The 112,737-nt window shown below is 42.3% G+C and overlaps 1 protein-coding gene, 2 long non-coding RNA genes and 1 other non-coding gene across 7 annotated transcripts; 2 read left to right on the top strand and 2 right to left on the bottom strand.

Moving 5' to 3' along the window:
- Positions 1–35,699: 35,699 nt before the first annotated feature.
- LOC112434823 (uncharacterized) lies at positions 35,700–37,563 on the top strand. Of its 2 annotated transcripts, none has more exons than XR_003024246.2 (4): positions 35,700–36,004; positions 36,392–36,570; positions 36,793–36,874; positions 37,408–37,563. It is a non-coding gene; the product is annotated as an uncharacterized LOC112434823 (long non-coding RNA). The 2 variants fall into 2 exon arrangements; XR_013098570.1 differs by having other exon boundaries at positions 36,748–36,874.
- Positions 37,564–37,716: 153 nt separating this feature from the next.
- On the bottom strand, positions 37,717–39,649 carry LOC143418570 (uncharacterized). The gene is made up of 2 exons (XR_013098571.1): positions 39,110–39,649; positions 37,717–38,319 (listed from the first exon to the last, which is right to left on the bottom strand). It is a non-coding gene; the product is annotated as an uncharacterized LOC143418570 (long non-coding RNA).
- An 8,357-nt stretch (positions 39,650–48,006) lies between these two features.
- Positions 48,007–110,474, bottom strand: LOC106675000 (uncharacterized). Of its 3 annotated transcripts, none has more exons than XM_076883680.1 (3): positions 110,288–110,474; positions 76,839–76,984; positions 48,007–57,299 (listed from the first exon to the last, which is right to left on the bottom strand). In XM_076883680.1, exon 3 carries the CDS (start codon positions 57,266–57,268, stop codon positions 57,134–57,136), a length of 135 nt encoding a protein of 44 aa, XP_076739795.1. In that variant the 5' UTR covers positions 57,269–57,299; positions 76,839–76,984; positions 110,288–110,474; the 3' UTR covers positions 48,007–57,133. The 3 variants fall into 3 exon arrangements, with proteins under 3 accessions (XP_076739795.1, XP_076739794.1, XP_076739796.1); XM_076883679.1 differs by lacking the exon at positions 110,288–110,474 and adding an exon at positions 78,605–78,907; XM_076883681.1 differs by lacking the exons at positions 76,839–76,984; positions 110,288–110,474 and adding an exon at positions 74,925–75,081.
- Positions 103,686–103,757, top strand: trnaq-cug (transfer RNA glutamine (anticodon CUG)). The gene has a single exon. It is a non-coding gene; the product is annotated as a tRNA-Gln (tRNA).
- Positions 110,475–112,737: the final 2,263 nt, after the last annotated feature.

Genomic DNA, 112,737 nt, shown 5'->3' with positions numbered 1-112,737 from the left:
CCAGCAGTTTCATTTATATGACAATGAGCAGTAGCCCTTAGTACAGAGTGGCCTCACGGGGCCTGTCAGGGGGACTCCTCACAGCATCAGCTGCACTGTCCAGTACAAGCTGCGGATTTGAAATTGGTCCACACTGTGAAAGACATTTCAAGTAGACAGGAGACTTAAAACTGATTACAAAACCATCACTGCTTGCTGCTCCTCCACCTGGTGGCCTCTTAAAGGCAGCTGCATAGCTTTCATGGGCTGAAACTCTAAACAACGGCAAGAGCACGATCAGAATATGGAGAAAAAGTTTGAAATGTGCTGTTAGCAAGCAGTTTTATCTAAAAGACGATAAGTACACAGCATGCATTCACAACAGCCAGAGGAATGAAAGGTTACTGTCTACACTGCTAGAAGTCAAACTAATTATGTGATGGCAGTATACCTTTTTGAAAGCTAAAACATGTGTATGCATTCCCAAGTGGTAAAAGGGAGATAAATGGACACATTTCTGGTAGTCCGAGTTCAAAGAAATGAGTCTGTAATGAAAATAAATAGCTTTTAATGTATTTTGTCTTGTGTGAGCCACAGTGGTGCAAAGGTTAGCACTGACAGACAAAGATGGTACAAACAAAAAGGAGCCAAGGAAGGAAGGAGGGAAAAAGATAAGACAAAGACCAAAAACGTCGCAGTTTATACGAAACAGCTTTTCTGTCTGATTTTAAGATAGAGCCACATCCACCACAGCGTTTAAAAAGGATTCTGAAACTTTTTCAAACAACCTCGTTTGTCCTTCAAAACATGTTGTTCTTTGTTTGACATCATGTGCTCTATGCAGTGGCTTATTCAGTGCAAAAACATAAAAAAATTTACTGCTGCTTGTTCTTTACAAACCACACCGAGCAGAAGCAGCTCTGGTTCTGGCTTTTATACATAATCTTCTCACATAGTGTTTGAATGTTTCTAGGCTATAATTCAATTCAATTCAATTCAATTCAATTTTATTTATACAGCGCCAAATCACAACAAGAGTCGCCTCAAGGCGCTTTATATTGTAAGGTAGACCCTACAATAATACATATAGAGAAAAAAAACCCCAACAATCATATGACCCCCTATGAGCAAGCACTTTGGCGACAGTGGGAAGGAAAAACTCCCTTTTAACAGGAAGAAACCTCCGGCAGAACCAGGCTCAGGGAGGGGCGGGGCCATCTGCTGCAACCGGTTGGGGTGAGAGAAGGAAGACAGGATAAAGACATGCTGTGGAATAACAAGTGTGATTCAGCAGAGAGGTCTGTTAACACATGTTGAGTGAGAAAGGTGACTGAAAAGGAAATACTCAATGCATCATGGGAATCCCCCAGCAGCCTACGTCTATTGCAGCATAACTAAGAGAGGATTCAGGGTCACCTGGTCCAGCCCTAACTATATGCTTTAGCAAAAAGGAAAGTTTGAAGCCTAATCTTAAAAGTAGAGATAGTGTCTGTCTCCTGAATCCAAACTGGAAGCTGGTTCCACAGAAGAGGGGCCTGAAAACTGAAGGCTCTGCCTCCCATTCTACTTTTAAATACTCTAGGAACAACAAGTAGGCCTGCAGTGCGAGAGCAAAGTGCACTAATAGGTGAGCACTAACCCTATAACACAATTAAACAGTAATACTTTAGCCTCTGTGCCTTTAGCAGATTTCCTGTATGTACTAAAACACTGGGCTGCACACACAGCACTTCACAGCTGCCATGAAGCTCCTGGTGTGCAGTTTTTCTGCTGATGTTAATCCCAGAGGACGATTGAAACTGCATTTACTGCATTTACAACTTATATCTACACTATATGTTATCTCATATTGTTTCCTCACCTGCCATAACCATGTTACTACAAATATGTCCAACAGTTGACAGATGTTATAAAAGCCTTTTATGTGACCAGAGGCAGAGCTTCTGGTCTAAGTCATCATACTGTAGGTGGTAACACTAAAAGTCACCTTATATTTTGGGAAGCACCAAAACAGATTTTAGGTTTAGGGTTGGTGGTATTCACTAATCATGTATCACTAATGATTCACTAATGATGACTTAAAACTTGGATGGCTAAATGAAAACTCCCACGAGATGATGATGAGATGATGATGAGATGATGATGAGATGATGATGAGATGATGCCTCGTCTGTCTGCCCACACGTGACTACAGAAGCGTGTGAGACTGGTGATTACTGTTTGGTTTGTGGTTTTGTAGTTGCAGCGTTACAGGGTTGCAACTTGATGTGCATATTAGTCTGTTATTAATAGTTATTGATAAATGTAATTAAAACTTGTGTTTGCACTTTTTATATCCATGTGTGACCACTGTTTTAAATACAGTGCTCTAAAAAGGCATCAGGCAGCATGCTTGTAGTATGTGTGGCATAATCAGCTGGGATATGATCGTTTCAGACAAACTGCCCATGCGTTGATAATTAACTTAAAAGGTACGACTCTTCCAACTCTTTTTGTGTTACAGTATTTCTTTAGTTGCTGCTCTCTGGGCAGTGAAGGCCACAATTATCTTCATTCATCAGTCTACAATCTACATTCTGTCCGTCAGGCTGTGACAGAAAGATGGACAGTCCGGCTTTTGTTACTGTCAGTGCCTCTTGAAAATGAAGCACCCCTTATTTTATCTCCTTCGCCTTTTTTTCCTCCCCCCCACCTTTCTTTTTTTTTTTTTTTTTTTTTAAAAAGGCAGACAGAAAGACCATGCCCCAGAAATTCAGCATTGAAGATGGGTACCAATTCGCTGTCAGCACTGCTGCCTGTCCTCCAGGGACCTAGCCTGAATACAGCACCATCATTTTCTTTCTTTTAGGTCTGGACACACACACACACACACACACACACACACACACACACTATGCATACATACACACACACACACAGTTGCGGCTGTGTAGTTTGCAGCTCATTTACCATGCCTTTTCAACTGCATTATTATTATCTAAGAGCCTTGGATTTGTGTGGTCCTCTGTCAGTGCGCTGCATTTTCAGGCTCTCTGAAGCCTCAGTGAGTGAGACAGAGATGACTTTGGAGATGCTGTTGCTGATGACAGCTGGCCAGTCACATAATTGGCTTGTCGACATGTCACTCCCCATCACTGATGTTTCCATTGGAGCAGAACACTGGTCTTGGGGAAAGGAATCCGCTGCTACATCTATAATTCAACTGGGAGTCAAACTGTCTACAGCCAGCAGTTTTTACTTGGCAAAACTTGCAGCTTATAGTATTTGGCACATGTATGAGTTATAATGTTGCTGCGGGGTTTGTTTCATACCAGGTCAGCAGGAGCAGTAATTGGGGGGCTAAATTGCTTTTTTTTTCAGACTGTGAAAAACAATTGTGTACTTATAAAAGAAAACTCTGTTTTGTAGCAGAATCTCTACTGCGCAGTGTAGTGCTCAACTTACTGCTCAGAAGATGAAGCCTCAGTCAGCAAAATGATCCATCTGTCCATTACTGTCAGTGCCCGTCTGCATCACAATTTTCCAGTTTCATCCTATTACTGGATTAAATCTCTTCCCATGAGCAAACTGATGGGTTCACCTGGACAGGAGAAAAAGAATTCAAATGATACGTTTAGAATAACTTGCTAACACAGGATCCACCAGTATATCTATGTATGCACGTGCAACAACATGTACAGCTGTGGTCAGAAATGTATATGCATTCATCATGGCAATGAATATCATAATAATTTTGGGCTAAGTGATTTCTGTTCCTTTATCCAGAGAGGAATGATTGTACAGAAAAAGTATACATACAAGCTCAAATATATCAAACCACTCACCTAAGTTGTTTAAATAATTGCTGCTCAAAGTTCTATAGTCTCTTTTAACTTGACAGCACAAAGGCCTGTTTCACTTGGTGACCATGACCGACTACATCTGGCATCACTCCTTAGATTGACCAATGCTCAGAATAATAGGAAAGTCCAAGGAACTCAGTGAAGATCTAACAAGCAGGGCTGTAGATGGGGGTTGATTAGAGAAGGTCAACACACACTTTTGGCAACACACTCCTCTGAACAGCTTGGTGCCAGATACCACAGCACACCGGATGGAGTGAAGTAAGTGGTTCATTGGGTCAGGGCTGTTTTGATCTCAACAAGGGCAGGTGGTCATAATGTTATACCTTATTGGTGTATATGTCTGGAACACATTCGAGAGCCGGTGTCCTGCAGGTTTTAGATGTGTCCTTGATCCAGCACAGCTGATTCAAATGGCTAAATTACCTCCTCAACATGTCTTGAAGTTCTCCAAAAGCCAGAAGTCAAACTAATCATTTGATTCAGGTGTGTTGACCCAGGGTGAGATCTAAAACCTGCAGGACACCGGCCCTTTAGGCCTGGAGTTCCACACCCCTGGTCTAGAACCTACCACAGCATGTTAACATGTCAAAATAATGAATTAAAGATGTAGATTATAAGCTTTTCTGTGTTATTTTATACCCAAACGTGTGTTTCTTATCATTCATATTGTTTTTGTTTTGTTTTGTTTCTTTAATTTGGTGCTTTATATATTTGCCTAGCAAGTGATGCGGAGATGCTGAACTTCATACTGATGCAACCATCAAACTACAAGAGAATATGATTTCATCACTGGGTCAAATAAACACACACTACCAAAGTCACTGATCCACAGCACAGTGTTTCACCAGAAATCCCATTTGTTAATTCTCACAGTGGTTAAGCACACCCTGCTGGTAATACATTGTTATACCACCTGTTGAATCATTAAAAATCATTTTAAAATAAATTTTTAACGAAATGAAAACATCTTAGTAATGAATTCAGAAAGAGTTCATGTGCCAAAAGCTCAGGCTCAGACTGTCCAGTAAGGACCAGTGGCATAAAATATGGATTATTTGGAATTTTGAATGTAGGCTACTCTGTCAGAAAACCGAACAGAAAAAGAAACAGAGACCTGGAAGTGAGAGAAAATGTGTGCTGTGAGCTTTACAATATGATGTAGGTACCATGATATTGCTGTGAACACTCCTGAAAACCAACTGATGGAGTCTGGATAATTAGGCTGATGCTGCAACAAGAGTGCAGACCACTGGCTGCTTAGCACCAGTTTTATCATCTGTCAGGTCCACATTTCTAAAACTGACACATGAGGTAGAAGATGTTGTTGATTACTGTAGCACAATTTTGAAGAGGGCAAAAGTGCTTTCTGTTTTCATACTTACAAAGGCTTATCAGTACAGACGTGTACAGAGTAATGCTTATGAGAGTAAGTTAACAGGTTTATTTTGCAATACTAGCACCCCCCGCTTTGTTTGAGAGATAGGGACCATACAAACTAGGGTTAGGGTATCGTCACTGATTTCTAGAATCAATTTGATTCTGATTCACAAGGTCCCGAATCGATTCGATCCACGATTCCATTCGATTCAATTTTAATCGGGGAAATTTTGCCTCAGACAGTCAGAAATATTATAATTCAGATCATGCATCAGTACATTTCCATATTTTTGTATCTATAAAAAGAAAGCTGATACTTGTGAGACTTTATCAAAGGTGTGAGCATCACAGCAGATGCCTTTGTGTCAAAGTAGCTGAGGATAAAACACAGAAAAACATTAAGATGATTTTCCTGGCCTGGGATTTTATAAAAATATTCTGCAGTACATCAAAAACGAAAGAAAACCATTAATCAGCATATGAACATTACCTGATGCTGCTGAGGTGAAGCAGAGCAAAGTTTTATTAGAGACACAGCTAAGTGTTTTGCAATTCTGCATGATTTTAAAAAGTTTTCATTTGTTCCGTATTGAACGGCAGAAATGAGGCTTTCTTTTCGGAAGTAAGTAAAAGGGAAAAAAACATCGGCCGACAGCGCTGTAAACAACGGTAGACTTGTGCATAATAAGTAAGGGAATAATGCAGAAAACTGATTTTTAGATGGGAGACTGTTCTTGAAGTACACTGAGAGAGAGAGAGAGACAGCGAGCTCTGCATGAAGTGTGATTTTATCGTGGTGGAAGCAAAACAGCGAAAGTAAGAGGGAACTCATGACGATGTTTATGTGAAGCGTAGTTTGGATCTTCTTTTGCTGCTGGTTCAATCAATATTGTTTGGAGAGAGATAAAACCTGCAGCTTCAGAATCAGCGCAAAAAGGACGTAAACACAAAGCGCGGACCCGCCGACGCATCAGAATCAGCGAGCTGTCGGCTTCCGTGCTGTCGGGTGAGAAAGGCCACATCTCAGTAATTCTGATGCGTCGGCGGGTCCGCGCTTTGTGTTTACGTCTTTGTGCAGGATCAGTGTACCTGCTCTTATTTACTGTTTTAGCTGTTTGGTGGTTGTTGAAATTTTGTGAGGTTTAACCTGAGATTCTGGCGTTTTGGGCAAAAATTAATTTATATTTAAAAATCTATTCAGGATTTTAATGAATCGATATCACGTTATCCCAGCTAGAATCGATTTTGATCGATAAATCGATAATCAAAACCCACCCCTAATACAAACCGACACTACCATCATTATGCTATCATTTGTTGTATTTTACACACCATTCTAATCTGACATTGCATTCAGTGCTCAATTGAACTGCCAAATGTACAATTATATATAGATGTGGCATTTATATAAAATATTTGTGTATGCCATATAGATGTTGGCCCTTGACCGTGTTTGTGTAAAGTTGGTCAGATGAAGACTGGTCCACAGCGAACATACCCATATGGAAAAGAAATAGTAAAAACTTATAAAGGACTTGCATATGTGGCCTACTTCATATAGTGACTCATATAAGGCTTACATGATTTACTCATGAAAGTGGCCACTTTCTCATTACTTTCATATATTGTTTTAGGAAGTATCCAAAGCATACAAGTTTCATTTATATAAATTTTCAAGGGATCTTACATCTGTTTTCACTCTTGTATGCTTTTCATACAAGTTTCACACAAGACAGATACAAACTTTATAAGATTTATATATATCTTTTCCACATACATACATATAGTCATTATGGATGATACTCTTAATTGTCTCTTATGTCCTAATTCAAGTACTTTAGCATGCAAATTGTGGAAATGTGATGAACTGTGTGTCAGAAGTTTTGGGAAAGTCTCTCTTCTAATTCAACATGATGATACACACATATACAACACCAGGTCATATTGGTGTAGAAGAAGACGACTGGTTGGCTCAGAGACTTTGGGTTAACTCTATCCAAACCCTGTGTGAGAAACTAACACCAAAAGCAAGCCAGGCCTTATTGTACAACGCCAGCACTGAATATTATGACTTAATTCCCGACAGCCCGGTTCCAAAAGGTAACAGGCTTTTTGCATGGCTTTTACAGTAATGCAGCTACATCGCTTAGTTGGAGTCTAGTGGAGAGGAGTGTAAGAAAGAAAAGTTTGTAAAGGTCTTGCACTGCTTTAAATAAAAGGCTAAAATGATGTAAAAAGTTGCAGAAGCCTTTATCAGGCTATAAAATGCTAAAAGACATTACAGTTATATTTTATGTTTCAGATGGGATCACAGTTGAACTCTTACGACTACTACTTCCTGCATTATTCATTGACATTTATTAAATTTATAGAAACATACACCACATAAGATTAAAATGCTAATAAAAGTTTGGCTGTGCTTAAAACTCCAACTAGTAAAAGTAAGTGGAGAATCCTAAGGCCTGCATGAGCTAGACAATGCTTATTCTGCAGAGCAGACGGTACGAGGCAGAGGAGTGTTTCTCCATGCAAAGACCAGAGTGAGCCCCAGGCAGAGCTTCACTTCTGGGGCCGTCTTGCTAACCGCCTGCCTTCATCCACTTTGATCACGGAAGCGAGCTGAGGAAATTCAGGGGAGCTCGACTTCAATCATCCAGCGGAGCTCTGTCTGTGAAGAGAGTCAGTGTAGTGTAGCATCATGTGCTGGGAGACTTTTGTATGGTAATTTGTTATGGAGGTGGTTGGGGAGGAAGAGGAAGGGTGTTTTTCAAAGAAACCCTTTGAAGTTTGCCAGAAGTGTACATGGATGCAAAGCGAGATTAGAATATACAGGAGTAATTGCTCTGGCCCAGGAAGAGATGAAACAATGAATAAATTCCTCAGTTATGACCTTCAAGTTTGAGTCAAACCGCTTTTGTTCCAATCTGACTTGAAAAAGTAATTTGACAGTTGAGACTCTTTTGCCTTTCCCTGTGAGGACTGATAGACAGCAGCCTGGGATCTGACGTCCTCCATTACACAGCAGCTGTCTGATTGTAGACACTTAGTCCTGACTTTGCGTGGAAAGATTCCTTACAAAGCAGCATGAGACCCTGACAGCAACTGTAGAATTACATGTAAACACGTAGTTTGTAGTGTATGTTCAAATACTAAACGCTGCAACCAATTTTTGTGGCCACTTGTGGAAATTTTGTTAGCTCACATATACTTACTTACAGATCCAGTGGACACTGAGCCAAGCTGTCATTCATGTCAGTTGTGCTTATAAGGCGATAAGTCGTGTTTTTTTTTTTTTTTTATCTTTATAGAAATCCCTGAGTGATGCATACACATCCTTAGCAGAAAAACGTTCCACTCTGCACAACAGTTCACTGCTAACTTTGTTGATCAAAAACCATCATGATCTTGTGTTCAGAGTACATCATAACTGGGTAATAGTAAAACAAAATGGGCTTCATCCTGAACTGGTCAGAACCAGTGAGCTAGAGCAAATGCAGAGACCAACATTCACTCGGTTATGACTGGCTTGGTTGTATCGTAGCACATCCAGCTCAGCAGCACACATGTATTCTCTTGGATGTAGAGTGAGCTGAGCGCTTACTTCCTCCCTTTTGCATTTCCTATTAGTAGTAGCTCTTAATCATATGGTTACACAATATATCAATCCTGTGAATCATGTGGTGACCACATGAATGTAGCGGATGACTTACAACAGAAAGGGATGTTACAGAAGAGGGACGTACATCAGAACACAGACAACGTAAAAATGGTAAATGGCCTGTATTTATATAGCGCTTTACTAGTCCCTAAGGACCCCAAAGCGCTTTACATATCCAGTCATCCACCCATTCACACACACATTCACACACTGGTGATGGCAGCTACATTGTAGCCATAGCCACCCTGGGGCGCACTGACAGAGGCGAGGCTGCCAGACACTGGCGCCACCGGGCCCTCTGACCACCACCAGTAGGTAACGGGTGAAGTGTCTTGCCCAAGGACACAACGACCGAGACTGTCCAAGCCGGGGCTCGAACCGGCAACCTTCCGATTACAAGGCGACTTCCCAACTCTTGAGCCACGATCGCCCCAAATATGAAAGGCACTGTTTGTTCTTCCACTTCTTCACAGTAAGCATTATATTTTTTGAGCCACTTGATGTAGATCTAATGGGAAAAGAAATTGTTTAGAAGCTTAAATGCTAATAGTCACTATAACTTTGCTGGCTGTGCACCAGAACGATTTAGCATGCCATAGAGAAAACACTTGCGAGTGTGGGGAGAACACCCCAACTCCCCAGAGAAAAGCCCGGCCAGCTGCTGGATTCAAACCCAGAAGCTTCTGTGTACCACCTTATCCACTAAATATAGAACAGCAACAAAATAGCAACAGTGGAATGATCTGTTATATAATGGCTATATTGTTTATTCTGGATAACTAAGGGAGGACTTAGTGTCACCTGAGCCAACCATATCAAAAAGAAGTGTTAAGTTTAGCGAGAGTTTGTCTCCAAAATCCAAACTGGGAGCTGGTTCCATAGAAGAGGGACCTGAAAGCTGAAGCCTCCGCCTCCCATTCTCATTTTACATACCCTGAGAACCAGCAGCAGTAAAGACGTAAACCAGCAGTCTGAGAGTGAAGTGCTCTCTTAAAGTGACATGGTACTATCAGGTCTTTAAGATAAGATGGGGGCTGATTACTCAAGACCTTCAAGACCAAAGCCAAGCTTTTTCATATTTTCTGGGTTTTAGACTTTGGTGGTAACAGAGTCATAGTCATAGTTGTTCAGCATTTAAAAGCTGAACGGCCACATGTCTTCTTATCGATACTGGATGTGACCCAAGTGGCCTAAAAACAGGTATTTTACTTATTTAAAAAAGAAATCTTGTCCTAAATGGACAGTTGAATCCATTCAGCAGATAATACACAGCAATAATCTCACTTGGCGTGTATACCAGTGTCAATCAGAAGTATCTCTGAAAAGCTTACATATGTTCCCAGCATGCAGAAATGATCAAGGGTACCGTAAAATAACCAAGATGCTTCATCAAGCATCCTAATCAGCCCTGCAGCCATCTGTAAGTACACTCCACACTGAAATAGCTTGATGATGTGTTGTGCTGATGATTGCTTAGCATCTCTTGTTGTGTCCTGGTCTCTGTTTCCTAGAAATTGACAGTGGTAGTCAATATTCTACATTTCATGGTTTCATTTAATATGCATGGTGTAATCACATTCTCTGCTAATGCTGGGAAAGACAGGATAATTATGTAAAATATATTGGCCCGCTTCTGAAAGAGGTCCTCCAGCAGAGAAGAGTGCCTCACTGCAGCTGAATGAGATGCTATAAATTCACTGTGGTTGCCCAATTCAAATTTTAGGTCCCCTATCTGCCCACAAGAAGCGATGAATCACAAGTAAATCGCAAAATAGAAAGTGAACAGTGAAGTATCAGTGAGTGCTCTGCAGACTGGACACGGTGTACAGCTTGTCAACCTTTTCTACCCTGAAAACATTTTTTTTTTTGTTTTTGTGGCAAGAGCTCTGAAGTGAAGTATGCTGAAAGTTTGGTGCTTTGTCTCGATTCTACCAAGATCAGACCTTTTGTAACATTTCTGAAAAACTGTGAAATTAAATAAGAATAAATGATTCGTTGTATTGAATACCAACAAAAAATAAACACAGTTGTCCCATAGCCTGAAGTATAATAGACCTTTTTCACATCAAATAGTTTCACATGAGGTGGCATTAAAGGCACAGCCATCATTACTGATGTCAATATTGAAGGCAGCATTCCAGTTAGATGAGCCCTTTCCAGTCTTCTGTTGTATATTGTGCATGTTCGGTGACTGACACAGATTAATGGGACACTTAATGGAAGCCAGTCACTGTTAAGGTGATCCATTACACCTGAGCCTTTCCTGCTGTGACAAGCTCTATTGAGTGGAACTTGAGTCAGGATTATGCTGTCAGACTGTATTTCTGTTGTTTCAGTACGAATTTGTTCTGCTACGCTCTCCGTTCTTCCGCATATGCATTTAATAAAACTAGGGGTAGGTTGGCAGAGTAGGAGTCCTTCAACATGCTCTAATACGAACCTGAGGATAAAGTAATTTCTTGCCTGATTATGATCCACGTTTATTGACAGGGTAGTGCAACAAGCTTTGCTTCATGGCTCAGTTACTAGAACAAAAATAGGCAGTGACAGTGACCTTGCAGCAAAGAAAAAGCTCACTGGTCATCAGGTGTAGGCATTGTAAGCATTTTTTTGCATTCAGCAAACAACTGCAAATAGTTAAGGTCTAACTGATTACCCAGAAGTTGAGCATGGAACAATCGTGCAAGGCGATTGCAGAAGTTGTCTAGGCTATTTGGAGGTAACCTGTCCCCCACACAGTTACGGTCTGACTTGCACTGACTGTAATCCCTCTCAGACAGACTGGTGAAGGTTTGCAAGTTGGCTGCCAAGCGCCAATGTCATTTTGCAATTAAATTGCTGACATGCAGCAACTACATCACTATTGTGGAGGAATTCATAACTGCATGAAACAACATGTATCTGTTTCAGAGTCATGAGATTCTGGTTGAATTGTGAACGTAAATACTTAATATGAATTTCTGTGTAACAAACAACAGATGGCAACATGTTTGCAATTTTCACTACGTTGCCACAGTTGATTGTTGCATTATCACCAGCAGATTGCATTTAATTGCCAACCTGACCCCATTAATCATAGTCTGATAGCAGACTGAATCTGTCCTATTGCCTTTTTACCTCTGTGTAGATGCACCAAAGTTGCTTTGAACACAACTATAAAGGATCTCCAGGCAGTCCTTCATTTCTGTCATGGAGTTTTTCCTTAGTAATATAGTCCTGCTAATATTCTTTGTTACCTCTTCAGTGGCCCTTGTATATATTTAAGTTGACTGAGGGGGTAGGGACAAATAAGTATATACTTCTGCCTTCTCCTTTTCAAACAAATAATGGAAAGATATTTTGTAATGATTGTGAAGGTACATGTTTGAAATGTTTGAAATAAAAATGAACTGAACTGAAAGTTTGCCACTTGTGCTTTGCTTTTTAGGTATCTTTTGTATTGAGTTAGTCCTTAGTTTTCTATTGGTGGGAGTTGTTGCTTTAATTTAAAAGTACAGAAACTTTGTTTATTTTGTTATGATTTATTTTCTAGTTTTGTTTGTCAGATTTCCTTCTGTATTAATTCTTATCCAGTCCGTAGTTTTCTGATGACTTTGAGGTTTTATCTCATTAGTTCCCTTTGCATTTTCATTTTATTCCTTCAGTCTCGTCTCTGTGTTTATCTCTCGTCTTTGCCGACCTCTGTCCTCCCCGGGTTAAGCCAATCTTGTTTATTCCTTCGTATTTCCTGTTATATTTTGTTTGTTTGTTCTGTATCTTGACTTCCCCCTGCTCCTTATCTAGATAGTTTTTAGCTGTGTGTAGTCCCCCAGCTGTTTCTTCTCTCTCATCAACTCATATGCAGATATATTGTCTCAGTCTTCTGTTCCCTAGTTCTGTTTTCCCTGTGATTCCTGGACATGTATTACTAGTCTTCTCTTGATATTTGCATTCCCTAATATTCCTGGACATCTCAGCAATAAATGCTCGCCTTGAGTTTGACTTTGTTCTTCTGTGTCCTCTTGGGTATGCAAAATAAAAATCTCCACATTTCTCCAACTGTCTTTGAAACAACTGTTTCTAAGACAGTGACTGCATGTTGTATGAGGTTCCAATGATTTTGGTTGTGCCATGGTCTTCAAGCTACATTTTTCCTAGCATGATTGTAATATAAATGTCAACATAAAACTGCCCTGGTCCTTTCATTTGATTACTAACATTCTTTTGAAACACCTTATCCCTGAGACACATCAAAGACTGCAAGCTAGCCTTTGTTAAAACAGCCAGATGATTGAGCAAAAACCAACTGAGGCCATGAGGAAGCTAACCAAATGCGGGCCCCTCTCAGATTTAACCATGATCTTTATAATTAGGAAAAAAAACAATTAACCTGCTTAACATGAGGAAGAAGAGACGTCTGAATGGGTTAAAGTGATCGGAACCTTCAGTTAATGAGTATTTAAAGCTGACTGACAGATTATTCCATAATAGGGCGTGAGTAAATCCTCCATGAGCTGCAACCTGACATCACTTCTAACAATAGCATGGAGATACCTCACCTGAAATAAAAAAAATTACATCCCATACCTCACTCACATGCTCAACTCATTTATTTTTGTCTTCTCATTTCTTGATTCATTCATGGTTCATGTGTTGCATTCATTGAACTTCAGCATTGAGCTAGCAATACTAAAGAGGAGCAAGCATAAACAGTGTAAAACAGAGACGTGGGCCGTAAGTTCAAATGCAACTTTTCAATCAGCTCATCAAATATCACCAAACACAAAGAGTTACTGTGGTTTGTGTCTTAGCAGCTAAATGTACAGCTGCTGTGTTTCTCAGAGACACAAAAGCTGTTAGAGTGTGATACCATTGGAGATGGAGAAAGATGTAGAGATTACAGGAGAGGAAGATGAGATATTATTTTCAAAGGTAAGAACTTCGTGGAAAGTGAAATCTTCTGAACTGGAAATGTTTATTTTACCTTCAAATTAGATATTGGATGCTGATTACATTCACTCACTGAGTGTTAGATTAGAAATTAGCTGAATAAGTCATGTAACATGTGCTTATATCTTGTTAAATTCAGTTGATTCGGTCCACAAATATCAGTGAATCTCAGAGCAGAGCTCTGACATAAGCCAGAGGATTATAGTTTGTTTAGAAAAGTCTGCTGGATTTATTTCTGAGTGAGTCCTTTGCCCTTTTTTTTAACATTATATATGATCTTGAGATCCCCCACTTCCCAAATCCTACTTTAACTTACTTTAGCCAGGCTACATGTATCTATAAAGGCATGAGTGAAACAACTGATGACCTTGCTTGGTACTTTTTTGTATTTCTTTTGAAATCTCCTCCCCTGTGGAACTAATAAAGGATTATCTTTTCTCTTGTTAGTTTGCAATGTTAGAGTAGTTGTAATGAGGTGGACTGCTTGCCAATACATTTGTTGATCAACAAAGATACATAGGGTCATGGATACAAAAAAATACATTAAATGAAAAAACAAGAAATGGCATGCCATCTATCATTCACACACGTCCATAATCGGGATGAACAGATGCTTTGGAGAGCAGCTTGGGGTTACTATCTCGCTGAAGGATTTTTGGCACACCAACGATTGAACCACCAACCTTCCTGTTTAGCAGATGACCTGCTCTACCTCCACAGCCACCCCCCAGACCCAGTGACATACCTGACAAACCAATACATAATCAATGGCATGTGTTCAAAAGCAGAAGTGTACCACAACAGAATCAGCCATGTCAATGGAGTGTAAACCTTCCTGTATCAATTACTGAGCAGGACAATGATTAATTCATCTAAACCTATAGAAACACCACGAAAAAGGTTGTCATGTAACTGAAAGAAATGCTGGTTAAAGTTCCAAATGAAGGTAGTTTGGCACTAAGCTATGACTGGACAATTTCTTTTTAGAGGTTTTCTTTAGGGGCATCGAGTCAGTGCATATTCCATCCATCCATCCATCCATCTTCATCCGCTTTATCCGGAGCCGGGTCGCGGGGGCAGCAGCCTAAGCAAAGAGGCCCAGACCTCCCTCTCCCCAGCCACCTCCTCCAGCTCATCCGGGGGAATACCAAGGCGTTCCCAGGCCAGCCGAGAGATATAATCTCTCCAGCGTGTCCTGGGTCTGCCCCGGGGCCTCCTCCCGGTGGGACATGCCTGGAACACCTCACCCAGGAGGCGCCCAGGGGGCATCCTTGTCAGATGCCCGAACCACCTCAGCTGGCTCCTTTCGATGTGGAGCAGCAGCTGCTCTACTCTGAGCCCCTCCCGGATGGCCGAACTTCTCACCCTATCTCTAAGGGAGAGGCCAGCCACCCTTCGGAGGAAGCTCATTTCCGCCGCTTGTATCCGCGATCTCGTTCTTTCGGTCACTACCCACAGCTCGTGGCCATAGGTGAGGGTAGGGACGTAGATCGACCAGTAAATTGAGAGCTTCGCTTTTACACTCAGCTCCCTCTTCACCACGACGGACCGGTGCAGCGTCCGCATTACTGCAGCCGCAGCCCCAATCCGTCTGTCGATCTCCGGCTCCCTTCTCCCATCACTCGCGAACAAGACCCCGAGATACTTGAACTCCTCCACTTGGGGCAGGAACTCATCCCCGACCCGGAGTGGGCACTCCACCCTTTTCCGGCTGAGAACCATGGCCTCAGATTTGGAGGTGCTGATCCTCATTCCCGCTGCTTCACACTCGGCTGCGAACCGTTCCAGTGCGAGCTGGAGGCCCTCACCCGATGAAGCCAACAGAACCACATCATCTGCAAAAATCAGAGATGAGATTCTGAGGCCACCGAAGCGAAAGCCCTCCGCCACTTGGCTGCGCCTAGAAATCCTGTCCATAAAAATTATGAACAGAACCGGAGACAAAGGGCAGCCCTGGCGGAGCCCATCACCCACCGGGAACGAGTCCGACTTATTGCCGGCAATGCGAACCAAGCTCTTGCAACGGTTGTATAGGGATTGAATGGCCCGTAGCAATGGGCCAGACACCCCATACTCCCGCAACACCTCCCACAGGACACCCCGAGGGACACGGTCGAATGCCTTCTCCAAGTCCACAAAACACATGTAGACTGGTTGGGCAAACTCCCATGCACCCTCAAATATCCTCGAGAGGATAAAGAGCTGGTCCAGTGTTCCGCGACCAGGACGAAAACCGCATTGTTCCTCCTGTATCCGAGGTTCGACTAGCGGACGAACTCTCCTTTCCAGCACCCTGGCATAGACTTTCCCAGGGAGGCTGAGGAGTGTGATCCCCCTGTAGTTGGAACACAGTGCATATTGGCTACCATAATGTTTTAATTATTTGTTTTGTTCTGGTGGATGTGTCTGAATACGACATTAGCCATGACCTGTAAATCAGGAGAAGAAGCTGTCAGTATAACACCCATGCTGCCATGGCGGCTTCATTCTTTCAAACTTGATGCAAAAACAGAAGTGACTGAAGCTATAGAAGGTGGTTAGAGTTTTAACAACAGCTAACCTTGACTGTGTTTTCAAGTGCGTCTCAGATTGTCCCCTTTAAGAAATTCGAAGTCAGTCTTTCAACTCTGTTGTGTTCATGCACTGTTGAGTTAAAATTGTAAATGGATGGATGGTAGCTTTCCTACTCTACTTAAGCATTCAGACTGCTTTGATGTGGAAGTGTGGAAACAAAAAGGATTCTACAGAGAAGATGTATCCTAATTTATTGCTCAGAGGCTTTAAATTGTTGAGAGCAGAATGCATTAAAGATTGGCATCACCCGGGTTTATCGACCTTTCTGGTTGTCTCTGTAGACAACAATGAGTAGGTTCAACCCAATACCATTACAATTTAAAGGCTGGCAAAATTTTATATCAGTGTTCATTTGCATCGTTAATCAACAATAAAGCAAAAAAACAAAACAAAAAACTGGTATAATGTGTTCTTATGTCCGCAACATGGCAAATTTGACAGACTTTCTAAGATTTTTTTTAATCCACTGTTAATGTTTGTGTTTCTCATGACAGAATTTGACACTGTTTTATTGGATTTTACTACACAAGCTGTGAGAATCCAAATTACATTAAAAATGGCAGTTTTTCGCAAAACAGATGTTAAACATCTAGAGTGAGGTTTTAACTAGCAGATTTCTTTAGTTGGATATAAAAGTGCTTCAATATTGGCTTCTTGATGGAAGAAATCATTTTGAGATTTTTAGGTTTTACAATAAGAATGAGGGCATCCATGTTCACAACTCTCAATTTAAAACCAACCAATGCCTCAACATATCTCGACAGAAAAACTCAAATGTTCGATTTTTGGAGGGAATTCTACTTAACACCCTTCTGTGAAGTTGACCGATGTGAGCTTCATATAACTGAGGGAGCAAAATAAATATTAATTATATATGAAATACGCACTGACTGTTAAATGTCTTTTTGTCAAAATCGCGCTCACCCTTGTCTTGAAAAAGCTGCAAATATGACTGATCAGAGTATTTGTCATGTCTCTAAATCATGAAAAGGCAAGACACAGTGACTATCACAACAGACAAAAGTAATGGGATGTCTGAACCCAGCATAAAATATCCAATGATTATGCTGTTTTCTATCATTTTGGTACCATTTTTCACTCTTATATCTTTTTTCATTTGATCTCTGTTGTGAAATAAATCCAACATAACCTTTGTTTACTTTCGTGCCATAATCATCTTATAAAAAGAACTTCTGTTTTCTTTCCACTGCTGGATATTTCATTTTGAAATATCCGTTGTGTAGATCAGGAATGCTGCCTTACCCTGCACTGGTGGATGCTGCTGTAATCCTCAGGATGCTGAGCAGAGCCCATCATGGGATTTCACGCCTCCTTCCCTCAGCTCCTCATTTCCTCACCTTCTCCTTCACTCACCCCCTCTCTCTATTCACGACTCCCCCGACCTTCCTACCCAGAGTGCTTCTTCCTCCCCATTTCCATTGGAAAGTAGCTGTGATGAGCTTTAGCTTGTTGAGGGTCAAGCTAATCACTAAAACAAGTAAACAAGTGGAAAGGTGAACAGAGAGCAGCGCAATCAATAGTGGGTCCTTGGTTGATTGGTGTGGTCATAATGAGTGCATGCACGCACAAACACACGTACACAAGGAGGTGATAGAGGTCAATGTGAACCAGACTATGAGGAGGTGGGATCAGCGTTAAATGGCGGTTGCTTGACACTAACAAACAAACCGGAATCTCTCAAAGTAGGTCTGCACCTCCTGTGACCTCAATTTTTCATTTCCCCAGCCGGCACACACATGCATGAGCACCGACCTGACTGCACACAGATGAGCATTTGTTACTCTTGCTGTTTTCCAGACACCCAACTTGAGCACACCTACACGCACACACAGTTATTAGCAGTTTCTCTCCATTAGGGAATACAGATGCTACTGCAGTGCATTTTGGCTACTTTACTTGATCAGTTAATGGCACTAATTTCCTAGAAAGAGTCTCCACCTGGCTTCCATGCCACTCCATCAGCGTCTGATTAAAAGCTGAGCGTCAACACCAGCGCTTTGGTGATCTGCAGCTCTCGTGTGTAAAACTCTGAATATTTGAAGAAGCATCTGAAACAGAAGGTTTGCCTCATTGCAGCAGCTTTTTAACACCAGACTCCTGGCAACCATTACAGTTATGGTTGGGGTACAAGTAATGCAGGCCTACATCCAAATGGATGGATGGTTGGATGAAAACAAGTGAGCAAGAAACTCTGATTCATTGTTCTTGGCCATTGATCAGCAACCTGTCATGGGCTAGGTTTAGGATTTGGCCACATGCTAAGTAAATATTGAAGTTATTACTTTCAAAATAAAGTGATGCTGCCACCTGCTGCCCTCCATTCAAATGGATGGCTGGATGGATGGATGAATCACGTGTTCATTCAAAAGGAAGCATTGGGGTACAAGTGATGCTGCCACCTGCTGCCCTCCATCCAAACCGATGGGTGGATTGATGGATAGATGGCTCACCCGTTCATTCAACAGAAACCTGTCAAGTGTTAGGGATGGGTTTTGGTTTACAGTTTGTTAAATTAAAAACCATACCCCTAACCCTAGATGGGCCATTGAGAGATTCAACAAGTTCAGAGATGTAAAACGGCTGAAAGGACGACCGTGAGAGATTCTTGTCACAGAGCGTTGCAGAAATGGGTGGGGGTGGCTCAGAGCCATAACTTCACCCTTTTTTAAATAAAGCCTCTGGTGTGTCTCACCTGCATACGAGGCTGCTTTTTCAAGGTCACCTCGCAACAAATCGGAGCATCATCATTACTTTTGTCGGCCCTCTGTCGTTCCCATAGCAACCCTGCTGAGCTGACAGATGAGAGGCGCGGGAGTGGGCCTCCCACATAGTTGGAAAAAGACACACAAACATGCACATGAAGGCATTAAGACAAATGCACATACGCAAGCCCACATGCCTGCATAATTACGTCTGGGGAAACATACGCTGCATTGTTTAAAATAAACCAGGCATCAGAGGCGAGGTGTTGGAGTGAGATTGCCGTACACAAATAGGCCATTACGGCAAAAGTGGAACACAAGGAGTCTCCTATGAAAAACAGAGCGTTCTCTCTCAGCTCCACTCTCTCCACCGCTCTCTCTGTGGGCAGGCCGTGTGCGCCTCGATGCTCGTTATCAGAACAAACAGAGATGAGGGTGGAAGAATGGGGGACACGCCATGTACCAGAGAGGGAGGATGAAAGAGTGAAAAACGAGCCAAAGTCAACACCAGGCATGAGGGAAACGCCGGGGAGTAGTTTCTATCGGCACCCACCTACTTCCAGAGGGAGCTTTACCATTTTAACGCATAAAAGGCATCGCCACAACACGCCAAACAGTCGGCCTATGAGAAAAAAAAAATTAATTTAACTTGATATCAGATGTACATTACCCTGAGGGGACTAAGAAATAAAAAGGAATGAGAGACCATCTGACAGCTGCAATAGGCTTGTAATGAATAAGGCATTGCATCAGAACTGGAAAGAGGGTGAAATCTCCTTCTTGTCAGCTTGCTGCAATACAAGGGATGTATCATTACCAACTCTGTCTTTTTATGTCCTTGGAAGTGTGAATCCACAGTGTAACGAGTGGTGAAACATCCCAATAAATCTAGCAGGCACAGAGCTGAGAGAATCAGCACAATAAAATCCAAATATCAGCTTTGTCCCCGGGCTGAGGGCTTAGGGAGGTTTTGGTGTTTAGAAAAGGCAATCATGATCGGATTTCTGCACACATGTACGTGTATTCAAAAAAGAATGTGTCTTTAAAGAATCAGAGTTTGGGCTTGCAACAAAGCGGAACAATGAATGCCATTTTTAATGCAAAACTGATATTATTTTCAGTTCTGAATGTGACACCATTGCAGAAGCTTCTTAAAGCTGTGTGCAGATTTAAATAGAGCCCTAAAATGCTAGTGTTTAGTAGGTTAGTTTCCTACTTCCCCATTTTAGCTTAGTGTTCAATGCCCTGTTAAACAGAACTAGTATAATGAAGCTTCTGACTAAGTTCAATAAGGAGGATCTATAACTCCTCAGCCCCCTTTCCTGGTTGTTCAGCTGTTAGTCTGTTCCTTGCAATCACTTCCACTTTCCCACGCTGTCGACCTCAGTGCTGACATCATTGCTCTGCTCCAATCATCATCTTGCTTATCTTTAAATCTCACTGGTCTTCTCTCATTCTGCCTTTCAGACTCGCATTCATGCAACCTCCCTCCTCAACATCTCTGCTACACCCTGGTCACTTGGAGCTCCATCCAAACCTCCATCTTCATCAGCACCAGCACCAGCCTCTAGACTCCCAGGGGTTCCATCCCAAATCCCATCACTGTTGAGATTCTGTTCTGCCATGATTGGTCATCGGAGTCTAATCACCAAACAGTTCAGCTCTATTCTGTGTGTTACTAAGTTATGTTCAGTTCTTCCAAGAAGTGTCCTGCATCATTATTTATGTCGACTGTATTTGGTTATAGAGACTTATAAAGTTCAAGTTTGGTAATTGTGCTAGATAAAAAGTGTTCACCAATTTTATGTATTCTGAAAGCAACATGAGAACAGGAGATCCTGACTCTGATGACACCCTGACTTTGTCTAAGCACCAGGAGTGTCGGCTAAATCGTGTTCAGTTGCTGCTAAAGTATTTTAGTCTGGGTCACCAGCTGGCAATGCTGGTCCTGCTGGAAATAGATGGAATTAAGTGCAACGTTTTCCAATTAATTCTCTGCTTTATGAAGCTCATATTACTCCTCACATTCAAAACTTTGCATCATGCAAATGAGAAAAGCAATCACCAAGTCATTTTATGCTGTGCTAATTCAATTCAATTCAGTTCAATTTTCTTTATATAGCGCCAAATCACAACAGTCGCCTCAATGAGGTGGTATTCTAATAAATATCTATGTAAATATATACAGTATGTGCTATATATGTTAAGATATAACATGAACACAAATACAATCAGTGTGTCTTTGTTTTGTCAAAGAAGAGGGTGTGGAGCAGTGTGCACCAACAGCCTTCAATTTGTGCATTTCAGTCACGTTTTGATTAAATCTCCCTCCATGACTCCAGACAACTTTAGTTTTTGACCTTCAGCTTCACAGATGAAGAACGATTTGCAGTCCAATGTCTTATCCTCGGCTGGAAACGGGCCCCTGCCATGCTGTGATACAGTCACCCATCAAGCTCCCTTATCTCCCAGGGGAAACACCCTCTGTCCTGATGTCTGGATATCTACGTAGCAACACTGTCTGCTCCAAATCCCAAGTGGCTGACAAAGCCTGCGGAGAACTGAGACGGCGGGACTGGAATCCAAATTCTGATAACGGTCAAAGAGCCTCGGGATTTGATAGACACACACAAACACGTACAGTTGATCAGAGGCTGGATAAAAGCAAGTTAATTACATCAATACAGAAGAGACATGGTTATTTTCATATTTGTTTACCTGAGTCACCACAACTTCAACTTCAACCCAGCGGATCTGTGTCAAAGTGACGATCTGATGTCTGAGGCAGTCGCAGTACTCCAAGCTGCCATTGGGTGTCTCTGCTCCACCAGTAACACCATCAGAATGTCAGTGCTGCTGAGGTTTTCTACTCCCCGGTCCTAATACGCCTGAGGAACAGGTGAATGGACTGCAAGTCCAATTTAAACGAGCAGCACTTGCTTTGATTTATTCTTCTTTTCTCTGTTTGTGTCTAGTCAGGTGCAAAAGTGTAAAAAGCAAAAGATCCCCAGTTTGATCATAGGAGGAGACGTAAATCCCTTGGTGGTCGAGTCAGGAAGGGTATCTGCTGCAAAAAACTTGCCAAATCAAATGTAGCCCTTCTGACAAAGTAGCATGCTTTCCTATCTTCAAGGCTCCTGATTGGTCCTTAATTCATTTCTCTAGAAGCCCCAAACACTTTTGCAACCTACTGTATGTGTTTTTGTACTTCTGCATTCATCTTACTTGGCTTATCTATTGCTAGGATGATGATATATGTTAGTAGATGTGGTTACTTTAAGTGAAAGATGTTGCATGTCATAGCAAAAGCTATATAGAACTGTTACATGAGTGTACGGCAGTTCTTTAAACATCTTACAGCTAACTGCTCCACTTTCTTTGCCCTACATCAGTGTCTTGGTTCATGCACAGTGCTCTCTCGAAAGATGCTCCAGGTTTTATAGAAAAGCATCATGCCCTTTGCCAACCAACGACCGCCAACCAGGGTATAGGTAGCTACCGGCTGGGCTGGTACTGGAGGATGTAGCAGCTAAGGTGCTGAATATTTTCTTTAAGGTTAGTGGTGACTGAAACACATCTATGGAGTTCATTGACTACCACATTGCAGGGCTACAAGATGAAGAAAACACAGAAACGTTAATGATCTGCAGTTCCTCTAATGGCCACTTGAGGCTGGCCGTACATGTGAGTCAGTTCTCTCAGATGCTCATGTCAAAATACCCAAATAAACAGCAGTTATAATCCACTGGATTAAAAAAAAACGTTTCCAGGTATAAATTTAGCTGACCTGGTTGAGGAGGCAATCATATGCTGCAAGGCTTAATATAGCAACCTGGGTTTGATTCAAACCCATGGGCCTTTGCTGTGTGTCTTCCATCACTTTCCTGTCTAAAAAATCTTTACTGTCCATCAAATAAAAGTAAAAACTCATTCATGTGCATGCTGGTTTCACAGCCTAGGGGAAACTAAAGCGCGACACAAAAGTGACTCCCCTGCTCCAAGCTTCAGGTTTTCAGTTCCATTCAGAATAGTTTATTTCTCTTTAGAGGTAGAAAACATCAGAGTGGGCACAGCCAAACAACAAACAAAAGACTGTAGAAGGGAAACACAACTTACCTTAACTACCCTACCTTTCCAAACTTATCCAAGGTTAGAAGTTAGGAATATGGATGTGTAAAATGACAACTGTGCCAACACGGCAGCCACAGCCTCCCCTTTGCTAATTCACCAAACTGAACATCAACATGTCTAGAGTCCAGAAGACAACAACCCATCTTTCAGTTACTTTTCAGTTACCAGTGACTTTTTCTTTTGTACTTTTGACCACCGACCTGTGTGGTCAAAATAAATAACCAGAGTGAGGAAAACGTTTTCCTCACTCTTTGCTTCTTCCCCATTAAAACTGTAAACAGTAAAAAAAACCCAAAAAAACCAAAACAAAAACCAAAGCCTCTCACTGCACCGTACTTCATGTTTTCACCAGTGTCAGTTATTCAACCACCTGCTACTGTAAATTCCTGCACTATATGGCAGATTCTTTCACATTTGTAAAAGTTCCCAAACCTGCTGTTTTTCTTGTGAGGACAGTCATAAAAAAAGAACAAAGATATAATCTATAAGTGAGCATTGTCAGTTCCACATTCTGTTAAGCAGCAGACATCATCAGGTTCTTTATGGAGGTCCATTAAAGGCAGTTGGTGAATAAAATACCCAAATACTTTGAAGCCAAACACTCCACACGCCAAATGACTGCGCTGTGGGTCCATAACTCCAATATTTACTTCATTATCCTCTGTGCAGTCCTCATTTGTGATTCTCATGTTGCCTTAAAGTGATTTAGAGGAAGAATTTTGTAGCACCCCAGTGTGTAAGTTCTGTGTGCAACTTGTGGCAACCTCCTTGTAATTAACAGAAATACGTGGTTGCCCAGTGATAGCACTGAACTTTTTTAGCTGGTAGAGACTGACTGCAAGTAGTTGCAGTGAGCAGCTGATTAGCCAGAGGTTGACGCCCTCCACGTCCACCAGTGTTGCAAAAACACACTGCAATCAGATCAATCTGTGCTGATCAACGCATCTTTTCTTAGACACATCTCTTTATCACAGGGAATCAACTCATCTTGATGCACAAAAGTCACTTTGACAACAACTGACTGCGATCTCTTTGGTGACTAATGCCATTTAAGTCATGTAACTTGTACAGCATCATTTATTTGGTCATTTTGTTTTATTACACCCGAGTGAGCCGAGAGTGCTAAGTGTCACAACATCAGCACTGAAACAGCTGGGCCTGCAAAGTAATAATAATAATAATGGATTGCATTCATATAGCGCTTTTCGAGGCCCTCAAAGCGCTTTACAATGCCACTATTCAGTCACTCTCACATTCACACACTGGTGGAGGCAGCTACAGTTGTAGCCACAGCTGCCCTGGGGCAGACTGACAGAAGCGAGGCTGCCATATCGCGCCATCGGCCCCTCTGGCCAACACTAGTAGGCGGCAGGTGAAGTGTCTTGCCCAAAGACACAACGACCAAGACAGACAGAGCAGGGGATCGAACCAGCAACCTTCCGGTTACAAGATGAGCTTCCCAATAGGGGTGGGTATTGATTATCGATTTATCAATTAAAATTGATTCTAGATTGGATAACGTAAAATCGATTCATTAAAATCCTGAATCGATTAATCCAGAATCTCAAATTAAACCTCACAAAATTTCAACAACCACCAAACATTTAAAACAGTAAATGAGAGCAGGAACACGGCTTCTGCACAAAGACGTAAACACAAAGCATGGACCCGCGTTTCAGAATCAGTGAGATGTGGCTTTCTCACCCGACAGCACGGACACGGTCGGGGCTTAAAGCCAACAGCTCACTGATGGCTTGCTTTGTGTTTACGCCCTTTTTGCGCTGATTCTGAAGCTGCAGGTTTTATCTCTCTCTAAACAATATTGATTGAACCAGCAGCAAAAGAAGATCCAAACTACGCTTCACGTAAACATCGTCATGAGTTCACTCTTAGTTTTGCTGTTTTGCTTCCACCACGATAAAATCACACTTCATGCACAGCTCTCTCTCTCTCTCTCTCTCTCTCTCTCTTTCTCAGTGTACTTCAAGAACAGTTTCCTTGTTTACAGCGCTGTTGGCCGCTGTGTTTTTCTTTTACTTACTTCTGAAAAGAAAGCCTCATTTCTGCTGTTCAATAGGCTTCTGAACAAATGTAAACTTTTTAAAATTATGCAAAATTGCAAAACGCTTAGTTGTGTCTGTAATAAAACCCCTGTAACTTTGCTCTGCTTCACTTCAGCAGCATCAGGTAATATTCATATGTTGATTAATGACTTTCTTTCATTTTTGATCTACTGCAGAATATTTTTAAGGTTATCTGCTATAAAATCCCAGGCCAGGAAAATCACCTTCATGTTTTTCTGTGTTTTATCCTCAGCTACTTTGACACAAAGGCATCTGCTGTTGTGCTTACACCTTTGATAAAGTCTCGCAAGTGTCAGCTTTCTTTGTATAGATATAAAAATATGGAAATGTACTGATACGTGATCAGAATTATAATATTTCTGACTGAGGCAAAATTTCCCCGATTCAAATCGAATCGAATAGATTTGATTCGGGACCTTGTGAATCGGAATTGAATCTATTCTAGAAATCAGTGACGATACCCAGCCCCACTTCCCAACCCCCTGAACCATGGTCGCCCTATATAAGGATAGAGCATTTATACCAAAGAAGAACATGGGGGAGAATAATTGACCATTTCTTATTGATCATTTTCTCCTCTATAGTGAGTCATAGTTTCTGACTGACTTGATATGTTTTAAAAGCAATTCTGTAAAATATAAAAGGGATATACTGAGGTTTATACAGGACTTCATACAAAAGTAGAGCAAAATCACAATAAATGATCAAAAAGTAAACTGAATTTAAAAAGCCATTCAATACATTCCAAAAGAGTGATACAACAAAAAGGTGCAGAGAGGTAGGCATTCGAGAAAAAGGTCAGAAACACAATGCAGGAAATCCAACTAAGACAGAGATGAGACAGGACTCGATGTACACTGAGGTGGAAACAGTGAGGACGAGATAGGCAAGTCATCTCAGAAGGTAACCACAAGAGAGTTAACTAATACTGGAAACTGGAAAACAAGCAATGATCCATTCCCCTGCTGAACGCAGCCATCAGATGGTGTGTGTACCAAATGGACCTGGTCAGCAACAATACTCAGGTCGGCCGTGGCATTTAAATGATGCTTAGCTGGAACTAACAAGTGTACCAACAACAAAAAACCCCACATTATTACACCGACAACACCAGTCTAAAGAGTTGATACAAGTCAGGATGGATCGACACTTTCATGCAACACGTTCTCATCCCAGAACGTAACGTACCGACGCTATGTGACAAATCATTGGTATGTTATGCTTTCGGCCACCCAACCCGTCTGTATGTTACGCCTTTGGAAACATTGGAACCATTTGGAATGGTTAGGGCTGGAATACACGGCTGGAGTGTGTGTTACCGCCTGGAGCGTCATTCTTTTTTCTTTTTTTTTTTGCCTGTCCCATTTGGTTCTTTAGCCGTCAGAATTGTTGTCTGAGGACCAACAAGGATACCCAATGGATTTACTTTGCCAAATGGATCATCACGGCCTTGCCGTATTGGTCCATTTGATCGACCTTTGTTGTTATTATTTATTTTATTTTATTTTCAGTTGTTACAGACGGGACAGACATGACTGAGGGATAGGAAAGGGAGAAAGAAAGATGAAGGAAAAGAAAAACAGAAGGGAAGAGGGACAGTGAGAGAGGGCACTTAAAAAGAGAAAGAGAGAGAGAAAAAACCTCCTGGATCACCTGTTGAGAGAAAAAGAAGAGAAAACAGGCAAAAAAAAAACAGAGCAACATACTGAACACAACACCATCACGTTAATCTAGCTAAGTGTAAACAGCAGTAAATACTAAATATTGAATGTTGTTGTGTAGCAAGCAGGACCAACAGCGCACAATATGCTTGGAAATATCAGCCAATAGAGGTGTAGTTTATGAAGCAGGCATGGACGAGATCCAGGACCCAGACATCCAGAGGCCCCAGAGTGCGAGACCCCAAGGAGGACCACCGGAGGGGCATCCATGCCACCCTCCTGGGGAGAGCTGAGGAGAGCCCCAGATGAGGGGTCACCCAGAAGCCATGAAGCAGAAGCCAGAGGGGGCTGCAGTGGTGTGCCCACCGGCTCTGCCGGCAGCCAGCTGTGCCAGAGTGAACCGAGCCGCAGGCCCAGAGGCCGGAGGCCCGAGGGCCCCCTACGCCCTGGAAGATGGTAAATGGTAAATGGCCTGCATTTGTATAGCGCTTTTCTAGTCCATAGGACCCCAAAGCGCTTTACACTACATTCAGTCATTCACCCATTCACACACACATTCACACACTGGCAATGGCAAGCTACATTGTAGCCACAGCTGCCCTGGGGCGCACTGACAGAGGCGAGGCTGCCGGACACAGGCGCCACCGGGCCTGACCGAGCAACAGGCGCTAGGCCCCGCCAAGTAGTCACCGTGGGTGAGCTGGTACATACCTGAGCGCCCAGCCCCGGACACCAAGAGCCACCAAGGCACCCCTGAGGGCATCATTTACTGGCAGGGAGTGTGGTGAGGGGAGACAGGCCTTTGGAGGGCCTGGGAGTTCCCAGAGAGGTGGAGTGTAAGACCCGACCTGACATATAGACACAGACAAACAGGCACACACAGACACAAACATGCATTCCCACCCTCATGCACACATATACAAATACTCAGCACTCACCCAACGTAGGGATAGACATAAATGGACACTGTACACACAATCACACTCCCCAAACATATTCTATACCCCAGGTCCAGGTACCCTCGCCCTGGAGGGGGAAACGGCACCTAGACCCAGGACATGTTACCCTTCCCCCGGGGTGGAGGCAAGCAGACCGCCCCAGGCTCCGCAGCAGCAGGGAGGCCCCGCATCCCAGATCCCAATTGGACAGCCAACACCTCCTTCCAGCCCCCCGCCCCAATGGCCAGCAGAGAACAGGGGTGTGTGAAGACCCCAAACCTCCCTCCTCTTGCTCATGTGTAGTGTTGCTGCGTGTTGTTCTAAGGTGCATTTAAAACACGGGAGAGCATGGTGCTGCTGCCAGAGAGCAGCAGGTGTTAGCATGGCCCCTCCCGAGAACCCTCAGTGTCTACATGGATTTAAAATTGAGAGGTGGGCACCGGCGCCAGAGGTGGGGTTGAATACACACACCGTCCACTGGACGCCGTTAACGTGCCCACCCTCAAGGCCCTATATGTATGTGTCATGGAGCGTTATTCTATTGGATTCCCTTCACAATCCGAAGCGTATCATAGGGACACGGAAGGTTATCTTTCGCGTTACTATGAGATGCCTCGGGACATGGCAAATTGTTGCCATGTTACGTGTTAGGAATGAGAATGCTCTGTTTCATGTTGTTTACAGCAAATTCTGACCGTACCATCTGAATAATGGGTAACACTTTATAATATGACCCATGACTAAGGGCATAATACCCTCTAATTAAATGGAATTTCAATGTTTTTTATTTGAAATTATAATGTAAATATACTTACAAGTACTTAAAGGTAGGTACACCAGAATTACAGGGTAACAAGGTTTTTACAGGAAACAAAGGAATAATTAAACTGTAAGTACAGTTAAGTATTGAGTAATATTACAGTAATTTTTACAGGAAAACAAAGAATATTTCCATATTTTACATCCTAAAAGTTCTGTACTTTTCAGGGCCTTATTATCAAGTAGCTTAAACTTGACTTTTAACATCTTTATATAATATTAAATATATTAAATTTAACTTAAGTATTTATCTGTAAAGATAATTACATTATAATTTTAAATATAACGCATTGCAATTCATGCACTTAGTCATGGGCCGTATTATAAAGTGTTACTGCAGAAATCAACACTAATCAGAACAGGCCACTTTTTTCCACTTTATTGAGCCTGTGTGAGCTGTAGCCTCAGTTTCCTGTTCTTTGCTGACACCACGAGTGTCTTCTGCTGCTGTGTTCATGGCTCATGGTGTTGGGCATAATATGTACATCACTGATGTAAAAAACAAAAAAAACAACCCAAACTGAAATACATAAACATAACGTTAAGCCTTTACCTTCACATACAATAAAAATGATTGTCATAGATGCATTATTCAAATGTGTTTACCTGAATATGTGTGAATTATTTAATATGGTTAAACCTTAGGCAATAAATATAAATATGGGGAGTTACTGCATGCATACAACAGCAAAGCATACAAATAGAGATAATATGTGTGCGACAGACATGTAGACTTACAGACAGAGACGCAGACTGACAGACAAAGAGGGAATAAATTCCCCACCGCTCTTGTATCTCCCTTTCAACTCTGACGTTTGCTCTGTTGACAAAGAAAGCTACTTTTTTTGTTGCTCCATTTTCGGGCTTCTGAAATGTCAAAGCATTTGCTGTGGCTGGTGCAGAGCTGCACAGTGTCTTTACTACTGGAGAAAGAGGGGGAGTGTCACTGTAATTGTTCTATGAAGACAACCGTTTCTCTCTCACTTTTCATCCCTGACTTTGCAGAGACTTCGGGTTGCTGAGGAGAGAATTTTCCTCCTCATTAAAAACTCTGTATGAAGTGTGGAGTGTGGCAGGTGCACGTAAACACACAGATATGGACTCACATGAACACACAAACATAAACCAGGAGCTACACTGAAGGTTCAATCACGCTAACAGAACCTGACAGAGCCATCACAGTCACATACAAGCTCTCTCTCTCTCTCTCTCATTGCTGCTTCATCTTCTTCACACCTACGTCCTCACATTTCTTCTACTCCACTCTCTCTTCTTGCTTCTTTCCTGCACTTTTCCTGTTTAGTTTAATTTACTTATTCAGTTTTCTCCATTTTTTTTTTCTTTGAGTAAACTGGACAAAAAAAAGAAGAAGAAATTATTGAAAAGTTTTCAGTTTTCATTCAGAAACAAAGAAACTACAGTCATGTTGTTTTGGCTAAATCTCTACAAAGAAACTCATTAGAATAATGTTACTTTATTGTTGTAACAAGTAACGCAAATACTTATACAATGCAAGCAGTTATTTTGTTACTTTTTTCATGCTTTTCCTTATTTTTTTCTGTCACATACATTCTGTTACAGTAGTGGACACCCACCCACCCATCCATCCATCCATCCATCCATCCATTTTCTGCTGTTTGTCCACTCTGGGTTTAAGGGGCAGCAGTGTAAGGAGAGATGCCCAGGACTCTGTTTTCCTCTTGTAGCTCCTTCTGGACACCAGGACATCCCCAAGTAATCCAGTTGAACATGCCTGAAACACCTCACCTGGGACATGTCCAAGAAGCATCTAGGACAAATGCCTGAGTAACTTCAACAGGCTTCTTCTGATGTGGAAGAACAGCAGCTCTACTCTGATAGAGTAGAGTTCTTTACCCTATCTCTAAGGGTGAACCCCAACTCCTTTTCTGGGGAAGCTAATTTCTGCCACTTGTATCTGCAGTGTAATTTTTTTGGTCACTACCCACAGCTTGTGGTGAGGGTAGGAACCCTTTATATTCCTCACTGTAGCCAACACCTCCCTTCGTTTTTCCTCACAAGAGCCCAAGATTCTTGAACTCCTCCACTTGAGCCAACAACCCATTCCCAACCCGGAGTGGGCATAGCAGCCTTTTGCGCCCAAGAACTCGGGCCTCGTATTTGGAGGTTCTTATTCTCGTCATCTGCAGCTTCACACTCAACTGTAAAATGATGAAGTTGATTGAAGAATGAAATAAAGTAGAGCACATAGATCAAAGGTGGATGTGCAGAATGATACCTGTCCCCTGGACAATATAACAAACATTCACAAGCTAATTGAAAAGAGTTGTTGTAGTAATTTTAGTAATCACCAGCATCATTGAGTCTTATTTCTACTTGTTTTTTTTCTATTAGTGGTGCTGATTGAGTCTGGTGACTCACATGACTCACAAAGAACCAAATCTAAATCTCGTGATGAGATAGTTGCACATGACATGTAAAGAAAACCTTATTCATCCACACACATTAGGCATATGCTGTTTTGCGTGCCTCCCAGAATCTCTGGAAGGTGGTGGAGACAGTGGATAACTTCTTCATTGTGCGTTATCTGGTTGTTTTTCTGAACACAGCAAAATAACACAGAATAATGGAGTTACCCTGCAAGTTCAGGCTTAAATAGAGGGCAGTAATAATTGCTGTGTAGGCCAGTGCAACAACATTATGGTTATTGCTAAAGTATGTCTGTCATATGGCCATCGTCGTCATCATCTCTAAAAGCCAACATGCAATTCCTGTGGAAAGCTGTGGACCTTGCAAACTCAGAACAGTGGACCTGCATGCTGCCGGTGTGGGTAAGGAGACACATTCCACACTGGAAGAAAGAGGGCTGTTTTTGGCCGGTACACAGCAAATCCAGCATGTCCAAATTAACACTGTCAGATTTGATTTCAACACTATTAAAGTGTCTATATGGGTCCACACCTACGGTGGCCCCTAGAGACAAAGCACGTACAAACTCCAAAACACTTGCAAACTCCAAAACACATGCAAATTCCAAAACACATGCAAACTCCAAAACACTTGCAAACTAAAAAACACATGCAAACTCCAAAACACGTACAAAATCCAAAACACTTGCAAACTCCAAAACACATGCAAACTCCAAAACACGTACAAACTCCAAAACACTTGCAAAAACCAAAACACTTGCAAACTAAAAAACACATGCAAACTCCAAAACACGTACAAATTCCAAAACACATGCAAATTCCAAAACACGTACAAACTCCAAAACACTTGCAAACTAAAAAACACATGCAAATTCCAAAACACGTACAAACTCCAAAACACTTCCAAACTAAAAAACACATGCAAATTCCAAAACACAACGGAAGTGCTCCAGGACGCTAGGGGCAGTGTTGAGCTTTTGTTACCTAGTAACTACACAAGCCAGGAAGTACCAATGACCGGATTTGGGGTTTGCAGCCTTAGAGGCCGAATTTTAAGGCCGATTACGTCACAGCGACAAGAGAAGGCTTTCCCAATTCAAAGGCTGCTCGAAATGCGGCCCTCAAATGCGTCCATAATTTCCCTGAATTTTAAGGATGGGTCGGTGTAGCCTTCATGGCCCAACATATCCCAGACTTCATAGTGCGGTGGTGGTGTGGATAATTTTGCCGAAAAAAAACGGTGGAAGCGGAGCGGAGGAAGAGTAAACTTTCAGAAGTAAGTACTGAATATTATGTCACTTATTTATGCGCAAATATTTTTTTTAATGAAGAACATTAAACCATTATTGTTGGCCACATGTCGGGAAAGTTATGTGACATTAGTCATGTCTGTACTCTCAGAATTAACTTGGTTTTAAAGCCTTTACTTTAAAATATATATATATATATAGTCGACCTTAATCTTACAGAGATTGTGATAATTTTGTGGATAATTAAAGTCAGTCATATATCCACAAACACAACAAGCTGAAAGTCAGTGATGCTGCTCGGTTTGCAGTCCTGAATATCACGGCACAAGCAGGATTCACTGCACTGTTAATGTTAGCTATGTTATATTGCTGCCTCTGTTCGGTGGTGTCGAGCCAAACGGACTTTAACGTGTGTTTGAACGAGCTGACGGTTCACTCGTTAAGCTGAAAGAAAGATGCTTTAATCAAGGGGGTCACACATGTGTCCACTGTACCATCTGGGAACTCTTCTTGTTTCGTAATAACACAAACACTAAATCCTCCTTCTTTTGTGCTGTTTTGTAGCAGTGTGTACACCTGAGACTTTCACCTGTCTGTCTGTCCTGCACTCGCTCTCTGTTTCTTTCTCTCTGATTGTGGAACAAAAGTATGAACATGTGTTTATAAGTTACACTTGTGTTTGAATCCTGCAGCTTATCACACATTTGATTTCCATGTGTGACAACTGCAAGTGTCCAGAGTGAGGACAGACTGAGGGACACACTGCTGCGCATCATCTGTGAGGCTTTGCACCCCTGATGATCCACCAGGACAAACTCAGCAGTGTGTGAGGAAGAGGAGGAGGAAGAGCCAGCAGCAGCTGACAGATGGAGAGAATAGACAGACTGTTCCCTGTTTGTGAAGGACTGCTAGAAAAGTTTAACATAACTAATTGTCTGTCCTGAATCAGTCTTATTAGGTAATGTTCAAATAATTTGATCATCCCAGTGTTTTCAGTGTGGGAGAAAGTACTCAGGGCCTTCAAGTTACACACTATGAAAGGCAGCAACAAGTTTAATGTTCAGAAACCTAAAGTATGTATCAGCAGCAGAATGGACCTAAAAATAAATGTTTGTTTCAGTTCTATGAAGCTTTGAGTATTTTGGATTAGTAGTACTGCTGTGTTTGTTGCATCATATTGCTGTAATTGCTTATATGCTTTATATATTCTGAGGTAAGTTGATCTATAGTGTTACATCCTATTCTATAAGGATGTTATGTGTTTGTAGACTTTCTGCCCAGTTTGACCCATTTAGCAGAAGTCAGCCTGTTTAAGGCTCTGATATCTATTCTGTATGACTTAAAGCAGTTATGACATGGTCTGATTTTCTCACCCAATAAAGGAATATTTCATATATCGGTCTACTCTTCATTTTATCAGAAACAGTTATCACAGCTTGTACATTTTCTTTTTATAAATATATGTAAGCAATGAGCCAAATTTAGTAATGCCAACATGAAGGAACAACATTTGTCTCTTATATATGATACACCTATATATGCACTGTCAAAGATACTTGTCTTTGAGTGAAGATTTAAGGTGATAAGACATATAAATAACTGCAACTTGAATCTGTAGTGAAGCTCAGTATTTGACACAGAGTTCATGTTCACTGCTGTAATAGCTAATAATGATTAATATAATAACTAGAATATTGGCCATATTATATTTACATTACCAAAGTGATATGACTTTAGTCTCATGAACAACATCAGCTAATTCTTATTTACTAATTAATCTTGAAATAACTGTTCAGTACAGAAATGAAGCCCAAAAATCATGTTTTACTGTCCTGTGGTCTCAGCCTCAGATACTTATCAAATCACACAAAGCTCTTGTAGAAACAAACAAACAAATGAACAAAATATGTTCTCCCTCATTTCTGTCAAACCAAGTTGTATGACACGTTTTCAGCGGTTAGTATCATGGTTGCTAGGCAACCTGGGAAGCGCGACGGAGACTAGACCGTCCCATACAGACAAACTTGCCGTTTATTTTGCAAATCGAGCTCAACACTGCCCCTAGCGTCCTGGAGCACTTCCATTGTGTTTTGGAATTTGCATGTGTTTTTGAGTTTGCAAGTGTTTTGGAATTTGTACGTGTTTTGGAATTTGCATGTGTTTTTGAGTTTGCAAGTGTTTTGGAATTTGTACGTGTTTTGGAATTTGCATGTGTTTTTTAGTTTGCAAGTGTTTTGGATTTTGCAAGTGTTTTGGAATTTGTACGTGTTTTGGAATTTGTACCTGTTTTGGAATTTGCATGTGTTTTGGAGTTTGCAAGTGTTTTGGAATTTGCATGTGTTTTTTAGTTTGCAAGTGTTTTGGAATTTGTACCTGTTTTGGAATTTGCATGTGTTTTTTAGTTTGCAAGTGTTTTGGGTTTTGCAAGTGTTTTGGAGTTTGCAAGTGTTTTGGAATTTGCAAGTGTTTTTTAGTTTGCAAGTGTTTTGGAATTTGTACGAGTTTTGGAATTTGCATGTGTTTTGGAGTTTGCATGTGTTTTGGAATTTGCATGTGTTTTGGAGTTTGTACGTGCTTTGTCTCTAGGGGCCACCGTAGTAACAGTATACATGTTCTCACTTTCATTAGAATTTTGTTTATCAAAAGGTCTGACATGGTAAATGCAAATAACAGCATTCTCATCACTTATTTCTTCAATACAATATGCATGTCCTTCATTCATCCCTTTGTGGAACTTCAACGCACTTCTTCTCTCCCCCACATTCAAACCTCACAAGCATATCCTGTGTGGAGATTGAAAAAAAATTAGTTGACACTAATTAATATGGAACTCCAAAGTGTTCAAAATTAAATAAATAAATAGGTCAAGATGAAATAAATAACTATGTGAATAAATAAGACACAGATATGTAATGTGAGAATGATATTGTGAAATCATGGAACACATTTTGAAAAAAATGCTCATTATTGTGAAATATATTGCATTCTGCTATATACATTTACTTATTATTGTGAAATATTATTTCATGGTCATTATTTTTCACAATAACAGAGATTATTCCTGAGGCATTTTATTTATTTCCAGCCGTTTATATTCCAAAATGTCCTTTTTTCAAAGTCAGTCTTTATTTCAAAATCCCGTTTTTCCCGATGGCCTATTTATTTCATAATGCGACTTTTCAGCAGAATGACTTTGTCTGTCAATCAAGAGAGACAGGGCGGAGCCAGTTGTGTGATTGGTTGCTCCTTTATTCAGACATAAGTAATAGCACATGAATTGTCGATTTAGGTTTAATGGTGCAATGCGTCTCCAATGCAGCTGGCGGCAGTATGCAGCTCAAAATAAACTTAAGGCACCGACAAATGCAAAACACTGGGCGCGAATAACGTTACAGGTGTATCAATTCTTGTGAAGGGCATGGCTGCAGGAAACAAGTCCGTTTCTGAGTTACTCAGAGAACTTGCTAACCGCTTAGACTGAACGTCTTCACCTCAGTCTGAGTATTGCAGCAGTGTACTGGAGATGAAGTGGTCCCTGGTCCAAGTTCTCATCACAACCGCACAGTGTTAACGTTAGCAAATGCTAACGCTATCACAGCTAGCGCCACTCCAGGAAACGCTGTTCAGGGTAAGTAACGATATGTTATTATTGCTTGGTTAGTCTGTCTGTCTGGCAAATATGAGCTTTTTAAATCAGTTTAGTCACAGATTTTTTTTTAATACTGTTTTTTATCATAGCAAAGAATTCTATAAATTAGGTGAGAGAAAATAATTGTCTTCTGGGTTAATGTCTGTATTACTATTTACATTGTTGTAGGTAATAGTTATTCATGACTGTTTTAAAGTGGCTTATCTTCTGTGCTAATATGGAAGACAAGTAATCTATGTGAAAGAAAAGAAAGCAATTTTAGTTCAACGTAGTGATTTTGTAAGTGGGTATAATTTGAAAATGCTTTTACTAGTACAGTGGATGTTCTTTAAATATTTAACATTTAAAGTGTGTGTCACTTTACAGACTCCAACTTCAGCTTTGGTTTGGTCTCAGAGTTGTAGGTCATAACACAAACAAGTCGTCAAGTCAAGCAGCTGAGGAAAGGGCTTAAGGAGACCATGGTATGGCCACTTCTGACAGAAAGATCAGACATCATTCCTCTTTTCTTACCAAGGGAATCAGAGACTGCTCCCTGTTGTGAGGTAAGGTCAGGTCACATCTTTTAACATCTGAATAGTAAAAGGTATTTGGTTAATTTATGAAGGATGAACATTAATTGTTGACACAAAACACCAATATACTGTTTTGTATGCATGGGTTAGTTGAACAGCTGGGTTACATTTAATAAAAATACACCTAATGTTGCTGATGCTCTTAAGACTACAAGATAAGTAAAGCTATAAAATGACTGTGGCCTGCCACAGAAGATGAAGATGAGGAAGAAGAGGAATGCTCTCGAGGATAAATGCAGAGTGGCAGGTTACCTTCGGTCCTTCATTGAAAATGGTAAGTCTGCTGCGATAGGTATTTTGCCATTGGTTTTCTCTGATTATACTTTGGTAAATTACATACAGTCCAGTGATCTTGGGTCATTAACAAAGTACACTATAGTAGAGTTGGGCGATATGAGATTTTTTCATATCACGATATTTTTTATTTTTATTTTTTTTATAAAAGGACAAGAGCGGTGAGGTCTATCACAATAGTTTAATTTTTCTATTGAGAAAAAGTTATTTCGCAATACATATCGTTATCGTTCTATCGCCCAGCTCTACGCTATAGTATAATTTTGTTTTGTTATTTGCTCCATGCAATACATAAGAGTGGTGGCATTATCAGTTGCACTAGAATTGTATGTAGACTACTTTTAGCTTTGTTAACATAAAAATATCTATAAAAGCTACAACAGCAATTTGAGTGGGGCAAAAATGTCTGGTGCCCTGTATGTAAGTGGTCATCTTTTATGGTATTTCTCCATAAAAGATTCAAAATAATGAATATAGGATGTCATTATAGTTTAAAACAATCTTCTGTTGCAGCATCTTGTGCACAACAAAAAGCCCTCATCAAGTTTTGGACAGGATGGGAAGTCTTGCCGAGAAATGACTGTGGAAGTGGTCAACAGCAATCTTCCAAAGGCTTCCACCGGTTTTGATGTACTACGTCTTCCTGCACACTACTGTACCTATGAGTCATTTCTAATGGACATTCAGGTGTGTCTCAACTCTACTGACTCAGGTTTTGGTCTGGTTTACGATTGATTCCATAACCACATGGTAAAATTAGACCATTTCTTCTTTCTTGCATCACATTACTGTACTCAGTGTTCAAAGAAACGGACAATCTAGTGAGTTCTAGTTCTTTTTAATACACTTGACAGTGAAAAATACACACTACAGGTGAGCATTTATGGCTTTTTTAATATAAACTGATGAAGAGTTCAGATATCAAAATCAGTTGTTCACTGTACATTATAAATTACACAGTATGTTTTGTTTATACTCGCTACTGATACAAAAAAAATTTCTAGAAAAAATTATTTGAATTAAGATGTTACACTACTGTACTGTGTTCATTGTATTAAATCTGCTCAGAGTTGACATGTACTGTATATCCAACCAAGAGATGAATATCATTAAAGTGACAGCTGTATAAAACAAATCCTGTTTTATAGCCACTCACTGTTTTGTTGAAAATGAAATTGGTTATGCTGTTTTGAGTCAGTATTAGCTACAAAGCTGTAGAAATTAAAAATAAATAAATAAATCCTCCTGACATAGAAACTGATTAAATGTAATAATGTCTTTCTACAAGTGATTTTGAAGTATTGGTAGCACAGCAGGGTCTTGTTCATTCAGTGCATCTGGGAGCTGAATCTCAGGAATGGTGATCTCATTTGATGGGCAGCGATTATGTTGTCCTGTCCAGTCCACACCATAATCCTCATCAACCTGAAAGAGCATGCACATGTTTTAAATCTAAACTGAAGAGGTGTTTCCTGCAGCTGTTCCTAGATGGACTTATTGAGTCTGCCAGGGCCTATGTGAGTTGCTTAGGCATTGGCTACCAACTAATTATTCATTCACCCATTCTAGGTCAGGATTGGTTCTCTTCAGGTATAACAAATTTAACTTTGTTTAAAGTATTGCCATCTATACCTGACAGGTGGGATAAAAAAAGAATGGCTTGGGAGACACACAGCAAATCTCAAAGTTTTCCAATTAATGCTGAAAGAACCAAGGATGTAAATGTATTCTTGTTTTAGCTTTACCGAAGACACCAGAGAAAGTATATCTATAATGCTGCTGAAATAGACAAAACCATTTCAATAAACTCGCTATTTAACATCAACCTTGTTGTGCGTTATCAGAGAACAATCAACTGCAAACAGCAATGAAACATTCAACTATGTACTATTTAAAGCACTAATGACCCTGCTGTCTAACAAGATGTGATAAGTAAGTAGACTGTGGAAAGCTGGTGGGTCTACTCTCTGTGTAAAAGGTTCCTACAGGCTCCACTGACCCCAGTCTCCGAGTTAACACACTAACAGCTAACACTGCTAAACGTGTCTCAACGCCGAGATGGCGCCGATAGCTTTAGCCGTAGCTGCCCCACTTTAGACAGTAACATAAAAAAGTAAGCGATAATAATTCATTGTCAAACGTCATAATGAAGGTCAACATCTAAACAATGCTGTGTACAGAATCACACAGGTGCTCAATTACAGCATAAACTTACCTTAGACCTTCCTCCGTCATTTCCCTCCTAATTGTGCTCGGAGACACAGAAAACGTATCGGCAATTACCCCGACGGTTATCCCGGACAGCACTAAAATGTCCTGAGTGCTGCACCGGGATTTCTAGACGTGGACGGCCAACATTTGAAGACTGTTCTTCCTCGGCGTATTCCAAACGAACACGGTGCTGAATTGATCTTAAACCTTCGACAATGCTGTCATCGATGCTAACGTCTTGAAGAGCAATTATCATCCAGGCATTTTAGTACATCATCTAAACGACTCAAAACAGTATCTACAGGTAAATGATCCCTCTCTATCTGATTTGCTTAAATGAGCAGAACTGGCTGAAGTTCACACCAGTCCGCCATCCTCCGTGACTTTTGACCTAGCACGCTGTTGCTAGCTGCAGTAGCCGTCCGCGGAGCCGGTATCCAGGAAAACTAGTCGATGGTAAACGATAAGCCAATAGGTGCAAAGGTCCAGCCCACTTACATTGATTGACAGACAAAGTCATTCTGCTGAAAAGTCGCATTATGAAATAAATAGGCCATCGGGAAAAACGGGATTTTGAAATAAAGACTGACTTTGAAAAAAGGTCATTTTGGAATATAAACGGCTGGAAATAAATAAAATGCCTCAGGAATAATCTCTGTTATTGTGAAAAATAATGACCATGAAATAATATTTCACAATAATAAGTAAATGTATATAGCAGAATGCAATATATTTCACAATAATGAGCATTTTTTTTCAAAATGTGTTCCATGATTTCACAATATCATTCTCACATTACATATCTGTGTCTTATTTATTCACATAGTTATTTATTTCATCTTGACCTATTTATTTATTTAATTTTGAACACTTTGGAGTTCCATAAATTAATGGCACAAATAATCCAGTAAACAATTGCAGCACAGAAAAAAAAAATCCTCTTTGAGCCATTACTTGTGTAAAGTATTTTCCCAAAAGACAAAGACACAGACAACAGGTAATACTGAAATGTAAATGTAAAACCTCAACCTTTTTCATTTTTACCTAAACCGTGTGCACAAAACTCTGGAGGGATCTATGCTAACGTAGAATCCAGTCAGGATGTCTGCTACTTTTTTTTTTTTTTTTTTTTTGCCTGTCCCGTTTGGCTCTTTTGCCATCAGAATTGTTGTCTAAAGGCAAAGAAAGATGCCCAACGGATTTACTTTACCAAATTGACCATCCCAGCCTTTCCGTAATGGTCCATTTGATTCACCTTTTATTGTTTATTTTATTTTCACTTACTGAATACGGGACAGACTTGACTGGGGGAAAGAAGGGGAGAAAGAAAGAGGGAAAGAGAAACAGCTGAGAAGAGGGACGGGGGAGAAGGGCAAAAGACAAAAACCAACAGAATGGGCAGAAAAAAAAATGCATATATCGATCACCTGGATCACCTGCTGAGAAAGAAAAAAGAAAACAAGCAGAAGAGAACAAGAGTAATAGAATAAACAACATCACAATGATATATGGGAATATGACAGTAAATACTAAATATTAAACATTATTGTGCGGCACATAAGATCAACAGAACACAGTGTGCTTTGAGGTACGAGCCAAAAAGGGTGTAGTTTGTGGGTGTGATCACCCGTGTGTACACCTGTGAGCATGGACGCGCTTGTTTTTAAAAGGTTCCTTCATGTAATGATCTGCTAGAGGGTGTGGGGGGGCCACAGCCCCGTCCTCCAGGGCATGAAGCAGGTATGGAGGAGATCAAAACTCCAGACATCCAGAGGCCCCCAGAACACAAGAGACCAAGGAAGACCAACAGAGGGGCAGCCGCGCCACTGTCCCGGAAAGAGCTGAGGAGAGTCCCAGATGAGGGCTCACTCAGCAGCCGCGGAGCAGAAGCCAGGGGGAGTTGCAGTGACGCGCCCGTGAGCTCCGCCAGCAGCCAGCCGTGCCTGAGTGACCGAGCCCCAGGCCGAGAGGCCGAGGGCACCCCACCTCCGAAGTGGCCCGAGCGAGCCCCAGGCTCCAGTCCCCGATAAGCGGCTGCCAAGGAGTGAGCCGGTGTGTACCTCGACGCCCATCCCCGGACACAAAGAACCACCAACGCACCGATGTCTGAGGGAGTCCGCCACTGGCAGGGGAAGTGGTGGTAGGGGGAGATAGGACTCCAAACCTTGGAGGGCCTGAGATGTCCCCAGAGAGGTGGCGCCTGACACCCAACCTGACATATAGACACAGACATACAGGCACACACAGATACAAACATCCATTCCCACCCTCATGCTCTCATATGCACTTACTCCACACTCAACCAACGTGGAGACAGACATAAAGAGACGCTGTACACACGATCACACTCCCCAAGCGTACTCTACGAACCGGGTCTAGGTGCCCTCGCCCCTGGAGGGGGGGAACTGCACCCAGACCCAGGTGGTGTTACCCTTTTCCCTGCGGTGGGGGGAGGCAGACCGCCCCGACTCCGCAGCAGCAGGAAGGCCCCACACTCCAGACCGCAGTCGGACGGCCAACTCCTCCTCTTAGCCCCCCCGCTCCAGCAGGTCGCAGAGAATGGGGGTGAGAGAAGACTCCAAACCTCCCTCCACCCGCTCATTGTAGTGTTGATGCATGTGTGTTCTAAGGTGCATTTAAAACCCAGGAGGGCATGGAGCTACCTGCCAGAGAGCAGCAGGTAAGCGCATAGTCCCTCCTGATAGCCCTCAATGTCTAAGTGTATTTAAAATTGAGAGGTGGGCAACGACGCCAGGGGTGAGGTGTACACCCTGATGGTACTTTGGATTCCGTGTATCGTGCCCACCCCCAAGATCCTATATGTATGTGTAATGAGAGTGTGAGTAATGTGAATGTCTAAGTTGTGGGATAAAATTGAGGCAGAGGCAGCCAGAAGGGGACAGAGGGGGGGGGGGGGGGGGGGGGGGGGGGGGTAGCCTCCTCTGCACCCTGGTGACATACCCCTACTCCAAGGCCCTGCATGTGTGGGTGGTTGTGGTGGAGCGGGAAGAGGGAGGCAGCTGGAGATGGGGAGGGAAGGAAGGGAGGGGCAAGTGACCCCTCCCTGGGGCCAGCTCCCCCGCTGACCCCAGTAGGCACCCCCATACTCCGCGACCCGCCAGGGAAAGGGGGCCCAGACCCATCCAGACCGGGGCCCAGTGCAGCAGCGCCTCCCGGCCCCACAGAGCCCGGGACAGTCCACCCAACCCCACCACAGAGAAAACTGCACCCACCCCACCATCCACTCATCTTCCAGACTACATAAGACAATAAACACCCATGCTGAGATCTTCCTCCACCTCTCCTGTATCTCCCCCTCCTGCAGAGGGAGCTCCTGAGGAGAGGAAAGCTCCTGCAAGATGTGACAATCTTCCCCACCAGTTGAAGAGCCCCCCAGGTGGCTCGATGCACCGGCGGCACCCTGTTCCAGGGCTGGGCCCCCATGCACCCACCCGCCCACAACCCCGGCAACACACCAACCAGGACCCAAGCCCCCGAGGCCCGGTCCGGGTCCCAGCCCAGAGACGGAGCGCCCCAGAACCTCACGCCCATCCCGGACCCACCCAGGGGCAGCCAGGCTACCAGGTCAGTAACCCACGTAGGACGTCTGCTACTGCTGTTTGCTCGGTTTTTTTGTTTTTGTTTTTATGGGAGATCCTTTTCAGGCTTCAAGTAGCACCATTATACCAACATTTCACATTCTAGACATTGTTTTAGGTGTATTTGACCAAAAGTTTGACTGAAAATTCACATGCAAGCTTTTTTCAAGGTTGTGATATTTGCCTGCAAACAATACCTTTCAGCTAGCTAAAACAGAATATTATGCTATCACCGAGCAACATGGCTAATGCCTTTCACACAGCTTTGTCTCAACTCCAAAGAGCCACAGAAGTAAAAGCTCATAATAATAATTGAAACAATCTTTGAAAAAATGACTTACCAACCATGGCAAACAACTCAAATATGTAGAGCAAAATGTTCTGAAACGGCTTCACTTCAGCTTTGATTGGAGCCTATGGTGCTGGGGGCGGAGTCTGTGAATTTACTCTGTTGGTGTCATAGCCCCTGTAGGAGTTCAGAGTTAAGAGGTCAAGAGTTAATGTTTCCATTGTAACACCTCCAGATTTGACATAGAAACACTCATTTTTAACACTCGATTTTAACTACTATCATTTTACACCTCAGAGTTACATTAAAAGAATGTGACTCTACTTAGAGTAAAATTAACTCTAAGACTACTAACACCAAAACATTTAACACTTTTGAATTTGCTGTGTACAAAGATGTGGCACAAAATACAAACATCACATAAACACAATAAAAATAAGCACTGCAGTTGAACATGCATGTTTGTTTTTTTCTGTGTAGATAATGTGAAAAATTACTTTCTATGGCTTTTCCAACATTGTCAGTTAACCAGCTCTGTAGCATTTTAGGGTTGTGCATATGCTCTGTAACATCAGCGCTACAGAGCATATGCACTCAATATCTAATAAAACATTATCTACAAGTGTTCCTTGTCCTATCTTGTCACTAGTTTTACTAGCAGAGTTACCAGTGCAAACAAGCATGTAATCTTCAGATGTTTTCTGCGGCCAAGCAAGCTGTCTGGCTGGCTGAGAGGAATTGATTTTGTGAGGAAATGTCACTGCAGAGCGTCACTTGAAAGAACTCGGGTCGCATACAAAGTGGAACCGGATGTTCCGCTGACATAGCATATTATTATCACTTACATAGTGTTTGTTAAAGTGCAGCCCCACACCCAGGAGACACAGGGATGGATGTTAACAACAGAGCCACCTCCCCCAAACTGCACAGTATTGACTGTTCTCCCTCGAGTCAACAAAGAACTCATATCCCAGCAATTTAAGTTGCTCTCACAGGCTGTCTTTGATGTTTTTTTTCGTCTTGTTTTTGTTTGTAATGTTTTTCTTTCCCTCCCGTTCTCTCTGTGCTGCTGGGTGGGTGGAGGTGGAGAAGTAATGTGATGCAGAGAAGCGACCGGAGCGAGACGGCGCTCCGAGAGAAAGCCCAGGTTCACACCAGGGTGGCTTACACTGCTGCTTTGCTCACACACATGAACACACAAACACCTGCACATGTGCACACACACACACACACACATGGATATTCACTAATGCACATGCAATACGAGGAGCATACACACACACACACACATTCAGAGCAGTTTACGAGTTGTGCACCTCAATACCAGCTGCAGTACAGCCCATCTGTGAAAAGGTAAATTGAATTTTACAGGCACAAAGCTGACTCCCCTGCGGTCTTTAGAAAAAAAACCCACTTTGTGAGTCTAAAGCTTTTCTAAAGCTTTCGTCTCTTCATCGCTTTCTCCTCCCCCCTCCCCTTGTATCCTTTTCTCCTCCTTCCTTTCTCTGTGGGGAAAATGAAGGTGTGAGAAACACTGATCAATATGCTCATTAAAGAGTTGTGTCTTTGGGAGGCCTGCGAAGGGTCTGCACACAAAGAGCAAGGAGGCAAATGTGGTGCTGAAAAGTCTTGTATACCACCACAGCGGCATCCAGAAACTGAACAGCATTGCTTTTTCTTGATCACAAAGAACGAACAGAGAGTGGAAAACAAACCCTTTTTCTCCCTCGTCTTCGTTTTTCTCAACTTTTCCCTCCTCCTCCTCCTGCTCTCCTCCCGCTGCCTCTTTGCTTACTCTGAGATGTAGTTAAAGCACTTTTCTTCTTCCTGGGCAGAGGATTTTCCAATCTGTCCATGTCTCTATTATTAGATACTCCCATACATAGCCTGTGTTTCTGTGTTGAATTAACACAAACAGCTATGCAGCTAGTCACTCTGCCCACACAATTAACCTCCCCACACACACGGAGGTACTGAGAAAATGCAGTTTGATACGTTACATTCTAATTAACTACAGCACTACCACCTCCGCTGTTCTCCCACATGTGTGTGCGTGACTGTGCGCCTGTACATGTCAGGCATAAGGGATAGACACTGACAGGTGGAATGAAATTGCCAGCATGAGGTATCCGTCTGTGCAGGTTCCACCATATGCATTTGAAAAAAAACTCTGCAAGGTTTTCATGCCAAATGATAGTGAGAGATTGACACAGTTCCACCTGGCAGCACGGTCTACAATTGAGGTGGGAAAGGTACGAACAGGGGTGGAGAGCTTGTTACAATGTCTCACTCAATGTGAAGAGCTGTTTGGCTGAAATGTCTTCTGAGAACAGAGTAAAAATAGCACATGAGTCAAATGTTTGTTAGAGAGAAGTAGCTCATCTCAAATAGAGACTTTTTTTTAAAAAAAAGCCACTTTAAAAAAAAAAATTGTGCACTGCTGAGGACTTTGAATGAATAGTTGGCTCATTCATATTTGTGCAAGGAGTAAAACCAGACTGCCTTTCTATTTTCTGTCAGTGTGTTCATGTTCGGTGCTACTGCCAGAAAGAAACCAGTTTAGCTTAGCCTAGCATAAACAATGCTAGCCGAGCCTAGTCGCCAAAAAACACCGCAAAACTACCACAAAACTGCTTAATAAAAATACATTATTACTGTGCTTTAAGGAGATTTTTCAGGTGTCAATACTTCATTTGAGTATTTATTTTTCTGACAACTTTTTACTATATTTTAACATGAATATATATGTATGTTCTAATCCTTATATTTTTAAAGCACACCTGTCCTATACACAGGGGCTGGAGTGAAGCGGAATGGCATTTTTGTCCCTAAGTTGTGGTTGTGATACTTTAGCATTTAGCTAGTGTCTGAGAAGAGGAGCTAACCTAAAGGGAGTAACGTTTTTTTTATGTGTCAAGTAATTTAAATGCAACATTTCTAACAGTAAGAAAGACAGATACAATAAGCAAATCCGGATAAAGCAGCAACAGAGTGTGGCAGGAACTGGACCTGAAATTACAAACGAGTTAGCATTTTGCTCTTTGGTTTCTCTCTACTAAAATTCTCAAAATTTGTGGGTTGAATTGGGTTTTGGTTTTTGGGTTGTTGTTTTTTTAAGATACCAGGATATCTTTTGGGTTGACTTGCAAAAAATCATCATCCCAAACCATTAAGCCTGGACACCATCCATTAAGTTGTTCTGAATGATTGTTTTTAATGTGTTTTAATGTGATTTTATTGTTTTAGCTTCTAACAAGGGTTTTAGCCTTTAAAACAGGAAAGCGTTATTTCTAGCCTGATGTCACTGGTATCTTTCAGAAGAACCGTTTCTTACAAGCCACCATGTGCTCTCATCCAAGTTAAACACATGGAAGGTTTTTGGAATGATGTGTTTGACGGTGCTCTATACAACTGCCATCATCAAAACAAGAAAATATATATCTTCAAGAAGAAGGTTTATCCTGTAGTGTTGCAGAGACTTGGAGAATTAATGTCAGGAGTGACTGAAGATGCCCTGGCTGCATGTGATGGTTAAAATCTTTATTACTTACCTTGTGAGCATGCGGTGTCCCTCACTTTCTCAGTCAGATCTGCCACCCTCTGGGACACCACAGTCTAACAGGTGATGTCACAGCGCTCTGTCATTTACATACAGTTCATGCCAGCATGTACCTTGGTAGACACTGTAGGTGTCGGGGTGCTGAAGAAGTATCATTCACTCCATGCTACAATTAAAAATTGTGTTTTATTAACCATAATCGCAGTCTTCATGTGCTCTTAGTCACTTGGGGCTCAGCAAGCTTAAGAGAAAACAGGAACTCAAAAAAAGATTGGCACGGGTCGTGAGAAAGGAGGCTGATGGAAATTCAGGGTTTTGCAGAATTGTGCAATATGGTGATAAGGTTGCATTAGCATAAGACATTTTTGTGGCTTTTAAGGACAAAGGGTTATGTGCAAACTTTCGATGGCTGGCAGTTGATGTCGGAGTTGATTTTGGCTGGCATTAAAAGCGCTACTGAGTTTCATTACTGAAAAAAAAGTGAAGAGCATCTACACAGCGCTGTGTTTTTTCACCTTTTCCTCTTTAATCACATGCAAATTTATAACTTTCTGTTTCCTTGAGAAGAGGCTGCAGACACTTAACGTTATTCAAAATTCACCAAAGTCACCCATGTGATTCAGGAAACAAAAAATGACTACGAGTACACGTTAATGTATTTCTCACTTATGGTAAAAACTGCAAACCATTGCTACACCCTTGGGGCGCAAATTCGTTTGCTCAGAGCCGTGAGTACTGAAGCATTACTGTGAGGACTGGGAGGAGAGCTCTGTTCGTGCCTCTGGTTCCCATAGTTGGACCGGCCAGCTCTGGTTGCCTGGGTTACTGTATCCCTTGCGGATGGTCATCTTGCTGTTGCTATGCTAATGAGAGAATATCAAAGCCACAAGCAGCAGCGGCTGCCTGTCGAGTTTACGTGAGAGAGTTTGTGCGTGTGTGTGGTTTATTTACAGTCTGACACCTCAGAGGTCGCTGAGAGGCCAGAGCCTTTAACTTAAAATGTCATACCAATTAAGAATTTGTGAAATTAAGCAGGCAATATCAAACTTTGCATTTTATTCATTAGACATGGAGCTGCTCCTAATGGGGTTGCTCTCTCTGGCTCGTCTCTGCTCTCACCTCCCCTACTGACTCTTCCTTTTACTCGCTGCTGTTTCATTATTTACATCCCCATCTCTGGCTCTTTTTTGGCACAGTTTATCAGTTTAATCAGCTTGCGTGGGGATAGCAGGAGGAGGAGGAGGTGGGGGAGGATGTGAAGATGGGAGGTGGGTAATGCATCTTTATTAGGCTCCCAACATCAGCCCAGGAGACGAGTCTCTGCTATCACTGTCAATTAGCAGGGGGAGACGCTCAGAGGGGTGGGGGTGGGGTGGACTGCAAATGGCAGGCTTCTCTTTATTAATATCTGGAAACAAGCACACAGCGTTCAGACGTACAGAAAGAAGCTTCGTCTTTATTAAAACACACTTAGTGCAGCAGTGCAAACCATACAGCAGAATGTCATCAGGCAGTGTAAGGTGCAGTTGCAGAGCTTCAGGTTTCATTTACTGAGAGAATTAAGAAAAAAAGAGGGGGTGCAGGGATGGCTTGACTTTATTCGGCACAGGGACAGATATTACATTATCATTTCATCATGGCTTCCTGGCAATATGGCTTTTTCAATCAGCGAATACAGACATTATTTATTCATCGATGCATTTTTAAAAAGGCACACAAGATACAGCGTAGCCATTCTCCACAGAGTTGACACAATCAAATATACATGAATATAATATTAGTGTGAGATTGTTGGGTGGGGGGTGGGGGGTGTTAAATGAAACTTTATTCAAATGGAGAACAAGGAGAGGAAATGGGGAAAGGGATTAGAGCGCCGCATTTACCCGTCTACATTTATCTCTGCGCTCGGGTTCGATTTTGTCCGGAGCTGCTCCTGCGTGTGTGTCCCTTTCTGTTAGCCTGAGTGAGTCTGCCTGCGTGTGTGTGTGTGTGTGTGTGGTCTGGCAGTATATCCTTGCTTTAAGGCAAGTGTCTCTTTAATGAGGCTTTGCTGCAAAAGGAGCTCCCTAGGACTCTTGACGTGTTCTGCATTTCAAACCAGTAGCACACTCTCTCCTCCATCACACACACACACACACCCTTCATCACAGGTTAATGTGTGTGTTGTGCCAAAGCATTGATTGGTGGATTTCCGTCAATGACGGACAACCTTTCTGAAGCTGTGCGCTGCCTCTCAGCTGCTTTTCCCTTGTACTCGTTCGTTCTCTCGGCTTTTTTCCTCCCTCCTCCGTCTCTCGCCGCAGCACTCTCTGACCTCATGTTTATGTATCTCACTATGTCGCGCTCTTCATCAGAGCTGCTCTGTCAAAGGTCCCTTCCCCATCTTTTCTCTCCTCTCTCTGCCTTGCTTGTTTTTCCGCTGCAAAGGCACTGGGATATGAATAATATAAGAAAGAAGCAGATAGCATTGCTCACCCTCAGACAAACAGGCTGCTCCACGTGTTGTTAGGAGACAGAGGGCAGAGAAATCTGACGGGGGTGAAAGAATTTGTAAGGTGCTACAAACGAATTCCTGTCAAAGACAACTGAGGCTCCCGCGGGCAAAGAAGCGGCTGACGGACGGATTCTGCGATTGCTCTGGCCGCGTACTGGACTGAAGGCACAGGCTTTGTGTCAGTTTAGACAAACTGTATCGCCAGATTAGTAAATGAATAGGCTCCAACGGGTGGATTTGCAGTCAGGAGCTCAAAGCTAGAGCTTCCCAAGCAAAGAATCAACCGGCTATTCGTCACTGATTTGGAGCTGTGATGAACTCTGGTTTTCCAGTCAGGGCAAGTTTCTCTCGCGCTTGATTGTTTTTCAAGGAGGATGAAGTGTTCAAGAGCAGATCAGCTCATTAGCGGCCATGCTGAATTGCTCTTAATGAATGCTATCAGCCGCTAATGAAAAGTATTGTTCTCGAGCGCAGCTAAATCAAAAGGTGTTTAAAGCGCACGCTCGCTGCTCTCACACGCACTTCATCAACGAGCGTTTGGCGAAGAGGTCCCCGATGGGGACTCAACACCATGGTTACAGGGGCTAACACCCCCCACGAGAAATCAAACTCTCATTTGGACCACAGCCACTGCTCAATACCCGCTCCGGTATCGATTGGCCTCGGTGGGAGTGCTTATGTGCGCGAAGGAGAGAGGGAGTTTGAGAGAGAATGGGAGGCGGGGCGGGATGAAGAGGAAAAAGCAGCGAGGGATTGATTTATCTCCCATTGATGATGGTGATTTGGCATCAGATATGTGGGATGCCTGACCTTATTTACAGCCCCCCCACCTCCTCCGCCTGCCAATTAGAAAAGTTTTCCTCTGTACGCTTGAAAACACAGCTCAATAACACAAAAGTATAAAACAGGGGATGTGTGGAAAATGGCACGTGTAAGAGAGCAGACAGCCTGAAGCGACTGAATCAGTTGTGGAGACTTATGGAAGAGTCCGTTAAAAGTGATGGTGGGAAAAAGCGACCATCTCGCTGTGCATCTCCTTTAACCTTCAGCCCACTAAAACTGAAGGCCCTGGGGTGTTTCCAGCATCTCAAATAGACATCAATTTGATATTTTGTTGGCAGGGCTGCTGCTGAGGCTGCTCTTTAAAGAAAATTTCTCATTACCCTTACTAAATTCTGACACTTAAAGACCATTAAGCTAAACTGCTCCGAAGCCTAAATTGTGCCAGTGAACCAGGTTATATTCTGCAAAGTGAGCTCCCCAGTGAAGCTCCTGGTGCAGTGAAGTATACAAAATAATCTCACATCTCCAGCGTTAGCAGCAAATGTTCCAATAAATGGAGCCTCCCGCCACCCTCACCCCCACCCGGTCGAAAAATAAGGCAACTGAAGTGGCGGAGTATCTTGCTAATTTGTGAGGAAGAGTAAATACACCGAAAGCCTCTGCTTGAAGATATTTTTTCATTTCTCCAGTTAGCGGTGAAGGCTGAGGAGATACACAAGGGAGAAGAGTCCAAAGAGTTCATTTTCCTGACGCTTTGATGCTGTATTTGTACTTGCAAAATATAGCAAGCGGACCTTGAGGATTTTACTCCAGCTTACAATCAACAAACTAAAAAAGTTAGTACAAAAAAATCGGGCTGTTGGTTTATGTTTAAGGCAAATCATGCAGCACAAAAGGACAATTATGGAGTTTGTGTAGATGAGCACCAGGGCCGTAGCCAGAAACTCTAATGTCAGGAGTCAAAGCCCTCGCATTTTACCCACCCCGCATTTCTTTAATTATACATATTTTCTTTTTCGTAATTACTTATCACATCTCTCAATGTATGAACTCAGCTATATTTACTGGGGCTCTTTAGGGACTTTTATCTGCTATTTCTCTTGAGTTGCATGATGGGAATTGTAGGCCTTATCATTTTCTGCTTCTTTTCTTTACTCTGCCTTTTGTCAATTACCCTTTAGCTCAAATTCACATCTTCTTCTTCCTAGCGGTTTATATCCCGCGACGCAGGGTCCGCTATCTTGCATGGCTTCCTCCACTTCTTCCTAAGCTCAAATTCACATCTATTATCTGTAAATAGTATTCACAAATGTTAACATCTCTGTGTGGTGAAAGCCATATTTCTGTTTTCATGATTTAAAAAAAAAATTCTTTGTTGTGATTTTTGGACGATTCTTTGTGGTGTTAATTTACCCAACACAACATTTTCTCCAAACCATCACTGAATATTTATGGAAATTTTTCAGCAACTGTGAACAAACTATAACACTGCTGGGAAATGAATGAATTTCTAATTTGAGGATTTGAAAAAACAAGTATATTTGCAAATACTACATTTTAAAAACAGTGCAGCACATCTATTAATAAGCCACTCAGGAGTTTCAGGAACCTGGTGGAAGGTTACATTCTATCTAATAACAAACAGGTTGTCACCTCAGACTCTTAAAGAAGACTACGTTTCACTTATTTTCTGTTCTTAGACGTTTTAAATGCAGACAGCCAAAGGTCAAGATTCACACTTCTCTGAGCACTAGGTTTGAGACAGGTTTTTCTGCTCTTGGCTCTGTATGATGTCACTGAGAGGCGATATATCTGACTGAGGCACCAGGCATAGTCTCCACCTTTCACTTCAAATGTGGCATGCAGCGTCAAAATGTTTGCTAGTACAAAAAATGTTGAAAAAAAAATTGAAAAAGCAAATCCATAAACAGCAGCAGCGAGGACTTTATCCCCAGGATGATGGATCTCGTCCTCTACAGCACCTCCACTACCCTGGCCCATGAGTCAGGCAGTCACTGACGCCACCCTAACAGAATTTTTCTGTAAAGTCTTACATTTTCAGTTATGCAGTGCAGCCATTTGGGTCTGGCAGCATGCTAAATTGCCAGGTGCAGCTTTAGTAGTGATTTATAAATACATTTTTACTCAACTTAATTTCATAACTCCTCAGGCATCGACCTCAGCTCGAGGGTGTCAGAATTGCTCTTCTATCACGAGGAGCACATGTGTGGTTGGCAACTCAAGGACTGGTTGGGCCTGGTGGAGTTGGGGGGGCTGGTAATGACCAAGGCGCAGACCTGAGGTTGGCACAGCAGGCTGCAATCTAATCAGCACCGCGCCTTATTTTCATGGAGACGTGGGGGAGAATTAGATATTTAATGGCGACAGTTTTATCTTTCAATCACACGCCTGGGTCTGCACCGTGGACACCTTGTTAAGGGGCTAGATGTGCCCAATCAACAGGCGTAGGTGGGCTGTCAGTGTGAGTTTGCGCCCGTCTGTGTGATTGAGTGTGCATGGGTGCTTTTAGCTGGTTACCACTCTCCAATCAGAGGTGTTTGTGTGTCTCACTGTGGCTCATATTGTGTTTGATGCCTGAAGACTGGCACAAATTGGCAATCAGGTGAGGTTGGCATGGACGAGGGCCTCTCCTCACCAGGATCCTGACTCCAATTGGCCCCTTCTCCGCTCTCCCATCCTCTCATCCCTCTCTTCCTCTCTCACCGAAGCCATTTTAACTTGACCCTGACAGGTGCTCCTGACAAAACCCATTACAGTCTCAATTACGCTATATATCTCTCCCTCCTTCTCCTTCCACTGCTTGTTTTTATCCCCCATTTTTCCCGCTCCACTCCTCTGATACTCCAGAGCCGGTGGGAGCTCTAATCGGCCGGCGTTAGCACTTCCCTCTTGACTATCACCAGTCTATCATCACTGCGCATCTCATTTCTCCTAATTAGCCTTAGTGGGACCATCACTTTTCTCTTCATTAGGAACAACACAACAGATGTGGGTGAGAGAAGCAGAAGCAATGGTGGGACAACAGTGTGATGAATGGTAGGGTATATGTGCGTGTGTGATGTGTGTGTCTATCTGCATGTGGGGATGTTTGCACAGAAAGATCGGGTCTGCCACCTAAGTGTATGTGCACGCTTACTGCGTAATTTTTTATTGAGATTATTCTTTTGGAATTTTGCCTTTTATTTGACAGTGACACATAGGCTGGTGGCCAGAATCAAATTGTGGCATATTGCAGGTATAATGCATTCATCTACAATACCAGGCTACTAGAACACCCATCTGACTGAACAGCTTGCAACTGTGGTGCAACCATGCGAGCTAGCTTCACTGGTTTTCCCTGAATACCACACAACTTTATGTTAGTGCCAGCAATACTGTCATTTGTCTGGGGTCTACAAAGGTCTTCTTTGATTTATACATCACTTGCAAATAGATTTGATCCATCAGCTCGTGTTGATCATGACTTGTCTGAACCAGAATAAGAACTTCTACTACAACGGTCAACCTGTGGTGCAGAAATTGCAGTTCCTATATTGGCCACTTGAGGGTAAGTCAGTAACTACAGACATATTTTCATGGCCAATTTTTGCCATGAAATTAGCACATTTACAGCCTGGGATAGTGAAAAGAATGTTTTGGTCTCTATGAATAATTTAATCTGAGGTTTCAAATACAGAGTCAAATTGGTGATATCCATCTTTTATATAAAGTCTGTGGTTGAGTTTGCTAACCCTGCTATAATAATCATGCTGTACAGCTAACCCCACCACAAACCCCTGTAACATCTGCAACATCATGTCATTTCCTTAAGCTGCTGGAAATGCGGACACATATGTTTGGACTATATCTGCAATATATATATATACAGTATATACGTGACACTGCACCTACTCATGATTTGTAAGTAGTCGCAAACCAACTAAGACAAATCTTGGGTTGTATCCAAATGCCCAACAATGAAAATATCTTTGGGGCGATCGATTTTTGGTGATTCGTGTTTTCAAATGGAACTTAAATAATGTGGTTCAGAAGTCTCATTTTAAATTCACAGGGAACTATCGTTGGGTTACATGGGGTTAGGTAGAGATTAACTCGCTCCCCTTCAGAATAAAGCAGAAGTCCGACATTTGGGAAATGACACTTTCGTGTAAAGACTTCAGTCTGCCCTTTTCTTTTTGCTAACAATTAAACGTGCAGACAGAAGATTAGCCATTTTGACACAGGAGCAAATAAGCCTACTGTGTGAAGCTTCTCCTTTAAGCTGGGGGAACAGAGCTTCTGATGCAATTCAGAAGTAAGTCCCTTTCATTAGAGTTCATTCCCTACTAGTATCATCCACCATTTGAATTTATGTATGACCTCATTATGCAGCAAAGGGCCTTTGAATCGGATGACATATATTAATATTATATCTAACCTAACTGAAGTTCACTCTCTTTTTTTTGCCACATTTCAAATTTGCCTTTTCTGCCCTGATATTACATCTTTGTCTTTCCGGTGGTTTACCGTCTTTTCTCACCAATTTCTCACCCTTTCTCTGGGCGTCCTTGTTCCCGGCGCCCTCCCCTCTCCATCTCCTGCAGGTGTGTGCATGATGTGTGGGAGCAGAGAGGAGGGGCAGCAAGGTGTTGAAGGAGACGCGTGAGACGTACAGGGAGCAGCAAGTGATGAATCTTCCAGCCGTCTGTAACACTCTCCGCTTCGCCGGCTCTTCCCTCGTTTCTGACCCAAATCTAATGCGACAGGACTCGTTTTCGCCGTCCCCGCGCGCTCACCACCTCCCACAACCCGCCCTCCCCCTCGCCGCTCTCGCAGGAGTCATGCACCACCCCTCTATTTTTAGCTGTTTGTCCTTGAGTTACAATCCCCGAAAATTGCCATGATCCATAAAGGGGTTGTGGTGCTTGAGGGAGAACATGCTCGCACACACACACACACACCGTTGCCAGTGCCAATTCACCCTCCAGCCCTACCCCCACCCCATCCTCACTTGCCCCACCACCACATCGTACCACCTCTGTGCATGCGTGTGTGTGTGAGCAACAAATCGTTACCAATTTAAAGTCTTTCTCCATTACTGGAGCGAATATTCCTCTCATTAAAGAGGTGAAATGGAGGGAGTTAAACGAGTGCAACGCCGACAGATCAGGCTGTTCTTTTCGCTGCCTCCCCCCCACACGCACACACTCTCATGCCCCACCTCAGAAAGTTATCCACTGTAGCCAATTAGCATGACTGCTCTGTCTAGCATTAGCCCCCCCTCCACACACACACGCATCCAGCTCGTGCTCTCATTACCGTCTTTCTCTCTCTTCCTCCGCTATCGTCCCTCCTCTCATTCTCTCTCTTTCTCATTAGGGCTGCGTCGTAACACAGTGAATCATAATAGGTGCTCTACACTGTGAAATGGCTTTAGCTTTGTCTCATTTCGCCGCTTGTAGCAGGAGAATGAGTAAACAGACAATCTATTCCATGCAGGCGTAGACACACACCAACAGACACAATCAGGGCCGTTCATTAATCTGTCGTAAAGCAGCTTTTTGCCCGCCTGAAGGAATCCCTGATATTCGCAGACAGAGAAAGAGAGACGGGTGGGGGCTAATCTATGGGAGCTGCCATGCAAGGCCATGTACTATCCACCGATAATAAACAGATGAATCCGAGCAAGGAGAGAGTTTCGGGACACGACGAGTGAAAGATGGAGCAGAGGGAGAGATAGCAGGAGGACTTCGGGCGAATGAGGTGGAAGGCCCGAAGGTAGATCGGAGAGGGGAGAGAGGATGGCAGCGAAGAAGTTGGGGAGGGGGGCGAAACAGCGTGCAGCAGGGGGTGGAGACGGCGGCACTGAGGCGTATTCTAAGCCCTGAATGTAAATATGCGTGAGGGGATTATCACAGAGTGCCAGGCGGCGCTTTTGGGGCTTTGTTTCCGTGACACCATGACGTTGGCTTTGTTTCCCTGACAGCAGACGTGTGTGTGTGTCAGTGTGTGTGTATGTGTGCCATAGCATGTGTGTTTGTGTGTGACATCCAGGCATCTGTTTCCTGCTGGAAAAGGTTAATTACATCTCCACTGCCTGACTGGACGTGCCATGCATAATCACACATGCTAATGAGACCTGTGTGTGTGTGTGTCTTTTGTCTTTGTGTCTCCATGTGCATTCTGGAAAGGCTGTACTGTAGTGGCTGAACAGATATCTTAACCACTTGTTTCAGCTTTGAAAAGCTATTGTTGCAGCCAAGAAGAAGCACAGACACACACACAACACTCGCAGAGTCCTACACTCAAACAGGTGACAGCTGGAAGAGCACCGCAACGGCATTTACGGACAGACACTCCTCTCCCAATGGGGGACATTAATTGATGGGTCTGCATCCATGTGTGCGTGTGTTTGTAATTACTCGTCTGCCTGTTAATGAGACAGAGATGCTACGCCGTAAGCGGAAGGACTTCTCCCAAACTCCGCTGCTCACTCTGACCCCTGACTCCTATCTTCACACTCCAGCTAAGCTGCTGATTGGACAGCTGCTTGGCTTTAGATGGAGCCCAGCGCAGCGTGAAAAGCCGAGATGGGCTCCGGACCTCCATGGGTGACTCTGGAAATTACTGCACACTTTCTCACTCAGCTGAAGTTTTCACTAAGTTGATCTGACATAAGCAGGTAGGTGAGGAGGTGCAGAGCTCAGTCGAGCTTTGGCTCTAATTCAGCCCCCGCGGAGGAGCGGTGAGGAGTGCGACTCAGAAAAATAATGGATTTCTAGAGTCCATCGCCTCTTCGCACCTTGTGAGGAACGCCAGCTATGGCAAGAAATTAATCAAACAGATACGATTTTTTTCTCTTTTTTTGGAATCACATCAGCAAAAGCAAAGTTCTCAGTCAGCTGCCAAAGGAGAAATGAGAGTGCTGCAGGGATGTGTAATGGGCATGAGCGAGGAGTTCGCAGGCTTTTATTTTCAACTTGAAGAGCGTGGCTCAAGACAGCCTTGTGCTTGTTGAGTTTAGCCAGGTTAAAAAGTACAAAAGAAGAAGTGTTAGTCACCGATACTCTGGGAAAAATACAGTACCTGATTCGAAACCACCTTTTCTTTCTTTTCTTTTTTTAACTTTAAATAAAAGCCTGTGCTCGTTGAACCCCCTTTACCATCTCTGTTATAATGTCGCCAGGCAGCATACCAGACAGTGGAGGCTGTCCTGAGCAGTGATAACCCAGGCCACACATTTCGGTCCATTAGGGATAAATCCCACAGAAAAGGCGAAGACAGCTGGGCTGACAGCAATGCTGTCACACCTGTGTCTCCTGATCCCTCCATTGCTCTACCTCTTCACACTCCTCATCCTCCACTTGATCACTTTTCTTCTTCCTCCGTCTGCGGCAGAAGCCATTAAGGCCACAGAAGCAGGCGCAGGTGAAGGGCATGTCCTATCTGATGCACCGCATCTACGTGAACCTGTGAATGGACACAGAGGGAAGAGGGGGAGAGAGAGAAGAATAGGTAAAGCATTAAAACAGTCCTCTTTCATCTAGTGCTCATGATAAGGACTTTTGCTTGGAACAAACATGGATATCTGCAATAGAAGAAGCTGCTTCCCTTTCATGCACGTTTCAGGCAAAGCCAGTTTTCTGGATGGAACTTAGCAAAGATTAAGCTAGTGGCCATTTCTTTATGTGCAGTGGACTCTTTAAGCAGAGGTACCATCTAAAACAATAAATGCTTCAGTGATTAGCATCCTTTTTATGCTTGGAACACAAATGGGGAGAGCCTCCCCAACTAAATTAAATTTCACTGTAATCAACATGAATCTAAAGGCTCTGCACAGACCTGTAAGCTCTTAACCCTCAGAGGTCAAAGTTATCATCGGAAACAATCCCAACTCTATCTTTGAACCTGACCCTAATCAAAAAGCATTTTCACTCGCTGGGCCCACATCCTCATTTTAGGTTTGACAGCATTTTAGTAGATAAAGGTGAATGGCTTGGACGTGAATTGAGCTGCGGTTTGGGGAAGGCCTCGAAGGGGGCTGGCGGTGGCTCCCAGACCCGGCAGATCCCAATGTACTAAATAGAAGTGAAGAAGTTAAAGAACTGAAAGGTGGAGGGAGGGTGGGACACGTAAATGAGAAGGAACAGCTTGTAGAAGCCTAATTTCCTTCGGGATTAATAAAGTATTCTGATTCTGATTCTGAACTGGGGAACATATATAGATGGGAACCGGAAGGAGCGTGTTTGGAGGCATGGTCCCATTCCCGAAATTCAGATACTTTATCTCCAATTAAAAAACATGAGTTTTACAGTTCTTTGTTCTCTGCCTGTTAACTTTTGGAAGAACATTTTTTTAAATGTATAAAATTAGGTGCTCCTATAAAATATTGATATGATGGCATACAGGTTCATCACTGACAATCTTTCTATTTCAATACATGAAATCTCTACAGTGAAAATACTTACCAACATTAACGTACAGTTAATTTTAAATAGAAGTCGCTACAGCTACCACATTACTGAGCAGAATAAGATGCTAGTCCCAAAAGTATTTTTCCACTTCTAAATCAGGCCGTGTGTGGTCCAGGGCGTCACCAGTGATGTCTGACACTAACCCTACACATGTTTGTGTTCTTTTAATTGTTCTCTGAAGTCTTGGCAATGAGGGGATATAGAAAGAGTGCTTTTCTGCTTCTCTCTAAGACACTGGAGTCAGGACTGAGCTAATGAGTGAATGTAAAACAAGTGTGAACCTTGGACAGGCTTTCAGTGGAGAGAACGCAACATTCAGTTGGCATCCACTATATCAGTAAGTTTAAAAAAAACCCTGGCAACTCATTACCCTCATACAACTGAAGGAAAAGGAAGGCGATCTCAGTTTGGTCTCCTGTTTTGAGGAGACGGTGTGTTGCCATTAATAAAGAAACCATTGGGAAGATGATGCTGGTCAGTGTCATGAGTCTGACAAGCAAACACTTGGAAGAACATTTTTTTTAAAAAATGACATGATGGCAAACAGTAAGGATTAGGGTTAGTGTCAGGTTCATAACTGATGATAACTTAGATCAGGGCAAAGAATGGGCATTTGAAAGGTCCCGCTCACATGGAGAACATGTGTTACATTGGCCTGTATTTACTGTTTAACTCCCACAGAAATACTGTTTTCCTACTGTGTGCATTCACACTGGAATAGAAAAGTAGAAGATTGTTGTTGATGTTCTCCCTGTCCTTGAACTGGGACCAGGAACAGCTGATCAAAACTCCTGTCAAGCACTGCATATTCACCAAAGGCCATCACTTACTCAGTAACTATGGCTGGTGCATCAAATTTGCTGCAGCTGTACTTGACAATTTCTGAACCATGTTCATTAAAGTTGTTTTCACTGACTCACTGTTCAGGTTAGTTATTTCAACCAAAATTTACAGTTTTGATCATATTATATTTTTTTACACCTTCGTCGAAGCCAGTAATAAACACGGGGATAATTATTGTCATTTCATTCTTCTAGGTATCTTTTATGCATAGAAACTTGGGTTATTTTTTCAAATTGGGTTATTTTTTTGTATGTATGTGTTTATTGATCTATTTGGCAGCTCTTGCTGACTACATTTGGTGTGTTTTTTTCTGGTGGTAGTCTAGAACTTCATCTTTTTTCATTAAGGCTGCCAAAAATCAATCAGCAATAGCTAGGCTACTGTGAGGGCAAGGTGCCCAACCCTAGAGTATTTTAAAACACAGCAAGTCTATGTCCCAATAAGCAGGTGCGTTGGTTCATAAACACTGATGTTGGTGAATCTGTTTCAAAACCACCTGATACAAACTGACACATATCTTTGCGGATGGACTGCTGATTTGTTGAGGGTGCACGCCGCCTCTTAGCGAGTGTCAGCTGGTGTAAGCTTTAGGCCCGAACGTTCAAATGAGGGTTTCACAAGATAATGTACACTTTAACACTTTCAGTGTTTGTAATGTGCCATTTATGTCTTTATACACTACTCTGTATTTATCATTAGTTATTATGGAACGTATATGTATGTTCTGACTCGGTTTTCCTCCCCTCAACCCCAACTGGTTGTGGCAGATGGGCGTCCCTCCCTATGCCTGGTTACTTCCTGTTATATGGGAGTTTTTCCTTCCCACTGTCGCCAAGGTGCTTGTTCATAGAGGGTCTTCTTATTGTTGGGGTTTTCTTTGTATTATTGTAGGTTCTTTACCTTACAATATAAAGCACCTTGAGTTGACCGTAGAATATCAAAGTGATCCTTTATGTTTGTGTTAATTTTTTGTAGTCACATTTTTGTTGAGGTTACATTTAAAACCTGTAGTATTTATCAATGTTTGTGTGTGGAAAATCTGTCTTTAAAAAACAACAACAACAACAACAAAAAACGCAGCGTAGAAAAAAATTTAAGACGGCATCAAGAGATGATGAGATGGTCCCAATGTTTCCAAATAAGATGAGGAAGAAACAGATTCCTAACCCATCCCATTCTTGAGACAAGGGAGCAGCAACAGAGAGAGTTTCATGGATTCATCCAGGAGATGAAGCTGTATCACGAGCACTTTCATACATATTTCAGGATATCAGTGGGGCAGGTTGAACTCTTGTTGGCAGAGTTGGGACCCCATCTGAGGAGGCAGCGAAATAATATCAGAGAGCTGACTGACCCGGAGCAGCTGTGTGTCTAAGGTAATATTTGATCTAAAAGATATTTAACCATTTCCATATCATTTTATATTCACGACTGGTTTATTTTAAGCTACGAGTGGTCTGACTGGTCAGATCTGTTTATTTGGATCCAAACAAAAATCGAGCTTGGTTCAAAAAAAATAAATGTCGTAAATTTGTCCAGTGTACCAGCCATGACTCTGATATTATGGATGAAAGACGAGAGACTAACAAAAATCACCCTCTTTTTTTAAGCATACAAGAGCCTTTTTTTCTTGTCAAGTGGTAGGGGTTGAGGTTAGGGGTCGGCACTGGCTGTAGTCTGCGAACACTCACTCTACAAAACGAAAGAGATACAGCCAATCAACTGATGGAAGTTCCTGTGTGACCAAAACTAAATGATCTTACCTGCAAAAACACTGATTAACTTCTTAATCTTTTGAGATTTATCGTCACTTATATGGTAAAGGTGTACAGATGTGCAAGTGATGTTATTTCAGTAAATCACAATAGGCAGCGTGTGTGACTGTGTAGATATCTGCATGTGGTTGTCTCCACATATTTGCAGTGCCTTATACTTGTTTTATGCTGCTGCTGTATATTTGCATAGGTATTTGCCTACAGAGAGAGATTTTCAGTCTACACAAACGTGCTCTCGTGCATGGAATTCATCAGGAATGAGATCAAAACCAGAGTTTGAAAAGCACAGACAGCGGTTTTTGACAGACATTCAGTTTTTTGAATGTTAGGACTTTGCTCTTCTCCACGGCTGGCTGAGCGACCAACAGCAGCACATGCAACAGTAGCCCAGAGACCAGTTTAACACATACTTAGGACATTGCCTCCATCTGGTAACAGACGCTCCCTGCAGGTAGACGGTCCAAAGCTCCCTACGATCTGCCAACACACCGCCAACGGAAAACCATGTTCAGCCCATTAAGCAAGAAAAAACTCCATGTAGATAAAGTTACAGGGGTTCAGTCAGTAGGTCATTACACACACACACACACACACACACACACACACACACACACACACACACACACACACACACACACACACACACACACACACACACACACAGTCTATTGAGCGCTGTCACTCAGCAAGGAGAAAAACTCATTTTACTGCTACACTTCTCATATTTTTCAACATTTCTCCATGTCTGCGCTTCAGTTACTCTCTCCCTGCGCAACTCTGTCTCCATCTCTGGCTCCCTCTCACGCAAACAGATGGACAGACAGACGCACACACACACATACACACGCATGTCTTAAGGCTCACTAAACTCCAAGCGTTAACATTTTTCGCCAGTGTTCGAGCAGCCAATCACAAATGAGCTCTGAGATTAGGAGACGCGAGGTGAAACTAAGAGCTTCATTAAATACCAACCTGAGTCAGCAGCACCAGCAGGCCTGGCTGGGGAGTGCGTGTGTGTGTGTGTGCGCGCTGTGCAAGAGGGAGTGAGTGGGTGACAAAAACACAAGCACAGATGGAACATGAAGTGTCTGCATTCACGCGTGTGCTTGAGTGTGTGTGTGGTTTAAGGATTGATTCAACCTGTCTCATATGGGGGCAATTAGCTGAGCTGGGCTCTGGGCTGCCTGAGAGCAGAGACAAAAACGCCTCGGGCCATATCCAGTGTGTGTGTGTGTGTGCGCGCATGCATTTGTGTGTACTATATACTATTAAACCTCCATGAGCTCTTCTTTTATCCCTTTACTGCCATCCCATATATCCATCTAATCCTTGTCTGCAGATCTCCCACTCTGTACCCAATGGCTTTAGACCCTATGTGACATGCCAGAGAAAATCACATAGGAATAGAAAGCCATAAAACACAGCAGCGAGCCATCACGCTGGTAGCAAGAGTAAACTTTTCTTTCCACACAATGATGCACGCGCAGTGTGTGTGTGTCTGTGTGTGCAGCTCTCTCACTACATGCCTTTAACACCCTCAGCTTGTCTGACAGCTTACAAGGCCCTGCAGAGGATTTACAGCAGTGCTGAGACACCCATCTCCACTGCGTATCCTTCTTGTCTCCCATGTATCCTCCAATCCCCCACTCCTGGCCTTCTCCACTCACTCTCCCCTGTTTTCCTTTTGCTTCTTCTTCTTCTCCCACTCATCCGGCTCGCCGTCTCTCTCTCTATCTCCAGCCACGCTGCCAGCCATCGGAGTCACCGTCTTGTTTGGCGATGCGTAATTTCTAGAGGTTCTTTCACAGGCAAGTGTAGAGATGAGATAGATGAAAATACAGCCTGCAGACCCTCTGAATTATTAACTGGCTGAAAATGGATGAGTCAACGTTAACAGAGAGCAAGGGAGAGGGAGGGTAGCATAAAAAAATAGCCCACGTGCGTCCACAAATATGCACATAAAGTACAGCATGGCACTGTGCATGAACCAGCCGTCGTGGGAAACAAACAAGGGTTAGAGCGTAAGCTTTTGTTAGTGAAAAAAGTAGATCGGCGATGAATTTGAATTATTTAACGCTCTGATAAAAGTTTCACTCGTAAATTATTGATTACAAGGCAGTAATATGCCCAAGTATCCCTACAACTAAATAGTTCGTTGGCTTAGTCAGCTCTAACTAGAAGTAACTTTTGAAGTTAACAGAGATATTTAGTGTTGCTTGTAAAGGCTGACCAGGAACAATACCAGATGCTGGGAGAACAAGTCAGGGTCTGGCTTACAGCAGATGATGAGAAGGTTAGTAAGAAGGTTTCATATATTAGTATTTTTGGATGTCATGAGGTGTCCCAGGCGCTGAAATGGTTGTCTTCCACAAAATGCAATTTATTTATTAATCTTCAAAAATTTTATTATTCTTTGTTTCTCACAATCTCATTCAGGTAGGGCTGCCACAAACGATTATTTTAATAGTCGACTAATCAGATCGTGCATCCATTGGACGTAAAACGTACAGCTTATTGCACCAGCAGCATCTGCTCTTATATAACTATCATTAGCTTACAGCTGTAAGTGTTTAAGGTGCTAACTAAAAATAAAGACAAGATGATAGTTTATTAAATTTTAATGAAATTTGCAGATTGTTTCGGTTAAGTTTAATAAACTCCTTGCTATCTAAAATATAATGGGACACCGGAGTATATTCTCGAGCATCTCACACTTCTGATAATCAGCTGTCTGCTTGAGTTTATTCAGCTGTGTAAAAACTATAACTTTAATCTCAGCCAAACCGATTTACTCAGGAACAAATAAAATACTAAAAAAAAGCCAAACAATAAAATTTTTAAGTTATCTAAGTGACTTATATATCATGTTTAACCTGAGTAGCGAAAGACGGCGGTGGGTTTGAAAACGATTTGCCGGGAGTCCGGTGTTCTCACGGCTCTAGTGAGCCTTGCCCCCGGCTAGCTATCGAGCTAGTGGGTAACAGACGTCTCCGAAAACGTCGGAGCGCTTTTGAAAATATGTGGTGTCTTGATAAACTGAGCAGATATTTGAGGTTTACACAGCTACATTCAAGCCTGACAATATGCTAAACGTTTATTTTGTGACCCAGAAAGAATAATAAGAGTAATATTAAAACTTACTAGCTGCCGCCATTGTTGGAAACTGAGCTGGGCTGCGCTATGAATTCTGGGACACAGCTTCTTCTTCTTCAGGGTTTAACGGCAGCTGGCATCCTTGTACGTGCAGTGCTGCCATCTTCTGTTTCAGTCCGTTATTACACTCTTAAATCCTACTACTTATCCCTGCGTTTTTTGTGATCTTACAAAGCTTCAAACGATGCGTCGACTATTAAATCAGTCGTCGACGATTTCGATAGTCGACGTAATCGTGACTAGTCGACTAATCGTGGCAGCCCTACATTCAGGCGAATGTTTTAAATTCAGATTTAATAGTCGTCCTATATGGTAAATAGACTGCTTCTTATATAGTGCTTTTCTACTCTACTTGAGCACTTACAGCACTTCAAACAAACCGCCTCATTCATTCATTCATACAAGAACCTTTTTCTATGCCTAACTGCTTTCTGTGTAACATTAACACTTGGATGTGAGAGCAACTTGGGGTTCAGTATCATCTTGCTCAAGGACACATTGGCATGCAGATTGGAGCAGCCAGGGGTCGAACCACCAGATGTCCCACCATCTGATAATTGATCTAACTCAGCGGTCCCCAACCCCCGGGCGACCGGTACTGGTCCGTGAGTCGTTTGGTACCAGGCCGCGAGACTTGAGACTCAGGTGTGAAATTTATGGTTTTCAGGGTTTTTATCGTTAACTCGGTTTCCCTGGGTCTTTTCCCGTGTTGTAGTTGTGCGTCTTATTTTGAAAGAAATATTTACGCGTTACCACAGTGACCAGAGAGCATTAAGGGGCAGAGAGGAGGATGTTACTTTCAATGTTGTTGCCGCATTTCAGGCGGACGCTGCTAATAAAGTTACACAACGTGTTACACAGCGAAAATATTGTCTGACATTAAATCGGCTTGTGGCGCAAAAAAGGTTGGGGGCCGCTGATCTAACTGGTATGTGACCTGCTCTACCGCCAGCATCACGAGCTGTGGCACAAGCGTCACGAGCACAGCCTTTATAGCTGAAACTCTCTCTCACCTTCAGTTCTGCTCACAGCTCGGTCTGTCTTTGAGCAGCTTTGGTAAGTTGACTGTTATTTTTTTATGAATTCTTTCAGATTATCCAACTCAACTGCATAATTTCTCTATACATGACGTTTAGTGTGTGCAACCATTTTTTATGGCGCTGTTTCCAACTAGTGCCTGTTCCCACAGTTTTTATGGTACCTGCTGTATGGCAGAAATACAGCTGAAGCCGATCTATTGAGCCAGGCCTTGGCTGCAGTTCAGTCAGGGGATGCAGAAGAAGGTACTTATGAGATGGGCCTCACTGAATACGAATGAATGAGGATACCTGAATACATAATAGAATAATTATTTACACCTGCCTTGACATAAAAGGACAAAAAAGGATTGCATTAAATCTTTGGAACCCTTCAGAGTTTCAGAGGTATCAGTTTTTGTGATGTACGTTTTTTTATGCTAAGCCATGCTAACTTGCTGTTAGCTGTAGTCTTGTATATGTGAAAAAGTAGCTAATGTGCCAAAAAAAAAGTGCTTGGAAAAGATCAGTGTCAGATTATTTCTCTGATATTTACTACTGCGATCAGCAGAATAGTATATACTCATTCAGCTAATAACCTCAATCACATCTAAAGTATGTGGTACCTTGTTTGGTGAACAAAGAGCTACTTTTCAGACTGAAGGGGAATCCCCTCTTTTTTCAGCAGCCTGCTGTATCAACAGGCATGGGAATAGGAAAGTCAGAGGGCTGCAAAGACGTGCCGGAAAGATAAGAAGAAATGAGAGATAAAGGTATCAGGGCTTGAAAATGGAGCAAAAGGGTCACTCAGAAAGAGTTTGAAACAGGTGGGATTAATGTCAAAGTCATCCATCCTTGTTTTAATCCGTTTTTTTTACCACCGTCATTCCCTGTGAAAACTCGCACCGCTTCCTTGTGTGCGCTGTTTGTAGATATTTACGCGTATGTCCGTTTGTCTGTGTGCGTAAGCTGATTTGTGTCTTATCGAGATCCTCTGTGGAAACAGACAATGTGGTTTATTTGTTATCTTCTTGTTTGGACAATGAGATAAGGCGATCAGTGTTTGCGAGCGCGTACGCAGACGTGTGGGAGTGTTGGCGTGGACGTGTGTGTGCATTTGTGTGCGTAAAACACAGATAAGCCGAGTGTTGTGCCACAGTTTGAGTGACGGAATCGTAATGCTGATCCCAATGGTCAACAGCCCAGAGACATAACACAGAAAACTTATTAGACCTTTATCCATTATTTATATCGGGCCTGCCTTCGGACACATACACACATACATACAAAGCAGGAACCTTGTGTGTGAGCGTGATTCGTGCTGACACGTGCCTGACTTCTTCTCATGGAAAATAAGTAGCCACCGAGAAACCTCCCATCCAGAACATTTCCCATCAAGCGCCTTACCTGCTCTCACTGGTGCAAGAACCAGAAGCTCTACTCGGCAATGGCCAAAAAACCCTGAATTCCACAGCACTCGTTTCATCGAAAGTTTTACACATTATTAACCTCTTGGGGTTCACCGGGTCACAGGCAACCCATCTAAGGTTAAGTGTAATTAGATCAATGTCCTTATCCCCTTTTCATAAAAACCAAATAGCTATAACAGAAAAAATGCAATGCCAAACTGAATGCGCGAGACTTCATTTAAAAGGAAACATCTTCTTGTTTCTGAATATTTGCCCGAAATGAGTCGCGGTTGCACAACTAGGAAGAAACACAATATAGCTCCTGAAAGTCACGAGTTCCTCTTTTACAGCTCAAGAGATAACACAAAATTAGAGAAATACCTGAAGATTTTTTATGTATACTTACAATTATGCACTTTTCCAGGTCACCGTGAAGCCACAGAAGAACCAATTCCTGCCATTTTGTGCGACTGACTCCAACATACAGAGCGCCTCCTGCTCTCTTTTCCATCTGAATTCACGTATTCGGTTCTGGTACCTGCACAAAGCTTTTACCTGTACCTGCAGCCCTGCCCCCTTCTCTGTTTCCCAACCCTCTTTCTCTTGTTCTCACACAAAATGTCCTCTGTCCAGTTTTCGTTAAAAAAAAGAAGAAAAACCCACTGACCCCTCCCCGCATCCCCCCTCCCAGATAAGTGAAAGAAAAAGTCAAGGTAATGGTTTTCTCTGTAGTTTCAACATAAAGACACCAAAGCTGAGGGCTGAGCGATAAAGGGTGGCATATGTATGTAGACAGATTAAAACCTGGAAAGCAGCTACTTTGAAAATGGAGGAATGCCTTTTCGGGCTTAGGTATTTAAATTGCATGTGTGTGTCCGCAGGTACATTATGGTGTGTATGAAGTGTCAGTGTGTCTCATGGCTAACTGTGTCCCAGGATCAGTGAACAAAGAGCCTATTGACTTCTAAACACAGAGGAGCTCTCTTTCTTCTCCACAGGCCACTGCTTTGTGTTTCACCCTCAATCCCTCCACACACACATCTTTGCCTCCTGATACACACCAAAACCCATCCTACTGCTTCACCTGCTCCTCCACCTATCCATCATTTCTACAGGATAAGTTTACACTTCTGAATTGAGAATCATAAAATATCTGTTTTACAAGTCACACGGAATAACCTCTGCAAACTATGCCGACAGTTCGAGGGTGGACTCACTGACACACTGTATGTTCATACAGTAGTAACTTTTCTAGCTATGAGGCCTAAAGTGTGTCTTGCTTCATCGTCCATTTTGACAAACAGGGGACTACGATTTAAAAAAATGAGAACCATGATGCAGCGATTCCCAGAGTGTGGGCCGGGGCCCCTTGGTGGCCCTTGAAGCTACTGCACGTGGGCCGCAGTAACAACAGAAATTCACTTACATATTTATATTAGTGCTGTTAGCGTTAATCTCGTTAAAATGATGTTAACACCATAATCGCATTAACGTGGCAAATCTCTGTTAGCGAGTTATCGCGGATCGCCCCGTACGTGGGGCTGTACCACATCAACGCATTAGCGCGGTTAGCTCGTTAACGCATTAGTGACGTCCAGCCCCACACACGGGGCGAGCCGCGATAAATCAAGATTTGCTGCGTTAATGCGATTATGGTGTTAACGTCATTTTAACGAGATTAATGCTAATAGCGCTAATTTATATAAATGTATTTATTCATTAAAAAGTGAATAAAAGCTAATAATTTTTTGCTTTTGTATTGAAGTTTGTGTCCCAGTGGCAGGTGGGTCACAGACTGGCCTTGACACTTTGCAATATGACTATGTAGCATTAGCGATTAATGTTTTTAAAAATAAAATCTTCAAGGAAACACATCACTTTCTCTTGTATTTTGATTACAGTGAAGCTCGGATGGGCCCCATGGGACTTTTAAGTGGGCCACAGCACTCTTGACTTTGGGAATTGCTGCCATAATGCATTTGGTAACCTGGTAAGACTTGAAACTACCAACCAAGACAATAAACTCAGGAAAGTGTTTACTGAGGTCATGGAGCAAGGCAGCTCAAGATCTGTTTTCGACACAACAGGTTTAGTTCCTTTTCAACCATCTTGTTGGACACAAGAAAGAAAGCAGGTTTAAGGAACTTCTACATTGGAAGTGCCTTAAGTCTATGTTTGAATCAAGAGATCAAAAACGATCCAAAAACAGTAAAACACGCCAACGTTTCATACTAACCAGGTTATATATTCTGGCACGTAAAGGATCGCTTACTTCAACCTGCCGTCTTTTCCATTATTGCGGCTACCTTCGCGCTACGTCAACTTTGCACTGCACCACCATTGTAGAGGTCTGGGGAAATGACAAGTTTCAAAACTACTTTGCAAACAGTACATCATGGTGGTTAGCCCAAAAAATGTTTTATACATGAGTCATTTTAAACATTTGTTTTAAAGTGTGATGAAAAGGAAATAGCTAACAGCTATTTGGGGACATCTGACTCAACTATCCTATCTAAAAAAGGATACGGTGATTTTTATTGAAACTAAAAAGGTAAAATGTAATGCCAGATTACTTTGAGGATAATTGCAAGTGATTTCAGTCTGTCAGTTTGCCATGATTCTAGAAAGCAGGCTTCTCAAATGGAAGAGGTGGCTAGAGGTAGAGGCTGACCGACATTAGGGTCTTATCTAGACGCGACGTACCCGGGGAAACTGGTGTTGTTCCTGTGCTCATTGTTTTGGTGTTCAAGAAGGGAATTTGTTTCTCCCAGGAGTGGGACCTGCTGATGGTAAACAGAGAAAGTCTCCATGTGTCCGTGCGTGGGAGTTATCCCATCTGCAGAACTACAACACATGAATTTGTGGTTCTAATAAACACTGTTATTCAGGCGATAGCGTGTTAGCTCCCCAAAACAACTGGAGAGACCAAGAGAACAACTGAGCTTAAGAAAATCAAACAAAAGAAAGAAGACGTTTTTTCGGTATATTTATACAATTTTCACGCTGCTTTGTTCAACTCCTCGATTCCCAGAAAGTGGAGAGTACATATTTAGCATGACCCATGGAGCAACAAAACATTAATAGAAAATACGCCTACTGTCAAAGCTAAGTGTGGTCGGACGTGTCCTGTTGTTCTTGTAAGAGATGGTGTCGAAACAGCACTCACCAACAGCACAATTTAGAGCTTAGCGTCCCCAGTGCTGGTGCTTCTGTGCTATCACTTGCCTTCTGTAGAAGTCTCTGTTGCCTTTTTCTTGGAGCGACACCAGAACTACAGAGAGCAATCGAGATGCTCCCGGACCGCTCAAGGTAGGATAATTATAACCTCCAGGTTCCCAGTGGAGAATAAGGCTTAACAAGGCCCGCGCAGAGAGCAGTGAGATTACGAGGTCTCGGTAGCACTACAACTGTCTGGCCGACCACAGGGCTCCTCGGTAAAGTTATGAACATGGTGAATAATAATGACGTGAGCATTGGCAGGAGCTTTAGATGAGCTGTGAACTGTGAGAGAGAGAGCAAGAGGCAGAGAGAGCAACAGGGACAGAGAGAGACTGCTTGTGTGCGCTGCAGTCAAGAGATTTCTCGCCTCAGCTGGTTGGACAGATTACCTGAAACTGAGAGCAAGGAGAAAGACAGCGAGTGAGAGAGAACGCAAGAAAAAAAGAGGACAGAAAGGTCACAGTGATCTCAGTATAAGGAAAATGAATGGAGAGAAATGAAAGAGGGCACTTTTATTTTGCCAGGCCAAAACTGTGTTAAAACTGTCCTTTCAGTACTCACAGTTCATATATATTGGTTAAAACCTTAATTCACCATTTATCCAAAAAGGTATCTCTTCTTAGAGCAATGACCTGAAAGGAAACAGGACCAAATCCAGTCCTGTCTTTAGTTTTCTATAGAGCAAAAAATGCTAAACTTAAGGTCTTAGCAAATTAGCTTATGACGTTAGCTTACAACAGAGTAACTAAAATATGTAGTTTTGTTCAAAAAATTATTAAGATGTGTGGCCTGACCTGAGAAAATGCAATTTTTACTCCATACTCAACAGTGGCGTTTTTGCAGTCTTTCTATTGATCTCAGACATCGAATGTGTTTGCTCATATTTGTAGCACGTAGCAAGCTAATCTTGAACGCACCAAACCTGTTTGCCTGTATTTGGATGTCTCGTTTTAACCTTTCAATAGTGATAATATTACTAAAGTTCCCAGAGCCCAGGCAACAACTGCAAAACACTAATTTTCTCATTTCATAATACTTCTAAGGGCTAATTGTGTAGCTGTTAACCCTGCAGTGCACTGTGTTTCTGTTATTATTTGAACATTTCCTGTATTTTTCTTCTTCATCTTCTTGTACTTTTATATTATTCCATCAGTTTGTATTGGTTAAAATAATTTTGATCCTTATTTCCACTGATCTTTGTAGGATAAGCCAAACAGATAAAAATACTCACACTAAGCTAGCAAAATGTGCTTCATATTAACACTCACACACATTTTTGGTGCACTTGATTTTCCATTGAAACACCTGCTCTGCGCTGCACTTTATGCTCAGAGGTGTGCTAGGAAAAGCATTGCACCATACCCAGCAAGCACAGGAGGAATGATGCCGTGGACCAGAAACTCTAAATAAACAGAATGTATTGTGCTTTAAGAAGAAAAGAAAGGAGTGCATCTTTAATGCTTGAGAAATCAGAGAATAGTAAAGCAGCGGTGAAGGGAAAAAGGAGAACTACCCTGAGTCAGAAACAGACAGAGAGAGGGCACCCTGTCCTAGATAGCCGCCTGTAAGCAAGGTGAGCGCGGGAGAGGAGATGAGAGGAGAGCGGAGAGATGGGCAGAGGAAAAAAAGAACGAGGGACAGAAAGTCAGGCCAGAGAAAGGATTAGTGATCAAAGAAAGCTAGCGGCCATCCTGAAAGCCCTTTATACATGTACGTACACACACACACACACACACACACACACACACACACACACACACACACACACACACACACACACACACACATTCATAGAGAGAGGGAGAGAATAAGTGAGATTAGAGGGTTTTTTCCATGGGGTTTATCATTTACCTTCCTCCATCCCAGCAGCACATTAGCTGTGAGAATGAGCACGTTATGCATAAATCCATTTGTATTAGCCCCAGAGTAAATGTTAGGAGGGCAAACATATACATGCACATGCACGCTCATAGATCACGGTGCTCTAATGAAAATATATGTGAGTCTGACTTTCTCTCTAACTAGTTAGGCTTTCCCCTGGAGCTTGAAGACACAATATGACATCAGCTTCTCCCTCCAGCAGAAATTCAGAGGTGCAAACAAGACTTTTGAAATGCTTTTAAATTCCTCCTCAATCGCTGTCTCCTTCACTGCACCGAGTCACCATGAAGAGATAAACAACCGGCCGCAGATACCAATTAGGCCGTCAAATTGCAGTGCAACAATCTTCAGCAACGCTCAACTTTCCCAGAGCAGTGCTGGTGGGGAGAGGGAGGGTTGGGGGAGACAGTAACAGAGGAAGGAAGGGGAAGTTTGAGCAGTAAAAAGCAGGAGGAGAAGAAAACTTTGCTCACATCTAATCAGGGAATCCTCCTTCTCACTTTCACCATGCAGCACACACACACATAAATACACACATCCCTCCTGTCAGAGGCTTGACCTCCACTAGCTGATCTCGTTTCTCGGTATTCCATCGCCCTCCCACCAGCTGACCTGATTGGCTAATGACGGCTCATTTATCTTGATGCAGCACCTGCAGTGCCTACAAGGTGTGTGTGTGTGTATGCGCGTGCAAAAAACGACAAGCACATCCCCACCACGATAGCTTTATCTACACCTGTACTGCTCCTGCTGCAACAGCTTGCACACATTGGTTCATCTCTGGGGAATGCTAGAGAGGAGAGGCTGGAGTCTGATGGGAGGAGGCGAAGAGTAAGAGGAGGGAGACTATGATAAAGGAGGAAATGAGGGCAGAAAAGAGCAAGAGCAGGAACAAGGAAGGAGATGAGGAAAGCAGCGCAATAATAGTGGGTGGGGGGGCAGATGAACTGGAGGAAAGGAAGATGCCGGAGAATTACATCAGGGTGGGGGAAACAGAAAGGAACAGACAGTGAAAAAAAGATGGAGGAGGGGGTTCGAATGAAGGGAAGAGGGATTGATGCATGTTTTATTCACTCACTGCTAACGCTTCTTTAATTACCGCAGCTGAAATCGCTGGCCGGGTGTGATCACTGCATGTGTGTGTGTGGAGTCCTATTTTGTGTAATAATCAGCAACCATTAATTATCTGGTGTAAGTAAGGCAAAGGGAAAACCAGTGCAATCCTGTTGATGCTATACAATCCACAAATTAGCCAGTTAAATCTGTATGTAAGCGTAACTACTTTTGCTTTCTTAACCTCCTAGGACCTGGCGTTCACATATGTGGACATCACATTTTGGGTTATCTAGATCAAAATACTATTTTTGCTCTACAAGGGCCTGATATCTACTTAAGAGGACATTATAGTGCCACTGATCTATCAACATTTAAAATGAATGTCCTCATATGTGGATCTCATTTTTCTCAGAAACAAAAATCAGGTTAAAAAAAATGTCTGGTAACACTTTGTTTTTACATTCATCAGGTCCCAATCAGCCCAAATAGCAAAGAGAAATTAAAAATGCATGCCATGAAAGAGTTCAGAAGGTTAAGTCATTCCTCTTTATATCTGCAGCAGGACTCCTGCAGGTTAGATTTTTAACAAGCATCTGTGTAATAATGGGGTGAACATCCAAACAGGTCACCTGTCTATCACTTAGAGAGAGACCATATCAACCTGTTAACCTGAGACGCATGTCTATGGACTGTGGGAGGAACCCGGAGAACGTGCAAACTCCACCTCCAGTCTCGAACAAGGAAGTTTTGTGCTAACCACTGCACCTTTGTGTCAACATCATTCAAACCAAATGAGCTGAAAAAAAAAATGACTGTTTATGTGAATGAACTGCATGGCTGGTAACATTAATAGTGTTGTGTGTGAACATATTTGCTAAGAAAAAGTTGGCTCAAACAATCTGGCTAACCTTTGGGGTTCCTCTGACTACTTCAACAGTTTTTGTCCAGTCTGTTCTTTCCAGTGTCTGAATTCTTTGCCGCTAGCCTGCTTTCAGACAATAATAGCCAAATGGGAAGCACAGGACAACCCTCTGCTGAGCAAACTTTTCAGCGTACAAAATACAAATATGAAACCACTACAGCTACAACTGTTTTAGCTAAAAACAGCTCAAACTGGAGCATTAGCCTCACATTTGTACCAGTTTGTTAACCAGGGAAATACACTGCAGCACTCACTGTATGAGTGATAATGTTGGAGTTTATACAACTGAAGATGAAGCAGCGGAGGGAGCGGGTAACTCGCTGTCGTTCTGGGTTTCAGACCCAGAACGACATCACAGTGAACAGTCCAAAGAATTTATATCCCAAAGAGAATCAAGAACAAAATAAAAGTAATCATTCTGGTCGACTGAAACCACCTAAGCTCCTATTGAAAGATGCGACAAATTAGCATATGTGGCCGTGTTGTTTATTTTTAATTCAATTTAATTCAATTTTATTTATACAGCTCCAAATCACAACAACAGTCGCCTCAAGGTGCTTTATATTGTAAGGTAGACCCTACAATAATACATACAGAGAAAAACCTAAGAATCATATGAGCCCCTGTGACCAAGCACTTTGGTGACAGTGGGAAGGAAAAACTCCCTTTTAACAGGAAGAACCAGGCTCAGGTTTACTTAACTTTACTTAAAAGTTCATTAAGTAAAGAACTAACCTTTAATCTAATATCTCACTATATGAACTTAAAATGACTTCTACTTAGATGTAGCTGCTACTGGTTAAAGCAGCAGTTTGCCAACATCTCTACTGTTTGTTTTTGTTTTTAAATTAAGTAGAAGAGATATTACTTTAAACAGCACACTTTAAATTCTGAAGTGATCGGTCGTTGCTCTTGGTTCCAACTAATTATGGTCCAAACATACGTTACGAGTGCAGTTCCAGGTCGCTGCGTCCAGATTAAAGACAACAGAGAGAGTCTGGAAACAGGACGGCTCAACAGTTGTTGGTAAGAGATGAAGCACAGAGTCACCTGAGGGTTTTTGTTTTCAATGTCACCTTGTCTTATTAGTGCAGAAAGTCAGTAAGACAACAACAGCAGAAGGCTTGTTTGTCTGCACATTTTGAAAACTTTGGTCTGTGATCATGAATAAAACTCTTTTTTTTTTTTTAATACCATTTCACATCCAGGAACTCACCCACTGATTCACCTTCCTTTCATAAGTTTGACATTTCTGGAGCAACCACACAGCTTATTTTTATTTATTCCTTTTTTATTTTATATAATTTGATTACGACAATTGCCTTGCATGTTGCGCCTTACTCATACCTCTCTCCTCTTTCCTGTCTCCTCCTCCTCCTCCTCTCCTTCCTGACTGCAGAGAGAGGAGGGCTTGCATGTATTATGTCTTCTTTTGTTCTTTGCTGTCGGCTCATTGTCAAAAAAGAGAAAGAGGAGAGAGTGAAGAGGAAGAGGGCGGTTAGCGAGGGAGACTGCGGGTGAGGAGAAGTAGGAGACAGTAGGTAGATATCGGAAGCTTAACACACACACACACAGACACACACAGACACACACACACACACACACACACACACACACACACACACTCCTGCGACCTGCCACCTCCCCTTTTCCCCACATCTCTCTTTGTGTGTTCTTATCTTTTATTTTCTCTCTCAAACCAGGTGCAGCTTATCCAGCCTTCAGCACATCTTATCCCCCCCCATTCTGCCTTATCTCACACACCGTCATCACAAACACACAACCTGACACATGAACACACACACACCCTCTCCTTCAACCTGCTCCCCCTGCCGTCCTCCTCTTTTCCATATCTCTGTCTTTTCCTCCTTCTCTCTCTCTCCTGCGCCGCTGGAGGCAGCCAGCAGGCCGTGACCTATCCTATCACCGCTCTGGAATCAGGCCCGACTCACACAGACACGGCATCACAGACAGACAGGTAGGCGGACAGACAGGCAGCTAGAAACTCATCAACTCCAGATCTGTATCTTAACTCCAGTTTTAATCCGCCCGCAGCCAGCTACTGTAGCAGCCAAGAGGCGGAACGGGAAAATCCATACAGCTTAAAACTGTCCAAAATCTTTTTAAAGTCAAGTTTCTGTGAAGCAAATGAACCGTTTTTTTAAATCTGCTTTTTATTAATGTTATTGCTTCAAAATAAAACTGAAAAATAAAAATAAAGGAAGTCTGATTATCAGCATCTTTGAAACTAAAAAGCTCTTTTTGTCTCCCCGTGTTCAGCACTGAGGCTGATGTGGATGAACAGCGCGGGGTTTGGCGAGGGAAGAGTTGCTCTTCTCACGCTGTCGCAGTATATTTCACTGGTAAAACTCACAGCAAATCTTTGAACTTTCTTTTTTTCTTCTTCTTCTTTTGGAGTGCAAGTGTTGTAGCTGCTGGCTGTAGCAGAGGGAGAGAGGGAGGGGGGGGTGGTGTGGCTGCCTGAGCCGAGCTCTAGTCCTGATTTAGAATTAGATCTATTTCTGTTCACCCTCCAACCCCGCCGGGAAATATTTAAATCTGCCGTGGAATGTGTGTGTGTGTGTGTGTGTGTGTGTGTGTGTGTGTGTGTGTGTGTGTGTGTGTGTGTGTGTGTGTGTGTGTGTGACAGAGGGAGTGACAGAGGAGATTATTTCAACATATAAACTGGTTGTGTGAGAATATGCATTGAGCGCACAGCTTTGGCGGTGCGGTTGCCACGAGCAGGTATGCCAATTAAGACGCCCGACTCAAATGAGACGGACTGAGAAAAGAGAGAGACACAGAGGAAGAGACGGAGCGATGTGAAAGTGTGAAAAAAGAAAAGAGAAAGAAAAAAGCACAGAGGAGAGGCTATCTGCAGGCTCCTTGTGATCTAGCAGGGAGCAGAACTCAAGCCGTGGTCAGTAATTCATAAGCAGAGCACGTACAGACTGAGCCGAGCTCACCCTCTGGCAACGCACACGCACGGATACACGTACACACACACGCTCATAACACTCACAGTCACACCAGCAGCCTGGGACACAATCTCAGCTCCATATCCAACCCTGCTGCCATCCAAATGTCACCGGCAGAACCTCTGACCCCTGTTAACGCAAACACTCACTCACACACACAAACACTAATAGTTCAAATAATATGACATACACACACTTTACAAACTTCAATACACACAAAAACTGTGTTTTAAAAGAAAAAAGGTGAGTTTGTGAGATACGGAGACGGCGCACAAACACTCACCTCAGAGTGAAAGCTGGTGCCGGGCTGCGCTGCTGCGTAGAAAGACCGGCCGCACACACACCCCCGTCCTCATGCACGCACGTGTACGCAACACTCTCAGTGGCGAGGTGTGTGCGCGTTTGAGAGGACAATGAGCTTGGATGGAGCTGAGCAGCAGCAGGAGGAGGAGGAGGAGAAAAGGGAGGCGGGAGATGTGTGGTTGGGCGGGAAGGTAAAGAGGAGAGAGAGTGAGAGAGAGAGAGAGAGTGAATAATGAAATACAACACAATTAAAAAAAGAAGAAGAAATGTGAAAAAGGTTGTCCCGAAGCAAAGTCCCTCTCGTTCCATCTGAGGCTTTGCGAGTGTGTAAAATGTGTTAAGGTAACTAACTCTGTGTGTGTGTGTGTGTGTGTGTGTGTGTGTGTGTGTGCGCGTGTGTGTGTGTGTGTGTGTGTGTGTGTGTGTGTGTGTGTGTGTGTGTGTGTGAGTGTAACGGCTGAGAGGTCTCCTATCCATCCCTGGGGACTTGGCGCCCTGCCTCAGAGCAGAGAGTGTGCTGAAAAGAGCTTCACATCTCTTCTAAGTGTTGATGTGTGTGTGTGTGCATGCGCACGTGTGTGTGTGTGTGTGTGCGTGTGTGTCCTCCACTCAGCCAGCTAGCCTGTAACTTCGCCAGCATCACAACACCTCTCATGTCTTGTTGTCTCAGAAGCCTCCTCTTCATCTTCTTCATCTCTGTCTCTCTCTCCCTCTCTGCAGGGAAATACCTCTGCCACTAACTCTTCAAAGGTCTCTCAGCCGCTCGAGCTCACTCTCTCTCTTTCTCTCTTTTAGTTTCTGCACTGTAAAAAAATACTTTTGATAAAATACTATTACAATAAATACTTTTTCCCCAAAGAAATTAGCTCACATCCATAACTTGAAGAGGAGAAATATATTTACGTGTGTATATATATATATATATATATATATATCTGTTTTCGTTATCCCAAAAAAACCTCAGCAGAGGATCTCTCTCCCCCCCCAAAAAAGAAAAAGCACAGAGTCATTTAGGCACATTACTTAGTCTATACTTGGCTTTGAGAGCACATTCAGAAGTTGGCAAATTCTTTAAAAAAAGAAGAAGAAAGAAACGATGAAAACTACTCTTTTTAAAAAACGAGGGAGATCTTTGCAGCTCATATTCAAACTCTCTCTGTCTCACACACACACACACACACACACACACACACACACACACAGCCTGAGCTGCAGGTGTATGTGTGTGTGAGTAATCGTGTTTTCATGTGTGTGTGTCTGTGTGTGAAGTGCCGTGCAGCCTCAATCCTCTGGCTCAGCCACAGAGAAGCCAATCTCCACATCCAATTATTTGCTTCTCAAAGGCAGACAGATGGAGAGAGTGAGGGGAAAAAAAACAGTGAGTGAGGTAGAGAGAGGCAGAGCTGGAGTTATGGAGAGTGCAAGAGAGAGAGATGGGCTCTTTGAGGGTCTGCACAGGGGGGGATTAATTAGAATGAAAAAGAAATGAGGGGTATAGAAAGTCTCGTCTTTGCCTGAGTCCGGAGAATAGTTTCACAATTAGCCAAAGTCCCAAACAGAGCCTGTGGACACAACTCAGCAGAGAGAAGGGAATAAAGAGAGAGAGCGAGAGAGCGAGAGAGATCAAAACCCAAAATGAAAAACGCCAAAAGGGACAGAAGAGCTGAAGTTGTTAGAGAAATGATTGGCAAAAGCATGTCATACATGGGTTGTTTTTTTTGTTCTTTTCATTTCGTGTTGCCGTACCCTCCTGAGGCGAGCGCTGGCCGTCCCGTCTTCTCAGTCCTGTTATTCTTCTTCTTCTCCTTCTTTTTCTTCTCCCTCCTTCTGCCCTCCGCTGTCCGGGATATTCCATCAAAGAAGAGTGTGGCTCATAGCAGATGGAGGCATCGCTGTGCTCCGAGCACACTCCAGTCTTCACCGTCTTCTCCCTTTGACTCTTTTCACCGTTTTCTCCTTTCGCTCTCGTGTGCCGGAGCATTTTTCTTCCTTCCCGGCAGTGGTGACACACAGCGTGGGGGGGAGTTGAGAACAGTGGCGGGGTGGGGGGGGGGGGGGGGGGGGGTGGAGAGCAAGACTAAGAGAGAACTAAAAAAAATAATATTAATAAAGACAAACTGAGGTTTAGAGGGTGGAAAAGAGCAAGTGTAGGTAGATGGAACAGTGAGCGGAGAATGACGAGAAGAGGCAGGTGGAATGGGTAGTGACACATCGCGGAGGTGTGCGTCTGCATGTGTGTGTGTCAGAGCATGGGGGCCGTCCTTCTAGCCAACACACCGCCAACGAGGAGGAGGAGGTGGTGGAGGAGGAGGAATAGCTGGATGGCTAGATAGATAGGTGGATGGAGGGATGGATAGAGGGAGTGATTCAGCAAGCATGCCACCTCCTCTCCTCCTCCTCTCCACACACACACACACACACACACACACACACACACACACACACACACACACACACACACACACACACACACACAGTTAGTTCATTATCATTCACTGGATTTCACCATGATACACATGGCTAACCTACTCACGGAGACAGAGCCGAGCCCTGAACTGAATCCTAATGGATGGGAGGGAGGATGGGGGGGGATGGGGGGGTGCGTATCAGGCAAGCAGGTGTCCCCTCCACATCTATTGTTTCCAGTAAATGCTCTTCTCAGTGTGTGTGTGTCTATGTACGTACAACTACAAGCACTTTTTCTTGTCGAGAAGTAGCCGAAACAACATGTGCATCTGTTTCAGCTAAGAGCTCCACGTCTATTTCGGGTTTCAAACTGCCGTCAGCCAAAACTTTTCAAGTTGAGATGAAGCAAAAAGTGTGACCAGAACTCTCTGTTTCCACCAAGAATTTCCCCTTACAGGATGTTAAGCGTCTCTGTGTTTGACAGCTCGCATCAGTTTTTCTCATATATCTAACAGGGTAGTTTTGTGAGGCTGAAATGACACAATTCAACGTGGAGTACATTATCTTGTCATACTGGATTCTTGCACTTTGGGAAGCAGTGACAAAACAATTTTGGGGAAATGTTGCACATGCTACATGTATTGTGATGCTAAATTTATAAATTGCCTAAATGTTCCAAACCAATAATTTCCACACAAGAGCGAGAGGTGACTAAAAAAGCAAAAGTGCAAAAACTGCCGTTCCTCTAATAGACATCCAACTTTATAGCATTAGCACGCAATCTTAATCAAACCATCACCAGTACTTGTTTATGATCTGCTAAAACAACTACTTATGATAATTAGTTATTTGCTCATTATCATCACTAAACTTCACCTCTCCACCAAGTTTGGTGCAATTTGAAGCATGCTAATAAAAACTGTCTCACCAAGAACATGGCTCGATGTGTGATACAAATTACACAGTGGAACTCTATAATTTTATGAGTCTGTTAGTTAGCACTATTTAGCTTACATGTATTTTATGACTTCAGCTCGCTAATCAAACTACATAATAACATAATTTAATTAAAAAACAAAAAAACATCACAGCTGCCAAAGCTTGCTGCATCCATGTGGTATATGTTATCCATTGCTTTAACATGCCCGAATTGCAGCATTTAACCACTTCAGTTGAAAGTAAATACTTACATACCATAAACCAGTAGCATGTACAGAAAATTAGCGGATGTAACCCCCTTCATGTCTCTGCACTCTATAGAACTGTAAGCAATGCTTTAGCAAAACAAACAACAGAATAGTATAAAAATACTTGACTACACATGCCATACTCTACATATACATACTTCTATACATACTTCAGAACTGTATTACTGGCAAACATTATGTAAGATAATGAAATGAAAGTACTTCTCCTGCAGAAAAACGTTCCACATTGGTGTTATATGGTTTACTGTGTTACTGTATTCCTACAGTATTACTAGCATTACTATTGCTGAGCATTGAGCTTCTTTTAAATAATTCATATTTTGTTCAGTGCACAGTAATGCATCGCATTGTGCTCATCGCTTGAGCACTGTGTGACATAGCTGTCGATATCTATAGTGGGGAAAAAACTGAATGAAAAGCGAAGGTGGTGTATTAGCAAACCAGCTGAACTTTGTAAATTTGGTAAACCAAGTGACAAGTTAATCTGAAATTCTACATAAAGTAATGAAATGCTGGGGGAACCTGCACCTATTCACCTGGTGGTTTTATTAAGCCAAACAGAGCATTAGTTCCCCTCGCCATCATCATAGTTTTCATTATAATGTTCTGAATGATTGATTCAAACTTTCTTACATGTTGGATATGTTGACCAAAGTGGTTAGTAAGAGAAAGCTCATCTTTTATCATGATAATAGAGTTTCCATCTACTTGCCAATTCCAGCTCTGTTTTGTCACTAAACACAGCTCAGATCAGTAGATGCAAAGCCAGCAGCAGTTGGCCCTGCATGCTAATCATCAGACCAGAGGTTTATCCCCAGTGCACAAGCACAAACAAAGAACTGTAAGCTGCTGGCTCTAAGCTTGAGAAATTCCAGCCATCGTCAACCAGCCATGGACACTTTCATGAGAACGCCTACTCCATACTCCTACCATGCAGAAATAATTCTGTTTCTAGTAACAATAACCATCTGTGGCCACAAGATGGCAGTAATGCATGAATGCAAACAGCCATGAGAGAAATTTAATGACAGAATGCTATGTGTAGTGAAACAAGATTGTTTAATTTGGTATGCTTTAATTAATGTCTGCTTTTGATTTCACTAGACAAGCACTGCTTGCCTTGCATGCCCTGAAAGAACGCCACTGCCATAAACTAGTGGAGTGCGGATCAATACTAAATATAGATATAATACAAAATATCAATTACTCCGATACCAGATATTTCTGTTTTAGAATCGATTCTCATAAAAATATACATTTTGGTACTTTGTGGTAAATTTGTACTTTATGAGTAACAGGAACACAGTAGCTGTATTACAGGGATTGTCTAAATGATTGGTAAGAACTACTTCTTCTTCCGCCTGTCATAGTGATCTGCGAAATACAGCTGTGTAAATGCGTCACAGGTCACTTGTGCTCGCTCACTCAGTTGATGAGTGGAGTCATGTGTGGAGCTATTTCAGCTCCACTAACAGCCGAGACGCGGTTTGTGACAAATGTAGCAAGACTGCAAACCTTGTCAAACAGAAACAAAAGTAAATTATAACACAGAATATGATGATGAGTTTATGATGAGGCAAACTGAAGAGGAGGAGAGGGACAGGTGCTGCTGGGGCGAGACAAACATAGCTCGCGGAGTCCTTTGGTGCTGCAGGCAGGCACTATCTATCCAGGTACAAATGAAATGTGGAGCTGTTGGCTGCGTGTAGCACTGGTGCTGAATTTTGGAAAGTGACTTATGTCTAGGTTTTTGTGTCTGTGTTTAAATGACGGGAATTCTTCGCATCTTTAAAAAGACAAAGTCTCATTTGTTGAAATTGTAGTGCATACTGATACAAAGTATCACTATCAGATCAGTATTGCCAATACCTGCCTGAATGTTACTTGGTATTATACATCACTACTGTTCCATAAACCATACTGAACTGAAGTAATCTGGGAAAGTACAGGAAATGATAGAATTTCATCATAATATCATGTCTAATCTCTCTCTTTAAAATGCTAAAATGTTTAGTCTGTAAAAAAAACAAACTTGTTGTTCAGTTGTCTAAACCGAATCCCTAGAAATCGAGCTGTCCTGTAACAGATCTCACCTGATTATAAAACTACTTGATGCAACAACTGCAATAATTAATGCAATAATTTTGTCGAACCTCTTCACTCTAAGCTTTACAATCCATACCTTGGCTGTTTGATTTTAAATCTGCTGTGTTTGTGTGCAGAGGCCAGATTAAGAAACGAAGAAGAAAGCAGATTATAAACAGAGCCAGCGGGAACAAAGAGAAACATGGACAAACCAGCAAGTTTAATTATGACTGAGGGTTTCTGTGTAACTGCACCGTGACATTACTAAAGGTCAGAATAAGCTAAAAATGGTGTTCAGTTGTTGAACACAGGGAAAGAGGACTAATGCTGTTTTCACACCACCAAACTGTGGTTGGTACAACTCTTCACTTATTTATGTTTGAAGCTCATGTTACATCGCTGTGAACAGTCAATTTACTGCATGGCTCTACTTTAATGACATTACATAGCTAGCAGGCAAGCACTAAATGAGTGGAATTAATTAATGTAGGTGTTAAATGTACACTAAAAGCATTTGTTAAGTGCCTATTAAATGTTGTAAGAATGATTAAGCTGCCATTAGTGACCACTTTGTGCCCAACAGCTCCAATGTCAGCCGACAAAAGCCGTGCTTTAGTTAACAGAAGAGCACGTCGGCCCAGTGCTGAAGATGTAGTCTACAGGTTTATAGGGAGTTGAAGTGTAGGGCAAGTCGTATTACGTGGGCTGTAGCAAAAGCCTATATGCCTAACCTTGAATTTACTGTTTATCAAGTAAGCTTGCTGTGTTTTTCATGTGGAGCCACACCAAATCCTGTGTGTTTGTGGTTTAATAGTCTCAGAGGGAGGCAGCTGCTGGGAACAACAAAGAAAAATGGAGTTCCTATTGAAGGTAGGCATTTTAACTTTGGTGATAAAAATTCTTTACTCTGCAGTAATCAGTAGGGGGAAAATTTGAATACTGGAGGGAATTCATCCCCAGTGCTGTCAATGGACAGCTCTACTGAAACGTTCAGTAGAAAGAACCTGAACTGCATTTTGTTCTAGCCGGCACGTTCTCATACCACATCAAGATATGACGCTGTTTTATCATATGGTGCCTTCACCTCTTCGTTTATTGACCAGCTGCAGCTATACTGGCCATCCAGAAATAATGGTCCTATTTTAGAGACAAAAAAAAAGTCTGCCTTAGGAGGCTGGATGGGATGTAATGGCAATCTGGTCTTTAAGTGATGACGTATGAACCCTGCTTCTGGGTCCAAACTACTCTGCGTTTATTAAGGCTGTTGTGTTTTTAACATGTGTTAATGCTTTTAATGTATTTTGTTCTATTTAATCTCAACAAGCCCCTAAAAAAATCAGTGATCACAGTCAGCCTCTCTCGGTTTTTATTACCACTATTCATTTCATAGCTCAGTTTTTAAAACCTTACGATGTAACTACAGCCCAGCCCATGCAGCAGTATATTAATGACTAACCTTATCTCAGTTGTTCTCCTTTCATCAAGTGGAAAAAAGTTAGCGTTCATCCTCCAGCTTCACTGTGCTAATGTGTTTATGTTATGCTAACATAGCTGTGTCACTAGCTAACACGTGGCACATCATTATATACCAGCTAGCCAAACTTCAGTAACCCTACAAACGTCACTGCTGTTTAGTTTTCTGTCTTCATTTATTTATGAAGTGATAGCAGAGCTGAATGTTTTAATTTTTTCAGAAATCCCTCAGTCAGAACATGATATATTATGTTTAGGTGGAAACTAGTGAGTTAACTTCCTGCTAACTTCTAACTCTGTTAAATTTAATAAATTCTGTTTTCATGGATGCCTGGATGTTAAACTTAATTGTTACACCTGGTGAAGCAGCAACACTGATGATTTTATTAAAGATGAAACAGTTTAGATAGTTTGTAACTCTCAGTGATGCCGCAGTGTTCGTTTGACTTTGGGACCTGAAGCGGAGTTTGGACCCGGAAATGACTAATGACGTCAGACTTAGACCGGATAGGCACAGGTTTGTCGTGGTCTGTCTTCTTGACATCTTTGTGTTTTGCACCTACTTTTGTTTGGTTAGGTTAAGTGACTGAAAACTATTTGGTACTGACAGTGGCGGTCCTAGCCTGTTCGGCGCCCCGGGCGAACACTCCCTCTGTGTGTGAGACTTTAAATCATCAAACTGTAAATTATAAATTTCAAATTGTTATTTTCTTACTCTTCTTATATTTATTGTTTGTTTACTTGCACTGCTGTAACTGGAGCCTCGTCGTCTCGTCTCTCTATATACTGGACTGTATGTAGCGGAGATGACAATAAAGTTTACTTTGACTTCAGCAGCGAGCAGGCGCACCGAGGGCTCTCGCGCTCACTGTTCGCGTATAGAATTTCAAAAAAACATCGGTGCAAATTATAAGTCTGTGTCATAATGTCTGGTGTTTTCGTGTTTGTTGTTTTGTTTTTATTTTGTTTTATTTTGCGAGTTGGTTATTAGATGCTGCTCCAGCCAGCCAGAGACTCCCCCGCCGCCCCGCCCTCTCCTCCCTGTGCCGCAAGCAGCAGGCGCACCTCGCAAACGGAGGGCGCCCTTACTCCCAGCAAATGGGCGATAGAAAACCGATCGGTGCCTGTACCATTCCCAATATGCGCTGGCTGATGTCGGGGCAGCATGAGTACGAGCAATTTTTTATTTTTATTTTTTTTTTGCCGATGCCCGTGATGCCGCCCGCCACCACGATGCCGCCCCGGGCAACCACTCGTGTCGCCCGTATCAAAAACCGCTACTGGGTACTGAGCAGTAAAGGGTTGGTACTGACAAATCCATCTCACTGATGCCTTAATGTAGTGGGTTAGGATGCAGGCAACAAGCAAAAATGAACCAGACCAGAGGCTTTGACAAAACCCCACCGACTGGCACATGGCGACTGAGACTGGATTGGTTCCAGCATGCAGCACAGTGAAAACACAGAAACACAATCTTAAATCATCTTGACAGATTTGTGTCTCTCTTCTTTGTCCACGTCTGGCAAATGAAAATGAAGTAGAAGAGTAACTGTTTCTACATGCATCATTTCAAGAAGATGCATGCTATGCAGACGCACAAGTGTAGGTGCCAGAACAGGATGATCTAGAAATGGCAGCAGTGCTGAATCACACATGCTCTAAAACATGACCTTGGAAAAACCAAAGTTAAGTCACAGGAAAATTTGGTTTTGTGTTTCCGAGAATACAAAACGGTGGTGTGGTGATTAGCACTGTTGCCTCACAGCACAAAGGTCCTGAGTTTGATTCCACCACCTGGCTTGTTTGCATGTTCTCCCCATAATTGCGTGGGTTCTCTCCGGGTACTCCGGCTCGCTCCCACAGTCCAAAGACATGCAGTTAGTGGGGTTAGGTTAAGTGGTAATTCTAAATTGCCCATAGACATTACATAGGTGCAAATGTGGGCGCCAATGGTCGTTTGTCTATGTGTTCACCCTGCAACAGACTGGCGGCCTGTCCAGGGTGTACCCTGCCTCTCGCCCTATGATGGCTGGGATAGACTCCAGCCCCCTGCGACCCTGACATAAATGTTGTGATTACAATAACAAACACTGTTCTGAACAAATTGCAAATGAAGCTACCACTTTAAAATAATGGCTTTGATTAATAATGATAATAAGTGATGATAATTCACTTGTTTTAATTTTGTTAGTGGGGTGATTAATCACATTCAGTTTTATCAGCGAGTCATTACTGGACCCATTGCCATGGAATCTATTCCTTTGTTGATCACACCAGGGATTAATGAGTCAGGAAAAGACTAGTTAAAGATCCCAGATTCCTTTGTGAAGGCTTAATGGACTGGACACCTGCTTCATACAGGCTGACCCATGTTTTGAAATCTGTCCATTGGAAAAAATGTTAAAGGAAACAAAAATCCCTTTCTCCCTCAACATCTGTGCTAGAGCTACGATTTTCTTATTAAACTGTCAGAAAGTGTGCAATGTATACACAATATATGTATTTAGCTTTTTTTGTTTTTACCATTTATCAGAGAAAAAAGTAGAAGACAAAACATTGCACTGAAATATGTATATTTTTCACAGCTTTTAGTCCATTAATGAGTGATAAACTTGAATATGTTAAGCCACAGCCGTAGGTGTAGTCTTACATTAAAAGCTAAAGCTGAAATATCTCAACTCAGGACTAGCACACAAAAGGCTTTATATGAGCCATCTGAAAAAACAGCAACAAAAAAACCTGTTTGCACTTGTGTTCGTGGTAAGAGGTGCAATTTCATAACAAATACAAAAGTAAAACCACAGCTGCGCCACTCCAAGCAACTCAGCGCAAGCAGGATTGTTTTGAAGCCTCGAAATTACCGAACAGGTGCAAGAGTAAATAATCAGACTCCAACCAACAAATATGGCAGTAGTTCTAGTGCCACACTCTCTTTACCCAAGAGGAAAAAGCACCGTGGCATATAGGAAGGGATTTAATTTGTTTGTGGGAGCAGTGGCTGTGTTTAGAATGAATATGAGATGTGCTTGGTGAGTGACAGTATCCAGTATTAACAGAAACCCAAAGACCAAACATAAAAAAAACCAATCCTGACCCCATCATACGTACACCCAATCAAATACAAGACTAACTGAAAAATCACAGGGAAATGCATATGTGGACATATAAATGGTATATGGACTGGTTTTTAAATCGTGTGTACTGTGAATTACTGGTTCAAAGCTTCCTTTGTCTTGCGACCCCTCAGCCAATAAGAGCCTAGTTACAAAAATACTGACTGAAGTGATTTCTTTGCAATAGTTGAAATGCACTTTGCATTTGTACATCTGCACTCGGAAAGGAAAAGCTCAACATTGGAACCTCTCATCCATTCCTTTCACCCGACTTATTTACTTGATTACTTTTGCCTAAATATTTCTGCCAGTTTGAAACACATCCACTGAAACTGACCAAGGCAGAGCAGCAGACAGGTGATTAGATATTTACTGAAGATTAGTGTCAAGTCCATTTCTAATCCCATTCAGCTGTTTGTTTTCAGAACCCATTTAAACCCATTTAAAATTGCTCTTAGTTACTTAAAGCAGAATATGGAGTCTTTGTAAGTCTTTTAGATGCAGTCCATAGTAGAGTCAGGTAACTGTTCTGAGGCATGTCTATCTAAGGTCTGTAATACAGCTTTTGTTTTTCAATATTTACAATAATTATTTACAATAAGGTAGAAACCATACAATAATTTACTATAATTATAAGAAGTAAAGTAAGTAGTACAGTTTTATTTGCAGCTCTTGCTGCAAATAAAACTGAATGCAATTACTTATACAGAAATGTACATTAGCAGAAATATATAGAAACAAAGTAACCAGTGCAAATCTGTAACTCTCAATTTTTAAAGGAATAATCAGAAAAGTTTTAATAGAATAAAATACATCCATCTTTCTTTTCAGCGTGAGAGCTACAATAACTGCCTTTAAACATAATAGAATCGTGTCCAACAAGCTAACCTTCTGAATGGCACATTCTCTTCTAACATTTATTGTTACAGGTGTTAGAGTGTGAAAGTGTTAACATTTAATCATTATAAAAGTATTCCCAGTATGCCTTCAACCATTTTACATGAAAATGCTAATTACTACTACCATTGTTGGAGCAGTGCACTGTGCTCTGTTCCCACTGAACAGAATACAGACCATAATTTAGCAGCTCTAAAGAGTGAAGCTAAAACCCTGCACTGTGTGAAGAGAGGCATGGGTGACAGTAGAGACAGACATCGAGTTCATCCTCTTTGGAGCATGAATCTGGTTTTACGCCATTATATTATGTAATTATTTTCACCCTCTGTCTGTTATAGGAATCGTCCACTGATGCTCTCACTGTTGGGATGGGAGAAAAGTGTGGTATGAATACCTGCCTCATTTAATATCCTAAAGCGTTGCTGTAGAAAATCATCTCATATTTGTCTCCACGGAGGCTGATCAACACTGCATCACATTCTGTGATCAAAGAACAATATGTGCCCAGTGTTTTTAAACTTGGACTCACTCTCTGTGAAATGCTGCCCTGGAAGCTTCTCTTTCTTCTTTTCTTAATAAGGCGTGGTGGGTGGCTTACTTTGTTCTCGCGCTGGGTTCAAGTCTATGGGATGCCATTTTCAGTTAGTCATTTATTACGTAGGCTTTATCAACCCCCCCTGAGATTATAGCAGTTAGTAGGAGCTTCACAAATATGCCTCAGTTTTTCATTTCTGAAGCTGGAAGGCCTTTGAAAAGCACTTTTAATAAGTTTATCGCCTGTTTACTGAAACATGACACAAGAAGCAAGGCTAGCTTTTTTTCTTCTTTATAATCATCTTCTCTGCTCACTATTTGTCTTACAGTTATCTTCTCTGCGTCTCTCCTGACACGTCGAGCTGATATTCCCCACCAGGGTCGTTTGAGCCTGAACTCGTCTGACCTAACAGAATCTGCAGCCCAGCTAAGGAAACAAGTCAGTCGCCTGCCTTAACTGCTGTCATCTTTCCTTATCTCGTGACACCTCAGTGACACCCAGAGTGGCACTCGGAGTCGCCTACACCAACATCCACCTTTCAATCACACTTTCAATTGCAATTGCCTAATTCTGTGCTGGGATTTCAGTCCACGGCGAGGATATGAGATTTGTCAAGCACGAGCCCGGGGGAGAACCTGCATCGCATAACGCGTAGATGTGCGCCATTTCCTCAGCATGTGAACTGCAATTCATTTTATAAATGTCAGATGAAGCCTGGCAAGCCATCCACCCACACACACACACACACACACACACAAATAGCATGATGGGTAATATTCTTATTAGAGATCATTTTGATTGGCTTCCGCTGCCCTTTTCATTGTGTGAGCGACAGTGAAGGGAGAGATGATGAAGCGTGTGCCTAATGTCTGTATATATTTATGTGTGTGTGTGCGCGTGTGTGTGTGTGCGTGCGCGTGTCCGTGTGTCGGATGTTGAGGGTTTGAGGGTTTATGTAAGCAGAGATTAAAAATGCAATAAACCTGCCACATGGAGAATGCTGCTGTCATGTCGTCAAAACCTGAGTTTGCTGTCATTCGTATCTACCTATTTCACACACACACACACACACACACACACACACACACACACACACACACACACACACACACACACACACACACACACACTTTTGATAAGAAAGGGGAGAGGATTACAGCTGGATATTGAGCATCTTAAGCCATCCTGACTCTCATGTCATTCTGTACCAGTGTGTGTGTGTGTGTGTGTGTGTGTGTGTGTGTCTGTGTGTGTGTGTCTGTGTGTGTTTGTGTGTGTGTCTGTGTGAGACAGACGAAGTAGAGTCACAGGGGCTCTTGAACAGGCAGCTTGCTTTCCCATTTCTTGCGGTGCCATAGCTTATTTCACGGCTCTTCGTCTGCTGTTTATATGAGAGCGTGTATGAGAGGCCTCCCAGTAAGAGTCATTTACCATGCTTTTGGTACCTGATTGTGTGTCTGTGTCTATATGTGTATCTCTGTGTGCATGCATGTGTTTGCACCATGGCCGAGGCCCTGATGGGTCCCTAGACACAGAGGATGAGTTAGCCTCTGCCCTGGTTTCCATGGCAGCTGCTAGCTTTATTAGACTCTCGCTTCAGCCCCCACAAACACACACCCACTTTCTCTCACACACACACACACACTTCATTGTACACTGACGGGGCTACACGGCCTCCCCGCCCTGAGGCGCTCACATTTTGGAGCAGTTAAGAAACTTGTCAGGAATGAGAGATGGGCGATGTGTGGCTAAATGAAGCGCAATGGAGAAAACGTCACGCGATTTCACACTTGAGTAGCCTCCGGCACTGCTGCTGCCCCACACACACACACACACACACACACATACATACGCACACGCCCTCACACAAACACAGAGGCAGGGTGAGATGAGCCTGAAATGAGAGCCATAGTGAACATCAATACAGGCCCCCATATCTACGCTCGGCAAGAACCATTCGAGATCAATATTCTCCAAACCAAACCAGTGTCACATTCTGTATGCTGCAAGCCAGACAGCATTAGAGCCGGTCCGCCCAGCATCAATCAGCTGCGAGCGCAGCTCCGTCCAACCACTTACGTGGCTCATAACATGCTCCATAGAGGCTGTAACCATGATGACACGCACACCACACTGACATTCAGATCTGATATAGTGGTAAATACTGCAGTTATGCGGTTCATCCTAAGCCATTACTGCAACAGATATAAGCAAATGCCTTTAATGCTCCTCCTGACTTTGGCCACCTTACCTCAGAGGTGCTGCTAGACCTGCGGTCCCCATATTTTTGCAGAACATAACTGATAAGTGCACAACAAGTTATCATTGAACTGTCGGTTTACTATATTGAACATTAGTTTGTATGCACTCATAGACAGGCGAGTTTTATACCACATGAAATCCTTTAAAAATGTTTTAATGTTGCATTGTCAGGTGGTGGGGACGAATGACAGCATAAGACATCAATTACCCTCGCCAGTTTGCATCTTCCACAGGGAAACCTTTAGCTAACAACCACTGCAGATGGCCAGTGACCACATGGAGCGTTGAAAAATGAAATCTGCTCTGAAATGCCCTCTATCTAACCTCTGCTGATATCTCAGCCTCCTTTCATCTAAATGCAGTTACTTCTGCCTCCAAAAGAACAACAGAGCCAAAGTTGAGGTGCCAGTGCCTAAATCCATCTTTTACATACAGTCAATGCAGATGGCCCCCAAATAAATGGTGAATGTAGTTTTTATTATATAGCGCTTTTCTACTCAAGGACAGCCAAGTTTAAACCACCAACTTTCAGATTAGTGGATGACCTGCTCTAACTCCTGAGCCACAGGCAACCTAAAACAGGTCCAGATGGTAGGGATGGACTGTCAAAATTGCTTTCATTTGACAATACAATTAAAAGAGGTCGAGTTACATATTTTGCACAGATCTTAACAAAGTAGACATTAATTACATTCTCCTCTTTTGTACTCCAAGAAATTAGCTCCCTCAGTTCCCCAAATAAAGTCTGCTATGTGCTGCAGATATTGTAAATGTAATTTTTGCATTTACAGTAGGATTAGTAAATGGTGATATGTGGGACCAGGCAATGGCAAATAACTTCCATTAACTTTAATTTAGTCAAAGCTTACTTGCTGTGTGGAGAGCTGTCCTTTGTATGTTGAGAGATTGGAGATTTTATTATCCTAATCCACAGGGGAGTGACTTCAGAGTTCTTATAGCCAGTTGTTAGGACTGCATATTAGTATAAAGGTGCTTCCACATCTGTAGCTTGGGTCATTAATAATTAATTTGGCTTCCACAACATTGTAACACAATTAATGCAAATGTGTTTTATGTTGTAAACATTAAAACAGGAGCAAATTTCTTTGATTACGTGCACAAGATGAACTCAACCACATACTGTATGAACATTTCTCTGCATAGATATGGACTCATAAGTAGCTTGTTTATTGTCATCATATTCTAATTTTGACACCATGACACAGCAGATTAAAATTACTTATGCCTCAGTGACCAAGGCCTAGAGCCCAGTCAGTGACCTATCTGAAAAAAATGTGCGTTTATAGCTTATGTTGTGTGAATGGGGGTTTATAGATTCCCCAGCGACTGCCAGCAATCACTTGCAACTGTTTGGTGAATATACATTTGTTTGCAACATGGATTCTGACTTGTCTCTAGGCCTGTGTGAAGCTTTACTCTGCATATGTACTCACACCATGAGAATGTTTCTTTTAGTTTTGCCACCATAAATAATACGACAGTCAGCCTGGAATTGGCTGGATACACTATATTGCCAAAAGTATTCACTCATCCATCAAAGTCATTGAATTCTGGTGTTCTAATCACATCCCACAGATCTATAAAATCAAGCAGCTAGTCATGCAGACTACTTCTACAAACATGTGTGAAAGAACTGGTCGCTCTCAGGAGCTCAGTGAATTCCAGCGTGGTACTGCGATAGGATGCCACCCATGCAACTGTTGTTACATTTCCTCACTACTAAATATTCCACAAAGCTTCTACTGTTAGTGGCATTATTACAAAGTTGAAGTGAATGGGCGTGGCAGCAACTCTGCCACAAAGTGGCGTAAAATTTCACACACACCCACTGTGAAGTGACAGATCAGGCTTCTCTGTCTGGCAATCTGACAGACAAGTCTGGGTTTGGCAGTTGCCAGGAGAACGGTACTTGTCTGAATGCACTGTGCCAAGTTTAAAGTTTGGTGGATGTAGGGATTATGGTGTGTGGTTGTTTTTCAGAAGTTGGTCTTAGTTCAAATGAAAAGAACTCTTAATGCTCCAGCATACTAAAAACATGGACGAGCGAGTTTGGTGTGGAGGAACTTGACTGGCCTGCACAGAGTCCTGACATCAACTTGACAAAGCAGCCTTGGGATGAATTACAGCAAAGACTACAACCTACGCCTTCTCATCCATCATCACTGTCTGACCTCACAGATACTCTTCTGGAAGAATGAAAATTCCAATAAACACACTTCCAAACCTTGTGGAGTCTCCTCAGAGTTGAAGCTGTTATAGCTCCAAAGGGCTGAGATCATATTAAACCCTATGAATGAAGAATGGGATGTGACTCAAGTTCATATATGTGTGAATACTTTTGGCAGTATAGTGTATATAGTCAATACCAGGATTTGATTTACAGCTTCACACCAGTTCAAAGGTACCAGGTGAATGTTAACAAAGAAAGCAAATAATAACTTGTTGGTCTTGCAAAGCAAAGTTATTGAAAATAAACAATCATTTCAAATGCTTTTAACTCTTTTAACGATTTCCAACTTGTAAGACAAAAAGAGCAGACTGTAATCGACGGCTGGCTCTGACAAAGCAAAATATAAAACATGAGTTCTTTAAACTATCATGAACAAATGCCACCGATATTTGTGGTTCTTGTACAAGAATTCTTTCTGTGTGAGCAGTCTGCCTTGGAATTATGTTTGTATTGAGTGTCTCTGCAAGACATGATTTACATCCAGCAGTCCAAGATGCAGTTTACGGTTCGTGCAGTGTGGTGAAGTAAAGGTGTAAAGTCCGCTCTGGTGTTGACCTTGTTATAACAAACTATAACTGTATTTTATGCATACTGCAGTTATAATGCACAGATATTTGTGTCTTAAGAACAGACTTTCGAGTTTTAGCTGATCTCCAGAGTCTTTTTCGTCTGTCAGTTACAGATTAATTAGATCTAAAATCTCTTTTTCTAAATTCTAAATTTGCACATAGACTTAAAATGTAACTAGATGTTCCCACCTATTATTGAAACTGCCTTTATTTTCTTTTATTACTTTTTGCCCTCTCTTCCAATCCCCTCAAAATTAAGTCTGCAAAAATTATACCATAGGAATGTTTTCCCACTTGGAAATTGCGGCTGTCACTTGGCATTAGCAGTACTTCATTTCTTCTCAGCAAGCGATGTAATTGCAAAACACCTATGCAACCATATAATTATTTTTGATTCTTTGTATCTGATGGCCATTTCTCATGTTTTATTCATATTTCTATCCACTTAAACAGTTCTTAAGGTCAAGTATCCTCCATGATTGCAGAAACCTGGGCACAGGGCTTTTTTTTCCTCATGCCTGTAATTTGTGCGTCTAATGAAATGTAATTTGGCACACTCAAAATTTCACACAAAAACTGTCAAATTGAATATGTGCACTGTTTGAGCTTCATAATGAAGACTGACTGACAACCCAGTGAGGAAGATTACTTCTCTAAGCCAATTTGATGTCACAATATCTTCTGTGCTGGGTGATATCTTTGCACAGGGCTCAAGTGTTTGAATGCTGCTAAATATCGTTCCAATCCTGTCATTCTGTCTGTCAAAACTACCAGCTTCCTTTCACTATGTCAGCAATGAGATTAAACAGAATTTTTGCATATAATGCATACATATATATTTTACATAGCCATAGTGATGCCACTCATTGGTTTTGGCAATTTGACTGGTACCATGTTGGTTTTGTTTGGAGTCAGAAGTTATATCTGGATTTGCTAGCAAGTTTAGTTAGCAAGCTTTCTAGCATTAGCTCATCCATATTTGGACAAGAGAACATAGTGTAAGTTATCAGCTAATGCTATAATATAACCTATAACTATGCCAATGTACCTGTGCAGCGCTTGTGATAAGTGTTGAATCCAACAACCTCAACTGGCCAGCGTAAAGTGGAAAGGACACTTGTGGCCTCAAGTTTTGCTTCTTTTGGTACTAGCAGACATCAGCTTTAATCTACTGTATCAGAGCTGTGCTAAGTTAGAGCTGATGCAAAGCCAACCTAATTTACATTATGTTTACACTGGCATACCAGCAAATAAACACAAAAGCATGTTGTGATTCAAATTATGATTTATTTTTGTAAAAGATTCATAGTAAACTAATAGGATGTTCATTTTTTAAGCTAGTTATTGAATACAGTGTTAGATGGTTATGATGTCAAGCATTGATTCTGTATTGGTTTAGTATTATGCCTGCTTTGGAATAACTTCTGTAAAGTACTTTTAAAGTACTTCTTTGTTATTGACAGCTCAAAGTTGTATCTGTCCCCGCACCTAAAGTCACCATTCATGTGGGAGGAAACCAGAGCAACTCACCAGAAACAAGGAAAATAAAGATAAAACCTTAAAATTGACTAATAATAAGAAGAATATTTTAAATAATATCTATATAGCTAGTAAACAAATTGTCTCCTGATATTGTTCCTTAAAATTTAGACCAGACAATGCAAATATATATATTTTTGACCCTTGAAAAAGATATGCAGTTATCCTGAGATCCAAAATTAGCCTTTGCTGATCAACTTGTTTATATTTTAGTTACAGGGATAGAACATTTGCAGTATCTGTTTCTGAGAGTATAGCTGACCAGTAGTTACCACAAGCTGTTCAATTTTAAAAAAAAGAAATCTAAAAGTAAGCACACTGCGCGTTATGTTTATCACATGTTGTCAGATTATGATTGTAAATGTCTTTGTTAGCTAAAAAGTACCTGGTATGAGCAAATGATCCGTAAAATCAGTAACAATGGTGAGTCAGTTTAATCAGCCCAACTGTAGAGATTCATTGCTAACCATTGCTTTAGATATTTACTTGCCACGTCTTTCTTTGGGATGTTATTATTATGAGAACCTTAAAGGAAATGTAATGAATTTAGTGTATGCTTATTCACCCAGGTGAAATCTATATTAGAATAATCAAATTAGACCTGTGTAATGCAATAGCACAAACAGATACAGCACACCTCTGTTACTTAATCAACCATATCTTGCATTGTAGTGGAAAAACACTTAAAATGTGTCAGTGTGGCTCAAGTGCTAGCAGCTATTCACAACATAGCTTGGGGCAACCAGCGTCCCTACTGTGGAAAAACCCAATGAGCATTTTCTTTCTAATAGTTTTACTGCTACTAATACCTCCTCTAGATTATGGAAATGGTCAACTTTGCCTCCCTACAACTTTGTGTAGTTCTCAAAAGTGAAAATCAAGTTGACAGATCACTGCTTTGACTTCCAAAAGACAAAAGGCTTTTTTGTTTTTGGCCTGTGATCAGAACTTCTGCAGCATTCCTTTATAAAGGAACTGCACAGGAATGCAATGCATATGTTCCGTCGGGAAACATATGCATTGCAAACTGTTTCCCAACGAGTTCCACTGAGTCCAGACCTCTAGCCGTTTTTCCCTCCACTAATTATTTCAGTCTCTACCACTTCTGGTTATCACATCTGTTGCACAATCTTCTTGACCAATTGCTGCAATAGTTTCAAGTACAGCTGTCTACAAAGTTACATGAAGGAATTTGGTCTGAACATTTTGTTTTACTAGTTTTCCTAAAACTCCTGTCTGTACTTTTTGCTTTGAGGACGTTGTAAGGCATGTCTGATCCCACCACGACACGCAAGCCTCACCATCTGGCGTGGACACATTTCGGCAGCAGCCTGAGAAGACGCCAAATTAGATTTTGTTTGGAGTAAACTGCTGTTCGTGCTACAAGCTTCCATTTTCTCTCTGTTGGGATATAGCTAATCACCTGTGATTACTAAGCACGCCGCAGGCTAAAGGCGTGTGTATGTGTGACACAAGTATGGATTATATAACTTGTCTCAATTTACTGTGATATTAGGTAGACCTGAGCATTAAAGGGGGTTATATTCAGCTGTGTCTTATTAAAGGTGGATAAACTGAGTGCAGGTGGGTGTACCTTGCACTCCATCTCTCTGTTTAACACGTTTACTGTGTATCGACACTCAGCGGATAATGTCCTGTTCAGCATTAGCAATGCTTTAACTGTCTGTTATAAAGAAAGCAAGGTATGTTTAGAATCCACAGTCACGCTGTGTAAACTTTATCCACCTGCATTTTGTTGCTCATACCTCCACCTCCATCTTCCCCCTTTCCCCCCCAACCCTCTTTCTTTCCACTCTCCATCAGCCATTGGGAGTCTCATCTGAGAGAGGAGAACAGAGACGGAAAAAATAAGAGTGGGGATGCAAGGACGCGTGGCGCAGAGAATACTAAGCACCTATGGGTGTTTAACACAAAGCCCTGTACAGACACCCGTGTGCATACACACACAGAGGTGTATATGGGCACACATTTCTCACTTAAGCATGCACACGTATACACAAACACACTGTGCTGGGTATTATCAGCCCCCTTGGTGCAGGTTGAATAGAATGTATTTGTACCTCAGGCTTAAACAGTGAGGATTATGGGGGATACGAGGGGAATGCTAAAGCCGGGAGGGAGGCCGACGACCTTGGTATGGACTTGGAAGGCAGGAGGAGGGGTTGGTTGTGGTTGGCGTATCATTCAAAACTGCGGTAAACACGAGGGCTGAAAACAATGATGGTCTTGTGTGATGTGCGCGTCCATTTAAGTAGAAATCACAGCATTAGGGCTGTGAAGAGTTTCATTAGCCCAGTGCGAAGCAACGTGTTGGTGAAGAACGAGCTTGCGCTTGTCTGATATTTCCATCAATAACGCATTCATGCTTTTGTTTTCACTACGTTTTGTGTTTGCGTGTTTACATGAGCATGTCCGTTCCCATTTTGCACGTGTTTTTGTGTGCCCAATTGTGTGGAAATGGGGGATGCATCATATACTTGTTACAAGTGGCAGGACAGAATGCATAATTCATTTTCATTTGGACTGCTGTAATAGGGTGAGTTTGTGTCTGTGTAGCGGCCGCAGGGAATGTGCTTTTTCTTTCACTAAGTGTGTGTGTGTGTGTGTTTGAGAGAGAGAGATTTGGCACATCTGTGTAATAACCTGGGATTGGATGTGTCAGGTCATTTCTACAAGTGTTAAAGAAAGCAAGGAGGAGAGACAGGCAATCTGATGAGTAGAGCTGCATCTCAGCTCATCAGTGTGGGGGGGGAAAGGGGGGGGAATGTAGGAAAATTGGAAAGAGATGGGTGTGGAGAGGTAACATGGGTGAACAAACAGCCCGTGGACAGGGGCGGGGATGAAGAGATGGACGATGGAGGAACGAGCTGAAAAGAGGCAGAAGGAGGAGAGAAAAGTAATGTAGGAGCGATGGAGATAAATCAATAGGAGAATGGTGAGGAAAATAACAGAGAGGAACGAGTGAAGAGCTAGGTGAGGGTGGAGAGGAGAGAGAGTAAAGGAACGGGGGGATGGAGAGATGGTTGATAGAGAAAGGGTTGCAGTTAGAAAAGCTGCAAAAAGGAGAAAGAAGACAGGAATATAATATTTATGTAAATGTGTATTAGCAGTGTTTCAAGATACAAGATACACGCATACATCTGCAGCCTGTGCTTAAAGTCAGCTGGCCTTTGCTGTGCTCATGTGTATGGCCTCTCACCACAGTTTTACTAGAACTAAGTTAAACTGTTTACCCATCCATCTTCGACAACTTATCCACTTATCCAGGTCCAGGCTGCAGGGGTTGCCTACTATTGTCTAAGTGATTTCAGTTCATTACATTACAATATAATACATTTATTTAGCACCAATTCACCACAGCAGTTGTCTCAAAGACCTTTTAATTGTAAGCTAAGGTCCTACAAGCCCCAGTCATCTATGAGAAAACGTGGTGGCTGTGGGAAGGAAGAACTCACTTTAAACAGGAAAAGACCTCCCACAGAATCAGAGAGGAGCAGCCGTCTGCTGTGACGTACAAGGGCAGGATTACAAAGACAGAAACGCATAGAAAAAAGTGCTTGTATGAATGGGTGAATGAGGCATGTTGTATAAAGTGCTTTGAGTGCTGCAGGACTAGATAAGTAGATAAGTGCTATATAAGTCCAGTCCGTATAATCCAGGCAGCTGATATAGCAACACAAATAAGGGATGGTTTTGGGTCACCTGATCTAGTCCTAACTCTAAACCTTATCCAAAAGCACCAGACCTTCTCCATTTACCAGATCACCATACTGAAAAAAAGAGATTGGCCAGCTCTTGGATTTACGTAAGCATCTTGCGTGTATTTAACACAATCGCCTCATGCTTTAAAGTTAAGTGTAACTACATAGTGTAGAAACTACATGATATGCAGAGAGGCTAGATTAAATTGTTCATATCATGTTCAAGTGAAGTGAGTCAATAATATATCAATGTTAAATCTTGCGACACTGCACGGGTTTCAGACTCGCGCTCTTTAGATCGTGGTTTCAGGAAGGCATCCATCTCAGTCAAGTCGAGCAGCCACCTCTACTTTTTTTAGTATACCAAAAAAAGTAAATTGGGTGGTTGTTACATTAAAAAAGTCTAACTTGTAATTTGAACACAATAATTTCATGTTTCTATGAACGTAATTAAATCATGAAGAATCTGTGCGAAATTCAACAACTTAATTTGTTCTTGTTGAGACGACATGATACAATCTAGTAAGAGTGGTTAGTTGCTGAACTCATGAAATTCACAAGATCGCACAAGATTTCAAACTGCAGGAAAATCACTGGAGTTATAAGAGGCAGACAACTACACACGCACCACGCGCATGCTATTGCTATTGCTATTTATTGTGTATTATTACAAAAACAAAACAATTCTGCATCAAATACAGGAAATCATAGCTTTCCTACATTTCCTAGATTGTTGGCATGGTGGTTAGTGCTGTTGCTTCACAGTAAGAAGGTCCTGTGTTCAAATCCACATTCTGGCTAGTTTGCAGGTTTCTCTCTGGGTATTCTGGTTTGATGCATGCAGTTATTAGAGTTAGGGTTAACTGGTGATTCTAAATTACCTGTGAATGTAAGCGTAAATGGTTGTTTGTTTCTATGTGATAGACTGGTCAGCTGTCCAGGGTGTACCCTGCCTTGTAACCTATCACTTCAGGGTTATTTCCCAGCCCTCCTGCAACCAGGATAAAGATAGAAGGATGGTAGTTGTTGAAGACCTGTTCAATTTTTATGGTAACCAGGATTTAGACTTTGTTGAACATTATGTAATATGAAGACAGCATGTAGTATTTAAGTGACCAAGTAGTATTGGGGTAAAAGTTATTGAATAGTGTTGACATAAAATGACAAAATTGTGAAGGATTAAAATATTCCAAGAGCTCAACTTACTTCATCTGAACATGTTTCAATCGCGTTTTATGAACACAAAATGCACAGGTTTACTGGATATGAAAAAGTTGTGTTGATTTAACTCAGTTGTTTAAGTTTCTGCCAAAGCAAAACATTTGTGTGCAACCAATGTCCACTATTGAATCAAGTAAATCCAACATGGCCTTTTTTTCAGTGCAGCAAGGGTGTAGGGCTCGAGCTGTGTTTTTGTATGGCCACATGCTAAACAGAAGATGCTACATTTCAAAGAAAGTCTCATACATTTGGCTATTTTTGACAGTTTTTCAATTGAAAGCTTATAAACACGGGTATTCCAACCTGGGAAAAGGAAAGGGGTGGACGTTAGGGGAAAAACTCTAACAGATGGGTTGCCAGTGGCATGGTGGTTGTTAAGAGGTTAAGCCCAGTCTTAAAAGTAGATGTCTGTCACATGACCCAAACTGGCAGCTGGTTCCACAAAACAGTGGCCTGACAGTTGAAAGTAAGGCTGTACTGTGAGAGCAAAGTGGTCTATTAAAATAATATATAGTGCTGTCTTTGGTGGGAAACACAGGTATTTGCCAAAAAAGCTGAGAGTATAATCCTTCCTGCATATTCTGGGTCTGCCCTGGGGTCTTTTTCTAGTAAGACTTGTCCAGAACACCTTTCCTCAGAGGCATGTCGGAGGCATCGTGGCCAGATGCCCAGACCACTTTTCATTAAGGAGCTTCTCATCCTAAAGGCAGCATCTGGACAACCTTCAGAGAAAGCGTATTCCTACAATCTCAGAAAGCTGATGCGGTTCATCTGGACATTACGTTTTCAGTGGGAGAAAAGTTTGAAATAGGTGAAACTTTTCTCCCACTGAAAAAACTTTGGCCAGATGAACAGACAAAGCTTTCTGCGATTTCTGGGATTGAGCATGCAATAAGACCTTATTTTACAACCATATTCGTTCTGCGAAAACCAGCAGTTTGAGGCCATAGAGGGTAAGTTAAGTTGTTCACCAAACAAACCGAACTGAAAAATAACGGATCTATCATATACTTAAATAAATCAAAGCATGTTTTGTATGTGTGCCCCCTGAATAAAAGGTCTACATTTTGGTGTTAGAAATGAATAGTGTTGAAAAAAAAACAACAGTCTCAAAAGAAACCTTTGTTTTTCTCTAAAAGTACTGTACTTCTAATAGAAAAAGGTCCAGGTAAAGTCACCCATGATAAAACAAACAAACAAAAAGCAACCAAAGCTATTGACAGATCACAGGCTGTAAAAGCTGATTGAACCACACTGCATTTGAAAAACTAGTGGCTGTGCATTCATGCTAGGTAGGAGGTCCACGTAAAAATAAAGTTGAAGTGCTGCTGACAAAAATCTGAAAAGCTCTCTTTGCCATTTTGCATGCACTTTTTAGATGGTATCGAACTCCAGCTCAGCAGTCTATCACTCCCCCGTCTACTTTCAAGTTGTGCACAGTGTCAGGCTTCAGTCTTGATCATGTGGGAAAAATAACATCTATGGAGTTTAGTTTAGTTTTAGTTAGCTTTTATACAGCTCTGAACAAAAAACTGATAAACTTACACTTAAGGACAGTTCTGCCAAATGCCCACTTTATTAGCCAGAATTATCTATTTTCAGAATTATCTATTTTAAAGAATATTTGTTCTCAATATATAGATGGGATTATGTAAAGGTGGAGTTGTGCTAGTCAAAGTGCAGTCAGTTCATATTCTTAATGACAATCGAGGATCTTAATCTTTAAAATTCAATTCAATTCCACTTATTTATACATCACAACAACAGTCCCCTCAAGGTGCTTTACATTGTAAGGTAGAACCTACAATTAAACATACAGAGGAAAAACGCCACAATCATATAAGCAAGCACTTGGGCGACAGTGAGAAGGAAAAACTCCCTTTTAACAGGAAGAAACCTCCGGCAGAACCAGCTTCAGGGAGGGGCGGGGCCATCTGCTGCGACCAGTTGGGCAGAGAGAAGAAAGACAGGAAATAAATAGGGAGGGGATAAGAAGCATGAAAGTCAATAGATCTACACTGAACAAAAATATAAACGCAACACTTTTGTTTTTGCTCCCATTTCCCATGGGATGGACGTAGAGACCTAAAATTCATTCCAGATACACAATATAACCATCCCTCCCAAACAGTGGTCACAAATCAGTCCAAATGTGTGGTAGTGGGCACATCTGCTATATTGAGATAATCCATCCCACCTCACAGGTGTGCCACATCAGGATGCTGATCTGACATCATGAGTAGTGCACAGGTGTACCTCAGACTGCCCACAACAAAAGGCCACCCTGGAATGTGCAGTTTTTTGTGCTATTGGGGGTCTGGGGACCCAGAACCGGTCAGTATCTGGTGTGACCACCATTTGCCTCATGCAGTGCAACACATCGTCGCATGGAGTCCATCAGATTGTCAATTGTGGCCTGTGGAATGTTGGTCCACTCCACTTCAATGGCTGTGCGAGGTTGTTGGATATTCGTGGGAACTGGTACACGCTGTCGTATACGCCGGTCAAGCACATCCCGAACATGCTCAATGGGTGACATGTCCGGTGAGTATGCTGGCCATGCAAGAACTGGGACATTCTCAGCTGCCATCTGCCCTGAACAATGTGAACCATGATTCATCCGTGAAGCGCACACCTCTCCAACGTGCCAGACGCCATCGAATGTGAGCATTTGCCCACACAAGTCTGTTACGGCGACGAGCTGGAGTCAGGTCAAGACCCCGATGAGGACGACGGGCATGCAGTTGAGCGTCCCTGAGACGGTTTCTGACAGTTTGTGCAGAAATTGTTTGGTTGTGCAAACCAATTGTTCCAGCAGCTGTCTGGGTGGCAGGTCTCAGACGATCTTGGAGGTGAACCTGCTGGATGTGGAGGTCCTGGGCTGGTGTGGTTACACGAGGTCTGCGGTTGTGAGGCCGGTTGGATGTGCTGCCATATTCTCGGAAACGCCTGTGGAGACGGCTTATGGTTGAGAAATGAACATTCAATGCACGGGCGACAGATCTGGTTGACATTCCTGCTGTCAGCATGCCAATTGCACACTCCCTCATTGCTTGTGGCATCTGTGGCATTTTGCTGTGAGACAAAACTGCACATTCCAGGGTGGCCTTTTGTTGTGGGCAGTCTGAGGTACACCTGTGCACTACTCATGATGTCAGATCAGCATCCTGATGTGGCACACCTGTGAGGTGGGATGGATTATTTCAATATAGCAGATGTGCCCACTACCACACATTTGGACTGATTTGTGACCACTGTTTGGGAGGGATGGTTATATTGTGTATCTGGAATGAATTTTAGGTCTCTACGTCCATCCCATGGGGAATGGGAGCAAAAACAAAAGTGTTGCGTTTATATTTTTGTTCAGTGTATAAGAGCAAATCTGAGCAAGACCATGGACTTTCTTTTTTCTCAAGTCCACGTTTGTTTTTTTTCTAAAACTTAGTGCCAAATAAAAAGATGAGCTATCCTGGATGCTTGGTTTGCAAATGTAGTCAATAAAATAGCGATACACGATTGTATCCCTACGCCAAGACTGAAAGTGGTGGTTCCATGGTGTAATGGTTAGCACTCTGGACTCTGAATCCAGAAATCTGAGTTCAAATCTCGGTGCAACCTGTATTTTGGACAGGGGTAGCTCCCCACTGCTTCTTTGAGTGAACTGGTTAAATGCAGAGGACTACAACATTTCCCATGTGTGGGATTATAAGGGTTGAAAAATAAAGTTCAAATTAAAAATGTTCTCTCAACCACAATCCTGAAAGTTGTGAGAAAGCCTCAACTCCGGTAAAAAAAAAAAATTAACTTTTGAGTATTTTTTCCAAAAAACAAAAAAAACCCCAAAAGAGATGATTTCCTTGACAGTAGATGGAATCATCATAAATAATTTATGACCATTTAAAATCCTTTGCCAAACTCACAGGTACTCAGAACTTTTTTTCCTGGATGTCTTAGCGACTCCTTTGGATCTCAGCAGGATAACACCATGAAAGCAAAGAGAACACAACCGCAGATGTCAGAGGTTCAAATAACACAAGTTCCACCAGTCGTTTCTACTCATTAGTGCCTAATCTGGAAACTGAGAGTCTATTTTTATCTGTTTGATGATGTGATGAGCTTTTTCCCCATGACTGAACAATTAAATTGTTCAACAAGTATTTCACTTTCTTATTGGGCACTGCTTTAAACACCTTAGCACCCAACAGGTTACTGGGAAAAAAAACCCTATAACTTAGCTATAGGGTCAGGTTTTACCTGGATACTAAAAAAGCATATTTTCAATAAGCAGAAGATAACTCTTTTTTACTATGAGATATCAATTTGGGTGTGTCAATTAATTAAAGGGGTAGATGTAAAAATGAACCTAGACCTAGGCCTAAACCAGTTAACTGGACACCTGATGGATGTCAACACGGCCAAACCAAACCTGAAGCAGAGACAAGGAGGAGTTGGGGAAGGATAAAATGAGGAATAAAAACTATGACAGAGTCAAGTTTGAATAAATCTGAATGGAGTCAGATGGAGAATAAGCAAAGAGGATATGAGAACAGAAGACGGCTTTAATGAGGTGTGATAGATACCTGGAAATGGGGCTGTTGATTATTATACCTCACTCAACAATGTGGTATATGATTGTGTGTGTGCACGTGTGTGTACGTGCGTTTGTGTGTTTATGTGGTGTATTTGATGTTAAGGTGAGCTGATCAGTCACTGGAAACTCCCCCGTATGTCCCTCGCTACGAGCTGTTTAAGGTCAGTTCATCCCCGTGGCAACATGGAACGTCAGTGAACTCCCCTACCATCACCGCCACTGCTCCCAGAAACCACAACACGACTCTGGCCAAATGCCACTGTCTGTGCGTGTGTGTGAGTGAGCGTGGATGTACACGCATTTGTGTGTTTCCTGAACTCTGACAAATGCCACTGACCGGTGACACTATCAAGCCAAACAACAGGGTCTTGGTAGGGTTTTCAGATCGTGTTAGGAGCGCTGGCTTTACAAAGTCGAGGCCACGCTCACACACAAACATACACTAACAGCAGCCAGCTTTTTCTTTTACCCTTCTTTGCTACTGCTATTTAATTTTTTTCCAAAAGTTTATACTCGTGTGTGTGTACCTGATATTTATGTACAATATGTGTGTTGTCCTAGATAGACACACACATACACAATCTGCCAAATGCACAGGTAGTAAACTAATTGGACTTTAGGCCATGCATTTACTTCATATGCATTAATGTGACTGTGCATTTAACCGTGGCCCTTCTCATTTGCCTCCAGTGACAGGCTCGCCTCTCCTCGCTAATACTAACACGATGCTGCTTAGCTTCTAATTAAGATGTATGAGTCACCATGTCCGCTTGTGTGCGTGTGTGAGAGAGAGAGAAAGAGACAGAGACTGTGTGTGTCTCATCATCATAGTCTGCCACACATGAATGGTGCTGTCCGCGTTGTGTTTGGCAGGGTTGAATGGTTTTGCGGCCAGGAACGTTGTCTAATTTAAGATGTCACACATGCTCGGTAGCTCATTTACGCAAGCCGCGCACGCACTCACTACACTGTAGTAGCAGGCGACAAGCGCCCATCCAAAGGCCATACACACACATGCACAAACTTGTGCCACGGAACATCTTGATGGACAGACAGTTGGGCGAGGGGGTGTTGATGAGACATACACACAAATGTCATCTGTTTGCGAACCCACACACATGAAAATGCACCACTTTTTAGAAACAGCAGCCACTGTGCCTTCAGTTCCCTGGCAGGGTGATTACTACTTTTATCACTATGCTCATCATCAATCATCAGCCCACAGACACATGCATGGTGACAAAAGTGCTCCAGCTCCTTAACACACATGTAACATTCTTGTTAATTGCTGTGTCTTATGAGCACAGATACACATACAAGGGGATGGAGTGAAAGTCAAAAATTCTGATAAGTTCTTTTTTTTTTTTTAATCGCGTGAGTAAAAATGGAAATATTTTCATTACCGAGAACTAAAAATGTTTGGGTGTACTTTTAGTTACAGTCAGTGTCAGGTGCAACTCCACAGCAATATAATATGTGTTAAATGGTCACCATCCTGCACTACTGTTCTAAATAACAACATAGCAGTTACTAATCAACCAATACTGACATTTAAACTGAGTTTATGTGGAAAGTGACCTAAAACCTTTCAAGAATTAAAATGACTTCTGATTAATTCCATGAAGGATAAAGAATGAAAACTGCTCAGACCAGAAACAACAATCCATCAGCGTGAACACAGTACCAACTTGTCACTGATCAGAGGTGGGAAGTAACAACGTACAAAGCAAACATCCTGCAAACCAAACCAAGCTATGCTAACTTTGTGTTATTCAAATGCGAAGCACTGTGTTGGACTGGTACATCTGGTTGAATTGTGTAAATCCACATAGACACTAAACACTACCCTGAAAAACCCAGTGGATCTCACATTAGAAATGATTGTGATTACTGAGTTGTGATCCTTTGGTTCATTTTTAAATTGAACTTTCACTGCTTTTGTCCTACATAAAAGATTCAAACGGAGTACATTCTTCTGAAATAGAATTCAGATTGCATTGTCATGTAACAATGTTATTTTATACGAAAATAGTTAGTAGGATTGTCCTTCGAGGAGCTACTGTTTACTTTCTCAATTTCTTACTATAGCTTAATTTTTAAAAAGTATGAGTTCCTGCCGCAAGTGGAGGAGTTCAAGAATCTCGGGGTCTTGTTTGCGAGTGATGGGAGAAGGGAGCAGGAGATCGACAGACGGATTGGTGTTGCAGCCGCAGTGATGTGGACGCTGCACCGGTCCGTCGTGGTGAAGAGAGAGCTGAGTGTAAAAGCGAAGCTCTCAATTTACCGGTCGATCTACGTCCCTACCCTCACCTATGGCCACAAGCTGTGGGTAGTGACCGAAAGAACGAGATCGCGGATACAAGCGGCGGAAATGAGCTTCCTCCGAAGGGTGGCTGGCCCCTCCCTTAGAGATAGGTTGAGAAGTTCAGCCATCTGGGAGGGGCTCAGAGTAGAGCCGCTGCTCCTCCACATCGAAAGGAGCCAGCTGAGGTGGTTCGGGCATCTGACAAGGATGCCTCCTGGGCGCCTCCTGGGTGAGGTGTTCCAGGCATGTCCCACCTGGAGGAGGCCCCGGGGCAGACCCAGGACACGCTGGTAAGATTATATCTCTCGGCTGGCCTGGGAACACCTTGGTGTTCCCTCGGATAAGATGGAGGAGGTGGCTGGGGAGAGGGAGGTCTGGGCTTCTCTGCTTAGGCTGCTGCCCCCGCGATCCAGCCCCGGATAAAGCGGAAGAAGATGGATGGATGGTATCAGTGTCATATATTTGGTAGAAGAACCACCTTTTTAGTGAAGTGCTCTATGTGAGTTTGGTATCAACTTTGTGGTATAACCTAATCAGTCCTATTAGGGTTTGTTAATACTGATGACTAATATTTTTCTTGTTTTATTCTCTGGACATAAGAAAGAAGACATTGATGTACTAACTCAGTGTTTCCCAAACTTTTTTTGTTAGGCCCCACTTAGTTTTACAAGAAAAATCTTCACCCCCCCCCACGCACAAACACATCCTCCAGCCACACACACCCATATTTTATATTCAAACTCCACTGTGGTTTATTTCACACCTCAAAGATTTCGTAAACAATTAAACAAATAAAAGTAAACTGCAATAAATTACAGGTAGCAATGAAATAAACTACTGATTCTTTTACGCTACGTCCACACCTACACGGGTATTTTTGAAAACGCTGCTGTTTCTATGCGTTTGGGTCTTTCGTACACATGTAAAGGCAAAAACATAGTTTTTCAGTGATTTTAAACGCCGTTTACGTGTGGACGAGTAATACAGAGTTTGTCACGCAACGTCAAAGGTATATGCCTTTTTTCTGTGCGCATGGTGTAATTATTTTACGTGTAGTTGTTTTTTTCCTGTGTAATAATATTCAACATTGCTATCAATACATTTTTCAAAAATGGGTTTAAAAACATAAACAACTGTGGGATACTGTTTGTAAGTGGTTTGGACAGGGGGAACAAATTATGGCAGGATCAGCCTGATGTTATTTGTATCCCAATGTAACTTTACTGTATAAAGAGCAAACATCTCCAAAATGTCAGGAGTAGTTAGTCACTACAACAAGTGTTTGTGAACTAAAAATAAAAAATGTGGGATACTGTTTGTCTGTGATTTGAGAGCCCAGCGCTGCTCCCGACGCAGGGAAAACAAATTCTGTCACAGAGACCCACCTTGGCACTTGTGCAGGTGAAGCCAAAGGAAAGATATGCTTCATCATATTTTCTAGTCTTTGGTTTGGAAACATATTCAGCGATGCTTCATCTCCTGCTCTGCGTTTGTGTGGGAGCCCTGTCAAAAAGCTGTCCATTATGCTAGCAGTGTCCAAGCATTCTGGTTTTTTTTTTTCCTTTTCATCCCCCCCTCCCCCCCTTTGGGAACCTCTGTACTAACTAGTGAAGACAGTGTGTTGAGAAGATGGAAGAAGTAGATTGAGGAGCCAATGAATTTAGAAAATGAGAGTGAGAGGAGGATGGATGGAGGATAGTTAGTGGAAGTGAGAGAAGCTAAGAAGAGGATTTAGAGTGGAAAGGGTTGGTTCAGATGACATACTAGTACAGGTAGGAGATATCCTTTTTAACCAGATTGTTTAACATAATCTTGAGGAGTGACAGGATGCCTGAAAAAGGCGAAAAAGTGTATTATACCAATTTCCAACAACAAGGTTGATGTGTAGAGCTGAGTAACTACAGAGATAAAGCTGATGAGCCACAACATGAAGATATGGGAACGAGTTGCTGAAGTAGAAGTGACACATTAGTCAAAGGTGGGGGTGGGATTACATCAGAGATCAGCTCTGATACACTTCATGTTTGCAGTGGTGAATGGATAGGTTGACTCATGACGTCTCTATGGACTGCAGATGACACTGTGAGCTGTAGTGAGAGATCACAGGTGAAAGAGAGCCCGGACAGGTGCAGCTGGGCTCTGGAGAGAAAAGGGACAAAACTCAGTAGAAGCAAGCCAGAATACATCTGCGTGAATGTGTGGGAGACAGGTGTACCAGTAAAGCTGCAAACAGCAGAGGTATTGGAGGTAAGATGACTTTAAATACATGGGATGAACCACCCGAATCAATGTACACTCCACAAGAGAGGTGAAGAAGCGAGTGCAGGCAGGGTAGAGTGGGTGGAGAGGAGTGTCAGGGGTGATTTGTGAAAGGGAAGCTTTACAAGATGGCAGCAAGACCTGCTATGATGTATAGTTTGGAGATGGTTGCACTGACAAAAACACAGGAGGAGGAGCTGGTGGTGGCAGAGTTGAACATTTTAAGGTTTTCATTGGGAGTGAGCAGGATAAACAAGATTAGAAATTAATATTTCAGAGGGACAACACAGTTTGAGCAGCTTTGAAATGAAAAAGGAGCAGACAAAAGAAGAAGTGTTAAATATTTTTCCTGAAATCAGCCCATTTTAATTCCAGGAACTGAAGCCAGTTTTTGTAGGAATACCAGCAAATAAACATGTTTTTTTCTAATAAAAACTTCAGGTTAGCCTTAGGCTTTTAAAGCAGCACTAAATACAACAAGGAGATGTATCTAGACATGTGTTCACAACATGACATGTCAATTATTCAGGTCATGATTAAGGCCAAAAAACTCAGAATTTATGTTCAATAGTATTAGTAAAATATGAGCTACTTTCACATCCCGCCTCTCTGCTGGTGTGAGGCTGTGAACACAAAGTATTCAATCTACTGTAATAACAAAGCAATAAATTATAGCCTTTGTGTAAATGACCACGGCAGACCCGGGTGCAAGTTCATGCTTTGCAGCATACTTTACTGACTCACACGGTTGCTGTTCACAATGCTCACAGAGCTCTTCCGCTGCCCGCTCAACATTATCACAACCACCACAAACACAGCACCCATTACAATATTTAAGTCGGCGGGGCGTGATTGCAGATGCCGTGCAGGTGCGTCCGCCTTCCCTGCACGGCACCGCAGGCCACGCCCCGCCATGCTATGGCCCTTTCCTCAGAAATGTTGACTCTAAATATCACACAGTCTGCTTGTTGACACTCCTGAAGATCTTCTTACCTGGTCACACAATCTGCATTTAGCACCACCGTCCTCCGTGTTGCAAGCCAAAGCTGGTAACAGACATTGTGTTAGCTTGATTGACAAAATAGGCTGCTAGCTACCTGTAACCTGTCCTAGCTACCTGTAGTCTGTACTAGCTACCTGTAGCCTGTCCTAGCTACCTGTAGCCTGTCCTAGCTACCTGTAGCCTGTCCTAGCTACCTGTATGAGGCTAACTGCAGTAATGATGCAGGCAGCCTGATGCGCTGAATGAGGCATTACCATATAAACATAGTTCCTCAAGATCATTCTAGGAAGTTGGAGAATGTTTCTACTAATTAGCCACAAGGATTTGTATTCATTAATAGACATTTTTGGAATGTGTTGCACCCAAGTTGATTTTTTTCCTGTTTCCTGTCATTACATTTTCTGGGAATTGGGAAAAGGTCTTGACTGGTCCTTCTGGGAATTCCCTGGATTAAACTGTAGTACAGATATGTGTGTTGCTGGATAATACTACAAGTAATGAGTAGCGTTAAAAAATTAGTTTGAACTAGGGCTGTCAACGTTAACGCGTTAACGCCTCATCATGATTAAAATTTTTAATGCATTTAACAAATCTGAAGCGCAGAATGGACAAGCTTTGGACAAACTGCCCGAGATCTGCTGACAGAGACAATTCAGGGACTTTGAGTCATTCTGCGCTTCTGCAGAATGACTCAAATTAATTCGATTTTAATCGAATTAATCGTGATGATGGATTAATCCACTTTAATGCATTAACGTTGACAGCCCTACTTTGAACAGATAAAGTAATAGATTACTTTTTTTTAAAGTGCTGTGCGACGTTTAATAGATTACAGTTGTAAGTAGCATTTTATAAGAAGCACCACTCAAGGAAAAGAGTTCTGAGTAAAATCTGAGAAAAGGAATGTTGCATTGCTGCTTTTAGGTTTTTCATATGCCTTGTAATCAAGATACTATAATCTACTATAAGTACAGTGTGACAGCCTTTATGCTTTTGAAGTTTATAACAATCAAAAGCAGCTATATTGTATGTGGGCATGATAACATGCTCATAATGGCAGCGTGTAGTAGTCATAGGGTCTGTATAATGTTTACTACCATTTCTATTTTAGTTTAACACCACCAGCACACTGCAGTAGGCTGATGAGAAAGTCAGAACAGTGGCATTTGACAATGAAATGTTATGTCAGGGTCTAGTACCTGGAAAATAATCCCCCCAGAGTATTCTGGATCTACTTTGGGATCTGGAGGTGGGGATGGAGGGGCATCCTTATCAGACATCTGAATCATCTGAACTGGCTCTTGCAAAGGATCAGGGGTTCTAGTGTGAAGCCCCCATGAATGGTGAGCCCAAACCACACAAAATAACTTTCAGTGAATTCTCAAAGCTTATAACCATGTGTGAGGGTTGTAACTGGTAAATCACTCAAAGCGCTTTTATACAACATGCCTCATTCACCCAGTCACAAGCACGTTTTTCTACACCTAAGTGGTTTTGACCAAACAGTCACACTCTGATATTCGCATCAGAGAGCAACGTGGGACTTTGCTATTTTCCCAAGAATACTCTGGCATACAGCCAGGAATCAAACCACCAACCCTCTGATTCGTGGATGACCTACTCCACCTACTGAGCTACAGGTGATAATAGGAGCTACCAAAGTCAGTTATCATCCACCTGTGCTGACCTTTTCTGTCTGTCGATCCTGCTTGTGCTCCCTCTTTCTCCAGTCAGTGTGAGTAAGTTTTACTCTGTTACTTGGTTTCAGAGTTGGGTGCACCTCTGTGCCTTTCAGCCCTCCTGGCGAGCATACCTGAAAATGGTTTGCTGATTAACTCACTGGTTTTGCAAGCGGTCATCACCTGCTGCCTTCTTAAGGCTGACGAGATTTTTCAGTTGTTACCAGACCACTGAGTCTACTGTAGGGTGGAGTTCGGCTCCATGTTTGGCACAGAAACTTCTTTTCTGTGCCAAACCCACTGTCATTGTGAAGTGTGTGCGCGTGCGTACCTTTGGACTTCCTATGGATCAAGCTTCAGCTAAAACCCAGCCAGCCCTCCCACCTGCTCCCCTCTGTTGTTATTGTCTGAGTCAAACATTCTGCTGTCTGCATTAAACCTGTTCAACTTTGATACTTCTGTGCTGAGTGTGAGTTCAGGTCTGGTGATTATGGACTTGACGGACATGTACCTAATCCAGAGAGCCATTACCTTTCATGGAGCTCTGCTGGGAGAACATGAGTGAGTCCTCTGTCATCTCACCTCTACACGAGACGTCTTCTGTCGACGTTATTTATTATTCATATATTAAGGGGCAGAACACTCAAATGGACTTAGTATAAGCAAGAGCTTCATTAGCATTTCTTACTGCCTGAGTTCATTATTAAATTTCAATGTGTATTTGATAAAGGTTGAAGTTCAGATGCTGCTGCTCCCAGAAT

The sequence above is a fragment of the Maylandia zebra genome, linkage group LG5 (genome assembly GCF_041146795.1).
Source record: "Maylandia zebra isolate NMK-2024a linkage group LG5, Mzebra_GT3a, whole genome shotgun sequence".
In the NCBI taxonomy this organism is placed as follows: domain Eukaryota; kingdom Metazoa; phylum Chordata; class Actinopteri; order Cichliformes; family Cichlidae; genus Maylandia; species Maylandia zebra.
The sequence above is the reverse complement of the archived record's forward strand: the minus strand, read 5'-3'. Positions and strand labels throughout refer to the sequence as shown.

Bases quoted from the DNA above. Each gene is read 5' to 3' on its own strand.
- LOC106675000 (XM_076883680.1), bottom strand. From the start codon at position 57,268: ATGCCCTTCACCTGCGCCTGCTTCTGTGGCCTTAATGGCTTCTGCCGC.